Here is a 136,478-nt window from a genome sequence, read left to right on the forward strand (position 1 = left end):
TTCATTTAGCAAGCATATCTCCCCAATGTAAAGGCAGGACAGAAGTAACAATGTCTGTTTTGCTCACTTGTATCCTTAAAGAGACTTCATGTTAGTTCAGCTTAATAACATTATACAATAAGATAAACTCCTTTTCTCCCAAGTTCTCAGTTATCAACGCTTTGAGAGTAATTTCCTTTTCCCAGTTGAAGATTTTGGGTTTTTTGTATTGTGGTAACATATACACAACATAAATTCCCATTTTAATCACTTTCAAGTATACCGTTCAGTGATGTTAATTACATTCAGCTAGCTGAAGGAAACTTTATAAAGCGACTCCGAATAGAAACTCTTCACCCATTAGGGATCAATTTACCATTCCCAAAATCCAATCACCACACTATCTTTTCATAGCAGCTGAACTATTTTACATTCTCACAACCAGTACACAAAGGTTCCTATGTCACTGCATCCTCTCCAACACCAGCTGAAGACATTTTTCCTGCCTTACCCTGTCTGCCCAAGGAGGTCATCTGTGGAGAATAAAGAGAGAAGTTGGAGGAGCAGAAGGTTGAAGAGAGTGGTTAGATAAGCTACAAGTAATGGAATGCCTATGAGTGGCTTAAACAAGAGTTTTTTTTTCCCGTGATAGGAAGCCTTGAGGTAAACGCTTGCATTGGTTCAATGGCTCAATGATATCAGTGCCAAAACTTCTGCAATTCTTTTGGCCGTTCCCAGAAGGTCACAAGATGGCTGGCTGCCTCCATTCTATGCATCATTTTTCTTCAAGGCAAGAGATTGCCCTGAAGTCTTACCCAGATTTCTGCTTACATCTCACTGGCCAGAACTGGGTCATATAGATGTGACAGGCTGGGAAAGTGAGTATTCAGCTTTTCCAGCCTCTTTAAAGGACATGAACTATGGAAAAAACAGTTTGGTGATGGGTGTTGGTAAGAGATTCCCAAGTGCCTATTACAGCAGAGCTTTGAAATGACCATTGAAAATTAAAGCAAGTTGAGCAGAGAAATGCTGTAGGATTGGCAGATGGTCTCAAGGATTCAGTTGCAGCTGGAATCATGAATGGACTAATTTTGCCCTGTGTTGTGGTTATCCCCCCAGTAGTGTTCAGGCACTCAGGTGTAGCGCATTGTATTTTCCAGAGATGGTCACAAGCCCTCTCATCTCATATGTTCTTCCTACAATGTGACGTTGACATCCCTCCCATCAAGAGGCGGAATCTCTGAACCTCTGCTGGAATCATGGCAGACTGACTCTGGTGGAAATGACAGTTTAGGACTTCTAAGGCTAAGTCAGAAAAGGCAATACAGCTTCTGCCTGGTTCTCTTGGAACCCAGCAGCCAAGCTGTGAGGAAGCTCCAACTACCCCATGCAGTGAGACTAAATGTAATAGACTATGTGTGATGCGCCGGCCAAAAGCCCAGGAGATGTCACAGCTAATAACCAGAAAAATCCACCAAACATGTGAATGAAAAAAAAACTCCTGATGATTTCAACCCCAGCCATTGAATTATCACCAGCCTTTGAGTCTTCCCATGAAACTGTCTCCCCTATACTCTTTTTGAATTCCTATGAGTATAATAAAATGATTCTTGTAAACTACTAAGTTTGGGGTGATTTGTTGCAAAGCAATAATAACTGTAATACTAACTGTGAAAATAGGCACAGCCAATAAACTCCTTTCAAAAGGAAACTTTTTATTGCTTACAAAAAGAAAAGACAAGTGTATATATCAAGTTTATAGCTCAATGAGTTTTCACAATCTTAACATACCTGTGTGAGCAGAACCCCATTCATGACACAAACATTGGCAGTCCCTCAGAAGCCCCCCAATGCTACCTCCCAAGTACAATTTGTACCCTGCACAAGTATAATCCTATTTTAATTTTTAACAGTATACATTAGTTTTACTGTGCTTTTCTACCATACACAAATGGAATCAGCATATAGTCGTGTGTCTGGCTTCTTTCACTCAATGTTAAATAGGATTAGTCCACTCAACATTAGATGGGATTAGTCCACATTGTTGCATGTAATTGTAACTTGTACACTGTCATTGCTATACATTTCATTGTGTAAGTATACCACAATTTATCCAGTTTGTGGTTTTAAGTACTTGTGTAGGTACATTTTTCCTTAAACCATTTTGAGTTTGGGTTCCAAAATTTGCAACCAGAAGAGTTCTAATGAATATAAGCCCAAATCTCTAAATACACGTACATACTCTACTGAGCAGCCCTGAGCAACACCTGATGTACTCTCTATTAAGTATTAGAAGAAAATTTAAGTTGCGCACACACTCATTTAACATATAGTTTGAGCACCTAATAGGTCCAGGATGCAATTTTAGGAAAAGGGACTCACAGTCGAAGCAGACAGATAAGATCCCTGTAACATGGAGTGCACATTTTAATGAAAGTCACAGATATAACAAAAATAGACAAAATTAGTAAAGAGTTTGAAAACTACTAGAGATGAAATAAAGAGGATGATGTCATAAAATGACTAGAGGATAAACATTCACTTAGATAGAATATTTCAGACAAGACCTCTTGAGGAGGAGATATTTGAACTGGTTTGTAAGATTAGAAATCATCCATCCTAAGCACCCGGCAGATATGAGATGCAAAGTCCCCTAAATGAGAAAGAACTGGGCATCATATTAAGTGAAAAGAGGCCAGTGAGGCTGAAGTGAGTGGGAGAAAATGAAACGTGGCAGAAGAAATTAGAGAAATAAGAAGGCACCAGAACATGTAGGGTCCTGTAGTGAGGTATTTGGATTTTACCCAAGTGCAACAGGAAACCATTGGGAGGATTTTAAGCAGGAAAAGACCAGGTTATGTTTTTAAAAGTTCACGCTCTCCGGAAATAAACCTTCATGTGTATGCCAATTGATTTTTTTTTTTTTTACAAACATGCTGCTACAGATTGAATCATATCCCCACAAAGTCATGTTCCACTCCTAACTTCCACTCATGTGAATACGAACGCATTTGTAATAGGATCTTTGAAAATACTTAATATAAGGCCACAGGGAATCGGGATAAGCCATGCGATGGTTTGAAACTGTTGTGTACCCCAGAAAAGCCATATTCTTTAATCATGACTCAATATTGTTTATGGTGGGACCTTTTGATTAGGTGGTTTCCATGGAGATGTGACCCATCCAGTTGTGGGTGGGACCTTTTGATTAGGTGGTTTCCATGGAAATGTGTCTCCATCCATTCAAGGTGGGGTCACTTACTGGAGTCCTTTAAGAGGGACCCATTTTGGAAAAAACTTCAGAGCAGACAGAGCAGGCAAAGTCAGCACAAGACCCAGACATTTGGAGATGCAGGACTCAGCAGGACACCATATGCTTCCAATGAGATGCTAAGCAAGCCAGAATGTGGAGAGAGCCAAAGGAAGTCAAGAGATGAAACCCAGTCCTGGAGAAGCCAAGTTCCCACAGGAAACAGAGGCTGAAAGCAATGGAGCCTCGGAAGAAGGGACCAGCAGATGCCAGTCAGGTGCCTTCCCAGCTGACAGAGGTGTCCCAGATGGCATCAGCCTTTCTTGAGTGAAGGCAACCTCTTGTTGGTATCTTAATTTGAACATTTTCATGGCCTTAGAACAGTAAGCTTGCAACTTAATAAATTCCCTTCTTAAAAGCTGTTTCATTTCTGGTATATTGTATTCAGCAGCTTTAGCAAACCAAAACAAGCCTTAATCCATATGACTGAAATCCTTATAAGCAGAGAAAACCTGGATACAGAGTCACCAGGAGACAGATAGGAAGAGAGATGGCCACTTGCCAAAGGCAGAGATGGAATTGTGGATTGCTGGCAAGCCACATCTAGAATGCTACAGACTTCAGACAAAGTCCGGCCCTGCTGACACCTTGATTTTGGATGTCTAGTCTTCAAAATTGTGAGACAATAAATTCCTGTTGTTTAAGCCAGCTAGTCTGTGGTACTGTAATAGTAGACTTGGCAAACCAAGATAGGTGTGGTGCCAAGACAATTAAACAGGAAAATAACAGTTTTTTTCAACAAATGGTGTAGGGATAACTGGATATCCACCTGCAAAAGAATGAAGTGGGACCCCCTACCCCACACCATGTACAAAAATTCACTTAGTACAAGAAAAAATAAATGAGACTTTATCAAAATCAGTAACTTTTGTGCTACAAAGTTGAATTTCTCCCCATTCTCACCATTCCCCGAAAGGGACTTTGCAAATACTTTTCCACTCACTGATCAGATCACTCTGGGATTCATCGGCGCATCACTCTGGACAAACCAACAAAATCTCATGTCCTACCCAAGATTCCCAGTACTTGTGGTGTTTAATCAGGCTATCTACATTTATAAAGGACTCCAGGAAGAGGATTTTGACCCATACTGAATAATGTAGCCAAGTCAAAGCATCCTACTTACAATGGGTCCACACCCACAAAAATGAATTATGTTTAAGAACATGATTTTTCAGTTCCAAACCACCACATGGTCATTTGAATTGTTTCCATTTTTTGGCTATTATGAATAATGCTACTGTGAATATTAAGTTTGTGTGTAGATGGACATTTTCATTTGTCTTGGGTATATACCTAGGAATGGAGTTGCTTGGTTGTAAGGTAATATTTCAGTTTGCTAAAGCTGCCAGAATGCAAAATACCAGAAATGGATTGGCTTTTAAAAAAGGAGTTTATTAGGTTACAAATTTACAGTTCTCAGGCCATTAAAAATGTCCAAATTAGGCATCAGCAAGAGGCTACCTCACTGAAGAAAGACCAATGGCATCTGGGGTTCCTCTGTCACATGGGAAGGCACATGATGACATCTGCTGGTCCTCCCCTGGCTTCTGGTTTCAATGGCTGTCTCCCAAATGTCTCTTGGTATTTCTTTCTCTCTAAGTATCTCCCAGGGACTTTTCTTTCTGAGCTCTCTCTCCTGGTGAGATCTCTTAAAGGACTCCAGTAAAGGATTAAGACCCACCTTGAATTGGGTGGGTCACATCTCCATGGTAACAACTTAATCAAAAGGTACTGCCCACAATAGTTCTACACCCACGGCAATGGATTAGAAGAATATGGCTTATCTGGGGCACATAACAGTTTCAAACCAGCATGGGTAACTCTATGTTTAATTTTTTGAGGAACTGTCAAATTGTGTTCCAGGCCCTATGGTCTTGCTATTTTTCTCCTTCATAACACTTATCACAGTTTTATTGATATATTTATTTGTGTAACATGTTTCCCTTCACTAAGCTGAGTGTCCCAGTGGGAAAAAGAAGCACATATGTTTTGCTTAGTTCTATATCCCTAATGCTTAGCACAATAACCAGCATAGAATAGGTGTTCAATAAAGTTTGAAGGAATGAATCAATGAATGAATAAGTAAATGAATGAATGAAAAAAATGAAAGGCAGGAAAAAAAAAAAAAAAGAAATGAGGTCCTAGGGCAATATATAAGATTCCACAAGGGTTCCATCTTCCTACTTGTTGAAGAGTGTTTTGAAAACAATTGCTTATTTCTTTCTCTACTTTGTACATATGCTATATTATGCAATAAAAAATTTTAAAAAAAAGAAAAAAGAAATGAGGTCCTATACATGCTACAACATAGATGAACCTTAAACACATTGTGCTAAGTTAAAAAAAACAGTCTCAAAAGATCACATATTTTATAATTCCATTAATATGAAATGTCCAAAAAGGTAAATCCATAAAGACAGAAAGTTGGTTAGTGGTTGCCTAAAGTTCGTGGGGAGTGGGGAAAATGGTGGGAGATGGGGACTGACATTAATGAATACTGTTTTGGGGGGAGTGATGAAAATATTCTAAAATTGATTGTGGTTATTGTTGCACAACTCTGTGAATAAAATCATTGAATTGTATACTTTAAAGGGTGATCTGTATAGTATGTGAATTATATCCCAATAAAGCTGTTAAATTTTTTTTTTAATTCACAATGGCTGCTGAGTAGAAAATGGATTATACTGGGACAAAAGGGGAAGCAGGAAAATGTTTAGGGGCCTACAGTAAGAGTCTAGGTGGGATAAATGATGGACTAGAGAGGTGGGAGTTGATACAGAGAAAACTAGGCAAATTATATACTTTGCATATATTTGCATATATTTTATTGCAGTTCACTTCATTATACCACACAGATTTTTTTTTTTTTTAAGAAATTGAAGGTTTATGGCAACCCTTTGCTGAGCAAGTCTATTAGCACCATTTTTCCAACAGCACGTGCTCACCTTGTGTTTCTGTATCACTTTGGTAATTCTCACAATATTTCAAATGCTTTCGATTTTATTATATCTGTTATTGTGATCTGTGATGGATGATCTTTGATGCTATCACATATCCCCTGCCCATGTAAGACAGAGAATTTTTTTTTTATTGACGGAAAGAAAGAAAAAAAAAAGAAATTAACACAACATTTAGAAATCATACCGTTCTACATATGCACTCAGTAATTCTTAACATCATCACATAGATGCATGATCATCGTTTCTTAGTACATTTGCATCGGTTTAGAGGAACTAGCAACACAACAGAAAAAGATATAAAATGTTAATATAGAGAAAAGAAATAAAAGTAGTAATGATAGTAAAAAACAAAACAAAACAAAACCCTATAGCTCAGATGCAGCTTCATTCAGTGTTTTAACATGATTACTTTACAATTAGGTATTATTGTGCTGTCCATTTTTGAGTTTTTGTATCTAGTCCTGTTGCACAATCTGTATCCCTTCCGCTGTATCCCTTCCCATTATCTTACCCTGTTTCTAACTCCTGCTGGACTCTGTTACCAATGACATATTCCAAGTTTATTCTCAAATGTCCGTTCACATCAGTGGGACCATACAGTATTTGTCCTTTAGTTTTTGACTGGACTCACTCAGCATAATATTCTCTAGGTCCATCCATGTTATTACATGCTTCATAAGTTTATCTTGTCTTAAAGCTGCATAATATTCCATCGTATGTATATACCACAGTTTATTTAGCCATTCTTCTATTGATGGACATTTTGGCTGTTTCCATCTCTTTGCAATTGTAAATAACGCTGCTATAAACATTGGTGTGCAAATGTCCGTTTGTGTCTTTGCCCTTAAGTCCTTTGAGTAGATACCTAGCAATGGTATTGCTGGGTCGTATGGCAATTCTATATTCAGCTTTTTGAGGAACCGCCAAACTGCCTTCCACAGTGGTTGCACCCTTTGACATTCCCACCAACAGTGGATAAGTGTGCCTCTTTCTCCGCATCCTCTCCAGCACTTGTCATTTTCTGTTTTGTTGATAATGGCCATTCTGGTGGGTGTGAGATGATATCTCATTGTGGTTTTGATTTGCATTTCTCTAATGGCCAGGGACATTGAGCATCTCTTCATGTGCCTCTTGGCCATCCGTATTTCCTCTTCTGGTAGGTGTCTGTTCAAGTCTTTTTCCCATTTTGTAATTGGGTTGGCTGTCTTTTTGTTGTTGAGTTGAACAATCTCTTTATATATTAAGACAGAGAATTTAATCACTAAGTGTTTTATGTGTTCTGACTACTCCACCGACCAGCTTTTTTCCCATGTTGCTCTCTCTCCTCGGGCCTGTTTAGTCCCTGTGACACAAATATAGTGAAATTAGGCCAATGAATAACCCTATAATGGGCTCTAAGTGTTGAAAGGAGAGTCACACATCTCTCACCTTAAATCAAAAGTTAGAGATTATTTTGACTAGTGCATTTCCTAATATAACTTATGTAGATAGCCTGATTGAACACCACAAGTACTGGGAATCTTGGGTAGGACATGAGATTTTGTTGGTTTGTCCAAAGTGATGCCCCGATGAATCCCAGAGTGATTTGATCAGTGAGTGGAAAAGTATTTGTAAAGTCCCCTTCGGGGAATGGTGAGAACGGGGAGAAATTCAACTTCCCCAAGTTGAATTCCTGATATTCTCACAAGCAGTGTGGACAACAAAAGCTACAGGCTGAGCCCCCAGTCTTGGGGTTTGTTCATATGAAACTTAACCCCACAAAGGATAGGTCAAGTCTACTTAAAATTTAGGCCTAAGAGTCACCCCCAAGAGAGCCTCTTTTGTTGCTCAGATGTGGCCCCTCTCTCCAGCCAACACAACAAGCAAACTCACTGCCCTCCCCCTGTCTACGTGGGACATGACTTCCAGGGGTGTGGACCTTCCTGGCAACGTGGGACAGAAATCCTAGAATGAGCTGAGAAGCATCAAGGGATTGAGAAAACCTTCTCAACTTTTACCTTTGGATGTCATGTCCCATGTAGAAGGGAAAGTAATTATGTTCCTTGCAGAGTTGAGCTTAGAGAGAGAGAGGCTACACCTGAGCAACAAAAGAGGTTTTCTGTAAGTATTTCTTAGGCATAACTATAGGTAGTGTTAGCTTCTCCACTATAGAAATAGGCTTCAAAATCAAAGGCTTGGCCTATTGACTTGGGAGTCCCTAATATTTGAGACAGTATCAGGGGTTTCCCCAGTGGTAAACTTATTAGTTGCACATTTTTTCTCCCATCCCTCAAGAGACTTGGTCAATATTTTTAAATTACCTGCTCGACACACTCTGGGATTTATTCAGGTATAACATTAAGCTATACAGAATTACAAGCCCTCATTCCCATTCTAGGTTCCATATGTTTGGGTTGTTTAAATGATCTATCCAGACAGATTGAGTTAGATTATGTGCTACAGAAAATTTAGGTTTTGGACAACATAAAACTCTTTTCCTTTTGTTTCATAAGGTAAGTGAAGTTCTAAAATACCAATGATGTCATCCTTACCTAAGTATTCTGATTTATGTTAGTCCCGACCTGATTGGCTCTGTTCTTATCTCTAACTGAAGTCTGATCTCTTTTTCAGTTTCTTGAACAGTTGTATGTAGCAGTGCAGACTTTCAAAGTTGAGAACTCCAACTCTCAACTCAGGTAGCAAAAGTTCCAGGTTATATATATATATATAGCATAGCATCTCAAAATCTAGACATAACATTTATAGCTCTGGACTAAACAGAACTGCTATAAGAGATTGCAACCTAGGCACCAATTTCTTATAAATATCTTCTAGAAGAGCCCTAGAAGAGCCCATACAATATTTCTTCTTTTTTTGTGGCTCATTTTGTACCACATAATATCCCCAAGGTTCATTCACCTTATTGCATGCCTCAAGACTTTGTTCCTTTTCTGTGGCCACACAATATTCCATCACATGTATCCACCACAGTTTGCCATTCTACTTCTCAGTCAATGCATCCTTCAGACACTTTTTTTCCATTGGGCATCACATATAATGTCCACAGTCAACAATCCATGTCTCACATCAGCCTCACTTATTGTACAATCATCAACACTCTCAATTTTAGACAAGTTTCATTGCTTCAAAGAGAAAAATAACTGATAACACACCCTTACCAAATAGAAAATCCAAACCTCCCCTTTTTGATTGACTGTGTTTTAAAATTTCAACTTCAGGGCAGGCAATGGGGGCACAGTGGCAGAGTTCTCGCCTGCCATGCCAAAGACCCAGGTTCGATTCCAGGTGCTTGCCCATGTGAAGAAAAAAAAATTCAACTTCTGTGTGAGACCAAAGGAAGAGATGTTTATTTAGTGCAAAATTTATATTTTCTGTAGCATAATATCTAATTTGACCTGTAGGGTCAGTTTCTTTGAACAGCATGATTACATAGAATCTTGAATAGGGGGTGGGATCTTTTTGGTTTGTACAGATTAGTGTGATGCCCCAGAGTAATTTTGGCAGAAAATTTAAAAAGCATTAGTAAAGTCCCTAGAAGGATTGGGAAAAGATGAGGAAGTATTAAACTTCCCCACCTGAGGAATTACTGATATTCCTCCAGCATTGGGACTACCAATTTAATAGGCCAATCACTCAGTCTTGGGGCTTGCCCTTATGAAACTTACTTCTGCAAAGGAGAAGCTAAGCCTACTTGTAATTATGCCTAAGAGTCACCCCTAGAGAATCTGTTTTGTTGCTCAGATGTGGCCTCTCTCTCTTAAGCCAACTTTGCAGGTAAATTCACTGCCCTTTCCCTTATGTGGAACATGACTCCCAAGGGTGTAAATCTCCCTGGCAACGTGGGATATGACTCCTAGGGATGAGCCTGGCCCTGGCATTGTGGGATTGAGAAAGATTTCTTGACCAATAGGGGAAAGAGAAATGAAACAAAGTAAAGTTTCAATGGTGGAGAGAATTCAATCCTGGTAGTAATTCTTGTGTATTATACAGATATCCCTGTTTAGTTTTTAGTGTATTAGAACAGCTAGAAAGAAATACCTGAAACTATAGAACTGTAACCCAGTAGTCTTGATTCTTTCTTTTTTTTCAGTCTTGATTCTTGAAGATGATTTTATAACTACATAGCTTTTATGATGTAACTGTGTTTGTGAAAACCTTGTGAATGACACTCCCTTTATGCAGTGTATGGACAAATGAGTAAGAAAATAAAGACAAAAATAAATAATAGGGGAGGATAAGAGGAATGGGATGTTTTGGGTATTCTTTTTTATCTTTATCCTTTTTCTTTTGGAGTAATGAAAATGTTCAAAAATTAATTGTGGTTATAGGCTGAGCCCCCAGTCTTGGGGTTTGTTCATATGAAACTTAACCCCACAAAGGATACCTCAAGCCTACTTAAAATTAGGCCTAAGAGTCACCCCCAAGAGAGCCTCTTTTGTTGCTCAGATGTGGCCTCTCTCTCCAGCCAACACAACAAGCAAACTCACCACCCTCCCCCTGTCTACGTGAGACATGACTCCCAGGGGTATGGACCTTCCTGGCAACGTGGGACAGAAATCCTAGAATGAGCTGAGACTCAGCATCAAGAGATTGAGAAAGACCCTAGAATGAGCTGAGACTCAGCATCAAGGGATTGAGAAAACCTTCTCTACCAAAAGGGGGATCAGTGAAATGAGACAAAGTGTCAATGGCTGAGAGATTCCAAACAGAGTCAAGAGGTTATCCTGAAGGTTATTCTTACGCATTAAGTATATCACCTTGTTAGTCAAGATGTAATGGAGAGGCTGGAGGGAACTACCTGAAAATGTAGAGCTGTGTTCCAGCAGCCATGTTTCTTGATGATGATTGAATAATGATATAGCTTTCACAATGTGACTGTGTGATTGTGAAAACCTTGTGTCTGATGCTCCTTTTATCTACTTTGTCAACAGATGAGTAGAACATATGGAATAAAAATAAATAATAGGGGAACAAATGCTAAAATAAATTTAGTTTGAAATGCTAGTGATCAGTGAAAGGAGGGATGAGGGGTATGGTATGTATAATTTTTTTTCTGTTTTCATTTTCTTTTTCTGAATACATGCAAATTTTCCAAGAAATGATTATGATGATGAATATGCAACTATGTGGTGATACTGTGAATTGCTGATTATATGTAGAACGGAATGATCAAAATAGGAATGTTTGCATTTGCTTTGTGTTTTTTGGTATTTAAAAAAATGAAATAAAATAAATTTCTTTAAAAAAAGCACACTTTCATGGCCTTGGTATTGTAAATTTATAACTTAATAAATCCCTTTTGTAAAAGTCAAAAAAAAAACTTAATTGTGGTGATGAATGCTCAACTATATGAGATATGTGAACCAGTGATTGTATACTTTGAATGATTACATCGTATGTGAACATATCTCAGTAAATTGCATTAAAAAACTCATTTCATCCTCCTAAAAGGATGATTTATTAGTAGTCATTCCCATTTCATGGAGAAGGAAACTGAGGCATGGGAATTTTAATGAACTTGCCCAAATTCATAGTCAGTGAATAGCAGACTCTCAAAATTGTAAGAAAGTCTATTTCCAGCCTTTAACTAGAGCATTTTTATTATTATTTTAAGGAGGTATATGTGGCCCTTTAAATTCCCCCTCAACATCAGATCCTGATTAGGCTGTTCAAAGAAATCTCTCACCTTTTGCTTCTGGTTTGTCAAGTGATCAGATAGCGCTTCATTTTACTCATTTTACCTCAACATAACAACTCCCATTTCCAAGGCCAAGATCATATGCATATGTACAATGCCACGCCCCCTCCCTCCTTTTCCTACTTATCTTTCCTAAGATCTGACAACATTTCAGTCCCACGAAGTCCTGGGTCAACTCGTGTTCAGTGTTCCTTTTACTTATTGAGCTGTCAAAACATTTCAGATAATTATGGAATTTCTTCAACTCTAATTTTGAGTGCCATTATTTGCCTACTCAAAAAGTTTGGGCTAGAGATCAGTATGTAGCTTGACTATCAGAGTCAACTGTGCATAAAACTATGAAATAGAACAAAGTTTGTCATGGCATGTTCACCATGGCCCCCTTTCCTCCACTCCTGGACTTTCTATCTACCAGGTCCTACTGGTGTGCTCCCAATTTCCTACTTTACTTCCTAGCTCTCTTTTACAGAATGTTCTCTCTTGACTCACTCTAAGGTATTAATGACTACTAAAATTCAATATAATCTCTCTTAGGCTATTTGCCTTTTTAAAAACTTTTTATTTTGAAATAATTTCAAACTTACAGGACAGCTGCAAAGTAATACAAACCCTATACAGAAAACTCCAACATAACCCCTTCCTCCGATACACAGATCCACCAATTTCAACATTTTGTCACCTTTGTTATATCATTCTATCATCTAAATATGCATGTATACATGCATAAATCTATTTTCTGACCACTTGAGAGCATGTTGCATACATCATACTCCTTGAACAATAATACTGCTGTATACATTTACTATAAGCAAGGATTATTCACTTATGTAATCATAGTAAGTGCAGTTATCAAGTTCAAGAAACATTTATATAAAGCTTACATTCAATATTCCATTTTTTTATATCCCAGTAGTTTCGTTTTGAACCTTTTCTCCCTCATTCTTAAATCCTGTGAGGCTCACAACTGGTAGGAATTTAAAATATATTATTAAAAATTTGTTTTGGACAGCTAAGGGTATTACCAAAGAGTGAAAGAGACTGAGGTCACCAAGCAAGGATTTCAGTGCAGATGTCATCTTTACCCAATGATCCTAAAGGAACAAGCGGCAGTTAAAGTTCAAAAAACTTTTTCCACACCTAGTTGTTGCCGTTTACATTCCTCTCTTGAAGCCTACACCTCCATAAGTTTTTTTTTTTTATTCCTAGAGAATATCTAAAAATATATCAATACCGCTCTCTCTGTGTAGCTATCCATAAGTTTTTTAACAGGTATGTGTCTAACGCTTCTGCTTCACACTCAGGACAATCAGAGGCCATGGATACTGACAACTGATTTGTCTCATTTCTTCTAATTCCACGACTGTATCTACTGTCCCATCTTGATTTATGAGCAAAACTAGAAAGCCCACAAAAATAAGTGTTTTCTTCATGAATATTGCCATTTTGGGTGAAGGAAATCAATTCTGTTTATTTCAATCTAAATAAAATGTGAATTTTGTTTTAAAAAAAAAGTTCACTTTGGATGACTTGTGGAGGACGGCAAGGATGGACCAATTAGAAGGCTACTGCAGAAACCCAGGTGAGATGATGGGGGATCTGTGGAGGCATTGAGAAGAGGTCAGATTTTGAATGTATTTTGATGGTAGAATCTACAGGATTTTTCTATGGTATGGATGGATATGGAAATCAAGCATGATGACAAGGCGTGTGCCAGTACTCCGGAGTATAACTATTCTTTGAACTCTTCTGCTTGCTGGAAAGAAATTTATTAGAGCAGAGGGAATCGTCAACAATCCCTGGGGCAATTTTTTAAAAAGAGGGCTGGCACTACAATTACTGCCTGAAATCCTTTTTATATTTAAAGTTTCTCAGCCAGGCATCACAAGTCTGTGGCTGGATCCCCAAAGGCTTGATGTGCATATAAGGACCTAGGTTTTTGAACTGACAAGTGGATAAGGAGGCTTTGCAGCATCGCTTGTGAGCGGCGGGATTATAAACCAGAACCCGCCGCGTCTCTACATATATACGGAAGGCCCACCCTTCCAATAACCGCTTCCACACGCCGCTCCTCACCCCCGCCCCTCAGAACAAAATCCAAAGCTCCTCTTGCTCCCTGGTCAATGGTTGAATGAACACTAACCAGCTCCAATTTTCAATATCCTTCATTTTCAGTCATTTGTCACGAAACTGCTTGCCATCCTAACATTTGCTGGTTAGAACTTCCTAGGTTTCTCCCGGAGTCCGATTATAGTATCTGAAGAGTCTTATTCTGAGGAAATGCTCCTGTACGACACAACTAGCCTCCCGGGCTCAATTTCGCACCGATTTTGTCCTTCAGTATAGACGGCGAGAAAGGCCAATTTATCCCTCTTTGGCCACACCAGCTAAACGCGGACTTTTACGAAGCGGCACCTCCAACTACATCACTACAACCACCAAGAAAAAGTCCTGCGGAAACGCGCCTGCGCCGCCGCACAAGCGGGCAGTGCACCCTCCCAGAGGGGGGAATCGCCGCCTCACGTGACGCACACTGGCCAATGCGAGGCCTCCGCATGGCGTCTCCTAGTTGCTAGGCGACTCCAACTCTGGGCGCGCTTTGTTTGCTACGTTTCCCCAGCGACGTAACCCCGGAGAGCTCTACAGCCCCTGGCCCACGCGCTTGGACTTCCTCAGCGCATGCAAGGGGATTCTTTGCCTGCCACCCTATGGCGGGAGTCTCGGCGGGGGTCCCCATGTCTTTGTGCCTTTCAAGGCTTGAACTCGGGCGTTCTGGTCTCCGCAGTCGGGCGGGCCCTGGCTCCTCGGGGCACACCCGCGCCGCGCTGGCGAGGCCAGGTCCGCTCACGGGCTCCCTGCCTTGGACATCTCTCTAATTCGGGCAGTGATGTGGCTGAGGCAGTGGCGGGCGGGAAGCGCGGGTCTGGTAGTCCCAGGCGTGGCTTCCTGTAGGCTCCATGGCTTTTGTCACGGTTTGGGTGTGTTGCTTTGGCCAGAGAAAGGAAATGGGCAGTAGGGACTCTGTGGTTATATTTCTTGCCTGAATATAGGCTCTTGAATTGCTGGTGGAAGGATAATCGATTTTAATTAAATAATTATAATAAAAGGTAGTCCCAGAAGTGAAAAGACTACCAAACCTTTTTTTAAAAAAAATGTATATTTGACATTTTAGAAAAAGGCCTGTCTTTGGGACGTCTAATAACTGTCAATCTTTCTTGCTGTTCAGTATTTTCAGTCTAGAAGTGGTTGTATTGTGCCTGGGATTTGAATGTAGCTTACTGCTGATTAGAGGATTTGACATTTCATGTATACCTGATAATAACATATTTGGATTGAATTTTACTTACTTCATTCTGATCATCAGTCTGTGAAATAAGTTGGGTAAGTTCACTATGCTTTGTTCTCATGCATACGGAAACATGACCAGAAAATTTGCCAGAGGTAGTGCTTCTCAAATTGAATGTGCATAGCAACCATCTGGGGATCTTGTTTAAAAAAAAAATGTGTCTTCTGATTCATTAGATGGGAGCAGGCCCTGAGAGTTTCGCATAGCTAGCGAGCTCCCACTTGCCACTGCTGCTTTTGGTCTAATAGATATTGGGAATGGCAGTAGCCCTAGGTGACACTAGTAATGCCACAACTGCCTCCCTTCAATATCTGATTTTTTGCACAAACAACAACTTTTAGCATCTGAACTTAACAGTTGCATATAAAGGGAAAAGTCATAGAATGGAAATAAGAATAGCATTTAGTCCACATAGTATTTTTATTCAGGATTCATTTTTATTATTACATCAGTTGATGTTTTAGTTTGCTAAAGCTGTCAGAATGCAATATACCAGAAATTGATTAGTTTTTACAAAGGGGATTTAATAGGTTGCAAATCGACAGTTCTAAAACCATGAAAGTGGCAAATTAAAGCATCAAGGGGGAGATACCTTCTTGGCGGGAAGGCTCCTGGCATCTGGGGTTTCTCTGTCTCAAGAAAAGGTATATCATAACATTTGCTGGTCCTCTTGTGGATTCTGGTTTCAAAATGGCTCTTTCAGCAACTGTGGGTCCTTCTGGCTTTTCCTGGGGCCTTTTCTTTCTCTCATCTCTCTCCAAAAATTGTCTTTGCCTATCATAAAGGACTCCAGCAAGGGGATTAGGACCCACCTTGAATGGGCTGGGTCACATCTCCATGGAAACAACCTAAGCAAAAGTTGCTACTGTAATAGGTCTGCACCCAGGGATGAATTAAAAGAGTATAGACTTTTCTGGGGTGCATAACAGCTTCAAACCAGCACAGCTGGTAATCTGAGAATAGCAATACTTGAAATGTTGTACTTAAAATAATCAGCCTTTTTATTGTTATAAAAGCTTAACTAAATAGAAAAGGTGAAATTCTCCCTGACTTTGAAGACATATTTGTCTCATTCAATTTATAGATCCATAATTGACTCCTGCTGACTTGCCAAGTAGCTCCAATCCTTTGATTCTTGAAAAAGCTTGATCCGATGAGAACATACTTGCAGTTCTGAACAAGAGATTGGTCTGTTAGGACTAGCTAATTTCTGCTCTGTTTATAGGAGAGGAATCTTTAAATGACATAACAATTAGATATCAAGGAACTCAACACAATGTTTATAGAGTTGATGGGGTTTCATATATGTAACAAGTTCATGAAAATAATATCATTATGAAATATTTGAATGTCCCAAGTAGGTTGTGGACTCAGGTATGATTCTGCAGTCTTCTTGTGTGTGGGGTTTGTGCCAGTTTGAATCTGTGGTGGACCCCAGAAAAGCCATGCCCTTTGATCTTCATTCAATATTGCTGGGTGGGAGCATTTTGATTGTTTCCATGAACGTGTGACCCACCCAATTGTGGGTGGTAACTTTTGATTAGAAGATTTCCATGGACGTGGAGTTGCTTACTGGAATCCTTTAAAAAAAGGAAACATTTTTGAGAGAGTCCCTTTTTGGTAGAGCAGACGCCACCAGTTTTGCCATGTGCCCTTCCAGCTGAGAGAGAAGCGTTGAACGTTGTCGTTCTTCTTGAACCAAGGTATCTTTCCCCGAATGCCTTAAATTGGACATTTCTATAGACTTGTTTTAATTGGGACATGTTCTCGGCCTTAGAACTGTAAACTAGCAACTTATTAAATTTCCTTTTAAAAAAGCCATTCCGACTCTGGTATATTGCATTCCGGCAGCTAGCAAACTAGAACAGGGTTCATTGAGCTGCTCGGATCTGTAGATTTTAGTTTTCATTAATTTGGAAATTTTCCAGCTATTGGAAAGATAGGGGCTCTTCTATCCACCCCTATCTTACTTTCAAGGTCTCCAACATATATTAGCTTGCTTGACTGTTCTTTTTTTTTTTTTTAATTATTTTACTCTCATTAATTTTAGAGAGCTTCTATTGCTTTGTCTTTGGGTTCACTAATCGTCTTTTTCTGCAACATTTAATCTATCATTAATCCTATCCAATGTATTTTTCATCTCAGACATTATGGTTCTCATCTCCAGAAGTTCACTTACAGCCTTAAAAAATTTTTTTTATTGTTTAATATATCCTATATACGAAGCAAAAAAAAAAAAAGAAAAACAATAATTTTCAAAACACACTTCCAAATACTCCAGAGTTTGTCACGGCTACCATTCCATTATCTCAGATTTTCCTTCTAGCAGCTCCAAAACACTGGAGGCTGGAAGAAATATTAATATAGTGATTTAGCAGCCATACTCATTTATTAAATACATTTTTCTCTGTTAACTTACAGCCTTTTTTGTATCTTTCATAACTCTTAACTTTTTGAGCATATGGAATACAGTTATAGTAATTATTTTCAAAAAAAATTTTTATTAATTTTTAAATTAAAAAAATATTACAAGAAAGAAGCACAATCATTCCCAACATATGATCACTCCGTTCTACATATAGTAATTGTTTTAATGTCCTTACTGCTAATTCTAACATTGGACTCACTGCAAGATCAGTTTCTATTGATTGATTTGTTTTCTCATTAGGAATCATATTGTCTTGTCTCTTTGCATGCTTGGTTAGAAAGTTTTAACTAAATAGAGAAGGTGAAATTCTTCCTGATGTTGAAGGACTTATTTGTCTCAGACAATTTATAGATCCGTAATTGACTCCTGCTGACTTGCCAAATATATCCAGTCCTTTGATTCTTTAAAAAGCTTGATCAGATGAGAACATACCTGCAATTCTGAATGAGAGATTAGTCTGCGAAAACTTTAAAAAAATATATTTTTATTGAGTTATCCTCACACACATAGTCAATCCAAAGTATACAACCAGTGGATCACAATGTCATCACATAGCTGTGTATTCATCACTATGATCATTTTTAGAACTTTTGCATCACTCCAGAAAAAGAAATAAAAAGAAGAAAAAAACGTATACATCCCATACCCCTTACCCCTCCCTCTCATTGAGCACTAGTATTTCAATCTACCCAATTTTTTTTACCCCTTATGCCCCCCATTATTTATTTATATCCTTATTTTGTTACTGATCTGTCTATACTCTCGATAAAAGGAGCATTAGACACAAGGTTTTCACAATTACATGGTCACATTGTAAAAGTATGTAGTTATACAATCGTCTTCAAGAATCAAGGCTACAGGAATACAGTCCAACAGTTTCAACCACTTCCCTCTAGCCACTCCAATACACCATAAACTAAAAAGGGATGTCTATATAATGTGTAAGAATAAACTCCAGGATAACCTCTCAATTCTTGTTTGTAATCTCTCAGCCTCAGAACTTTATTTTCTCTCATTTCTCTCCTCCTTGTTTTGGTCAAGAAGACTTTCTCAGTCCCATGATGCCAGGTCGTGACTCATCCTGGGAGTCCTGTCCTATGCGGTCGGTGGCGGTCAGATTTACATCCATGGGAGTCATGTCCCACATAGCGGAGAGGATATTGAGTTCACCTGCCGAGTCGGCTTAGAGAGGCCACATCTGAGCAACAGAGAGGTTCTTTGGGGTCGACTCAGAAATAATTATAAGTAGGCTTAGCTTCTCCTTCTTATTGCAGGAATAAGTTTCATAAGGGCAAACTGTAAGATTGAAGGCTCAGCCCATCCAATCGGTTGTCCCTGTGAAGACTTTTTGATTGGCTGCCAGATACTGTGAATTTTACTTTGGTACTGGATATTTTTGCATTCCTATAAACTTTGAGTTTTGTTCTGGGGAGCAGTTTAGCTACTTGGAAACAGTAATCACTTGGAAACAGTGCTTCTTTTGGGGTCTTGCTTTTGTGATTCATTAAGCAGGACCGAGTAGTGCTAACTCTGGAGCTAATTTTTCCCTATTATTGTGGCAAGACTGTCGTGAATAATCTTTACAGTGCCCCATAAATTTTTTTTTCTAGTCTAATTGGCAGGAGCAGACATTATTCCAGTCCTCCGTGATCATCAGGCACTTCTCTTCAATCCTTTGAAATGGTTCTTACCCTGGCCTCGAATAGTTTTCATACACACATGTGCTCAACAGTACTCTGCTAAATACTAGAATGGGAGCCTCTACACATCTCTAGGGTTTCCTCTCTCTGTACAGCTCTCTCCTCTCTGGTACTCTGGTACTCCTCTGGTACTCATATGAGCTTCGACTGCTATGGTTTTCCTGGGCTCTCAGCTCTGTCTTCTCAACCCTGGAGAGCTCGGCTCTCAGTTCCCCTTCCTTGCAGTAAACAGGGACATCCGGAGAGCTCACCTTGTTCATTTTCCTTTTCTCAGGGCTCACTGTCCTTTGTCACCTGGTGACTAGTATCTTGAAAAGTATTGTTTGATATCTTTACTTTCCCATTTTGATTGTTTTGAATGGGAAAGTAAGCCTGGTCCCTGTTACTCTATCTTAACTGGAAGCAAAAGTCTAAATATCACACCCATCTGGAACATTTTTACCACCCCAAAGCACTGAATATTGAAACCCCTTTAGATTAGATTGTATACTATTGAATCCACGGCCAGTTTCTTCCAGGAGAAGATAGCTGTTATCTTGTCTGACTGGCTTAACTAATGCCTGGCACTTAGTTGGCTCTCAGTAGAAGCTGGAGTGGATGAATAAGCTATTTTGAGCAAACAGCTGTTTATCAGCTTATGGTGTTTTCTTCCAACGTTTGTTGATGGGCATTTGCTATTTTCTTTTTGCCTGCCAGCAGCAAATGGAAACCAGTCAAAATGGAAATTTTGGGGGCTGGTTATTCATGATTACGACTATTCACAAAAGTGCACAGAAATTCACCCTTTCAAAAAGCTTATTTATTTTGGGGGTGATAGAGATGTTCTGAAACTGGGTTGTGGTGACAGCTGCACAACTTTATAAATTTATTGAGGATCATTGAATTGTACACTTAAAAATGAGTGTGTTTTATGGTATATAAATCATACATCAATAAAACTTTTTAAAAGCTTATATGAAAGATGAAAAAAAGAAGTTGCCAACCAGTATTGATATGATACATCCATTTTTTTTTCCAAAAGCCTCCTATGTATTAAAATATAACCTTGATGGGGTAGAGGCAGATCATGGTACACTTTCATTCTGTACAATGCACATGCAGTACTTTTTAATTTTTTTTTATTTATTTTTTTGGTGCATGGTCTGGGACTCGAACCCGGGTCTGCCGCGTGAAAGGCGAGCATTCTGCCACTGAACCATCCATGCACCCTCATGCAGTAGTTTTGAAATCAGAAAAAAAAATGTAAAGATTTTTGAAGGAAGATTAAAATGTTAAAATCAAAACAAAAGAGAAAATCAAGTGACTGGCAATACCTGTTGAAAAGAAGTTAAGTCTGACCCATCTATGAAGCAGTGGACAGTATCCTAGATTAGAAACTAGAAAGCCTGGATTCTAGTTCTTATTCTGTCCTTTGAAATCTGAACTAAGACAAATTAGTTAGCTGCTGGCCATAGTCCCCGAAACCAGGTTTAAGTAATGAAATAAATATTTGGGGCCCGGACTTTAAACTTAACGTCAAAAGTGGAACGCCACAACAATCTCTAACTCTGGGCCCTGGAAAGGGAGTTGCTTTGCAATATGTAGTGACACCACTGGCTTGGCACTTCAGTTTCCCACCAATAAGTAATCTACATTATTTATTTTATAGGATAATTGGTAGAAAACATAAAATCAAACATATCCTATTGAATTCAGAAGGAAACTAGGATGTAAAAGCAAATCTTAGAACAAATACTTTATCGTACCATTGCTTTTATTACACTATAGGAAACATAAAATACATGCTTTATTTGTATGGGAGCTCTATCTATACTTCAAGCATTGATTCTTTTTTTGGCTCTTACAAAGGGGATTTATTAGGTTACAAATTTGCATTTCTAAGATCATGAAATTGTCCAAATTAAGGCATCAAGAAGGTGATACCATCTCTAAAGGAAAGGCTGCTGGCCTTGAGGTTCCTCTGTCACATGGGGAGGCACATGGTGATGTCTGCTGGTCCTTTCTCTCCTGGTTCAGGTTTCAGTGGCTGTCTCCAAAAGTATCTGAGTGTCTGTGGGCTTTTACTGTCTTTAAAAATATATACTTTTATTGAGAAATAGCCACACATACACAATTCAACCATATTATACAGTGACTCACAATATCATCACATAGTGTGTATTCTTCACCATGATCATTTTTAGAATATTTGCATCACTCCAGAAAAAGAAATAAAAGAAAAAAAAGCAAACGAAAACTCTTACATCCCATCCCCTTACCCCATCCCTCTCACTGACCACAGTATTTCAGTCTACCCAATTTTTACCCTTTATCTTTACCCCTATTATTTACTTATTTTTTATCCTTACTTATTTTTTTTACTCATCTGTCCATACCCTGGGAAAAGGTGCATCAGACACAAGGTTTTCACAATCACACAGTCACATTGAAAAAGCTGTATCGTTAAACAGTCTTCTACAGGAATCAAGGCTACAGAAACACAGCTCAATAGTTTCAGGTACTTCCCTCCAATCACTCTAATACACTATAAACTAAAAAGGGATTTCTATATAATGCATAAGAATAATCTCCAGGCTAACCCCTTGACTCTGATATCTCTCAGCTACTGTGTAAACTTTGTTTCATTTCTCTCTTCCCCCTTTTGGTTGAGAAGGTGTTCTCAGTCTCATAATGCTGGGACCTGGCTCAGCCCAGAAGTCCTGTCCCACATCACCAGGGAGATTTACACCCCTGGGAGTCTTGTCCCACACAGAGAGTGGGAGGCAGTGAGTTCACCTGCAGAGCTGGCTTTGAGAGAGAGGCCACATCTAGCACAAAAGAGGTTCTCTGCAGGTGATTTAGGCATAATTATCAGTAGGCTTAGCTTTTCCTTTGCAGGAATAAGATTCAAAGGGATGAGCCCCAAGATTAAGGGCTCAGCCTGTTGAATTGGTTGTCCCCACTGCTTGCAAGAATATCAGGAGTTCCCCAGAAGGGAAGTTTAATATTTCCTCCTTTCTCTCCAGTCCCCCAAGGGGACTTCAAGCACGGATTCTTACCTCCAAACATGTGTAATGATGTTCTTCTGGTTTTAATTGCATGGCTTGAGGGACTCAAAGATGGATTTGTCTAAACAGCATTTTCCCATATGTTCCAGATCTTTATGCCACTTTAGAACCCAGTGTTAAGCTACAGCCACTTTATCAATAATTGAGCATTCGGTCTCACTAAGTACTTGAGTCAGATCTATTTATGCAGAGCATACAGTTTATAATTAATAACCAACCCTTGCATGTGTCTAATGTCTTTCTCTCTGAGGACCAGGCTGATGATGTACTTTCATTTCTACATCATCAACGGGAAGAGGAAATGTTAGCTGTTACTGTCCCCACTTTGCAAATGAAGAGGAGCTATTTGGAAGCAGCTGACTTCTTAGGCAGAGGGAAGCCATCCAGAAGAATTGTATAGGAGCCTGAAAAAAAACTCAACATTTTATTTAAGAAAAAATAAAATGGTGAAAAGATTATGTTAAGATAGCCTATTATATAATAAAATTGTTGATGTTTCAGGATGAACAAATCTTTTGCTGGGTGCTTTGGGAGGCGATAGAAACAGTGTCACTGATGATTGAGCGGTGAGCTCTGTCCATTTTCTGAATTCTGTGCATTTTTTTCTTTTTAAGATGGTCAAGCCGGAGTTCTCTGTGCCCTTTCCTGGCTTGACTCTGAAACTGCATAATAATGCTGTTCTTTTAATTTCAAATAAATTCGTACTCTCCCCTCTTTCTCCTGCCACGGGAGGCTCATCTAGCAGCAGGAAGAGCCAGAGAAGGCCAGTTACCTGACAGTGTGGATAAAGTGATCGGATAATCGGATTCCAGCTGTCCACACGACAGACTGGACACACAGAACAGGCAGTGTCGTGTTCAAACAGTACACTTTGTACTCTATTTTCAAAGCTGATGCCACTGTTGGAGGAAATTCCATGAAAGTGTGTAAAGCATTCCCTGAGGCATTTTAGTGTGTGACTTCAAAATAAATAGAAGCGTGGGGATTCTGATAAGTTTTAATGAAAGGATTCTGAATACACACATACATATCTGTATTTTTCTTTAGTCTAGGATAAGAGAAGGGTAAAAATGAACATCACAGGGTGCGTGGAGTGTCACAGAAACCCTCCAGCCAGGGGTGGGGCGTGGAGGGGTGGGGCGTGGAGGGGCGGCATCGTTGCGGAATCATTTCTGAGGCTTCACAAGCACAGACAAATTAAGAGTGTTGCCGCCTTCTGCAGAGCCCTTGCATCTTTCACTAAGTCACGGGGAATCCGCAAAGACAACTGAAATGCACACAATATTTTCTTCACGCACTTTGGCTGTCCCAGTTTTTCAGGCTGAAATAGTAATAATCATTCCAGAGCTGTCACCCGTGATTTCCAGAATATCTCTTTAACCATTCACTTGGTCACCAAACATGTTTTGTTTTGTTTTGCTTTGTTTTACAAGGCACTACCTTTGGAGGCTGGCCAAAAGAATGACGTTTACTAGAACTTAGAATTTTGTAGAACAATATTTTCCAAACATTTTCCTGTCATGGAGCACATAGAAAATTGTATCAATTTTGTATGTCCCACTGAAGTAAAGATTTGGTGAAAAAATTACATTTTCTATATATTGTATAATTACACTTTGAGAGATAAAATCAAAGTATTAGGAAAGCATCATTGAGTTCATATAAAATTTCCAAATAATATTTAACACATTTTAGCTTTTGTCAGTGAATGAAAGTTTTTAATACTAGGTTTTATGCTTGAAAATGCATAAATGTATGCAATAATGATCGGGAATCTTAAAGAGTGATCTCTTTAGGTTCTTGTTAGCCACAAACAATTAGAAACTCAAGTAGGTGATAAAAATTTAAAAAGAAATTTTGACATTCTTTTTAAATTTCAAGAAGTACATCTTATTTTTCTTTTATGAACAAATGTACAGGTGTAATTTCTTGGGATACCATTAATGGATTTTGAATCCAATCAAACTCTTTCATATTAAGCATTTCAAAATAATGACGCATCTCTAGTTTTTTTAAAAAATTTTTATTAGTTATTAATTTAAAAAAATGACAACAAAGCAACACATTTTTAACATATGATCATTCCGTTCTACATATATAATCAGTAATTCACAATATTATCACATAGTTGCATATTCATCATCATGATCATTTCTTAGAACATTTGCATCAATTCAGAAAAAGAAATAAAACACAACAGAAAAAATTTCACATATACCATACCCCCTAGCCCTCCCTTTCTTTTTTTAATTAATTAATTTTTTATTTATGATACATAACCACATACAAACACAAACATTCTTATCATATGATCATTCCGTTCTTGTTATATAATCAATAAGTCACACCATCATCACATAGTTGTATATTTATCATCATGATCATTCCTTAGAACATCTGCATCAATCGCACCTCTAGTTTGAAGATATATTTCTTCTGGGTTGATGTCCGCTTGGTTCGTAGTGGCAATCACTGTTTACCACCTGCTGACCTCTTTTCTGATTGATCCATCAGAAAACATCTGCCATCTCAGATGTTAGATATTTTTAATATCACTCTGCCCATAAGCACTGGTAAAGCACTCACACTGCAGTTAGCTTGGACACTGCTAAAGTGATTCATCAGCCAGAAATGGAAAGTAATATTGGATAGTGGGTGAAGTCAGATTTCGGTTGGCTACTGGGGCTTCTCTGGACAAAACTCCCTACCTAGGCTCTCTATCCTTCCATTCCCGACCAGCTGCACCCTGGGCTCATCCACCTTGGGCCCCTGCAATGCATCTCCTCCAGCAGGACCCTTAGCCCTTGTCTATGATGGGTGGCAGTGTGCTCTGCAGCTTGTCTCTGAGTTGGTCAAGACACAGTGAGAAAGCAAATGCCAGATGTCACTGACTCTAATCCCTAGTTATGGGTACCACAGGGCAGACTGTCGGACTCTGCCCTACTCGGATCATCCTCTGCGGAGCCCTCCCCACCTCTAGGCTGATTGTACCCAGAGATGACTGGCTTAGGTGACCCCCAAGGGCCATGGAATTTTCTTACACCTGACTAAAATTTATTTGTTATTTAAAAACACTTTTTAGAGGAGTTATAGGTTTATAGAAAAATCATGCAGAAAGTACAGTGTTCCCATATATCCCCTTTTTCCTATGATGAACATTTTGCATTTGCATGGTACATTGGTTGTACTTGGTACACCACTACTATTATGATTATATTATTAACTAAAGTCCATAGTATATATTAGGATTCACTCCTTGTGTTGTACAGTGCTATGACATTTTAAAAATTTGTTTATTGTAGTAACGTATATGTAACATAAAATTTACCATTTAAATCCCTTTCAGTAGTATCAATTACATTCGCAGTGTTCTACTACCATAGCCACCATCCTTTACCAAAGCTTTTCCATCACCCCAAACAGAAATCCTGTTCCCATTAAACTATAACTGTCCATTTCCTTCTCCTTCCCGTCCTCACTGCTGGAATCTACTTTCTGTTGCTATGAATTCGTTTATTCTAAGTATTTCATATAGGAGAAACATATAGCCTTGATCCTTTATGTCTGGCTTCCTTCCGTCAACATGATGTCTCCCAGGTTCATCCATGTTGTAGCATGCCTTGGCACTTAGGTTGCTTCCTCCTTTTGGCTACTGTGAACAATGCTGCTATGAGCATTGCTGTACAAATATCTGAGTCCCTGCTTTCACTCTTTGGAAAGATATCGAGAAGTAGAATTGCCAGGTTAACGGTAATTCTATGTTTAACCTTGTGAGGAACAGCCAGACTGTTTTCCACAGAGTTTGTATCATTTTACATTCCCATGAACGATGTAAGAAGGTTCTAATTTCTCAGTATCTTCCTCAACACTTATTATTTTTAATTAAAAAGTCCTAGTGGGTGTGAAGGTCTATTTCCATTTCTTTAATGGCTAATGATCTTGAGCATCTTCTCATATGCTTCTTTGTATGGCAAACTGATTTTTGAATAGCTTCCATCTCAAGAAACCACTTCATTTGCTCAACCATAAGAAGTAATTCCTTATATGTTCAAGTTTTATCACGAAGTGCACAGCAGTTCAGCCACATCTCCGGGTTCCACTTCTAATTCTACTTCTCTTGGTATTTCCACTACCTCTACAGTTTATTTCTCCACTGAAGTCTTTAACCCTTTGAAGTCATCCATGAGGGTTGGAATCAACTTCTTCCAAACTCCTCTTAAGGTTAGTATTTTGACTTCCTCCCATGAATCATGATTTTTTAATGGAAACCAGGATGGTGAATCCTTTCCAGAAGGTTTTCAATGGACCTTGCCCAGATCTATGAGAGGAATCACTCCCTATGACAGCTATAGCCTTATGAAGCCTATTTCTTAAATAATAAGACTCGAAAGTCAAAATGACTCCTTGATCCATGGGCTGTAGAATGGATGTTGTGTTAGCAGCCATGAAAACAACATTAATCTCATTGTACACCTCCATCAGAGCTCTTGGGTGACCAGGTGCATTGTCAATGAATGGTGATATTTTGAAAGGAATCTTCTTTTTAAGGCAGTAGGTCTCAATAGTGGGCTTACAGTATTCAGAAAACCATGTTGTAAACAGATGTGCTGCCTCCAGGCTTTCTTGTTCCATTTATAGAGCATGGACAGAGTAGATATAACATCATTCTTTAGGGCCCTAGGATTTTCTGAATGGTAAATAAGCACTGACTTCATCAGCTTCATTAGCCCCGAGTAAGAGAGTCAGCCTATCCTTTGAAGATTTGAAGCTAGGCATTGACTTCCCTTTAGCTTTGAAAGACCTGGATGGTATGTTCTTCCAATAGAAGGCCATGTCATATACATGGAAAATCTATTATTTAGTGTAGCCACCTTTATCAATTATCTGAGCCAGATCTTCTGGGTAACTGCTGCAGCTTCAATATCAGCACTTTCTGTTTCACCTTGCACTTTTATGTCATGGAAATGGCTTCTTTCCTTAAACCTCATGAACCAACCTCTGCTAGCATCAAACTTTTCTTCTGCAACTTTTCTCACCTCTTTCTTCCTTCACTGAATGGAAGAGAGTTAGGCCTTAGTCTGGATTAGGTTTTGGCTTAAGGGAATGTTGTGTCTGGTTTGATCTTCTATCCAGGCCACTGAAACTTTCTCCATATCAGCAATAAGGCTGTTTTGCTTTCTTATCATTCAGTTCACTGGAGTAGAACTTTTAATTTCCTTCAAGAACTTTTTTTTTTTGCATTCACAACCTGGCTAACTGTTTGGCACAAAAGGCCTAGCTTTAGGCCTATCTCAGCTTTCAACATGTCTTCTTCACTGTTCTAGTTTCCTAGCTGCTGGCATGCAACATACCAGAAATGGAATGGCTTTTAAAAGGGGAGAATTTATTGAGTTGCAAGTTTGTAGTTCTAAGGCCGCGAAAATGTCCTGATTAAAGCAAGTCTATAAAAAATGTCCAAATTAAGGCACCAACAAGTGGTTACCTTCACTCAAGAAGGGCCAATGAACCTCAGGGTTTCTCTCTCAACTGGAAAGGTTCATGGCAAACATGGCAATGTCTGCTAGCTTTCTCTCCAAGCTTCTTGTTTCATGAAGCATCCCCAGGGATGTATTCCTTCTTCATCTCCAAAGGTCTAGGGCAGCGTGGGCTCTCTGCGTCATGGCTCTTTCAGAAAAATGCTTGCTTCTTTTAAAAGACTCACCTGGAATGGGTGGAGTCACATCTCCCTCTATTCAAAAGTTAATACCCACAGCTGGGTGAGTCACAGCTCCATGGAGATAATCTAATCAAGTTTCCAACACATAGTACTGAATAGGTTTTGAAGAAACGGCTGCCTCCATGAGACGGAGCAATATTAAAACATGGCTTTTCTAGGGTACATAATGTTTTCAAACCAGCACACTCAGTAAGCTTAATAATTTCTAACTTTTGATTTAAAGTGAGAGATGCGTGACTCTTCCTTTCCCTTGAATACTTAGAGACCTTATAGGGTTTTAATTGGCCTAATTTCACCATTGTTGTGTCTCAGGGAACAGGGAGGCCTGAGGAGAGGGGGCTGGTTGGTAGAATGGTTAGAATACACAAAACACGTATCAAGATCACCTTGTTATATGGGTGTAGTTCATGACCCCCCGAAACAATTACAAAACCAACGTCAAAGACCATCAGTTGCAGATCGCCATGATAGATATAATAATACTGAAAACATCTGAAATATTGTGAGAATTACCAAAATGCAACACAGAGGCACAAGATGAGCACATGATGTTAGAAAAATGGCACTGATAAATTTGCTCAATGGAGGTGTTTTGGTTCGCTAAAGCTACCAGAATGCAATATACCAGAAATGGGTTGGTGTTTACAATGGGCATTTACCAGCTTGCAATTTACAGTTCTTCGGCAGTGAAAATGTCCAGTTAAGGCATCAAGAGGTTGATTCCTGGACTCTGAAGACATGTCGCTGGTATCTGGGACACCTCTGTCACATGGGAAGGCACTCGGCTGGCATCTGCTCTCCTTCACTCCTAGGTTCCATTGCTTTCAGCTTCTGATTCCAGTGGCTTTCTCTCTAAGCATCTGTGGGTGCTTCTCTTAGCATCTCCGGGGCTTCTATCTCTCTGTGAGCCTTTCTCTCTCTGTGGGTATTTCCCCTTCTAAGCTCTCTCCGGATATTTCTCTCTGACCGTCCAGCTGAGTGTTTCTCTCTAAGCTCTCTGGGTATTTTTCTCTTTTATCCTCATAAAGGACTCTAGCAAAGGACTGAAACTCACTTTGAATGGGCTGGGTCACATCCCTGTAGAAACAACCTAAGCAAAAGGTCCCACTCATAGGTCTGCACTCACAGGGATGGATTAACAGAACATGGCCTTTTCTGGAAAAAATAACAACTTCAAACCAGCACAGCAGGGTTGTCACAAACCTTCAGTTTGTAAAAAACTGCAATATCTTTGACATGCAATGAAGTGAAGCCCAGTAAACCAAGGTATGTCTGTATGCCTTTGAACATGTTGAAGATGTTTCCTTCTAGTCCTGGTTTTCAGGGTGTTTTCATCAAGAAGGGAGCTAGAGTTTGCCAAAGGCCTTTTCAGCATCATTTGAGATGATCATGTGTTTTTTTTCCCCTTCATTCTATGAATGTGGTACATTACATAAATTGATTTTGTCATGCTGCACCGTTCTTGTATTCCTGGGATAAATGCCACTTGACCATGGCATATAATCCATTTAAAGTTAGATTCGGCTTGCTAGTATTTGTTGTGGATTTTGAATATATATATATATATATTTATAAGGAGTACAGGTCGGTAATTTTCTTTTCTTGTAATCTTCATCTGGCTTTGGTATTATGATGATGATGCTAGCCTTGTAGAATGAATGAGGAATGTTCCATCTTCAATTTTTTTGTTAGAGTTTGATCAGGATTGGTATTAATTCTTCTTTGAATGCCTGATAAAATTCACCAGTGAAGCCATCTGGTCCTGGACTTTTCTTTTTGGGGAGGATTTGCATTATGGATTCAATCTCTTTACTTGTTATTTGTTTTTTGAGGTTTGCTATTTCTTCTTGATTTGGTTTAGGTAATTTGTCTGTTTCTAGGAATTTGTCAGTTTCATCTAGGTTATCTAATTTGTTGGTTAACTGTTCATAGCACCCATGCAATCTTTATCTTGTGTCCCACCTGTAACCTAATTGCAACATAACAATGTGCTGTCATTGCTAATTGGGAAACTGTTCAAGTATAGGGAGTAAGATACATGATGATATTATTAGTTACCAACGTATGGTTTGCAATGTTCTTTCACAGTGAATCCCATTTAACCCTCACAGGAACAACCAGTAAGGAGTATGATCCCATTTTACAGGTAAGGAAACTCACAAAAGAGTGAACTGCTTAAGTTGACATGCCAAGTCCATGCTTCCCTGACTGGGGTGCCTCAGTGCTGCTGCACACGCTGCTGGGCCAGCTGAAATGATGCCTGTTAATGGAGTGACTTTTCTTGAAGGCTTTAGGGCAGAACTTAATTGGTAAATAATTTTAAATATTTCATGCTAAAATAAACACGTGCTATGAAATTGAATGGAAACTTTGCACAAAGGTACAAGAGCAAACATAAAACTTTTAAAAAACCTTGTACAAAAAGGGCTATTGTGAGCTCTACCCCCAGATCTGTTATGGGGGATGGGGTGAGTTGTTCTCTCTTTTGTCATGAGTGATTTACAGGATTTATACTTTTTTTGATTCCACATCCCAGGTAGAAAACAGTCAAATTTTTTTTAAACTTTTTTATTAATTAAAAAAAATTAACAAACAAAACATTAAGATACTTATGATATCATTCCATTCTACATATATAATCCGTAATTCTTGCTATCATCACATAGTTGCATATTCATCATTTCTTAGAACATTTGCATCGATTTAGAAAAAGAAATAAAAAGACAACAGAAAAAGAAATAAAATGATAACAGAGAAAAAAAAGATTATACATACCATACCCCTTACCCCTCTCTTTCATTTACCACTAGCATTTCAAACTAAATTTATTTTAACATTTGTTCTCCCTATTATTTATTTTTATTCCATATGTTCTACTCTTCTGTTGATATAGTAGCTAAAAGGAGCATCAGACGCAAGGTTTTCACATTCACAGAGTCTCACTGTGAAAGCTGTATCATTGTTCAATCATCATCAAGAAACATGGCTACTGGTACACAGCTCTACATTTTCAGGCAGTTCCCTCCAGCCTCTCCGCTACATCTTGAACAACAAGGTGATATATACTTAATGCATAAGAATAACCTCCAGGATAACCTCTCAACTCTGTTTGGAATCTCTCAGCCATTGACACTTAGCCTCATTTCACACTTCCCCCTTTTGGTCGAGAAGTTTCTCTCAATCCCTTGATGTTAATTCTCAGCTCATTCTAGGGTTTTTCTCAGTCCCTTGATGCTGAGTCTCAGCTCATTCCAGGATCTCTGTCCCACGTTGCCAGGAAGGTCCACTTGGGAGTCATGTCCCATGCAGAGAGGGGGAGAGTGGTGAGACTACTTGTCATGTTGACTGGAGAGAGAGGCCACATCTGAGCAACAAAAGAGGCTCTCTTGGGGGTGACTCTTAGGCCTAAATTTTAAGTAGACTTGACCTATCCTTTGTAGGGTTAAGTTTCATATGAATAAACCCCAAGACTGGGGACTCAGCCTATAGCTTTGGTTGTCCACACTGCTTGTGAGAATATCAGGAATTCAACTTGGGGAAGTTGAATTTCTCCCCACTCTCACCATTCCCTGAAGGGGGCTTGCAAATACTTTTCCTGTCACTGATCAAATCACTCTGGGATTCATCGGGGCATCACTCTGGACAAATCAACAAAATCTCATGTCCTACCTGAGATTCCAAGTACTTATGACATTCAATCAAACTATCTACATGAGTTATATTAGGAAATGCTCTAGTCAAAATATAAATTTTGTAACAAATAAACATTTTTTGCTTTAGTCTCACACATAAGGTGACATTTTAAAGTATTAATTATCATCTATTTTCAGCACCCTGCAATAATGACATTCCTTTGTTCTTCCTCATGCAAAAACATTTTTAAAATTTGTACATTGTACATTTCACTATTATTATACACTCTAGGCATTCCTAGATTATACCATCTCGATCTTTACCATCTATCTTTCTTTCTGATTTCATTTATGTCCCCAGCCCTCCTCCCTCTATCATTCTCACATGCAGCTTCATTCAGAGTTTTAACATAATTACATTACAGTTAGTTAGTATTGTGCTGTCCATTTCTGAGTTTTTATTTTCAGTCCTGTTGCACAGTCTGTATCCCTTCAGCTCCAACTACCCAATATCTCACCCTATTTCTATCTCCTGATGGTCTCTGTTACCAAGGAAACATTCCAAGTTTATTCACTAATGTCAGTTCATATCAGTGAGACCATACAGTATTTGTCCTTTTGTTTCTGGCTAATCACACTCAGCATAATGTCCTTAAGGTCCATTCATGTTGTTACATATTTCATAACTTTATTCTTTCTTACAGCTGCATAATATTCCATCTTATGTAAATGTCACAGATTGTTTAGTCAACTGTCTGTTGATGGACATTTTGGCTGTTTCCATCTCTTGGTAATTGTTAATAATGCTGCTATAAACATCGGTGTGTAAATGTCCATTTGTGTCCTTGGCCTCGTGTCCTTTGAGTAGAGACAGCATATAGATGGGTCCTGTTTTTTAATCCATTCTGCCAGACTATGTCTTTTGGGTCTGGAACACCTCTGTCAGCTGAGAAGGCACATGGTTGGTATTTGCTGGTCCTTGTCTTCTGGCTTTCAGAAAGCTTCCAACAGTCAAATTTTTAAGAGAGTTACAGAGAAAGTAGTGTCAGCACTTCATATGGAAGCGGTATCTAAGCCGAATATTGGGCATATGGAGATGAGTGGGGAAAAGATTCCAGGCAGAGAGAAAGGCCTGAGCAAAGGACAGGAGGTGGGAAAATGGGGTGTGTAAGGTCAACAATGGCTGGAATGAGTAATAAGAATTCATGTTGAGAAATGAGGCTTTCTAGGCAGATTGGCTTCAGGAAGCTTGATCTAGCAGGAAAGTCTATGATGCTACTAGAAGTGTTAAGACCAATAGAAAGCTAGAGATAGGAAGGTCTGAAGAAGAGTAGCAGCAGAGAGGAACCAAGGGGAGGATGTGAAGGGCTGGGTAGGATGGTTGGGTTCTGGTGTCAACTTGGCCAAGTGATGATACCCAGTTGTCTGGTCAGGTGAGCACTGGCCTGACCATTGCTGCAAGGATATTTTGTAGCTGGTTGATGAATCAGTCAGTTGGTTGCATCTGTGGCTGATTACATCTGCGATCAACTAAGGCATGTCTCCCACAATGAGATAATCCGATCAATGGAAGGCTTTTAAGGCAGAAGAGAGACTCTTTCACTGCTTCTTCCACCAGCGAGCCTCCCCTGTTGTTCATCCAGACCCTTCAACGGAGCCTCCAGCTCCACAGCCTGCCTACAGATTTTGGACTCTTCCATTCCTATGGTTGCATGAGACACTTTTATAAATCTCATATTCACAGATCTCTCCTGTTGTTCTAGAGACCCCTGACTAACACAGCTGGCTTGCAGGAAGCCATCAGGATATGCCAAATGATTGGACAGGGAGCAGTCTCAAAGAGCAGGAAGTGGAAAAATCACTGGCTTACCTGTCAGCCCACCCGAGGTGCTGTTGAGGCATCCAAATGGGGAGGCAGAGAGTGGGTGCCTGGAGCTCATGGCCAGGATTTGGGTTTGTAAGAATGATCTGCCTACAGGTGAAAACTGTCACTTAGATACTGAAAGAGATTGCCATCAGAGAGGTAAAAGGAGAGTCAGAGGAGCACCTGGCCTGAGAGGTGTATGTTTGAAGGAGGGGAGCACTTCGCTGTAGAGAATGTCTTCACATGGAGCCTGTCACAGCATGAAAACTCAGTCAACATTTGGGCAAAGAATGAAAAGAAAACCAGGAGTGAGAAAATGATGCATTCAGGGCCAGCTAGACTCTGGGTAGGGTCTGTTAGAGAATAACCAGAGACTATGCGTGTGTTCCAGAAAATGGCCAGGAGCAACTTTACAGTCTCTTCCAGCACTGTTCGCTCATTGACAGTGGGGAAATTTTGCCCAGTCCTGCAGAATGGAGGCTGGGGGTGACCTGGGGTTAACTGCATGACCTGAGTACAGAGGTCACAATTTAATGAAAACTTGGTCCTTTTCTATCCAATTTAACTTCAGCAGATTAAAAAAAGTCCTACCACCAATGTCTCATGTCATTTCATTACAATTCATTTTTTTCTTTTTCCCTAGTATGTCTTTTTTTTCTCCCTTAAAAATAAAAAGGGCCGCAGATTAGTAGGCTCCCTAGCACTGCAATCTTCCCCACAGCTCACCTCTAAATCCTAGATGACAACAGTTACTTAGAAGAAAACTCTGCTTCCAGAGAAGCCCAAGTAGGGACATCTTAATATGTTGTTAAAAAAAAAAAAAAAAGCATTTCCAATTTCTTTCATTTAAGAGCTGGTCTTTTCCCTGCCAATCATTTGGACTTTAAAAATATTACCCCAAATTGGGAGAAGAGGCTGTCGGAGGCCTGGTTTGGGGGTGCAGGGCCGCCTGGGGCAGGTGTGGGTAGGAGCGACAGGGAGCAGCCCCCACGCCTGGTTCTGTTTGTCTAAGGAGCCAGAGGCTGAAGTCCAGAGAGGGGTGAGGGCAGAGGGCGGCCGTGTTGCTGAGGCCCCTCCCCGGCACCGAGCCGCGGCTCCCCTGCCCTTTGCGCGGGGGTCGGCTGCAGCTACCGCACACTTGCCTGGCGGGCTCCGGGTGCAGGCGCGCGGGCATGCGGGGGCTGCTGGTGGCCGCCTGCGGCCGGGGCCTGTGGCGCGGCGTGGGCGCGCGTGGGCTGCTCCCCGGCCGCCCCGGGCCCGGCGCGCGTCCTGCCACGGGGGTCTGCGAACCGGTAGGCGGCCCTAGTCGCCAGGCCTCCGACATCCCCCGGAACCAGCCCCCCAGCTCCGAGTTCGTGGCCCGGCCGGTGGGTGTCTGCTCCATGATGAGGTTGCCTGTGCGGGTCTCGCCCGAGGGGCTGGACGCCGCCTTCGTCGGGGTGCCCTTGGACATTGGGACCTCCAACCGGCCCGGGGCGAGGTAAGGTCCAAGGGCCAGGCTGGGGGACGCGTGGCCGGAGAGTCGCGGGGTGCAGAAGGTGCACGGACAGGCGCCCCTCCCCACCCAGCGCCCAGGTCAGTTTGCGCCCCTCGTGCCTCACCAAGCCACCCTGCCACCTCGAATCATCGATTGGTGAAGAAGGGGGTTCTGTGACCCCGTTCCCTGCTTCTCATTTGGGTCCTTCTGGGCTGGCGGTGTGGCCACCCCACGCCTTGCACGCTCAGCTAACAGGCGCAGGCGACTCTAAATTGAGAAGGAAAGAAGCCGGCTGCCCCTTCCTAAAACCTCTGGGTTTTAGGAATTTAAGGCAATTTTCCTCAGAGAAAGTCTGCGGAAATACAGTACCTTTTCCTCATTATGTATCATCAGCTTGTTTTGATTCAGCTCAGCAACGTTACCTCTGACTGTGAGATCTGAAGTACAAATGTCGCCATTTATTAAGTGTCTACTTTGTGTAGATTACCTCATTTAATTCTTACAACAGGGTAAAGTAAATATCATTGTTATTATTTTATTTGGGAAGCTGAGGCTCAGCTAGATTAATAGTCTAATGCCATTTAGTAAAGTGGTGGTGGGTGGGCTCCAAAGCCGGTGCCTTTAATTTCTTGGTTTACAGCCCTGGATCTCTGGTTCTCAACACGGGGTGATTTTTGACCCCAAGGGACCATTCCTCAGTGTCTGGAGGTATTTTGGGTCACATCTGGGGGGTGGGGTGCTACTTGCATCTAGTGGGTAGAGGCCAGGGATGCTGCTAAACATTTGTCAATGCACAGGACAGCCCCTGCAACAAAGGCGTATCTGGCCCCAAATGTCCATAGGGCCAGGCGTGGGAAACATCGCCGTGGGGAGTCGTGACCCTTGTGCGGAAAGTTTACCCGACGGTTACTCATCTTCCAGGTTCGGCCCCCGGCGGATCCGGGAAGAATCAGTGATGCTACGGACTGTCAATCCCAGCACCGGGGCCCTCCCCTTCCAGTCCCTCATGGTCGCAGACCTAGGCGACGTCAATGTCAATCTCTACAACCTGCAGGACAGCTGCCGGCTAATTCGAGAGGCCTATCAGAACATTGTAGCAGCTGGCTGTGTTCCCCTGACCTTGGGTAATGACAGTCTGCGAGGGTGAATGTAATTCTATGCCGCCCCCGGCTTTGTTGTCAGGCCCTTGAATTCAGCTTCTTCTCCAGGGCTGTGAGAAGGGAGACATCTGGAAAGAAAAAACTGTAATTCATTTATCTTAATCCTTGGTGAGAGGACATTGAAAAGTCTTGATCAGTCTAACTGACCAGCCCAGATTAGGGTGAGGCAAGTGAGGCATTGGCCTTGGGTGGACAATGTAAGAGGCATCAAGAAACTTGATGACAAAGATGAGTAGAACAGGATAAGTATAACTGAATTTTTTAAAAAAATTTTTTTATTAATTAAAAAAATTAACGCACAAAACATTAAGATATCATTCCATTCTACATATACAATCAGTGATTCTTAATATCATCACATAGTTGCATATTCATCATTTCTAGAACATTTGCATCGATATAGAAAAAAATAAAAAAGACAACAGAAAAGGAAATAAAACGATAACAGAAAAAAAAAAGATTATACATGCCATACCCCTTACCCCTCACTTTCATTTACCACTAGCACTTCAAACTAAATTTATTTTTAACATTTGTTCCCCCTATTATTTATTTATTTATTTTTATTAATTAAAAAAAATAAACACAACATTTAGAAATCATTCCATTCTACATATGCAATCAGTAATTCTTAATATCATCACATAGATGTATGATCATCATTTCTTAGTACATTTGCATCGATTTAGGAAAAGAACTAGCAAAACAACAGAAAAAGATATAGAATGATAATATAGAGAAAAAATAAAAAATAATAATAAAAATAAAAATATATATATATAAAAAAACAAAACAAAAACACAAACAAATAAACAAAAAACTATAGCTCAGATGCAGCTTCATTCAGTGTTTTAACAAAATTACATTACAATTAGGTAGTATTATGCTGTCCATTTTTGAGTTTTTGTATCTAGTCCTGTTGCACAGTCTGTATCCCTTCAGCTCCAATTACCCGTTATCTTACCCTGTTTCTAACTCCTGCTGGACTCTGTTACCAATGACATATTCCAAGTTTATTCTGGAATGTTGGTTCACATCAGTGGGACCATACAGTATTTTTCCTTTAGTTTTTGGCTAGACTCACTCAGCATAATATTCTCTAGGTCCATCCATGTTATTACATGGTTCATAAGTTTATTCTGTCTTAAAGCTGCATAATATTCCATCGTATGTATATACCACAGTTTGTTTAGCCACTCATCTGTTGATGGACATTTTGGCTGTTTCCATCTCTTTGCAATTGTAAATAACGCTGCTATAAACATTGGTGTGCAAATGTCCATTTGTGTCTTTGCCCTTAAGTCCTTTGAGTAGATACCTAGCAATGGTATTGCTGGGTCGTATGGCAATTCTATATTCAGCTTTTTGAGGAACCGCCAAACTGCCTTCCACAGTGGTTGCACCATTTGACATTCCCACCAACAGTGGATAAGTGTGCCTCTTTCTCCGCATCCTCTCCAGCACTTGTCATTTTCTGTTTTGTTGATAATGGCCATTCTGGTGGGTGTGAGATGATATCTCATTGTGGTTTTGATTTGCATTTCTCTAATGGCCAGGGACATTGAGCATCTCTTCATGTGCCTTTTGGCCATTTGTATTTCCTCTTCTGAGAGGTGTCTGTTCAAGTCTTTTTCCCATTTTGTAATTGGGTTGGCTGTCTTTTTATTGTTGAGTTGAACAATCTCTTTATAAATTCTGGATACTAGACCTTTATCTGATATGTCGTTTCCAAATATTGTCTCCCATTGTGTAGGCTGTCTTTCTACTTTCTTGATGAAGGTCTTTGATGCACAAAAGTGTTTAATTTTGAGGAGCTCCTATTTATTTATTTATTTCTTCAGTGCTCTTGCTTTAGGTTTAAGGTCCATAAAACCGTCTCCAGTTGTAAGATTCGTAAGATATCTCCCAACATTTTCCTCTAACTGTTTTATGGTCTTAGACCTAATGTTTAGATCTTTGATCCATTTTGAGTTAACTTTTGTATAGGGTGTGAGATACGGGTCTTCTTTCATTCTTTTGCATATGGATATCCAGTTCTCTAGGCACCATTTATTGAAGAGACTGTTCTGTCCCAGGTGAGTTGGCTTGACTGCCTTATCAAAGATCAAATATCCATAGATGAGAGGGTCTATATCTGAGCACTCTATTCGATTGCATTGGTCGATATATCTATCTTTATGCCAATACCATGCTGTTTTGACCACTGTGGCTTCATAATATGCCTTAAAGTCCGGCAGTGTGAGACCTCTAGCTTGTTTTTTTTTCCTCAAGATACTTTTAGCAATTCCGGGCACCCTGGCTTTCCAGATAAATTTGCTTATTGGTTTTTCTATTTCTGAAAAATAAGTTGTTGGGATTTTGATTGGTATTGCATTGAATCTGTAAATCAATTTAGGTAGTGTCATGGTTAGGGACAGGTGTCAACTTGGCCAAGTTGTGGTACCTGTTCATCTGATTGGGCAAGCGCTGGCCTGTCTGTTGCAATGAGGACATTTCATAGGATTAGGTCATGATCACGTCAGCTACATCCACAGCTGATTCCATTTGTAATCAGCCAAAGGGGAGTGTCTTTTGCAATTAGTGATGCTAAATGCAATCATGGGAAGCCTTTTAAGGAGGACTCAGAGGAGACAGGTTCCATTCCTCCTTTGGCTGGTGAGCTTCTCCTGTGGAGTTCATCCAGGCCATCCATTGGCGTCATAGGCTTTGCAGCCTACCCTGTGGATTTTGGACTCTGCGTTCCTACAGTCACGTGAGACACTTTCATAAATTTTATATTTGCAAGTGTTCCCTGTTCATTCTGTTTCTCTAGAGAACCCTAACTAATACATCATGGTACTAGGAGTGGTTCTTAAGGAACAGAATTTTAAAAATGGGTTTTTATGAATGGTTTTCTACTCTGACTGGACTCAGAGACACTAAGGACTCTGATTCCCGTAATCAGAATGACACTCCCAATCCATGGACTGAGTTGGCAAAGGAGATAGTCAAAATATCATCATTCGATTCTCCTAATGCTTCGCTTGTACGAAGCCAGACTCTGGGGGATAATGTTTTTGACACCTTTACAGAGTTTTGTAGAAATAAGAGTTATAGAGATGTTGGTTGGTTGTTGTTAGATACACTGTCTACATTAAAAGGTGAAAGGGATGGGCTTAAGGCTTCAAAAGAGAAGCTTAAGCGCTGTCTGAAAGATGTAGAGGTTTCTATGAGTATCCTGAAGGAAAATCTTATTTCCTGTAGCTGTAGACTTGAGATCTCTGAAAATCAGACTCAGAATCTTATTGTTAGAGTAGCAACTTTACAACGTAAACTGAAATCTCAGTCTTGCATGGTGTCTGCCGTTAAAGTGAGGGCATTGATTGGAAAGGAGTGGGACCCTGAAAAATGGGATGGTGACATATGGATTGATAATGATGTTGGGGGTGAGGTTGAAACCCTAGACCATGCTGAGCCTTCTTTAGATAACCCTGTAATAGTCTTCCCTGAGGACATAGCCGCCCCACCTCCAGCCTGCCTTGAGGAATTGGCCACCCAACCTCCTCCTGAAGGGATTAGCCCTGGAGTGATTAATCCTGTTTCACCAGATGAAACTGCAAATGAAAGCCCTGAAGCAAATGGCTTGGAAGATATTTCTAATTCTTTTCATGACCCACCCCCACCACCTCTCATTTCTTCTAGACCTATAACTAGACTAAAGTCCCAACAGGCCCCTAAAGGTGAGGTACAAAGTATCACACATGAGGAGGTACGTTATACTCCAAAAGAACTGTGTGAGTTTTCCAATTTATATAGACAGAAATCAGGGGAATATGTGTGGCAATGGATTTTAAGAGTGTGGGATAATGGTGGGAGGAATATAAGGCTGGATCAGGCTGAATTTATTGATATGGGCCCACTAAGCAGAGATTCTGCATTTAATGTTATAGCTAGAGCAGTTAGAAAAGGTGTTAACAGCTTGTTTGGGTGGTTGGTTGAAACATGGATCAAAAGGTGGCCAACATTACCTGAGGTTGAAATGCCAGAACTGCCCTGGTATAATGTAGATGAGGGGATCCAGAGGCTTAGAGAGATTGGAATGTTAGAGTGGATTTATCATGCAAAGCCTGCTCTTACACCCCAGGAATGTCCAGAGGATGCACCTTTTACCAGAACAGTGAGAAATAAGTTTGTGAGACTAGCACCATCATCCCTCAAGAGCTCTGTGGTTGCACTTCTCTGTAGGTCAGATATTACTGTAGGAACTGCTGTCACTGAGCTGGAATCCTTAAACACAATGGGGATGACAGGATCTAGAGTTGGCAGAAGCCAGGTGGCAGCACTTAATCACCAAAGACAGGGTAGACATGGCTATTATAATAGACAACAAACTCAAAGGAGGCATCAAAATTATATGACACGCAGAGATTTGTGGCATTGGCTAGTAAACCATGGGGTGCCTAGAAATACAATAGAAGTGCAGTCTACTAAATTCTTGTTGGAGCTGTATAAACAAAAGAGTTCTAGGTCAAGGGAACAGAAGTCTAACCTGAATTACAAAAACACAGAGTCACGGCCCCTTAATCAATTTCCAGACTTGAAACAGTTTACAGACCCTGAGCCCCTTGAATGAAGGGGAGGCCAGGTCCCTATGGGGGAGAAACCTGTTACACTGCCACAAATTTATACTGTTAACCTTCCTCTAAGTCTTCCCCAAGGAGACTGACGGCCTTTTACCAGGGTAACTGTGCATTGGGGAAAAGGAAATGATCAGATATTTCGGGGATTATTAGACACTGGTTCAGAAGTGACATTAATTCCAGGGGACCCAAAACATCACTCTGGACCACCAGTCAGAGTGGGGGCTTATGGAGGCCAGGTGATCAATGGAGTTTTAGCTCAGGTCCGTCTCACAGTGGGTCCAGTGGGCCCCCGGACCCATCCTGTAGTTATTTCCCCAGTTCCGGAATGTATAATTGGCATAGACATACTGAGCAACTGGCAGAATCCCCACGTTGGTTCTCTAACTCGTGCAGTGAGGGCAATTATGGTGGGAAAGGCCAAGTGGAAGCCACTAGAACTGCCCCTATCAAGCAAAATAGTAAATCAGAAGCAATACCGTATTCCTGGAGGGATTGCAGAGATTACTGCCACTCTTAAGGACTTGAAAGATGCAGGGGTGGTGATTCCCACCACATCCCCGTTCAACTCTCCTATTTGGCCTGTGCAGAAAACAGATGGGTCTTGGAGAATGACAGTGGATTATCGTAAACTCAACCAGGTGGTAACTCCAATTGCAATTGCTGTTCCAGATGTAGTATCATTGCTTGAGCAAATCAATACATCCCCTGGTACCTGGTATGCAGCTATTGATCTGGCAAATGCTTTTTTCTCAATAGCTATTAGTAAGGACCACCAGAAACAGTTTGCTTTCAGCTGGCAAGGTCAGCAATATACTTTCACTGTCCTACCTCAGGGGTATATCAACTCTCCAGCCCTATGTCATAATCTTGTTCGCAGAGACCTTGATCGTTTCTCCCTCCCACAAGACATCACACTGGTCCATTATATTGATAATATCATGTTGATTGGACCTAGTGAGCAAGAAGTAGCAACTACTCTAGACCTACTGGCAAGGCATTTGTGTGTCAGAGGTTGGGAGATAAATTCAACAAAAATACAGGGGCCTTCCACCTCAGTAAAATTTCTAGGTGTCCAGTGGTGTGGGGCATGTCGAGATATCCCTTCTAAGGTGAAGGATAAATTGCTGCATCTGGCCCCTCCCACAACCAAAAAAGAGGCACAATGCCTAGTTGGTCTTTTTGGATTTTGGCGACAACATATCCCTCATTTGGGTGTGCTACTCCGGCCCATTTATTGAGTGACCAGAAAAGCTGCTAATTTTGAGTGGGGACCTGAACAAGAGGAGGCTCTGCGACAGGTCCAGGCTGCTGTGCAAGCTGCTCTGCCACTTGGGCCGTATGATCCAGCAGATCCAATGGTGCTGGAAGTGTCAGTGGCAAATAGAGATGCTGTCTGGAGCCTTTGGCAGGCCCCTATAGGAGAATCACAACACAGACCCTTAGGATTTTGGAGCAAAGCCTTACCATCTGCTGCAGATAACTACTCTCCTTTTGAGAAACAGCTTTTGGCCTGCTACTGGGCCTTAGTAGAGACTGAACGCTTAACCATGGGCCACCAAGTTACCATGAAACCAGAGTTGCCTATCCTGAGTTGGGTGTTGTCTGACCCACCAAGCCATAAAGTTGGGTGTGCACAGCAGCACTCTATTGTAAAATGGAAATGGTATATACGAGATAGAGCCAGAGCAGGTCCTGATGGCACAAGTAAGTTACATGAAGAAGTGGCACAAATGCCCATGGTTTCCACTCCTGCTGCTACATTACCTTCTCTTTCCCAGACCAGAGCTATGGCCTCTTGGGGAGTTCCTTACAGTGAATTGACTGAGGAAGAGAAAACTCGGGCCTGGTTTACAGATGGTTCAGCACGATATGCAGGTACCACCTGAAAGTGGACAGCTGCAGCATTACAACCCCTTTCTGGGGTGTCCTTGAAGGACAGTGGTGAGGGGAAATCCTCCCAGTGGGCAGAACTTCAAGCAGTGCACCTGGTTGTTCATTTTGCATGGAAGGAAAACTGGCCAGAGGTGCGTTTGTATACTGACTCATGGGCTGTTGCTAATGGTTTGGCTGGATGGTCAGGGACTTGGAAAGACCATAATTGGAAAAGTGGTGACAAAGAGGTCTGGGAAGAAGTATGTGGATAGACCTTTCTGAGTGGGCTAAAAACATGAAGATATTTGTGTCCCATGTGAATGCACACCAGAGGGTGACTTCAGCAGAGGATGATTTTAATAATCAAGTGGATAAGATGACCCGTTCTGTGGATACCAGTCAGCCTCTTTCCCCAGCAGCTCCTGTTATTGCCCAATGGGCTCATGAACAAAGTGGTCATGGTGGTAGGGATGGAGGTTATGCATGGGCTCAGCAACATGGACTTCCACTCACCAAGGCTGACCTGGCTACAGCCACTGCTGAGTGCCCAATCTGCCAGCAGCAGAGACCCACACTCAGCCCCCAATATGGCACCATTCCCCGAGGTGACCAGCCAGCTACATGGTGGCAGGTTGATTACATTGGACCACTCCCTTCATGGAAGGGGCAGCGATTTGTTCTAACTGGAATAGACACATACTCTGGATATGGGTTTGCTTTCCCTGCACGCAATGCTTCTGCCAAAACTACCATCCGTGTACTTACAGAATGCCTTATCCATCGTCATGGTATTCCACATAGCATTGCTTCAGATCAAGGAACACACTTCACAGAAAATGAAGTGCGGGAATGGGCACATGCTCATGGAATTCTCTGGTCTTACCATGTTCCCCATCATCCAGAAGCAGCTGGATTGATAGAACGGTGGAATGGCCTTTTGAAAACTCAATTATGGTGCCAACTAGGTGGCAAAAACTTGAAAGGCTGGGGTAATGTTCTCCAGGAAGCTGTGTATGCTCTGAATCAGCGTCTGCTGTATGGTGCTGTTTCTCCCATAGCCAGGATCCATGGGTCCAGGAACCAAGGGGTAGAAATGGGTGTGGTACCACTCACTATTACCCCTAGTGATCCACTAGGAAAATTTTTGCTTCCTGTCCCTGCTACCCTGAGTTCTGCTGATCTACAGGTTTTAGTTCAAAAACGGGGTGTGCTTCCTCCAGGAGAAACAACAGTGATACCACTGAACTGGAAGTTAAGATTGCCACCTGGCCACTTTGGGCTACTTATGCCTCTGGATCAACACACCAAGAAGGGGATTACATTATTGTCTGGGGTAACTGACCCTGACTGTCAGAAGGAAGTAGGACTGCAACTACATAATGGAGGTAAAGAAGAGTTTTCTTGGACTATAGGAGATCCCCTGGGGCGTCTATTAGTACTACCATGCCCTGTGATTAAAATCAATGGAAAACTGCAACAACACAATCCAGCCAGGACTACTAATGGCTCTGAAACTTCAGGAATGAAGGTTTGGGTAACCCCACCAGGCAAAGAACCACGGCCAGCTGAAGTGCTTGCTGAGAGGAAAGGGAACATGGAATGGGTAGTGGAAGAAGGAAGTGATAAATATGAACTTCAACCACGTGATCAGTTACAGAAACGAGGACTGTAATGCTGTTTTGTTCATGTTATACTATTTAAGTTGTAAGATATCAAGTTTAAGAATGAATGTTGCCCAAGGATTTGCACCCTATTCTGGAGAGATTTAATGTGTTTCCAGTTATATGCAGGACAGTTGAGTATAGTCGGGTAAAAGAAAAAATGTGTGCTTATTTGTTTTCATTTGGAAATTAAGTATGGTCTAAGGTGATATATATATATATATATATATATATATATATATATATATATATATAGGTGCCAAGTTGACAAGGGGTGGACTGTCATGGTTAGGGACAGGTGTCAACTTGGCCAAGTTGTGGTACCTGTTCATCTGATTGGGCAAGCGCTGGCCTGTCTGTTGCAATGAGGACATTTCATAGGATTAGGTCATAATCACGTCAGCTACATCCACAGCTGATTCCATTTGTAATCAGCCAAAGGGGAGTGTCTTCTGCAATTAGTGATGCTAAATGCAATCATGGGAAGCCTTTTAAGGAGGACTCAGAGGAGACAGGTCCCATTCCTGCTTTGGCTGGTGAGCCTCTCCTGTGGAGTTCATCCAGGCCATCCATCGGCGTCATCGGCTTCGCAGCCTGCCCTGTGGATTTTGGACTCTGCGTTCCTACGGTCACGTGAGACACTTTCATAAATTTTATATTTGCAAGTGTTCCCTGTTCATTCTGTTTCTCTAGAGAACCCTAACTAATACAGGTAGGATTGACATCTTAACTATATTTAGTCTTCCAATCCATGAACACGGTATGCCCTTCCATCTATTTAGGTCTTCTGTGATTTCTTTTAGCAGTTTTTTGTAGTTTTCTTTGTATAGGTTTTTTGTCTCTTTAGTTAAATTTATTCCTAGGTATTTTATTCTTTTAGTTGCAATTGTAAATGGGATTCGTTTCTTGATTTCCCCCTCCGCTTGTTCATTGCTAGTGTATAGAAATGCTACAGATTTTTGAATGTTGATCTTGTAACCTGCTACTTTGCTGTACTCATTTATTAGCTCTAGTAGTTTTGTTGTGGATTTTTCCGGGTTTTCGACGTATAGTATCATATCGTCTGCAAACAGTGATAGTTTTACTTCTTCCTTTCCAATTTTGATGCCTTGTATTTCTTTTTCTTGTCTAATTGCTCTGGCTAGAATCTCCAACACGATGTTGAATAATAGTGGTGATAATGGACATCCTTGTCTTGTTCCTGATCTTAGGGGGAAGTATAACTGAATTTTGTTTTATTTTTTATTTTTTTGCTTTTGTTTCCAGTTCTAATCTGGCTCGGAATGGCACCGTTGCTGACCTTGTCTTCATTTAAAATTTGTTTTGCTCCTCATGGACTTTTTGCATTGATTTTTAAAAGTGTTACATTAAGAGAGTATTTCTTTTGATTAAGCTTTTTGGCACCCCTTAAATTTTTCACTTGCCTCTTCCCCCTTACCCTGACTCCAGCTCTGATGACTGATATCCAGGCCTGGAGAAGCCTGTCAATGAGACCCAGCTGTGACTTCCCAAGTATTTCAAGGACATTGTTTCTAATGACTTAATTTGAAAGAACTGCAAAGGGGGCATTTTCTTCCTGGTCAGGATCTAGAACAATGTACAGGGCAGCTTTTCCCGTCCTGCCTCACACTGCCCCTCTCTCACTATAGCATTTCTTTCTCCTCTGGTTCACAAATAGGTAAAATGACATAGACTTGTTCTAAATGTCCAATTTTATTTTTGCTAAATGAGAAGGCCCAGCCTGCATAGCAGAGTGGTAAGGAGCATGGCTTCTGGAGTTGCCTGGCATGGCTTGAAATCTCAGCTTCACTTCTCACCTGCCCCGGTTATTGCTGCACTGCTTTATGGTTCCTTTCCTCATCTTTGAAATGGGTATAATAACAATTCTCTCTTATATTGTGTGAAGGACGTATATTCCAAGTGCATAACAAGATCCTAGCATTGTACCTGGCCCACTGGAGGCTTCAATCAATGCTAGCATTTTGTTATTATTATTTCTCAGTAGTAATAATTTTCTAGGTCTTTCCTGTCCAACAGGGTAGCCACTAGCCACATGTGGCTATTAAAATGAAAATTAAGGTTAAATAAAACTTAAAAATTCATTTCCTCAGTTTCCCTAGCCACATTTCAGAGCCACGTGAAGCTGGTTAGTGATCACCATGTTGGCCAGAGCAGATACAGGCCAAGTCCATCATTGCAGAAATTTCTATTGGACAGAGATGTTTGAAGCATTTAATGAATCTAATTTCCTCTTTTAAATGACAGTGAAATCTAAAACAAATCCAGTGGCCATTTACCCATCCCTGAACAAGATCTTATTTCAGCTATGATTATAGTTCTTTAGTCTAGTTGGAAGGGTTGCAGAATTAGCTAAATTTAAGATTCTTCTGTTGTAATACACAGTCCTTGAATCTTACCCACATTTCAGGTGTTTCTTTTTTCTCTACAGGTGGAGATCATACAATCACATACCCCATATTACAAGCGGTGGCAAAAAAGTAAGTCCTAAGTTGGCTTTTCCCAAGCGAGGTTTCAAAATTTAGGAGCTAGGGAATGAGTTGCTTGCCGCTGGGTGGCATCAGGTGATCCCCCCGGCTCAGGTCATCTGGGGTGAGAGGAAATTCCCAACTGAGTTGCTTCTGTGGATCAGAACTGAGAACAAGCTCCAGGTGTCCCTGTCAGTCACCAGCTGGAAGCCCAGACCATTTATTATGAACACTTCTGGTCCCTCTCCTTTGCCCCGGGTCTGCTGTGGTAGGCATGTTCAACATTTCCAACTTGCCTCTGTTTTTGGAAGCTGAGTCCCTACTAAAATACACAACCCCAGTTAGCTTGAGTTTCTGTTTTGCCTCAAGGGCCAAATACAAACATTGAGAAGCACAGTGTAGGAGCTTGCTGAGGAGAGGCCCTGTTTTCTCCTTCCTAGACAGTGAAAAGATTGATTTTCGAGTAAAGGAAGTCCACCCAGGATTGGCTAACTTTGGGTAATGTAGTTTGAGAAAGAACCAGAAGGGCCAAGGGGGTGGCAGCCCCAGTATTGGTGGACGGAAAGGACATATGGGGAGCATTCTGGATGGGGTGCCATTTGGATGACATGGTTATTTGGGGTGGCTGGCAGGGGCTGGCAGAGATTATGGGGAGAGAGCTGTGTTAAAGCTTCTTGGTGCCACAGTTGGAGAAAGAGTGGCCCTGAGCATCCAGTCTTCAGCTGAGCCCAGCATTCATTCTCCTCTCTGCCCATCTCTCCTGTAAGTGTTACCAGGCAAAGGCAGTGGATTCCTTTGCCCGATGATCTCAAATGACTAATTCCTGAAACACCAGGGTTTCAAGGAGAGAAAAGGTTTATTGCTAGGTGCAAAGCAGATTACCTGGCCTATTGGCTCCCAAATCTGTCTCCCCAAACTGCAGTAATTCTGATGATTTTGTTTGTTTGTTTGTTTTTGGCATGGGCAGGCTCTGGGAATCGATCCCAGGTCTTCGGCATGGCAGGCGAGAATTCTGCCACTGAGCCACCATTGTACAGCTCTTGATAGTTTCATAGCATTAAAAGATGGGCAGGTTTTAGGATAATGAGCACAATGGCCCCAGATAATGTAATTAGAGATGATTTAATTATTGAGTAGGTGCAGATTGATTAGTGCTCAGCCACAGAACATATGTAAGAAAATGGTGGCGTTAATATGATTATGGGAATGAGTTTTAGTATTATAATGAGGTACAGTGACTTATAGGTTAAAGTTTAAGCTACCGACGTGTCAGATGGGCCCATTTTGGTTAGATCCACTTTCAGTTACCAGGGTAACTTTGGACTTGGGGTGGATTTGTTCTGGGCTGTTCATTAATAAACTTTAGGGATTGTCTTTAGTAATTCTAAGATTCTAAGGTCAAAAAACTGGATAATGGGTACAAGTGAAGGTTAGTTATACGGTTTTTACAATTACAAGGGTACAAGATAAAGACTGTACAATCATTATCAGAGATCAAGATTTCAGGTATTTCCCTCTGTCTACTCTAACATACCAGAAAGTAAAAAGGAATACCTATATACTAATCCAGTAACCATAATCACCCATTAAATTCTAACTTCTTGGTTACATAAATGAGGCATATTCTGGCTGAAGCATGGTGGGTGGCAGCCACAATGCACATCTATTTTCTGCCCGACTTCTGAGTGTGCTGTTCTCGGAGGTGCTAAGTGATTTGCTCTTGCAGACAGAACCAGGGTCGAGGCAGGTAACAGATGGCAGCTCTCCCCCTGGGTCTGTGAACTACCGAGGGGGTTTGGAGAGGCCTGGCCTGAGCGGCCCTGCTATCCCCAGGCATGGCCCCGTGGGGCTGCTGCACGTGGACGCACACACGGACACGGCCGACAGGGCCCTGGGAGAGAAGCTCTACCACGGGACGCCCTTCCGCCGGTGCGTGGACGAGGCGCTCCTCGACTGTAAGCGGGTGGTGCAGATTGGCATCCGGGGCTCGTCCATGACCTTGGACCCCTACAGATACAACAGGAGCCAGGTGACAGAATGAATACCACCCTCCCTTGTCTCTGCTCCCCAGAGTGCCTTTCTCTCCGCTGTCCACCCAATGGTTTCAAAAGGGGCTTTACCAGTGAAACTCAGAAAATGGCTGAGTTGGCATCAGGAAGGTCATATGGGGTCATGCGCAGCGAGGATGTGAATTTAGGAGGTGGAGGAGGCTCTAACTGCTGGGGTGGTGAGATAGACACAACAAAACTGCCCCTCAGAGGTTGCTGGCTTCTCTTGGAAAAAGAGACGAGGGTGTTGCTGTCTGAACCCAAGGTGAGTTGCCACCTTCTTAGTTCTCATCCTCATAGCCCCTTGGCAAAATGGCTCTTGGGTTAAAATGTACAATAAGACCCTGGGAAATCGGAGCAAACTCCTTTGCTTTTAGAGCATTCAAAGGCCAGGCTTCCAGACCCAGCCATCCAGGAGATGCCAGCATGGGCTGCCCTGAGTTTTCTTGCTTTAGCAAGACTTCTCTCCAATCCTGGCTCTGCAGGTCAGCTTCTTTACCCATCATCATCCTTGCCTTCCTCAGGCTACATCCTCGTCTGTGAAATGGGGACAGGTGTTCTTGCCTCAGAGGGACTGTGGGTCGGATGGGATATGCGTGTAGTTTAGCACAGGGGCTGGCACGTGGGAAATGCTGAGTCACTGCAGAGCCCTTGGCCCCCCGACTGTCTCCTTCCTTCCTCTCAGGGCTTCAGGGTAGTCCTGGCTGAAGACTGCTGGCTGAAGTCGCTGGTTCCACTGATGGCGGAGGTGAGGCAGCAGATGGGAGGTGGCCCTGTTTACATCAGCTTTGATATCGATGCCCTGGATCCAGCCTACGCCCCAGGGACAGGGACACCTGAGATTGCTGGTCTCACCCCGAGTCAGGTAAGGAAGTTCCGCTCATGCAAACTCCTGGGGTTGTGCTGAGGACACTTAACTCACCATTTCCTGGGACTTGTAGTGAGTCTTTCAGACTCAAGATAGAATTTTATAAATGGATCATTGAAATCTCTAATTTTCCCAGATCTGAATGGTTTTGAAGACCCATTTAATGAGTGACTGATTTTGTTCAAGGCCCCTCATTTCATATCGGGGATGTGACTCCTTTATTTGGTCTTCCTCCTGTCCCTCTGTAGTCAGTTCATGGGGACAATATTGTGGTACCCCCTTTGTTTTGGTTTGCTAAAGCTGTGGAATACAACATACCAGAAAAGGAATGGTTACCACAAAGGGGATTTATTAAGTTACAAGTTTACAGTTCTAAGGACATAAAAATGTCCAATCCAAGGCATCCAGCGAAAGATACCTTGACTCTGAAGAAAGGCCGATGTTTGTCACATGGGCAGGCATGTGGCTGGCATCTGCTGGCCCTTATTTCTAGTTCCCTTGCTTCCAGCCTCTGATTCTAGCCTCTGATTCCTCTCTAAACATCTCTGGGTCCTGACTTAGCTGCTTCGGGGAAAACCTCTGGGTTTCATCTCTTAATTTAGCATCTCGTGGAAGGGGACATGGCGATGTCTGCTGGGCTCTGGTTCCCTTCTAGCTTCTGTTGGTAACTCCTGGCATCTCCTGGGGCTTTTGCATTTCCAAACATCTGTGTCTATGTTGGTTCTTTTAAGGACTCCAGTAAACTAATCAAGATCCACCTTGAATGGGCAGTCACATCTGCATGGAAACAACCTAATCAAAAGATCCCACCCTAAAATTTTGAATCAGGATTAAATAATATGGTTGTCGTTCCCCCCCAAGTGAGGATTAAGATTTAAAGAACATGGCTTTTCTGCGATACTAACAGTTTCAAACCAGCACACTCTCTTACAAACACTAAGTTACTTTTTTTTCTATTTTTTTTAACATGGGCAGGCACCGGGAATCGAACCCGGGTCCTTGGGCATGGCAGGCAAGCACTCTTACCTGCTGAGCCACCATGGCCCGCCCACTATTACTTTTATAGGGTTACATTAAAAAGTACACAAGAGATTAACAATTTACCAAGGTAATTCAAGAGTTTTAGAAACACCTAAATAAAATACTGAAATGAAACTCCCATTAAGTCTGCTCCCATAAGGTCCTAGGCAGAATTGGTGTCTAATAATGAATAGAAGGTAAACTACAGGAGGAGAACCTGTTTCATTCACTACTGTATCACTGGAGTCTAGAACAGTGCCTGACATATAATAGGTACTCTAACATATTAAGGAAATGGAGATTGCTTAAAGGTAATCAGTTATCTTATGTCCTGTGAAAAAGGATGTTGGTCTTAACTACCTCTCTCAAAGCCATTCTGTTTCCATCAGAGATTTCTGAACCAGTCCTCCCTGTTTTCTATACCGTGGCTTTTTGCCTACAAGAAGGAAACCCCTTCAGACAGGTATCTCTTCCTCTCCCTCCCCACCCCACCCCCGACTCGTCTGTCCTAAATAGTCTCATCTACCAGCTTATACTTCTCCCATTTTGGTGCCTTTGCATGTCTCTCCCTCCTTCCTGGAATGCCCTTCTACTCAGCTACTTGGCCGATTCCCTAAGCTAAGTGTTTCCACCTCGGGGAAGCCTTCCTACACCTCTCCAGGATGACCTGCACGAGACAGCATGAGACAATTCTGTGCTTGCTGCTCCTAAAGTCCTTAACACTTGACATTCAGACGATTGGTTTGCTCATCTGTCTCTATCATCAAACTATGCACCCCTCCGGGTAGGGACTGTGTGTGGTCATTTGTGTCTCTGCAAGGGCCCAGCCCAGTTTGTGGCAGTCAGTGTTAAGGGATGGGTGTGTGTTGGGAGAAATCCACTGAAGCTAATAGCAAGTGCTTTTCACCATTCATGGCTACCACCACTAATAACTTGGTCTTGGTCTTGGACAGGCTCTGGAGATCATCCGGGGTTGTCAAGGCCTGAACGTCGTGGGCTGTGATCTGGTGGAAGTTTCACCATTGTACGATCCTTCTGGTAAGTGAGGAAACTGTAACCCATAGGTCGCTGCTACTTTAATTATATTAACCTAATTAATACATAGAAATGGATGGATCCCCTTGTACCACTTAAGGAACCTGCTGGGTATGTTTTACGGTGAAGAAAATGAAGAAAATAAACCTATTACGGCATACCTCACATACATGAGCTAATTATCTCTAACAATCCCCCTGGGGAGTAGCTAAGTATTATTAGCTTTCCCACCAGTCAGCAGAAGAAAAATAAACCAGCTTACAATTTAGTGACCGAGTGGCACAGTCCCAGACTCCTTTGATATTTCACTGAAAACTGAATTCTCAAAGCATGAATAATAAAGTGGGGGAGGTTAGCTGGTGTAGGAGAGCTCTTCTTAGCAGACGCCATCCTGGTAATTTCAACTTATAAAAACTTACAGGGTTTGCTTATTTGTCTTACAGTGTAGATAACAAATATACACATCATTATTATTGGCTTTCCTTTGGAAAAAATTATGGTATCAGAGTAAACAAAGAAAAATCTGAATTTTAAAAACCTATTTCCAAATGAGGCTGGATGGAGCCAGAGTCCCGGGGAAAGCACGGTGGGTGTGTAGCTGAGAGAAGAAAGCAAGCCAGAATTCTGGAAAAGGAAGCCACAAAGAAAAGAAAGCTAAAGGAGTCTGGAAAGGCTGATTCAGGAGGTGGTTTTGTAGTTTTCATGGTGGGTTTTCCTTCTCTGCAGGAAACACGGCACTTCTGGGGGCTAACCTACTGTTTGAAATGCTGTGTGTTCTCCCCAAAGTGAGAACCACCTGATCCTCGTGTCTTCAAGATGAAACAACAGACTGTGTCACTGACAAACTCTCATAAAAAAAGAATTTATGAGCAAGCAGTCTGAGTACTAAAAAGTTCAGGTCAATAAACTTTCTGCTGAAAGCGTATTTGGTGCCTGTAAAGTCAGGGCAGCTGGTAGAACTCTAATCCAAACAGCTAACATTTCAAAGGAGCTTGGATTAACTTTAAAAAAGATGAAGTAGTTGGACTGCTTTGATTTTTTTCCTGGATGAAAGATGGTTGGAAGATAAAGGGGAAAGGAATAGAGAATTTAGTTCAGGATTATCTAAAAAAAATGGAGGAGTGAAAGCAGGAAAACATGAAATAATACTGTATAAGCCTTCCATATTTCTATATCTTCCTTTAAAATACAACTCCTTCTATTGAGTGTGGGCTACATATTGGTTTTAGGACATGTCCATACATAAATAAAAAGCTTGAAAGAAAATAACATGCAGACCCTAATAAAGATGCTTCCTCCTCAAAAGCTGTTGGGTATACAAAATGTCTTCTGAGCCAGACACATCAGTTGGCCTCCCAAGCCCTAAATGAAACTTCCTCTGACCCGCTCTTTACAAGGCTCAGTTTTGCATTATCTATTTAACAAGCCAACATATACCCTCTGGGACAGCAATTCCTGAAATCTGCAGTTATGAGGTGCTGACCTTAAGCATGTGTTGAGTTACATGCAAATTCAATTCTGTTGACATCGTGTCCATGATTAAATATCATCTTGCAATGCAAGAGCTACCCATAATCATCGCACATTAAAATAGTTTATTTCTGTTTCCAGTCTGTAAGACTCTTAAAACAAAATAACATCAGCTTCAGTGCCTGTTCACAATACAAAACAAACAAACATAAAAAAGACAAAATTTGCCAAATAAGTTATTTGTTCCTATGAGTATCAAAAGTGCAAAATATTCACCTTCTTTTCAGATCTATCTCCCAAGTATAATCATCCTCCTTGACAAACTGAACAGGTAGATTCAGCAGCTGCCACACTATGTTTTGTTTCAAGGATAATGTCAAGTATTTTGGACTTGAACATTTCATCTGTAAAGATGCTTTGTTTCAGCTCTTAGAGTTTTACTTAAAAAAGTTTACGAGTCTTTGCTTCCAATCCCTATTCCTAAACAAAGCAAATTACTTAAAACTCATTCAGATTCCATTTCTTTTTATGTCAGGAAAACATTTCTGCTGATGGCAGTTGCAAATTGATTTGAATGATAATAAATAAAAGGATACAACTGTAAATAGGCTGGAAATGGTGAAGAAATCAACCTATTTATTTGAAAACTAAAACCAAATCTTCATGGTCAATGAGAGCAGCGAGACCATGTAGCTTAATAGAAGTTGGGACAGTCTTGCTCAATGAAATGTTGCTTACTTGGAGCTGATGACCTCTATGTTAGACAGATTGTGCAACCAACACTTGAGCAATAAAAAAATATTTTTGTAATGGGAATTCATTATGTAAAGACTTGTTTAGGGCTAGTTGCCATTTTCATCCCAATCTGCTAAACATGATGTATAGTCTATATCAATCAAAAAATCCATCTTTAAAAACATTGATGCTGTTTTCAAGATATTATTATTTGAAGACAAGGAAGTCAACTTAAACCAAAATTGGGTCTTGTATGATGATTTTACACATCAGAGAGAAATGGTGGTGTTGGCTGAGCATAAAAATGGCTCATACATTTGAGAAAAGTAAACAAATTTATGGAAATAACTTCAGGAAGAAAGGCCTCAATGGTCAAGGGTAAAGTTCAATTTAAAATAAAAGCTCCTTAGAGTCCAAGAAGACTGAAAAATATCTTCTTTTGGGGGACAAATCTACCAGTCCCTAAACATATCATCTATAAAAGAATTTTTAGACTGAAACATTTTCCAGGAATGTTTTCAATCCTATCACCACTTTCTTTTGCTAGTACAAATGGAAGGTGCAGCTGTCTGAAGGTGTTTATTTTAATAAAAAAAAAAAAAGGGAGTTTTTGGTTTTTAAAAATTAAGGTCAGGAATTCCATTAGTACCAGAAATTCAAAGTAAAACCTACCACTGATTACCACAATTAAAAGAAACAAACACACATACAAACATACCACTGAACCAAAACATTACTTATATAAGCAACCTGGCCAAAAAAGATCCAGAGAATAATTTTGAGGACAGGTGCATCAAGAAGCCAACTGACTCCCTTGACCATTTCTAAGTGGGCCGGCTGACATGAGATGTGGCATTCGGAGTAATCATCCATTTTCAGAGGATCATCTGGAAGAATGAAGCCTGGCAGTGATTTAGTTTTAATAAAGCTAGAGAGTTCATGAAAATCACAGGAATTCTTGGGTTCAAATAATATATTATTAACCATTGTAGCTCGATATTTAAATTATTCCTAGGATGCAAATTGTCTAGTTTAAAGCAATTATGATCAAAGAAATACTAAGCAAATGTCCCATCGTGAATTTCACCCTTCATTTTATAAAATTTGCTCTGCCATTTGACAGACCACTCTTTGAAGTTGTCCAGGATCCCCCTTGATGGTCTTGCCCTAAGGATAAAAGGTAAACCCTCTACCTGGTTGGTAAGAGCCAGCCTGTGTCCATTATACACCGGAGCTCTAGCAAGCTGGGGTGCTGATGATCAGTCTGACCCTGATACTGGTAAAGCAGGTGTAAGTTATGAGTGAAAATAATTAAGATGAGACATCAAAACACAGGCCAGAAGCTGAGAGTAAGCCTTTTGCAAAACAGGAGTTTAGAGCAAGTCTTGGCTCACTCATCACAAAAAAGGACTTGAAGATACAGCACTTTTGGGGTAACAGTGTTCAAAATACAATTGTTGATCAATTTTAAGTTCCTTGACACAAAGATATGTCTGTATTTTACTAAAGAGACACCACTGGAGTGAAGAGGTTCCTGGAGCCTGACTCACTGGCAGGTGGGAATAATCTGGCTTCAGTTTAGCATCTACTGGCTCATAGCAGCTTATCTCTACGATCAGAGAACAAGATTACAAGTTATGGCTCCTAATATCCATATGCTAAAATTGAGAGGCAGAAAGGCATCTGGAAACACACATATAAATGGCTTGAAGTCATTACAGTACTTCTTGCTGTGCAGATCCCTCCCCAGCTGCCAGGGAGGCAGCTGATGGAAGGCTCACAAAGGAATTGCAAAGCTGTATCACTTCAGTCCCTGCTCAGCCCTTCCCTCCCTTTTCTTGAGAAGCAATCCAAACTCACATATAGACCCCCAACTCATCCCTATCCTTTTAGAACCACAGCTGACAAACTGTTGTGGGCCATGCCCCCCAAAATATACTTTCTGCCACTTACTAACCGAAAAACATTAGTTGTAAGAGTGCTTGGAACTAGGGCCTCTTTCAGGATGCAAGGCCTAAAAAGCTGCTGTGGATGTTCCAGTTTTAGAGCATGCACCAGGGCAGACGCACAGCAGGGGCAAGGGTGTGGGGGGGCAGGCGGGGTAAATGACCCACCTGCACAACAGGCTCATGAGGTGGTGGGAGGTGCTATGGCAGAGTTGAGCCCTGTGTTTCTCCAACATAAGAGACAGGACAGGGGCATGTGCTGTGAGCACATGATGGGGACAACACAGGAAGAGGGAATGAGCAGTCTGTTTTAAATAGTGTGGCATTCAAATTAGGGAGAGAAAAAAAACAAAACAAAGAAAAACATTGTGATCTAGGGAATTCACACCTGTGGTGTTTTTCACTCCTAGGTTAGAACAGGACAAAGGAAATATTCTTCTAGCCACTGTTCTAGAAGAGGAATCTAAAATCTATACTCTGTTCATTGTGATAGTTTGAATCCTGAAAATACCTGTTCACAGGGGCATGTTAAAAAGTCTGAAGAGTTCAGCTCTTTCTGAAATCCTTTCAGTCTAGTTCAGGCCATGATGGGATATAAAACCTCTGTAAGGAACCTTCCAACAGGCGCTCCATCCATAAGGACAACTTGCTCAGTTTCCCTTTGATGGGCCTGGATCCCAGGCCACAGGAAGATTTCCCTCGAGATTCACCCAGGTGGAGAGAAGAGTCGAGATCACTGCATGACCCCATGGCTTCCTCCTCTTCAATTGTTTTCTGGGGCTTGAAGAGGCAAAAGTATTTCTTGTGGCCATTCAGAGCCAGTACATAACCAGTGTAGTCACGTTCCATGAAATGCTTGTCATACTGGTTTGGGATCGGGGCTGCATCTTGAGCAAATTCTAGCAGGTATTCTAGCCACTCTTTGTGTTTATCTAGACTCAGGAAGGAGAAGTGTAGGCAGCTGCTCCTGCAGGAAGAACAGAATGAGGATTGAGGGTATTTCCTGACACACTTAATTGTAGGGAACATAAGTACCTGAGTCAGACATCAAATAATAGGATGGAGCCTGGATACAAAAAAAAGGAATTATTTTTGTGGGAGTCAGAGGGCCAGCTGCAGCATTCCACTCATCCATTCCCCTATCCCTTGCTGGGTGTAACTTACATCAGTCTTACTGTCTGGCTTTTGGAAAATTCACAGCTAGAGAACAGCCAACTTTCTGAAAGGGCTCAGGGAGTAAGACTGAGTTCAATCTCTTATGTTCACAACCAACAGAATATGGAGTCAGGGGAAAAAAGGTCCCATCATGATGGCTTAGATTTCTGGGTGGGGAAGCTGACAGCCAATGGCTCACTAGACTGGTACTGTTCCTCACGGTCAAAGAGGAAAGAACACTGTTTTTCTCCAGGCTCCTAGTAAACCAAATGTGCATCCTCTATCCCTCCATTTTTCTGACATCCGCGCACACACACTCACCCAGTGAATGTGTAGACCTCCAAAGCAAACTTCTGTAGCAGGCTGGTCTTGGTGGAATTGGACAGAATGAGGACCACATTCATGTGGCCTGGCCGCAGGCGCACCAAGTTGCTGGTGTAGGTCACATCTGTGAGTTCCGTTACCTCCACAAAGCCTTTTTTGGGCATCTTACTGCGGAGAAATATTGAGCAGTGAAGATGTTATCGGGACAAGGGAATGCCATTACTTTTAAAAGAAACAAATGGAAGCAAATGCTATGTTCTAACCAGACTAGATATGCTATTTCATATTCTTGAGCCTCATATATTGACAGGATGGCCTTGACTTTGTAACCCCTGGCTCACAAAGAGCCTTTCTGATGTTGCTTCTCAGGTGCTCAAGAAGGAGCTTTAGGACAGAAGGAAAAAACTACTCTTATTCAGTCTGCCTTCTTTGTTCTGGGCAGTTACACAATAGACGATAAATATGTCTGGTATCTAAATGCCTACAGAGCCTTAGGAAATACTCACCAGCCAGTGATTTTCTCTATACCTACATCTTATATACAAGGTGAACCAGATTTTACACGTACAATAAACTCCAACACTGCAATTAGATTACATAGTCTGGGGGCCTGGTGCTGAGGGGGAGGTGAGTTTGGTGTTTTGTTAGAGAAACAGCCCCTCTGGTCACACAACCTGCTGTTTTCTTTGCTGAAGCTTGGCTCAGTCTTCCCGGCCTTCTCGTGGGCTTCTTCCTTATTTGGGGGGTTTGACTCTCGTTCATCATTCGAGTCACTAAAGTAGACAAAAGAGGTTTAAGAAAAAAGAAGACAAAGAATCATGGGGTGGAGGTGGGGAAGGCTGGGACTCAATCTTTGGAAGTCATGCTGAGAATCGTGCTTTCATACCTGAAGGCCTGGACGATGACCGTGCCAAAGAGGATGAAGAGGGCAGAGAAGATAAGTGACAGAAGGGGCATCATCTCCCGCCTGGAACGAGTTAAGAGACAGGTCAGTTCTAGAGGGTTACTGTGAGGGTCAATTAGTGATTTTAAGTTACTTCTCTCTGGCTTAAAGAAAACAAAAATCCCAAACCAGAGTCATCATCCCAATACAAATGATATAATTTCATACAGAGTTATTATTGGGGGAGGGAGGGTAATGGAGGGAGAAGTAGGGATTTTCCTCAGTGTTCCAATTCACAGGTTATTCTACAAGTTGGAGCTCTGTAACTCAGTGATAATAGTAAATTCTGCAGAAGGAAATATGAAGATGGATGATAAAGGATTTAAGTTGTTAACATGGAAGAACATTCTAGTGTCAAGAGTAGCCTTAATAACTTAAAAAGGCCATGGAATTATTTCCTCATTGTATTGATTTTTTTCTGGCCAGAATAATTCAGATGTGGCCAGATGTGGGAATAGGGAGAAAAAGACGACGTTCGAAGATTTCTTCTAGGACTGGAGTTCTAAAATCTCAGTCACCCATGAACATCCCTCAAAAGCCTGTGCCAGGTCCCAGTAATCACAATTACGCGTGAATAAGATGTGGCTCTGTCCTCTGGGAACTCGCAGTTTTAGTGGAGTGGGATTGGGACATCCCGTCTGAGGATTTCATCAATTCATTTGTATCACTGCTCTGGACTCTACATGTGCCAAGCCTTGTGCTGGGCACTAGAGGTGCCTGATAAAGAGGACATGTCCAGACTCTGCTGCCTTAAGGGCAACGGTGCTGATCCTTTTCCAACCAGTGGGAAAGGACCAGTTGGCACATATAAAAAAATGAAGTTACTGAAAGGAAGAAAAAAGGGGAAAAGCTGTTGAAAATGTCTAAACATTCCTCCACTGGCCTGTATGACTAAATACATGGAAGTCAAAGAAGGATGGATTATTTTCAAAAGAAAAACTATTATTAGCATTAACCCAGAAAAAGAGAGTCAGCCCAGCTATAACCCTACCAGTTGTTGTGAAACACACTATCCCAGCAGTCGGAGATGTATTCAGAAGCAGAGTAGAGCCACCGAAGGAGAAAAACCTACAGAGGAAGAAGATAATGGTCAGGACTGAACCCCACAGGGCTGACAGTGCTGTTGCTCCCAAAGAAGCCAGATATTCCCTTGGCCCAGCTCAGCTCCTGGAGAGACACAAGCTCCCCCTTCACTCCCAACACAGAGCTGCTGCTGAGCCTCTGCTCTTATCACAACTCCCATCACCACTCTGTAAGTCCGTGAGCCCTGCCTGGCTGCCCATTCTTCTGGGGTCACAGTGCTTACGGGGGCAAGTTCATCGATGAGGTCGGGAAGCACCGCTTCAGAGGACAGAAGAGCTGGATCTTTCCGCAGCTGCTCAAGATAACCTAGTAAGATGAATTTATCGCTCTCACTCCCAGTCCAGGGATCTTCCAGGGTTTTATAAACCACCCTTCCTGCTGTGTTACGCCTTTCTAAGATAGACACCTGAGACAAAAAGAGAGAAAGACCATTTAGAATAAGTCTCAAAAAGATGGTAATTAACCCCACTCCCTGACTCCAAAAGATGGAAAAAAAAATGGGTCTAGTTTAGTCAGCAATAAGGCCAAACACAAATACTGATGAATAAAATATCTTCAAAAGATTTAAATTTTTCTGACAAAAAATATCTTTATGGTGATTTTCCAATGTCTCTGTTAAAAGTTATAGCTTGGGGCCCATTCTGATCAAGATGGTGGAGAGAGACACTTAAAGCCTCCATTTTCCTACAGAACCTTTGAACAACCAGCAAGAACTGGCAGAAACATTCTTCTCAAAGCTCCAGAAAACAATTAAAGGATTGCAGTAACAGAGTGAGTGCATATCAAGAAAAAGGCTACTTAAAAGCAGTAGGATCATCAGTGGCTGAGAGAGTTCATTCAAACAGAGTTGAGAGGCTACTCTGGAGGTCACTCTTATGCATGCTTCCTATCGTAACTTGCCAACCCCCAACCAAAACCATTCTTGCCAATCCTAAATAATACCTAGGGCATTACATAAGATTCTACAAAGTTTCCACGCACGAGGGTAACTCTCCAAAACCTACAACCTCCTGATGGGTCCCTGGACCAGATAAGTCCTGAAATGCAGAGGGCCAACCTTTCCAGAACATCAACAAGTTCCATCCCCCTATCCCATATTTTCATCAGCCTCTTCCAACATGAAAAAAGTTAGTATGGGCATAGTTCACATACCCCTAAAGAGTGGGAGAAAGATCAAAGGTGATGGTGCAGTTATACAGAGAAGCTAGGGTTTAACAAATGAGAATGGTTGCTGAATCATATTGATAATTCTTTTTAGCCTCTAGTACCTTAGAGCAGCTAGAAATAAAAAACTAAAATTGTGGAATTGTTACCCATACAAAACTCTGAAATCAATTCTACAACTAAATGTTGCAATATACTTGGAAATTTATTGCTTTTTTGTATATATGTTATTTAAAGAGGAGTATAACAGAATTAGGATTTAACAAATGAATATGACTGCTGAATCTTTATATTGATATTTCTGTTGGTCTCCACTGTCTTGGAGCAGCTAAAAGAAAAAAGAGAAAAATCATGGAACTGTAACCCATACAAACTTTAAAATCTGTTCCGTAACACTTGTTAAAATAAACTTGGAAGTTTATTGCTTTTTTGTATATATGTTGTGTTTCACAATAAAAAAAAAACATGAAAAAAAAAATCACAGGGGCACAAGATAGAGATTATACAATCTTTATCAGAGATCAGGGCAGCTGGATTATAGTTCAGAGATTTCAGGTATTTCCCTTTGTCTTCTCTATATAATAATTCGGTAATCATAATCATCCCTTAAATCCTAACTTCTTGGTTACACTCTGATTTGGGATGATAGTAAAAATATTTAACAATAAAGCATGGGCCCTTCTCATTTGTACTGGAGCCAGTTGTAAATACCAACATGACCAAAACCCTGAACACCAACTACCTATCAGCCCTGATTATGTTGCAATATTAATGGTTCTAACAAAATTATTGCTTTCATTCTGACCTATTTTAGGATTTACATGGGACTGTAAATAATAAAGTAATAAATTTAAATGATACACACACAAAAGCCGTAGGATCTCGTGTTGCCTAGCTGGCCCCTTCCCCACCCCTCATGGGCTCATGAGCACAGAGCTGGCTGGAGCTCCCAGTGTAGATCCCTGGTCCTGGTTCTGGAGGGAGCAGAATAACCCTCATGTACCTACTGGAGCATGTATGTTTGGCCCAATCTCTTTGGTGGTGGCCTAAGGGACCCACTGTCCTAGAACTTGCCCTGTGTGTAGACGGTGGCTCACGGAGCACCTCTGCAGAATGCTGTGGGAGTGCTGCCTGGAGCCAGGGACATATAGTGCAATGCCCAAGACTGTGAGGAAACTGTTCCCTAGGAAGAGGGGACATTCAGAACCATGTAAATGGGGGCATTCCTAGGGCCTCACGCACATGTCCAAGATAGGACACATGCCCAGAAAGGAGAAAGGCGGCCTCTACCCTCTTGTATGGATAATCCCTGAAGGAGAGCAATTGCACAGGTCAATCTGCAAAGATTGGGAAACATGTTTTCTTTCTCCTCCTCCTCTTTCTCCTACCCCCCTTTATTTGTTAGTTCCTGGCAATCATGGAAAGCTCTGTCATAACACTAGCTGAATACAAGCTTAAGAAACAGATGCCTCAGAGTCTAAATTGCAGCAAGAACACATCATTAAACTATCTAAGTGTCCAAGTTTCAACGAGAGATTAAAAGATATACAAAGAGGGCGGTATGACGGTGGCTCGGTGGCAGAATTCTAGTCTGCCACGTCAGAGACCCAGGTTCGATTCCCAGTGCCTACCCATGAAACAAAAGAAAAAACACAAAGAAACAAGACTTGATGGCCCAGGCAAAAGAGGCGATTAGAGCATTAAAAACTACCAACGAGGAGGCTGAAAGCTGGGACATACCAAACAAAGACTTAAAAAATAAAAACACAATTCTAAATACGCTTCAAGAGTTAAAAGAACACCTGGACAAAGATGAAAGGAAATCAGGAAACTGAAAGACAACAAAAAGAATATCAATATAGAGATGGAAATTATGAAAAGGAACCAAACAGCTGAAGACCACAGTAACAAATGAAAAATTCTCTATATGAGTTCAACAGCAGACTAGAGATGGCAGAGGAAGGAATCAGTGAACCTCAATATAAGACAACTGGAATCATCGAGGCTGAGGAGCAGAAGGAAGGAAGAAGGGAGAAGAGTGACCAGAACCTGGGGAACCTGTGGGACACCTCCAGCATACCAGTATATGCACTGTGGGAGGAGTAATGACTAAAAACTTCCCCAATTTTACAAAAGACATGAATATACATATCCAAGAAGCTCAGTGAACTCCAAACAGGATAAACTCAAACAGACCCACACAGCACCATGTTACAATCAAACTGTTGAATACTAAAGATAAAGAGGGAATTCTAAAGGCTGCAAGAGAGAAGCAACATGCCATATACAATGGAGACTCTCATTGGAAACCAAACACATTTAAAATGCCAAAAGGAAAAACATGCCAACCAAAATTCTATATCCAGGAAAACAGACTTTCAAAAATGAGGGAGAGATTAAGACATTCCCATAAAACAAAAGCTGAGAGAGTTTGTCAACACTAGACTGGCCCTATAAGAGATGTTAAAGAGAGTTTTGCAGGTTGAAAGGAAGGGACAATAGACAACAGATTGAAGCTGCATGAGAACTAAAGATCTCCAGTGAGGGTAAAGGTAGGGGTAAATTTAAATGCCAGTACTATTATGCTTTTAGTTTTTAACTCCACTTTTTACTTCCTACAGGATCTAAAAGGCAAATGCATAAAATGTAGTGATAAGTCAGTGGTTTTAGACTTACAATGTATAAACATGTAATCCGTGACAAGAACTGCATAAAGGAGTGGAGACGGAGGGGTACAGGAATACAGCTTGGGTATACTATTGAAGTTCATACTATTGAAGATAAAGTTAAGCTTTGATTTAGGTTGTTAAGTTTAATCTGCATGGTAACTACAAAGAAAATATTGGAGAATATGCAAGCTCATACAGGTAGAAATTAGAGTACAGGTTGCCAGGGGTGGGGGACAAGGGGAATGGGGAGCTAATGCATAAGGGTATAGGGATTCTTTTTAGGAAGCCAGGGAAGTTTTAGTAATGGAAGGTGAAAAGGGACTGAAGGTGATTAAACTTATTGTATGCTGTGCTCAGGACTGGTTGAGATGGGAAAGCTTATGTTCTATATATGTTCCCACAATTAAAGAAAATGAAAAGAATGAGCAACTGAAGAGACAATGACAATTAAATGCAATATGTGACCTTGGACAGGATCTAATAATAGAGGAGAAACAGCCCAAAAGGACATTATCATGACATATGAAAAAATAGGAATATAGACTGTATCAATGTTAAATTTCCTGAAACTGATAACTGCACTTAAGGTGACTGCATGGGTGAATATCCTCGTTCTGAGGAAATGTACTTGATAGTATTAAGTTTTCAGGAAGAATGAAGTATACAACAGACACTCAAGTCTCCATAAAATTGACTAATAGATAGATAAACTGATGTACTGATTGAGGTATGGGAGCTATCTGAATAGAGTGTGTATTATTTTTATAATTGTTCTATAACTTTGAAAGTATTTCAAAATAAAAAGTTAAAAAAAAAAAAAAGACATGATAATAACTGCAAAAAAAGTTAGACCTTGTTCCCTAACCTCTGACTTATTATAATAAAGGAAACCTTTGTTTTCTGGAGAGATTATCCAGGACTGTCAAAATGAGTAAAAAGAGAAGAACTTCATGTTTCTGTAGGGAGTGACGAAAAAGGTAGAGAAAAGGAGAGAGCTCACAGAGGATGAAGTGAAAGGGGCAAATGTATAGGAGGGGGAAACTTCAAAGCATATATAGTGACCCAAGGAAGAGTTTACAAACTAGGATGCTGCAGGTGTAGACCTGACATAGAGACTGACTGGTGAAAAGGACTGATGCACTTTTATTTTCACCAATGTTTTCCCTCTAGCCCAAAGCTGAAAATCTAGGAAGTGGGATGACTAGGGCGAAAGACTTGTTATAGAACTAGGCCTTTTAGGGATTTATGGGTTTCCTGAAATCTGTACTCAAAACTCCCGAGGAAGGAGGAAATAGAAACAAGTGCCACCTGCTTGTGAAGAGCCTGGCATCAGAGAAAATCTGTGACTCACCGCTGATTTTCCTTGAAACGCTTCACTTTCTGGTAGTAAGGTGTTGGCAAACTCCTGCTGCCGGTTGCTGTAGACATGCACAAATCTCACTGTGTCTTGTGTGTTTGCCAGGGCAAAGGACAGGAAGGCCTCCAAGGGTTTACTCAACTTGGCCACCTCGGCAGTCAGTAAGACCACACAGTACCTGTAAGGTAACAAAGAGAAAAGTTTACAGCCAGTCCCTGAGGCAACGGCTAAAACCTGTAACAGTAAGTTTTTATTCTGGCTAAGAAGAGGAGGCACTTTTTAAAGTGAATACATTTTGTATAATGAAAGCTGTGATTGAAGATTTCCAACTAATGACCTGCTCCTTTTCCAGACTGGTGAAGTTTTTCCCAAACCAACCCACCACATGACATTTATGAATTTCTTTTAATCATTGATCATTTTGATCACTGAATCCTTGAATCAGGAAGGCCTTCCAGAAGTCATCTGTCCTAGTTCTTCTACCACAGGAAGGACAGGTTGAATCTATCTCAGGCCACAGGCCAATGAGCCTCATTCTGAAGGGATTTCTTTGCAGTGGTTCCAGTGGAAAATTCATTCATTCTACCAGATATTTACTGAGCATTTACTATGTGCCAGGCATGAGGGGAAGACACTAAGGTGGCAGCATGAACAAGATGAACAATGTTCTTGTCCACTTGGAGCTTATACTTAATGGGGAAGACATGCACAAATACATCATAACAGGTAGTGACAAGTGCTAGGTTATAAACAAAAAAAACAAAGAAGGGTAAGGGGATAGAGAAAGTAGAGAGAGAAGGGAAGGGTGGGAGTTGTGCTTCATTAGACAGTTTGTTCAGGAACATATCACCTGAGAAGTTATTTGAGCAGGGACCTGAATGAAGTAAGCCCTAAAAGGAAAGGGGGCCAGGGAGACTGACTTGATCCAATGCACATCTTTAGAAATCTTTAGAAAGATTACTGGCTGATGTGTGGAGAGGTGGCTGGAAGGCGTAAGAGTAGATGCAGGGAGATGGGTTAGAAGGCTGCGTGGTGGCTCAATGGGTGATGATGGAGGCCTGTTCTAGGGTGACAACAGTAAAAGAAGTGAGAAGTGCTTATAGTTGAGAAAATTTTTAAAGACTGAGTAAGCAACAATCTCTACAGTCCAGTATTATTCTTCTCTATGTCTAATTAAAGTCTTTCTTAGGCTATAAGGAATCTGAAAAAATCTAGAAGTATGGGGGAAAATTTATTCAAATAAATATTGTAGTTATATTTTCAAATATGATGATTATATTTTCCTTCCATCTCCAGATACCATTTACAGATGAAATAGCTCTACATTTAAAGCCACTGATGAATTAATTTGAGAAAGGTATAACAAATATTTTCCCACCCTATATAAAACTCTTCACATAAGTTGTGGAATAAAGTATGCCTCAGTCTTCCCATTTCACAGTTTGGGGATTCTAATTATTTTAGCATGTTCTCAGTACCCTCCTTCTGTACCATTTCATCATTTTCTTGGCTCATCTCTGGACCCTCTTCAAATCTTTAAAAGCAACAAAGACTCAGCCTGGGTGGAATGTTCCAGTAGGGATATTAACTCTTTTGTACTCCACCTGTCTCTTCCTGACACCTTACCTATTCACCTAGCTAAAGGCCACTCATCCCCCAGGTCTCAGCAGAAGTGTTATATCTCAGGGAGAATTTCTCTCCCCATTACATGAGGCTGGCACACTCAGTTGCCTGGTTCTCAAGCACCCTGGGCCAACACACTCCATCTTAGCTGATACTTGTTCTGACTGTCATGGGGTAGGTGTCTACTTGCCCTGTAGTAAAATGCAACATGGCCCCTCTGTTGCAATGACAGACGGAGACAAAGCTGGAGTCCTTACTTCCTTTGTCGGTGAGAACGTTTCACAGGGCAGAGTTCATGAAACAGCTTCTGGCTGGTGAGCCTGGCTGCCAGGAGATACTTGTTTTGGGAGATGAAGTCATCAACGACTTGCTTCTTCATACCTCGGGCCTAGAGAGACACCGGGAAGCACTTGATTTTTATTCAGTTTTCTCACTGCAAATGGGCTTTACTTACAAGCTTAATAAAAATGTGGCTGACCCTGGCCACAGAGCTGTGGGAGCACACACGTGGTGACCTGTTTCTATATAGGGCTAAAAGGACTATGCCTCTCAGGTCAAAGGAAAAATCAAGTGCTCTTTTACTTGAGAAATTTCTTATATTGTTTCATGGTAATAGGTTAAAAGAAATCAATCATTCTGAATTTTAGGCAAATTTATTTCTATTCAGGATTCATAGCAAACTGAATAATTAAAAATAAACCCCAAAGCAACAATTTTTTTTTATTTTTATAAGCATTTTTTTAATAATTAAAGAAAAAAAGAAATTAACACAACATTTAGAAATCATTCCATTCTACATATGCAATCAGTAATTCTTAAGAAAGCAACAATTTTTTAAGTATAAAATGTAGAATACTAAATTGTATGATGACCATTTTGTTATTACTTTCAGACATTTTAAAGGAATGAAATGATATATATATAGCATGTTCTCTGACCACAATGTTAATAACATAAAAATCAATATGAAATGTAAATAAAATCCCATTAGTTTGGAAATTAAGAAAAGCACTCTGAATAATCCATTTATCTAAGAAGAAAGCATATCAGATATTAGAAAATATTTTGAACTTGAATGATTAATGAAAATACTGTTTATCAAAACCTGGGATGCAACTACATGAAGGAAGTCTAAAATGAGATTATTAGAAAATAAATTAATGAACTAAACATCTGAGTCAAGAAATTAAAAAATAAACAGTAAAAAATATAAAGTAGAAAGAAGGAAAAAAATATAAAGTAGAAAGGAGTGAAACTAATTAAATATACAGTAGAAAAGATTAACAAAGCCCAAACTGATTCTTTGAATAAACTAATAAAATCAACAAATCTGTTAAATTGATCATGAAAACAAAAGAGAAGACATAAATAGCCACGATGAAGAATGAAAAAGGGAGGAAATAGTTAAATATGAAAATTTAGATGAAATTGAAAATTTCTAGAAAAAATAGCAAAATTTAGAAAAAGAAAACTTAATTCTATAATCATTAAAGAGATTGAATCAGTCGTCAAAAATCTTTCCTAAAAACAAAAACTAAAAAACCCAAAACACAAGGCCCAGATGACTTTACAGATGGTTTCTACCAAACTTTCATGGAAGATAATCCACTTATACAAAGATTTCCAGAGATTACAAAAGTAAGAACTTGTCCAATCCATTTTATGATGCCAAAGGCCCACATGGTCATCATGGAAAAGAAAAGCTAAAGGTCAGTCTTACTTCTGAACATAAATGGAAACTCCAAAATCTTAGCAAACTGAATCTAGCAAACTACTGAAAGGATAATGTAAATAATGATCACTTTGGACTTATTTCATGAAGTCAAGTAGGTTTATCATTAGAAGCTAAATTAATATGATTTAGTGCATTATAGAAGTCTATAGATTAAAAAAGAAAATTCATAGGATAATCTCAATGGATGTGAAAAAAGCATTTCATAAAAAACAATATCCATTCAAGGTTAAAACTCTAAGTCGACAAGAAACAGAAGACAACTTTCTTAACCTGACAAAGGGTGTCTATAAAAAGCCTTCTGCAAACATCACACTTCCTGGGGAAATGCTGAAAGCTCTCCACTTTGAGATGAAGACTAAGGATGCATTCCCCTTCCCCACTCCCATCATCATTTCTATTCCACATCACACCTGAGGCCCTTGTCAGCAGCAAGGTAAGAAAAAGATAAAAGAATAAGGGCTGGAAACTATGGTTCTTTTCTTTCTTTGCTTGGTATATATGTTATATTATACAATAAAAAAAGTTTGAAAAAAAGAATAAGGGCTGGGAAAGGAAGCAGCAAAAGTGTCATTAATCTTAGATGATATGATAGTATATTTAGAAAATCTGAAAAGAAAGTTCAGATAAATTGTTTAAATCAATAAGAGAGTTTAGGAGGGTTGCTGAATTCAAAGTCAATATTTAAAAATCAATTATATTAAGAAAAATCAATTATATTACTTAATACCAGCAAACAGAAAATATAATAAAAGATATACCCTTTTAATAGTGTAGAAAATATGCTGCATCTAAGAAATAAGCTGAAAAAACAGATGTGACCTTTACAGAGAAAATTATACAGCCTTACTGAGATACATTACAGGAAATCTAAACAGATATATCATATCAGATGTTCTTAGGTTGGAAGATTCAACTTTGTTAAAATGTCTGTTTTCCCCAAACTGATTTAAAGAATCACTACAAACCCATTAAATCTCAATAGGTTGTTTTGCTAGAACTTGACAATTTAAAATGTGTACAAAAAGTGTAAAATACCAAGAATAGCCAAGGTGCTTTTGAAAGGGAAACTGCCCCCCCCCACCAAAATCCAGAAATCAGTGAGAGGATTTGCTTTACCAGATATCAAGATTATTTTCAGATAATTTAAAATGCCTAAATATAAAAGGTAAAATTATACAGCTTTCAGAAGTTTCTTGAGAAGAATATTTTTATTATCCTGGTATAGGGAAGGATGTTTTAAACAGCAAACAAAAAAGAACCAATCACAGAAAATATTGCCATAAAATGGACTATATTAAAATTAAGAACTTATGTTCATCACAAGATACCAAATACAAGAGTATCTTCAAAGCATGATTGGTCAAATAACCCAAAACTGGAAAAATCCAAATGCCCATCAACAATAGAATGGACAACACACTGTGGAATGCTCATAAAGAAAAGCCCACATAACAACATGGATGAATCTAACAAACACAATGTTACGAGAAGCCAGACACGAGATATATGCTATATAATTCCATTAGTATAAAACACAAAAACAGGCAAAATGAATCTATCTATGGTGTGAGAAAACAGGATAGTGCACACCTTTGGGTAGGAGGGGAAGTGGTTGGGCTATAGGAAGAGGGGGTGCTTCTAGGGTGCTGATATTATTTTTGGAGCCAAGTGATATTAACATGGATGAATTCTTTCGAGATAATTCATTGAGCACTATACTTCTTGTATGTATACTTTTGTACATGTGTATTACACGTCAATCAATAATTTAAAAGGAGGATTAACATAAAAAGAGTGAAAAGACAGGCCAGAGAATGGGTGAAGTTATTTGCCACATACATAAACAATAAAAAACTAGGAATACAGAAAAAACAAGTCTAGAACATATACCTAACTCCTATAAATCAATTTTAAAAAGGCAAACAAATCAATAGAATAAAAAGGAGTAAAAGACTTAATAGACAGGATGTCACAAAAGAGGCACTCCACAAGGCCTATACACATTCTCCTTAAAATTAAAGAAAATGCCAAGCAGACTCATGATGAGATAATATCATATAGTCATTCAACTTAGAAAAATTAAATTGGACTAGTGTCGGTGAGGATGTGGGACTGGTCACACACGACTGGTGGAAATGTAAAATTGTACAACTGCTTTGGAAACACATTTTCGAGTAAAGTTGGAGATTTGCCTACCCCAGGACCCAGTAATTTCATATCTAGATATACCCTAGAACAAATAAAAATAATATTCCGTTAAAAAAATAAAAAGTGGCTAGTTTAACTCGGGGTGGTGATAGCGGTAGTGGTGTGTTACACACACAAATGCTTATTGTCACGACACTATTTATACTTTGGTGTGCATCAGAAGTGCACTCCCCATCCTGTCCCTTGGAATGTTAAAAATATCAAAGGGACAGGAACTCGAGGGTCAAAGTTTAAGAAAATTAATTTTTGCTGCTTCACCAGGGATATTAAGTGAAATTAATATTTTAATTTCAACAAATGTTGTTTCTATTTGTTTTCCTTGCAAGGGTTCAGGAGTGAAGAACAAATGAATAATGGTAGTTTGGTACCCCTGCCTTGATTCATGCTAAGTCACCAGCACATTTACTCACCGTTGCTTTTGGACTATCACTGTAAATGTCAACACAGTGAAAAGATGAAAAATGTCTTAGTTATTATGAAGATCGTTTCGATCTTTGCAGGCCCTCTTTAAGAGCTACTGCTGCCCTAGAGGAACTTGGGCGGGTCCACTAGGAAACTCAGGTATGTTCATGGCCACACTCCCCCTAACGTCTATCATACGTATCTTAGCTCTCCTAGAGGCAAATCGGAATTTATTACCTTCTTCTGAAATGTACTCTTCTAATCCCCACACATTTTTCCCTAATTCCCACAGTCTCAGGTACCCTTCCTCTCTGTTCACATGACACCCTACCCTTCCTCTAAGTGCAGCACCCATCACAGTGGATGGAAATGCCACTAAAGTCTCTCTCCCCGCTTCCACTATAGTTGCTTGAGGGCGAGGACTAGCTCCAAATGTCCCAGCTGACTCTATTTGCTACATAGTCGGCAGGTAGTGAAAACACTTACTGAGTGAATGAAATAAAGGCTTTTATAGAATCTCCTCATTCTAGCCTCCCTGTTCATTTTTGAAAAACAACATTAAAAATGGTAAATAATACATGCTCATTTTAAGGATATTTGAAATATAACACAAAAATTAAATAATATATAAGATAATTACTACTAATGCTCTGATGTATTTATTTCTAGGTTTTTCCTATGTACATGCACGCCCAGACATAGAGGTATGTGCGTTACAAAATGAAGACAGTGTTTGCTTGCTCTTTAATCTTATTTTATGAAAACTACCCCCATCATTAAATATTCTTGAAATAGCCATTTTAAATGGCTGTCAATAATCCCTGTTTGGGATGTATCAATAATTATCCTACTGTTGGATAGTTATAGTTTTTCCCAATTTTTGTGGTTACAGAATAATATTTAACATCTTTGTATGTAAATCTTTGTCTGAGTTCCTAGTTCCTTAGGATAGATTTCTAAAAGATAATCTCACTGCCTTCAGGTTTTTATCAAGAATCATATCCTTAATGAGGCCCTCTTCGGCCATTCAGTCTTAAAACTGTGACTCTTCTCCTCTAATAATCTTCTTTTCTGCTATGTTTTTCTCCTGATCACCTCCTACTAAATAATACACCACAACAGCGAATGCTTTGCAGATTTTTTGGCTTTTGCACTAGAATGCATGGCAGGGAGTTCTGCTGATTTTGTTCACTGTTATATCCCCAGCACCTCGGTGTCTGGCACCTAACAGGTGCTCAGGAGTGCTCTCATGCCAAATGAATCTAGGCAATTGCTACATTATCGTGAAATTGCTTTTCTGAACGCTTACTTCCCCCAGCAAGGCAGAAGAATGCCTGTTTCTCCCCACCCTGGACATTACTGAGTATTTTAATGTTGACAGCTTGATAGATGGAAAAAATGTTAAATTTGCACTTCTTTGATTACCGAGTCAGATTTAATTAAAAAAAATGTGTATTAGTCATTTGAATCTCGCCTCCAAATTTTGTTCCTATTCTTTGTCTGCTCTTTTTCAGGAAGTTTTAAAAAAAAATATTTGTAATTGAGGTCAAATTCATATACCATAGAAGAAAGTAAGCATTTTAAAGCGTATTAATTCAGTGGCATTTAATACATTTACAATGTTGTAAAACCACCACCTCTCCCTAGGTCTAAAACATCTTCATAACCCAAAAGGAAGCCCCCTGCCTGCTTAATGGGAAGTTTTTGTGTTGATCTTCTTGATCTAAGTAGCTCTTTGGAAATTAAAGATATCAATCTTTTTTATATTTGTTGTAAATATTTTACCTGTTTTTTTACCTTTAAATTTTTAAACAGGTAAATTAAAATGTAAAACTTATAATCAGATTTTTAAGATTTTCCAGTAAGACTTTTCCCAATGCTTTTAGCACTTCCCTACATTAAGATAAGATAAATATTCACTGGATGTTCTCTGATCTAGTTTATGGCTTCTGTTTATTCCTTTTTATTTTCGCTTTACTTTTAAATCCTTCATTCATTTTTGTAGATTATTTTGGAATAAGAATGTTGATTTTTCAACAAGAACACTTAAGAGATATAAGATTTTTTTTTAAGTAAAACAGTAGCACGTTAGGTAACACAACAAGCTCATTTTTAAGTTTTGTGCATATAAAGGTAGAAATTAGAAACCAATTTCTCTCTCTTCTCACCTGGTTTGTTCGATTTTGCTGTTCATGTACGTGGAGGTTCGAGATACAACATGAAAGGCAGTCACCAGGACTTTACCTACCTGGATAACGGCAGCAGGCTTGTTGATGTGTTCTTTGAAGATGAGGATGGTGGGGGCATAGGCGTTGATGTTGTACCGCCTTGTCATCTCTTCCACCCCTCTCAAACTGGAATATACATATCCAAAGGACAAGTAATCTTTATATGCAAAAGCCATCAGCTGTGAGGACATAACAGAAAGGAAGAAAATTAAATTGATAGCACAGCATCTAAATTACAAAGTAAGTATGATTTTTTCATATCAGTGGGTAGAGATGAGTGCTACTAGCCTGTGCTGGTTTGAAACTGTTAGGTATCCCAGAAAAGCCATGTTCTTTTCATTCTAATCCAATCTTGTGGGACCTCTTGATCAAACTGTTTCTATGGAAATAGGACTCAATCAATTGAGGGTGGGACCTTTTGAATAGAACATTTCCATGGAGATGTGGCCCCACCCATTCAAGGTGGGTCTTAATTAGTGTATTGGGGTCCTTAAAAGAGCTCACTGAGAGAGAAAGAACTCAGCGAGCCCATACAGAGAGCAGATGCCTAGACACAGATGTTTAGAGATGCTTGGCGAGCTGAAAGAAAGCCACTGGAATCAGAAGCAGAAAGCAATGCAACTTGGGAGCAAAGGACGAGGAGATGCCAGCCACATGCCTTCCCAAGTCACAGAGAAACCCTGGACATGACTGGCCTTTCTAGAGTGAAGGTATCCTCTTGTTGGTGTCTTAATTTGGACATTTTCACAGCTTTAGAATTATAAATTTGTAATCTAGTAAATCCCCTTTGTAAAAGCCAATCCGTCTCTGGTATGTTGTATTCCAGCAGTTTTAAAACCGAAATATAGCCCCCCTATATCTTCTAAACCCTTATACACTCCTAGGAATCCTGTAGTATTTGGTCACCCATGCACGAAAATTACACTAAAGGTAAACACGACTAATTCTTCTTTTTATGGATAAAGCAAAATAATTGTCTTACTGAGAACAGAAGTGAGTGGGAGCATGGAATGTCTGTACCCCAAGCAGGTAAGGTGGCCACGAGCATCCTATTAGTGAAGCAAGAACACTTTACTCTCCCACCTCATGTCATGGCACTAACAAGAGGTATGCTGGAAGTGTGGGACAGGGCATCAGCCAAGAGGGGAGGTTTTAGAGTCAGACAGGCTTCAATAGGAATCATTCCTTCCCCACAATGCAGCAAAACCTTGAGTAAGACATACAACCATCCTAAGTCTCAGCATCCTGGTCTACAGAATAGGGATGATAACTGTATCATTGGGTTCTTCTGGGGATTAAATGCTATTTTGTGCATATAAAGTCCTAGCACAGTGACTACCACCCGTAGGAGCTCAAGGTGGGGTAGTTCAGGTAAACTTCTGGTCTTCAACTATTTCCCAAGCGGTAAACAATTAGTTACAAACAGGACAAGTCTACGAATTTCAACAAAGAGATTACTCTTTCCACCAAAAAAAAAAAAAGAAACCATTGCGCATTGCCCAACTATATAAATTACCTTGAAGAGCAGGGGCACAGCTGGCATTTGGTCAAACAGGAGGACGTGAGGTTTATTCTCTTGCTGCCAGCCAGAGAGGAATCTGACATAATTCTTATTCGTAACCTTCAATTGAAAACAAGACGTTAGTTTTGATATTCAATTCTTAACTATGTTATAATCTAATCTGGAGATTATTAAACAAAAACAACTACGTGTAAGTGATTATTCTGTAAAAAATTTTAAAAATGCATATAACTAATATCCTTTAAAGCTATTTAAAGACTAGAGACATGGATTTCAAATTTTCATTTGTTCCAAATCTTACATACTGAAATTATAATCCTTACTGGCCATAATACAAAAAAAAGAACTTTCAAAGTTTGTTCTTGCTACATTACTTCATCTTTTTTTTTTTTTTGTATAGGTAGGCACCGGGAATTGAACCCAGGTCTCCAGCATGGCAGGCAAGAAGTCTGCCTGCTGAGCCACCATGGCCCGCCCACTTCTTCATCTTTTGACCTGCAGAAGAGAGTACAACACTTCCCCTTTTAAGATGGCTTGAATAAAAATATCTAACATTATATCACTTCATTTATTGCCATCTGAATCGCTACTTTGTGTTTCCCTGTTATGCCCTAAAATAATCCTGCTGAGAGAACAAATTAAAAACACAAATCAATTAAATTTCTATCTAGAAATTTTTATAGTAGTTCACCTTCCACACTGCACCCTGAGTGATCTATATAAAACCTAAATCTGGTCCTTTCACTCCTCGGCTTAATCCCTCCAATGGCTCCTCATCAAGGAACATCAAGGCCTCTGAAGTCCTCATCTTGAGATTTAACCCCTCTATTTACATCCTCTCCTGCTCGTTGATGACTATTTCATGTCTCCAGACCCGTCTTCCTGGAACTCATTCCTTATTTCTCTTTCCTCACCTAGCAAACTTCAGCTCAGGGGTCATTTCTGCCAGGATGCCTTTCCCAGTTCTCTAGGTCAGACTCTCAACCTATTGGATGGATATAATCACTCACTAGACAGGGGCTCTTTGAAAAGTGTCCTTTAACACTTATCACAGTGCCTGGCACAGGACAGATATTTTATAAATATTCAAGGGCCTATCAGGACAATCTATAATTATTTTAGGAACCTATAATGTTCACTGATAATTTTCTCTCAAGCTAACTCTAATAGATATTTCTTCTGTGGATAATGATACTGGCAGAACAGACAACGAATAATATATGTAGAAATAGGGTGGAAATTTCTGTATTCTCTCTCCCTGGTATTGTTAAAAGAAGGAATTATTTAGAGCAAAATAGGCACCCTTTCCCAGTTCCTTTGATCCATAATCTAAGATACTGAAAATAAAATTAGATGCTTCTTTAACCCAACCTTTTATTTATAAAATTTAGTCAGATTGTTGTGTCAGTATAAGTTTTTAATATCCAAAAATAACATTTGATTTCATGGAATCTGATTTTTTCTATAGATGTGATTATGAAATATGTAACCAAATGTAGTTTAATTTGAGTATATAAGAAAAATACCTTCACACGAACAAATTCACAAACTGGAAAGAAATCCTTTGTCCTGCCATGTAATCTGATTTTTTTTGTTTAGAAAATAGTCACTGTAATTTTAGGCTCAGATTCCTCCAATAGGGTAAAGTCTGCAAAAGTAGTTATTAACAGGAATGAATTCTCTCAGTCTCTGTACTTAAGTTTTTCAAGTTTCAGCCTCTTACAGCTTCACTGAAATGATTTACTTTGAGTAATTAATTAATGTGTATTGTGCTCTCCTCAAAATGAAACTTTGGTTGTGATGATCACAGAGAAAGTTCAGGACGATTAGCAGTCCCAGGTACCTCGTAAACTACTTCTCAGCTATAGGTACGATAGGTACTTACTTTTTCTACCACGTTCCCTGGAAGGAGACTTTCTACAAATTGTCGTAGATTCTCACGGACAACAGCATTATGGAAGAAGGAGACTTTTCCATTTATAATTCCAAGGATAGAGGGTGTGCTGTGCGCCCCCAGATGATGGGCCAGGCGCCTCTCGTACCCGGCATGCACCACACCAATTCCTACACCTGAAAAGTAGGGAGGACTGTCAGGAAGCCTTTTTGTGCCCCCTGTCAGTTGGACGAATGCCTGGTAAGTCATTTTTCAGAGTGAAACTGAAAACCACCTAGTAGGAGAAGATATCTTTCCTAATAAACTCTCTAGTCTTTCACTGCTGGAATTCTAAGTTGTTTCAGGTTTTCTGAGAGCAATCTGGCAATATTTAAGAAGAGCTACAGATCTTTATGTCTTTTAGCCTGTTACTTCCGACTTTGGGAGCAGATCATAGGAAAATACTCTAAAATAAAACAGCACAATCTATATACAGTTTTGCTATTCATAAAGGAAAAAAAAAACCTGTAAATAAACCAAAGGTCTAAAAACAGAGCAGTAGTTGGATTTATTGCCTGGACAGAAGAAAGTCAGTCTCCTCAAACTTCTGAGCATGTCTCCCCTTTATTTAAATCACTTTATAGAGATATTAAAAAATACCGATAAGCAAAAAGAGAAATTAAGTTAAAATTACTCAAAAACCAGATTCCCAAATAGCCACTGTTAATCTATTTATACCTTTCCCTATAAAAATACATGTTTATAGTAAATAAAATGGGATCATCTGGTACTTTTTTTTTTAAAGCTTTTTTCACTTAACACTTGAGTAACTTTTCTTGTTCTTTCCTTCAAATATACTTGGAGGGTTAGTCATTTTGCTAAACACTTGAAATACATTAAATATCCATAGCTGATAAATATACCTCTTCTCATCAATGCCTGATAGACTGCTCAGACTTAACATTTCCTTCCAGTTAACTAGGCCACAAATCTTTTTTTTAAAATTTCAATTAATAAAACCGATCAACATACAATATGAACATTCTTTTTTTCATCACATAGCTGTATATTCTTCATCATGATCGTTTCTTAGAACATTTGTATCAATTCAGAAAAAGAAATGAAAAGAAAACAAAAAAAATTCATACATACCATACCCCTTACCCCTCTCTTTCATTGATCACTAGCATTTCAATCTACTAAATTTATTTTGACATTTGTTACCCCTATTATTTATTTTTAATCCATATGTTTTACTCATCTGTCCATAAGGTAGATAAAAGGAGAATCAGGCACAAGGTTTTCACAATCACACAGTCACATTGCGAAAGCTATATCATAATATAATCATCTTCAAGAAACATGGCTACTGGAACACAGCTCTACATTTTCAGGTACTTCCCTCCAGCCTCTCCATTACACCTTAACTAAAAATTGATACCTGTATAATGTGTAAGAATAACCTCCAGGATAACCTCTCAACTCTGTTTGGAATCTCTCAGCCATTAACACTTTATTTTGCCTCATTTCTCTCTTCCCCCTTTCGGTTTAGAAGGTTTTCTCAGTCCCTTGGTGCTGAGTCCCAGCTCATTCTCGGATTTCTGTTCCACATTATGAGGAAGGTCCACACCCCTGGGAGTCATGTCTCAGGTAGAGAGGGGGAGGGCAGTGAGTTTACTTGTCATGTTGGCTGAGAGAGAGAGGCCACATCTGAGCAACAAAAGAGGTTCTCTTGGGGGTGACGCTTAGGCCTAATTTTAAGTAGGCTTAGTCTATCCTTTGCGGGGTTAAGTTTCATAGGAACAAACCCCAAGATTGGGGGCTCAGCCTAGGTCACAAATCTTAAGATTCATCTCTGACTTCTCTTATCTTTCACACCCCATATCTAATCTGTTAGCAAGTCCGATTTGGTTTCATCTTCAAAATACATCCAGAATTCAACTTGGTCAACATGTTCACTGGACTCCCAAGTCATCACCATCTTTGTTGTCTGAGTTGCTGGCACTAGCCTCCTAGATGGTCTCCCCATGTCTCCTTGTCCCCTACTGTATTCTCAACACAGTGGCCAGACTGTTCTTTCTAAAACAAAAAAGGAAATCATGTTGTGAAAACCTTGTGGCTAATGATTCCTTTATCCAGGGTATGGACAGATGAGTAAAAAAATAATGGGGGTGGGGGTGGGGAAAAGTGTTAAAAAAAATGCGGTAGGTTGTAAACTAGTGATTGGGGTGATGGTGGTTAGGGGGTATGGATGTATGGTTTTTTTTAATTTGTATTTCTTTTTCTGGAGTGACGCAAATGTTCCAAAAATGATCATGGTGATGAATACACTACTATGTGATGATTTTGTAAGTCACTGATTTTATGCTTTAGATGGACTGTATCTGTGTGAAGTTATCTCAATAAAAATTTAAAAAAAAAGTGAAATCATGTCACTTCTCTGCCTAAACCTGTTTTACCTGGAATAAAATCCAAGAGCCTCACAAAGGTCGACAAGAACCTTTGTGATATGGTCCCCGGTATCCCTCTCCCTCCTTTCTCCCTACGACTCACACTCACTTTGCTACTGTCCCCAGCCTCCCTGCTTATCCTCAAACATACTGATCCGCTCCTGCCTCAGGGCCTTGGCACAGGCTGTTCCTTCTGCCTGGAGTGTGTGCCCTGAGGTCTGTGTCACTGACTCCTTCACCTCCTTCAAGTCCTTCTCAGTGAGGCTTATCTTTGTACCCTCCACACTCAGAGGTCTCTCAACCTGCTCACTTCTTTTTCAATAGTGCACATCTCTTATACCATACCATACACTTTACCTATTCTATTAATTCTGTATTATTTGTCTTCCCTGGCTAGAAGGCAAGAAGCTTTGTTCAGTTCACAGATGTACCCAAGCACCTACAACAGAGCTTGGCATGTGGCAGAAATTCACTGAAACGGCCTTTAATCTATCTAACCACTTTTTACACTGTTGCGTATTGAAATTGGTTTGGCCTTCACTATTATAAGGAATGACCTGATAGACACCCTTGTCCAGCATTGATTACAATCTTTGTGCACTTTTATGACTATTTCTTAATAAATCCCTAAAAAGGAATTGCTGAGGTAACAGCAGGGATCACAAACTTAAAACTTTTAAATTGCTGAGCAGGTTAAACAAACCTATCTGCAGGCCACTTGACAGTGACCTTGGAGTGTCTCAAGGACAGGAAAGGAAGAACCTCAAAGACTGCTTAGTTCACTCTCATTTTACAGGTAAAGAAAGAGATGCAGAGAGGTTATCTGACTTGCCTCAGGTTGCAGAGCTAATAAAATTGCAGAGTAAGAATCCAAACTGGATGCCCAAGAGCCAAGACTAGTCCCTATTCTATCATGCCGTGGGCATTAAAAATAATGATGGAACAATATCAATAAGTGGAAGTGCATGCAAAAACTATGTGAGGCATTACTCTGGACAAACCTACAAAATCTCATGCCCTACTCAAGGTTCCATGTACTTATGGTGTTCAATTAAACTGTCCACATAAGTTATATTAGGAAATGCACTAGTCAAAATATAAATTTTGTACCAAATAAACATTTTTTGCTTTAGTCTTACACATAAGTTAAAGTTTTAAAATATGAATTACCATGTATTTTCAACACCCTGCAGTAGTGACATTCCTTTGTTCTTCCTCATGCAAAAACATTTTTCAATTTGTACATTTAGTCACTATCACATACTCTAGGCATTCCTAGATCATACCATCTCAGTCTTTATTGTCTATCTTCCCTTCTGATTTCAGTTGTACCCCCAGCCCTCCTCCCTCTATCATTCTCACATTCAGCTTCATTCAGTGTACTAACATTATTGTATTACACTTAGGTAGTATTATGCTATCCATTTCTGAATTTCTACAATCAGTCCTGTTGCACACTCTGTATCCCTTCAGCTCCAATTACCCGATATCAACCCTATTTCTATCTCCTGATGGTCTCTGTTCTTAACTGAAATTTCCAAGTTTATTCACTAATGTCAGTTCATATCAGTGAGACCATACAGGATTTCTGTATGATTTGTTTCTGGCTAATCTCACTCAGCATAACGTCCTCAAGGTCCTTCCATGTTGTTACATACTTCATAACTTCATTCTGTCTTACAGCTGCCCCTTGGGGGAATGGCGAGAAAGGGGGAAAACTCAACTTCCCCATATGGAGAATTCCTGTTATTCTCACAAGTGGGGAAAACCAAAGCAGTAGGCCGAGCCCTCGATCTTGGGGTTTGTTTATATGAAACTTATCCCTGCAAAGGATAGGCTAAGCCTACTTAAATTTAGGCCTAACAGTCACCCACAAGAGAACCTCTTTTGTTGCTCAGATGTGGCCTCTCTCTCTCAGCCAACATGACAAGCAAACGCACTACCCTCCCCCTCTCTACCTGGGACATGACTCCCAGGAGTGTGAACCTTCCTGGTAACATGGGACAGAAATCCTAGAAAGAGCTGGGACTCAATACCAAGGGACTGAGAAAACCTTCTAGACTGAAAGGGGGAAGAGAGAAACGAGACAAAATAAAGTGTCAATGGCTGAAAGATTCCAAACTGAGTTGAGAGGTTATCCTGGAGGTTATTCTTACACATTATACAGATATCAATTTTTAGTTAAGGTATAATGGAGAGGCTGGAGGGAAGTACCTGAAAATGTAGAGCTGTGTTCCAGTAGCCATGTTTCTTGAAGATGATTGTATAATGATATAGCTTTCACAATGTGACTGTGTGATTGTGAAAACCTTGTGCCTGATTCTCCTTTTATCTACCTTATGGACAGATGAGTAAAACATATGGATTAAAAATAAATAAATAATAGCAATTTTTTTCTTTTTATTTCTTTTTCTGGATTGATGCAAATATTTTAAGAAGTGATGGTGGTGATGAATATACAACTATATGATGATATTGTGAGTTAGTGATTATATACCAAGAATGGAATGATCACATGGTAAGAATAATCATGTTTATATGTTGTTATGTTTTAAAAAATTTTTTAAAAATTATATGAGCTGAAGACTAAGAATACAGTAGGTGCACACATTGTGAGGTCTGGTCTCATCTAAAGATGAAAGAGATCATCTAGGGAGGTCAACTGGCCACACAGCAAAGGCCCAAGGATGGAATTAGTATTTCTTGAGCCCTTTCTCTGTGTTGAGTTTTATGTACATTTTCACTTCTCACTCTCACCCCTGCCCTGAGTGGTGGGTACTGTCATCTTCATATATGAGGAAATGGATGATTGGAGAGGTTGAGGAAAATTTAACCTGGTGCCACATGTTTAATGTGCAGTAGAACCAAGATCTGAATCCAGGCCCATGTGACTCCAAAGTCTGGGCTCCTTACTGCATCCAGTGACCTTCAGCTTTGGGTTGTGAACATGGAAAGGATCAATTTCTTAGAGACTGACTCGTCCTAAATAACTGCTTCAAGGACTGCTCCATTTGGATATCAATTTACTATGTGACTCTGGGGAATAGGCCTTCTACCTGACTGTGAGATTTGTGGGGACCTGAATTAATCTGAGAGGTGGCTGGTGGACCTGGAATCGGGGCTTGTGAGGTGGATGGTCTCAGGAGAACAAAGGAGTGCTCACCTCCTCACCCTCTTTGGGCTGCCTTCTCAGGGAAGCGTCTCTGTCTGCTCTATTTAAACCTGCCACTTTTTATCCTGGTCCTCTCATGACCCATTTCTGCTTTATCATTAGTTATCACCATCCGACCGACTTATATTTTATTTATTTGTTGGTTAGTCTCCTGTCTTTAGAATGAAGCTCCATGAGGGCAGGAATTTGGGACTTTTGTTTATTGCTATATCCTGAATATATAGAAGAGTTCCTAGCACTTGGTAGGTGTGCTGTTTTGAAGCCATTATGTACCCCCCAGAAAAGCCATGCCCTTAAATTCTCATTTAATATTGCTGGTGTGATATTTTTAATTGTTTCCATGGATATGTGTCTCCACCCATTCAAGGTGGGGTTGCTTACTGGAGCCCTTTAAGAGGGATTTTTCCATTTTGGAAAAAGCTCTAGAGCCACCAGAATCAACAGAGCCACCAGAGCCACCAGAACAGACAGAGCGCCAGGAAAGCCACTGAAGAACCCTGGAGAGAGAGCTTGCAGGTGTCACCATGTGTCTTTCCAACTGAGAGAGAAATCCCAAACATTATCAGCCTTTTTGAACCAAGGTACTTTCCCCAGATGCCTTAATTTGGACATTTTTATAGCCTTGCCTTAATTTGGACATTTTCACGGCCTTAGAACTGTAAATTTGCTACTTAATAAATTCCCTTTTTAAAAAGCTGCTCCATTTCTGCTATATTGCATTCCGACAGCTTGCAAAGTGGAACAGTAAGGATTCACACTTTCTTTTTTAACAAATAAAGTATTTGAAGTCAGAATACAGATTCAAATTCAGATTCAGCATAAGCCTGGCTAGACGGAAGACAGACATGCCCAGAATCCAAGTGAAATTTAGTAGCAAACTTAAAAAAAGAAAGGTTTTTTTTTTTCAGAAACATTATTTGATTTTTACAGGGACTGCTGTTTCTTGCTAATTTGTATATTTGGGGGAATTAAAAATACTATGATTTTCTCTTCTTTCTGAGGTTTTAAGAGTATCTTCTTTCTGTTCAATTATAAATATCTGTGTTGTACCTATTTTGAGGTGCCAAATTATATTTGCTGTCATAGGCATTGTAAAGACATACATCTTTTAGGAAAATTCTTTCTCTTTTTCTCTCTGTAGTGTGCACAAACTCATTTTTTCTCTCAACCTTTAAATGTGCCTTAAGAAATGGCACAGAGTTAACTAGAAGAACATGCTACCATGAAATCTGGCTAAAAACAAACTTGTAAATAAAACTACAAAGATGCAAAATGAAATGAAACAAAACAAAATTAAGATCAGAGAGCTAAAACAGAAAAAAAAAAGTTTTTACCAACATCTAGGCAGACTCTTCCAAAAGAGGAGCAAATTGTTCCCTTCTTAGTACTTCCTTGAAAGAGAAGAATTACCATTTTAACCAAGAGTCACAGTGAGTCATCACTGTGCATAATCATCCAAATGGGGTTCCCCTAAACTGGATATGTGACTTCAAGATGCTCTTTAACTGTCAGAGGTAATTCTGAGCAATATAACCCATGTTTCTGACCCACTGTCTTTATCTTTGACACAGTAGTAATGATAGCTGATCTTCCCAGCAAACACTGAGTGTTATGTGATGATTGGTGTCACTTATTTCAATTTCCTGGGCCCAGGGACCAATGGTGAAGAGAATGGATTCTGGATTTGGACTCCTGGGTCCATATATGCAACCCTGCTGCTTACGAGCTTAGTTCTTTAACCTTCCTGTGCCTTGGTTTCTGCCGTGTAAAATAGGGAAAACGGTGGTCTTTCCCTTATTGGATTGTTTGCAGGGGGGAGGTCAAGATCATCCAAACAAAGAATTTAGCACTATGCATGCCAAATGAAACGCTCAATAAAAATTATTAATTATTATATGCACTTCAGCGTCTAATACAGTACTTGGCACATAGAAGTTGATCAAGAAAAAAACTTTTAAATGAGAATACAGAACAAATTCCTTGTCAACCTCTACTTACTTTCTTAGTACTATATTATTCTGCACTTGCAAATGTGTGGTTGTTAATTTTCTGCGCAAATATATTTTCTCTTCGAGTAACTGTTAAGCTCATCAAGGTCAGGGACTGTGCTGACATATTTCTGGGTACTCCTCTATGGCATGGGCATCTGTCTATAAATCAGATGATTTTGCGTGTTGGTTATTATAACCAGAGTATGCATGACTGTGGAGTCCTCCTAAATAGTTGCAACATCCCTCCTCAGGTAGAATGCTCTATTTGGTTCATGTACTATACAATTCAGGTATTTTATGTTATTTGGTGATCATGTCTAAGCTTCCCAAGATCACTCAGCTAATCTTCAAGAATGTCTACTTTTTCTGACAGCTCATAATGGGAACGTTTTCTATATTGTCTTCAGGGGTGCTGCTGCCTCAACGAGTCAGGGCACAGCCACGGATACTCTCCCTGATCTCTAGCTTGATGTCACCGAGCTGTAAGCAAGTAGAATTCAGTTCTCAGGAATTCAACCAATCCGAATGTTCCAAAGAAGAAACAGCCTACAAACTTAATTAATCTAATAAATTTAGTCGAAACTTATCTTCCAGGGGTGAAGGTGTGACTAGCCTAAAATATTCAATTAATATGAGTTCTATGGATCTAATCTTCAAGATTGTCTACTTGTTCTTGCCATTTTGACTCCTAATTTTCTACCATTTTATAGCATAGCAACTCAAAAGAGTGGCATGGTCTTCAAACATCAAAGACTGAAGAGCACTGAAAGGCAGTACAGCAGTGAGATTCAATGCATGGGCTGCAGAGCCAGACGGTCTGGCTGTACATCCCGGCTCTGTCGAACAGCAACTGGATGACCTTGGTCAAGGGACAAGGTTGAGTTAAGTATCTTATTTATAAAAGAGGGATGACAATAATAATGATCTCACAGGGCTACTGTTTAATGCAGTAATACCTATAATAGTGCTTGGAATATGGTAAACTCTCAATAAATACAAGCTATTATTATTATGTCTGTATCATGATTTTTGCCTCATCACTCAGTAGTATCCAAATTTTAGCTGTTATTGCAAACCATTTCTCCCCAAATTCAACTCTTCCCTACTGTATTTCCTGACTACCCAGTAGCTCAAGTCAGAATGCAGAGTCAACCTTGACCCCTTCTCCCTCCTTTCTCACCTTAAAATAGTGTGCTGGTTTGAATCTATTATGTACCCCAGAAAAGCCATGTTTTAATCCTGATCCAATCTTGTGGGAGCAGCCTTTTCTTTGAATCCCTATTCAGCACTATTGGTTGGAATCACTGATTAGATTATCTATACAGTGATGTGGCGTGCCCAATTGTGGGTGTGACCTCTGATTAGAGGGAGATGGGACCCCACCCATTTCAGCTGAGTCTTGATTAATTTACTGGAATCTTTTAAGAGAGGAAACATTTTGGAGAGTCAGAAAGGACAGAGTCTGGAGATACAAGGGAACCTCGAGAAATGACAGAAGCCTCAGAGCTGACAGAAACTTCACAGCAGCGCTCACACAGATGCCACATGTAGAGAACAGATAGGGATGTTTGGAGTTGCTCGGAGCCCAGCAGATGTTACCATGAGATGTTAAACAAGCCAGAACCTGGAGAGAGCTAAGGGAAGCCAAGAATGAAAGCCAGCCCTGGAGAAGTAAAGTGAGGAACCTCCACAGGAATAGCAACAGAGCCCAGAGCAATGGACCAGTGTAACTTCCCAGCTGACAGAGGTGTTTGCAGATGCATTGGTCTTCCTTGAATTCAGGTATCTTTCCCTGCAGGCCTTAGTTTGGACATTTCCACAGGCTTAGAACTGTACACTTGTAACTTATTAAATTTCCCTTTTTAAAATCTGTTCAGATCTGGTACATCACATTCCAGAAGCTTGCAATCTAACACAAATGGTCTCCAGGACCCAGTCCCTCTAGGCCACCATAATCCTACCCCTGAATGTTCTATCCCTGCCCACATCTCTCTAGTCACTGCCCTAGCTCAGGCCAGTGGTTGTCCTCTAGCTAGGGCTGGTACCCTCCCTGCCTCTATCTTCAACCACTTTAACACATCCTTTCCACTGCTTTAACCTTCTGAGGTGTAAATTTGCTTAGCTCACTCCTCCACGTAAAAACTTTTCGTGACTGTATTACACATGATAAAATAAAGTCCAGTTCCCTGGAGCTGGGAGTTGAAGGCTCCCAGCAGGCCCTTCCTGTTCCTTCTCTCCTGCCCACAGCCACACCAGTTGCACAGAGCTGCTGGCTGTTCTGAGGACACTCCATTCTTTCTTTTTCTGCATACACTGCTTCCCTCTGCCTGTAATGCAACACCTCCATTTTTCTTTCCAACCAATTTCTAATCACCTTTCAAAGCTCAGCTCAAAAAAATGAAAATAAAAAAATAGTGAGGTGAAGAAAATAGACTAATGCATTTAAGAAAGATTTTCAAAAGGGGTTCATAAAATAGACATTTTTAAAAAATGGACTTCTACAAACCAGAAAACCCAGTTAAGCAGAAATTATCTAAGGTCCATTTATTAAGTGCCTAGTGTGTATTAGGCACTTGATATAGATTTTTCACAGTTAATCCTTATAATGATCCTGTTCCTTTGGCATTATCATCCCCATTTTAAAGATGAAGAAACTTGGGTTAAGTAATTTGTCCAAGCACACAAAGGCAGTATTGATGGTTGAGATTTGAACACTGGTCTGACCTCAAAGCTTGAGGTCATGACTAGTTCACTATGCTCACTACAATGTTTATGCTTGCCTTGCATGCTTTAAATGCAATTTTAGCCTTGACATGACTTTAGTGTAAATGTATTGCCATCCTAAACCAAGCAATTGTTTAATGTTTATATGCTGCTGTTGGGCCTTAATTTCAGCTCCTAAAGAGGTTCAGCAATTTTCAATATACCACCTAGCATGGCATAAAATGCAATTAGAAACTTAACAGGGCTTTGAGACAAAGAAGCTGTTCAACCCACTGGCTTCTAACTGATCTCAACTTCTCATTCATTCATTTATGCACCAACAGCAAGCATCTACTGACTGCCTACAGAGCACGAGGCACTCTATTTAGTTTATTTACTCATCTTTCTCCAAAAGTGTCTTTCTTCAATCTCGAGAAAGCACTTTGGCAAACTTGAGTGCCTCAACACTTCTGGATAACAGGTGAAGTTTTCTGATTTAGAATAAATGGTGTTCAGCAATATGCTCTCAACAGGAAACCCAAGACCTCAGCCCCTATGGCTAAGTTTGTACCTTTTTAGTTCTCAAAAATAGGTCTGCTAATGCCTATAAAACATACCTACACAACTTTGGGGATATCCTCTGTGCTGGTTTGAAACTGTTATGTACCCCAGAGAACCCATGTTCTTGTGGGGCAGACCTATTACAGGATGGGACCTCTTGATTAGATTATTTCCATGGAGGCATGACCCCTGTCCATTCAACGTGGGTCTTAATTAGTTTAGTCCAGTCCTTAAAAGAGCTCACGGAGAAAGAAGAGCTCAGAGCTGACACAGAAGAGTAGATGATAGACACAGACATATGAAGATGCCTGGAGAGCTAATACACATAGCAGACACAGATATTAAGTGATGCAGAAGGAAAGTCCTCCATCAGAAACCAGAAAAACCCATAGGAGCTGAGAGAGACATTTTGAAACCAACCCAGGAGGGCCAGCAGACATTGCTGTGTGCCTTCCCATGTGACAAAGGAACGTGTATATTGCCCTCCTCTGAGAAAATATACCTTTTCCTCTGAGAAAAGGTATTTTTTTGATGATACCTTAATTTGGACATTTGTCACGGCCTTAGAATTGTAACTTGTAACTTAACAAATCCCCTTCATAAAAGTCAATCCATTTCTGGTATATGGCATTCTAGCAGCTTTAGCAAACAGAAATAACCCCGCCAGGAACATTAAAATTTTTCTGGGACTATATGGCAAATGTGGAAGAAGGAAAGGCTCATCTGTGACTGAAAGTGGTATCTCATGGCCATTACAGAATGAAATTACAAATAGCATCAGAATTATCTGCCAACCACACTGACATCAAAATTGATGTCTCAGGAATGCTTTGTTCAACCAATAATTTTTGATCTTCTACATTTTAGGCCCCCACCTAGATAGTAGGAGGCTATAAGAATAAAACTTTAAGTTAGAAAAGCAAAATGAAAGTGGCTTATACATCTCCTCTCTGTAAATGCTTCCCTGGAAAAAATCAATCACCATGAATTTGGGAGGATAAATAACATTAACTATTCCCCAGTCTCCCACAGAATTTAAGAGATATAAACACCACCTGCTCCTAAATAAACCTCTATCAATGAATAAAATTATCTTACCCAATCCTTCAAGTTCTTGGACTACTTCTTTCCAAACAGGCTCTATATGAATACAGCTAAAGCACCAATCGGAGGTGACCTTAATGAGGTAGGGTTTCTTGAAGCTATCTGGAACCACTTCGTTCACATAATGTGAAAAATGCAATAAATACTTTTCATCAATTGAGTCCCGTCGCTCAGAATTAAAAGGGAAATGAAAAAAAGATTCATCAAAATAAAAATTTTCATGGAAATGGCGAAAGCGATATTCTCGCTGCTGGTGCTGCTTCTGGTAGCCCTGGTTCTCTCCCGCGTCTCCAAAGTGGTCATAATTTGACCTCTTTTCTTCATTGGAAAGAATCTATAAAGAAAGAAAAAATCAGTAAGAAATTATGGAAAAAAAGAAAAAGGCTTACCCACAGAAATTTTCTGTAGACAATTTAGAAGATGTAGGGAGAAAATACATGTAAAGATTGTGACATGATATTCTGAACATATTCATTCAACATACCAAGAAATTCTTCTCTCAATAGAAACTTCAGCATTAATGATATTGAGCTATGACTTGAAAATCATCAGCGTAACAAATACAACTTAACATAACATTGATTCCCAAGGTTTAATTACAAGAAAATCAGCTTAGTCATCAGATGAGTTAGAATAACTGAAACCAAGAAATGAAAAGTTGTGAACACTAAGAACCTACAGAATTGAGTTCAGCGTCTTGTATGATAGCTGACTTTTTTAAAATTTAATTTTTATTGCGAAAAATAACATATATACAAAAAAAATCAAACCCCATAATCTCAAAGCACACCACAACGATTGGCTGTAGAACAGGTATCAGATTCCACAATTTTAGGTTTTTCCTTCTACCTTCTCCAAGACATTGGAGACTAAAAGAATTACCAATATAATGATTCAGCAATCATACTCATTTGTTAAATCCTATCTTCTTTGTTATAACTCCACCTTCTCCTTTGATCTTTCTCCCAATCTTTAGGGGATTTGGGCTATGCCCATTCTAACTTTTTCATGTTGGAAAGGGCTGTCAATAATATGGGATAAGGGGGTGGAACTAGTTGATGTCTGGAGAGACTGACCCCTCTCGGTTTCAGGACTTATCTGGCCTAGGAACCTATCTGGAAGTTGTAGGTTTCTGGAAAGTAATCATAGTGCATGGAACTTTTGTAGAATCTCAGATAAAGCCCTAGGTGTTCTTTAGGGTTGGCAAGAATGGTTCTGGTAGGGGGTTGGCAAACCATGACATTAGCAATGTCTAGCTGAAGCTTGCATAAGAGTAGTCTCTCAACTCTATTTGAACTCTCTCAGCCATTAATACTCTATCTGTTACAATTCTTTTCCCCATTTTGGTCAGGAAGGCATTGAGTTGACTTTTTTTTTAATTTAAAAATAACTCTGAAGTCTAAAACTGGAGAATGTGTTTTATGATGAGGTATCATCCCATGAGCTAAGCACATTACCCTGAACAGACTCAGGAAGCCATGGGCTTATCTCCTCTGTATATTCCAGACCAACCTACTTAAATGACATGTTGGAAAACTGTTGAAACCTTGTGTTTTAATGTATTTGTAACCGTGTGTTATTTTAACAAATATAAGAGAACTGGCCTGTGATTCTTTAGTATGAGTTTCTAGAAAAGCAATAGAGACATATATTCAGGGTAATTCTACAATTCCAATTAAAATTAATAGGTTTTTATTTTCAAGAGATAAAATGTTTGGGTGCTTGTTTTGTCAAACTGGATGTGTTTTGTCAAACTGGATGTATCGCTTCTACCATAATCTAGGAACTAGAACAAAAGTATGTGGAAAATGCCCCTGTTGAGAAGACTTTACAAAGTGATCACATAAGGCATATTTTATAAGAGCTAATAGATGCATCACAGAATTTGGCACAATACCTCATAAGCCTTGCTAATTTGAATGAACTTGTCTTCTGCTCCAGGATCTTTATTTTTGTCAGGATGCCTGAAACACAAATGGGCAAGCAGTGAGAATGGATTTAATTTTTACACATGGTCAATTAACTTGTACACACAGTTCACTACATTAGAGGCAAATGGAAGGTCATTTTGTTAGGACAGTTTCTTAAAATAAATGGCAGAAGCCATATCAGTTGCTTCACATGACTATAATAAATGAAACTGTGCAATAGGCAATTTCTACCCAAATCATTCCATCTGGGTACATGTTCAAAGCACCCGTGAATACTGTGGTTTTTCACTAAAGAAGGTGGGATATGTGCATGTCTTTATACTGATTTGAACACTGCTGATGCTAGCTCAAAGCTAAAGCAACTTATCTAAGAAATAGTTTTTAGAATGCACTGTGAATTTGTTTAGTAACAACAGTATTCCAAATAGTACCTTGCTGTTGCCTTTTAAGTGGGAACATTTTAGTTTTCAATATTATTACCCTGGTTATCCCAGGGTATGGCTATGATTCCATTTTCCCTACAAAAGGATAATGATATCCAGGTCACATTCTCAAAATAAATGGTATAGTTTATTGCAAAGTTATTTCAATTATTAGACAGAACTAAATCTTCAATATTTGCTATTAAACACAGCCAGCAATTAATTGTATCTATCAAGCTGTAATATATTATTATGTTATTTGTAAAATATCACTACGTTATACCATTTCAGCTTTTGGGATTTTAAAGTACTGGGAAATAGTGGCTGGGTTTTACTTCCTTGGAGCCCTCTAAGATCTAATCAGTGTTTTACCAGCGGATTTTTCAATGTTCACTTTTAAGACACCCTGTATCAGGGAGCATGTTCTTTGTGTAATCTTCTGCTAACTTCTGGAAAATCTCCTCTAAACAAAGATTTTGGAAACAGAAGTAATCCACAGGGAAGCAAATTACTATTAAAAAAGCACTAAGTAGGGCAGGCTACAGTGGTTCAGTGGCAGAGTTCTCAACTGCCTAGCCGGAGACCTGGGTTCGATTCCCAGTGCTTGCCCATGTTAAAACAAACAAACAAACAAACAAAAAAACCACTAAGTACATTGGAATAAAACAAATCTACACCCTGACTAACTTAATCTAGCAGGAATATGTTTGAATAAATTATGCCACACATTCTAATTTCTCTAAATATTAAAGAAATTTCAAAATGCTGACTGTTGAATTTAAACATCATTTCTCCTTTAACTCTAATATTTGTTATGACTCTTAATGGGGGGGATATCAGCTAGGTATAATGAAAATAGTATGACATAAGGAAACAAGATGGTGGTCAAAACATGTTTCTGGATGACCAAAAAAAAAAAAAAAGTGTTTTCAATATTCAAACTTGGGCTAAAGGTTGAGAAGACAAAAATTATGCAATCATAAAACAGATGACTTAACATGTAGAACTCTGTAGGGGAAGTACACTGGGAAGAGGCTCTTAGGGAGATGGAACCAAAGAGGGAATCTTGAGGGCTGTTTGAAACCACAAGTCCTGAAACAGAGGAAGCCAAGGCTCAAGAACAGGGAGGAACCATAAGACAATTTTGGCTTCTAAAGGAATATTTTCCTAATTGCAGGAAGACACAAAGTTGAAACATTTAGAAGATGACAGATTCAGCCCTAGGAAAGTACTGACCAATGCTATTTTCAGTGCATGTAAAATCATTTCTTGAACCAAAGTGCCTATCCTATAAATTTCAAAGTGAAGAAAATACCGTACTTGGTATTGACTATTTAATTATCTCTAATGGAATAAAGAGATACGCCTTATGCCTAGAGGTATTTTGTAGATGGGATCAGCATCAACAATCTGTTGCCCTTAAATAAAGGAGATTACTCTCAATAATGTGGATTGGCCTAATCCAATCGGAAGTCCTAATGGGGAGAAATGAATACCAGAGATTAGGAGTTCTGCCTTAGTCAACATCGCTCTCACCCGAATTTCCAGCCTCTGGCCTGCTCTGTGAATTTGGACTTGCCTGCCCCCATAACCATGGGAGCCAATTTCTTATAATAAATCCACATATACAGGCTGTTGGTTCTGTTTCTCTGAAGAATCCTGACTGATAAGATTGTCATAGCCAAAACAACACAAAAATAGCACCGTGGAAGTACAAGGTAAAGTAAAAATGCAGACAGTCACTAAATGACCTCTATGTATTTCTATGATGGTGAATTACTCCTAGAGAGAATCTAATTAAGGAAGAGAAGCATATGACTCATTTAATTAATGAAATAACACTCTTTTCAGCTCTGGAAGACAGAAAAGTCAAAGCTGTACATTTTAATAGATCCTGCATACTCAAGCTATCATTTCTGCTTTTCTTAAAATGTTGCCAAAGGCTGTACCCTGTCCAAAAGAATACTGCTACCTTACAATTAACTGCAGATTTATATAAATTTGCTTTAAACATAGAGTGGCAAAAATGATGTAGAAAGCAACTTCGGAATTAACAACCCTGAACCTCAATTTTCTCATCTAAAACAGGAATAATATCCTCCTTACAGTGTAATTACAAGGCGTAAATTAGGTAAAAAGCGTAGAACCTGAAGCCTAGCATACAGCAGGTGCTCAGTGTTGGTTCTATCATTCTTTTATGGTTGTTTCATCCAGTCTGTGTCCTTCCCCAGCTCTTCCTCTTGCTCTGCTTCTCCAGCTATAGAATTCAACGCTTCTGTTTCTTTGGCATGGCCAAAACATCAGTGGAAGCTACCAAATACATTTGGCTGAAATAAATTTTTCCTGCTAATTTACAAACATGTGTATATTCTCCTGCATATACTCTATCTACAGGTAAAGTTATAATTTTTTTCCCTTAAGGTCATTTTTTAAAGTAACAACTCAGTTACTGAATACTCTTTTCCAACTAAGGGTGAAAATCAAGCTCTTGCTCTAGAAATAATTTTAAAAGCTTAAGAAGTTAATAATTTAGAGAACAAGATTGGAAGGTGTTTCATTAAGCAATTATACGATACTCATAAAAAATTACATCATGAATAACATATGTTGGGATGGGTAGCTTACCCACTGTTTATAGTGTTTTTTAAAATTAAAACTCCCATTCTACTTTAACATTAGATATGCTAAGGCAACATCTTAGATATTCTAAGGCAATTCTCCAAGTCCAAGAATTCCTAAGAGGGGGTTTCATAAATCACATAGGTTTAATGGTATCACTCAAAATTACATAATAATATAAACGTTAGTTCTTCCACATAAAATATTTTAGACACACACACATATATATATATTGAACACAGAGACTGAGACAAATAAAAGCTACTCATAATTTAGGTTTCATTCCCCTCCTAAAACTCTTTAGCTTATATTAAACTGCTATTTCTTTGTTTCACCTACCATTCCCGGGCGAGCTTCTTATAAGCCTTTTTAATATCTGCCTGATTGGCTGTTCGGCTGACCCCTAGGACTTTGTATGGGTCAAAATCCAACGCAGACAGAATTTGCAGGATCAGAACCAGAACTATCAAGAACTGCCAGGAAATGCTCAACTTTTTCACTTCCATTTCTCTTCCTTTCCAGAGCTGAAATGATTGAAGAGGCAGTAAGTTTCAGTGGCAGAAACCTGGATAGTCTTGCTCTTTAGGTAAAGGCTTAAGATATAGGGATGGAAAAAACAAAACAAACACAAGATATTTTGCTGGAAAAGTGTCAAGCTGTTTGATCATATCTTTTAAATCAACAATCTTGCCATGAATTTTGAATATCACAAAATAAGAACTACCACAGATGAAAAAGATGACTATTAAGAATAGCACATCTCCAGAATCCTCAGCTTAGAAAAGTTTTAGAAATGACTAAAAATGAATGAGATGAAGAAATAATAAGTGGATGTTGGAAAACATAATAGGAAAATAAGGCGACTACGTTTCAAATACACTAGTGAACTTATTCTGACAATAACAGCTTAAACTTATTTTCAGATTAGTCACTGAGCACATGCTACAGAAACTTCTGAAGTCATAAGATTTGCCACTTGCTAAACTACAAAAATGAGATAGTTGTGGCCTTCCTGGGCATTGAAGAAAGTACAAATATTAAAGCGAAAAACTTAAAAAAAAAAAACCCTTACAGTAAGACTTAGTATGCCCCAAGTCCATTTTTTCTCACCACATGCACTCAAACAGGAAAACCAGAGAAACTGCTCTCTAATTTAATAATCAACAATATGGTTACTATAAATCGAGATCTCAAATGAGAAATAAAAAGTGATGAGGAAAAAATGTGGTTTTTTTCACATACAGTGGGATTAACTGCAAAGACTATAAAGCAGAAGTGGTCTTAATGTATATTATGTTCCATCGCTGGTATATGCAGTGATTGAATTCATTACAGGTTTTGGAAATAAACGTGGCAGGTTAATCAATAAGGTACTGCTGGTATTGCCCGGGCCTTTACATTCGAGGATTGTGAGCTCTGTGATTTTTCAAAGGCCGTATCTATCCTGAATTCTTTAATAAATTAAGGTTTTAAGGTTCAAGTCTCTAACGAGACAACCCACTTAAGAGGGACAAAGCTGTCTTATGGGGGATTTTGACAAGTAGAAGTCTAATGCTGCCTGGGAGTCATCACAAAACCGACAAATCTGAAGATCCAAGTTTAGGACTGCATGAGAGAACAGCAGCCAAAAGACTAACCAGTTTCTTCCTTGTTTAAAGCAACCTATTTTGTCCTATAGTGCTCTGGAGCCTTCAGCACGCTAAAAACGGAAGGTGATTGTGGCTACTGGGCTTTGGAATCAGACTAGGGTTGGAATCCATCCTTCACCACGTCCTGACCTTGCGCAACTTAATTATAAGCTTCAGTGTCCTCATTCATAAAATGGGAATAAATAGCACTACCTCGAAGGATGGTCATGGGGATTAAACGTACGTAAAGGATTTACTGAGGTCAAACAATAAAAAAGAAAAAAGACAGTTATTATCACCACAGACAGTACAATCACTTCATCAGTCCCCTCTTCAATTAGAGGGCCCAAGAGGCAGGGGGTTGTGAAGTTCTGCTTGTGATCTCGCAGGAAACAACCTGCCCAACAGGTAGACTGCCCGCCCTCGGGGAGCACCCCCGATACCAAGCAGCAGCTCCCAGAAACACGCTCCGTGCCCCTCCTCGAACTCCCGCCGGAGGTCGCAACCCTCCGGGAGACCGCCCCCTCCCCCGCCGCCCCCCGAGAGCGCCTGGGCGGGCCAGTAACTCCGGGTTCCGCCCCAGGCCCAGACAGGACCAGGAACGAGAAAGAACTGACAGCTGATCCCTGAGCTTGCCGGCCCCGCCGCTCCGTGGCTCCGCGCGTCACGCAGGGAGGTAGTTACCGGGAAAGGGAACGGGCCTAACCGGTTGTAGCGTCCGCCCTCTTGTAAGTCCGGGTTGGGAGACTTGAGTCCACACCAGCGTTTGCTCAGGCCCGGGGAGGGGAAACTGGAGGGGACGAGCCGAAGGAGAGCCACGTGACCTTTAAAGGCCCAGCGCACAGAAGGCGCAGACAAGAAGACCGACGGCTTCTCGTCTACGAATCTGTTTTGACCCTGGTCACTCGCCGTTCGCGCGTGGACATGGTGCGGTTGCCATAGGGACGACGCGCGCGCTTCGGCAGGAGCCAAAAGCGATGGTCGTGACCAAAGAGGCCAAAACGTGCCTCCTAGCGAGGCGAAGTCGCGATGCATGATGGGACGACAGAAAGACCTCCCGATCCAGGGAGGGGTTTCTACTTTCACTAGGAGGTGTCTCTCTTCTAGCAACAGTTGCTAGGGTGGGGAAGCAATCGCTGGTCCCTGCTCTCTTTAACCCTATTCATAGAATCCTATAGCGTCAGACTTGGAAGGAACCTTGGGGATCCTTTCTAGTCCACCTCTCCTTTGTATTGCTGGGAAACTTGAGGTCCAGGGAACAAGGAACAGGCCAAAGGTCACACAGCAATTCAGTAGAGAGCATAGGTTTAGACTCCAGGACTCCTAATCCCATTGACCATAAAACGAGCTCCACCCTAACATGTGTCAGGCCCTGGGCTAAGCACGGGAAGGGGAGGGGCTCAGGTGAATGAGGCAAATTTCTGAGTCAATAAGATGGGTTCCTTGGGGATCTAAAAGATTTCATATCCCCCTGCACTGTTTTTATTTTTTCCCTCCTTATCCACTATTTAAAATATCATATCTTTTATTTATACTCTTTATGATCTATCCCCTCTTCCCCTACTGCAATGGAAGCCTCTAAGGGCAAGGTTTTTTGTCTGTTTTGTTCACTTCTGTATTCTCCGTGACAGCACAGATCTTGGCACATACAGGCCTTGAACAAATATGAGTTGAATAAATGAGTGAGTGGGTCTGGCTGAGGTTTTGCTTAAGGAGATTACATTCTAAAATGGGCTCTTGGTTAAGAGGGTTGGAGTTCAGTTTGGGTTTGATTCCTGCTTGCCTCTGTCACTTACTACCCTCGTGACCTTGAACCTCACTTCCCAGGGGCCACATCAGTCAAATGGGGGAAAAGACAACTTCTCTGGCAGGATTGTGGTGCGGAATCAGTGATGTCTATGTAAGGAGCACTCGGCTAGCATAGTCGGTGGAACATAGCAAATGCTCAGTAGAATAGGAGTAGTTATTTTTGAAACGTGCAAATGAACCATTCAAACTATGGGAGTTCAAAGGACTAGACTTATGCCAGCTTTTCTTTTTGGAAGGTATTAGGGTGGGAGGGAGGGAAGAGGGGAATGGAAGACGGTGTGGAGGAGGCTCTGTTGAATGAAAACACAGTAAATACGAGTCGGAGCAGCGAGATCTGGGCACGGGGGTGGGGGCGGAGGGACTTATGGCTTTAGTGGATGCAGGGGAGGGGGGTCTAGAAGGGAGCCATACACTGGAGGGTCTCTTACAAGCACTGCGAGTGTCTAAAAGTGGGGTCGTTGTGAATCCAGGCGAGAGCCCAGCGGCGGACCAGGAATGAGCACCACGATCGCGAAGCGGTCCCCGCACGCGGGGGGCGGAGGGTGCCGCGAGGCGGGGCGGGGCGGGGGCGGGGCCCGGGGGCAGGGTCTGGGGTCCCGGGGGTGGGGTGGGCAGAAGGCCTAAGTAGGGGGGCGGATCCTGGGGGCGGGGCGCGGCGACCGAGGCCCGGAAGCGGCGGTGGCGGCGGCGGCGCCGGGACCCGGCCGTCTGCCCGCCATGGACGAGGCGGATCGGCAGCTCCTGCGGCGGAGCCGGCGGCGGCTAGTCTGCGAGCTGCAGGTGGCCGAGCTCTGGGACGCGCTGCTGGCCCGCGGGCTCTTCACGCCCGACATGATCGAGGACATGCAGGTGCCCCCCGCCTCTCGGGCTGCCCGCAGACTTCCCGGTCCCGGGAGGGGACAGCGAGGCCGCGCGGAGCGGGCTGCCCAAGCCGCGACGGGATCTCCTGGCCGAGCTGGGCAGAGGACACACCCTCCCGCCTTCCTCTCTCCTTCCGTGCTATCCAGTACCCACCCTTCTCGGGGGACCATTGTGTGGGAACCCCACTTTCCCTTACTGGCTTTGAGTCCCCTGAATCTCCCAGGGGAACCAAACAGCCTCAGACACCTCTTTGGGTGTTTTGCGAAAGCCCCTGCACGCCCCACCCCCTTACGCTGTTTAGCTGCTGCAGCACTTGCGTTTCTTGCGAGGAAGGGGGCGGGTGTGTTTTGTTTTTTCTTCTCTAAGCCTGGAGGTTCAGGGCACCACTTGGGCCTCAGACTCCCCGGCAGCGGGTCCTTGGGCAGGGTGTTGACCTCTTTGAGCCTCAGTTGGGGAGGCTGTGAAGCGGGGACGTCAGTAGTGGTGTCCTGAGGGCTCAAGGAGATAACGGGGATACAATTTTCTCTAGGAGCGATTTCATATCTGTGCTCTCCCTTGGCCGTCCCCATAGGCCTGTGGGGTAAGGAGGGCGCAGAGATATTTCCCAGCCTGAGCCGCAGAGGGAGGGAGTGGCTTGCTGGAGGCGCCTGCCTCTCCCCTCCCAGCCACCTGATTCGGTGCCCCGTGGGTCGCTTTGCAGTTTCTGAATTATCCAGGAGCTTGGCTTGACCCAATGAAGACTTTAGTAGAAGATAGTCAAGTATCATATGGGTAATTACCAATTAATAATAATAATAGCAAAAGCAGTTTTATGACCACCTGCTGTGTGGCCTGCACCGAGGAGTGAAAATGGTTAGAGGACCTGGTCCTTGCCTTCTGGCATGTTCACAGAGGTGCCCAGCGAGGCCCTTTGGGTGGGCACTGTTCAGGGCAGCTCTGTCCCACCCCTGAACTCCAGCTGAGTGGGGCCCTACTAGAATGCTGATGTGGTGTTACCAAGTCTTTCTCCTTTATGAAGAGAAGCCGGAAATCTTGATTTAAATGCCAAGAAATTGTTTGGCAACAAATTCAGAATTTTTTTTGTCATTTCACCACCCCTGACCTGGCTGATAAACACACAGGCTCCGGAGCCAGATGGATCTGGGACCTCAACCTGGCTTTGCTGCCTAATATTAGCAAGTTGCCAAACCTTTCTGTGACACGGTTTCCTTCATCTCTAAAGTACGGATAATAGTCATTTAACCCATTAAGGTTGTTGAGGGACCAGTAGATGTTGAGGGAAATCTTGCAGAGAAGTAGTTTTCTAAGTGAGAACTATCTCCCTGGTGATATTGTAGGTCTGTGCTGTTCCATGTAGAAGCCGTCATCCTCGTGTGGCTATTTAAACATATAATTTGATGTAATTCAAATAAAATAAAGTTCAGTTCCTCAGTCGTGGTACCCTAGAGCTCAGCAGCCACATGACTGGCTGGCTCGTGGCTACTGCATCAGACAGCTCAGATAGAGAACACTTCCGTCATCGTGGAAGGTTCTCTCGGACAGGGCTGCGATAGGTTATTTGAGGGCAAGTTGCTGTTTTCTTCCTCTGGATCCCGAAGAACTTAGTCAGTAATAGGTTTCAAATGACAGGCAGCAGGTAACCAGCATCTTTCTCCTCTTCCCATGTTGTTCCCCAACTCAACAGCCAGCCTGACCACCCCAATACCTGTCAACCTATCTTAACCATTCCTCCTTCCTCACGAAGGCCTAACCCATGCCCAGTCCTATGAGTTTCCCTGCTTGTTTCACTGATCTGTCCTCTCACCTTTCTCCCTTCCAGTGACAGCAGCTTTGCCACCTCCTGTCTGGGCTGTGGCTCATTCCCTTCCATTGTCTACTTTGCCCTGGGATGATTTTTCTTCTTAAAACTCTTCAATGTCTCCTTGCAGCTCTCAGGAGGAATTCTTGGCATGATTACGCAAAAGCCTTGTTCTCCATCCCTGCCACCTTCCCTCCTTAGATTTCTCTGAATTTACTGTCCATTTTCAAATGGTGCCAGGGACCTCAGCTAAGACATCCCCTCTTGGAGGTGCTCCTGACCCCACCAAGGCTGAGTTGAGTACCTCTGTACCTTTCAAGCTTCATGTGCTTTCCCTCCTGGCACTTCTCTCATGGCCATGTAATTGTTGATTTGTCTCTTTGAGGGTCAAGACTAGGCATTGCTGTATTTTCAGCATTTTGCAGAGTGCTGGACACAAAGTAGCTGCCTCTAAAATACTGGTCAAATGAGTAGAGGAAGGCTGGCCAGTGGCACAGACACAGTGCGCTACCAGCCCACATTTTGGTTGTGCGCCTGACTGTTGAGTGGGGGAACCAGGAGAGTGTCTGGGTAATCAGTGTGTGTCTTTCTTTCCAAACAGCGGGCAGGCTCTGGGTCTCGGCGGGATCAGGCCAGGCAGCTGGTCATCGATCTGGAGACTCGAGGGAGTCAGGCCCTTCCTTTGTTCATCTCCTGCCTGGAGGATACAGGCCAGGACGCGCTGGCTTCCCTTCTGAGCACAAATAGGCAAGCAGAGCGGCAGTGTCCACAGGCTGTCAGACCCCTGCACCTCGTGCCTGTGGTACTGGGACCAGTGGGCCTCAAACCAGAGGAGCCAAGAGCCGTGGGATGGGATCCATCAAAGCCGACTGCGGGAAACCTCACCCCAGTGGTGCTGGGACCTGAGGAGCTGTCACCAGCCAAGCTCAGACCAGAGGTCCTTAGACCAGAGGTGCCCAGGCCGTCGGACGCTGGCTTCGGAGAATTTGGTGATGCCAGTGAGTATTGGGACAGTGAATGGGTGTGGTGAGCTGTCATTGGCGAGTGACCATTGCTACGGCTAGGTGGGCTGAGATTCCGAAGTTAATTTTGATGTTATCTTTCTGAGTACTCACAGAGAATGGGTGGAATATTCTAGTCAATCTTTGGGAGGTTAATTTTGGCAGCCCTTCCCCTGAGATGAATATGCGGATGCTTTGGTTGTCCTGGGTTTTGATCAGGATTTCTAAAACAGGTTAGTTGTTTCGGATTTTCCTTTGGGTCTGGGCTGGCAGGAGGGAGCTCCCTTTCTTTCCCCTGGCACCAGCTGTACGTGCTGTTACCTCCATCCCTTACATCAACCCTGCAAGGCAGGCACCATTAGACCCATTTTTGTGGATGCGGAAACAAAGGCAGAGGGAGAGTCAACAGTTTGACTAAGTTGAAAAGGCTGGTAAGTGGCAGAGCTGGGATGCGACCCTGGTCCGGGGGACACTAGAGCCCGTTCTTTTCTCTGTCTTCCATGCCGACTCTCTGCCTGGTCGTCTCAGCTGCTCATGGGGAAATCGATAAATGGATAAATGAATACATGTGAAATTGGGGCTCTAATTATTTGGCTTACAGGGACTGTTGAGATGAAATGAGAACCTCTAACTGAAAATGCTTTGCATATCCATGAGAGCCCCTCAGTGTGCCAAAGCACCTTCGTTACGTGGGCTGATGTTTACAAGGACAGTCAGGGACACACTTGGAGGTAGCTCAAAGGAGGTAAAAAATGGTGGGAAAGAGCTCATTGGCTAGTCCCCCAGGGTCTGCTTCACCAACAGACGTGGAAGCTGAAGTTTAGAACAGGAGACTAGCAAGTCTGAGGTTCTTGGTGCTTATTTTTCCTTTTGAGATTTTAGAGACGTTTTCTATGAATACACAACATATATGTGTGTGTGTTTAAGAAAAAGAACTATTCGATATGCACAGTTTTGCCACTTCTTTCATTTTAAAAAAAATTGTCGATGTATACATCCAGCAGAATGCATGAAACCTCAAGAGTACAGCTGGGTGATTTTTACATATGTGTACACACAAATATCCAACACCCAGATCATCAAGATAGAGAATGTTCTGGCATGCTAGAAGACTCTTGTGCCCCTTCCCTGTCTAGTCCCACTCCTCCTTCTCCCTAAGGTAATCACTACTCTGACCTCTGTTGCTGTAGATCCCTGCTTGTCCTTGAACTTCAATGTAAATGAAATCCTACAGCATCTACTCTTTAAGCATGGCCTCTTTCACCCATTGTTACATCTGTGAGATTCATTTGTAAGGTTGGGCTTATCGGTAGTCCATTCTTTTACATTGCTGGATAGTATTCCCTATTTAGAATAATGCACGGCTTAACAGTTCTGTTGATGGACATTTGGGCTGTTTTGAGGTGGGGCTTCCTTCTCATGGCAGCACATAGAGATCTAGCGCTTCCTATTTCATGGTTCCCCCATGGGCCATTGCACGGTGTGGATGTGGATAGTGGAAATACTGAGGGTTAATGTTTATGAATGCTTATCATTTACCAGCCATTGTTCAAAGTGCTTGCATGAATGGTCTAATTTATTTTTCCCAATTCCCTGGTGAGGTAGGTGCTGCAGTTTCCCCCATTTTACTGTTGAGCAAAGGGACTCACAGATGACAAAACACAGAAGGGTGTGCCCCAAATGATACACTAATGAGAAGTGGAAGCAGGGTAAGAGTCCAGGTGTTCCCCTCCACCTGCTCTGCTGTGGTGCCCAGGGGTGCCTTGCACTGTATTTTGTTATCCTTTTAATGGATCTTTTGTCATTTCTGCAGTCGCCTTGCTTGAGCATTGCTGTCTGGCTGGGGGATATGTTTCTAGAAATGGAATTGCTGGGTCAAAGGGTACACATTCCTTCTGCTAGGTACTGCCAACTCATACTTCAAAACTGTGCTGTTTTATAATCTCACCCACCAAGAGTGAAAGTGTCCATTTTCCCACACTTGTCAACAATGAGTATTCTAAGTTTCTCACCTTTTCCTACATGATGGGGGAAAAAAAGTATCTGTTTCCATGCTGAATAACTTATTTTGGATAGTCCATTAAAGCAGAGAAACAAACTTGATGAGGATGTGAAGTTGCATTTGTTAATGGGATAAGGAAAAAATAAGGCTGCCTTAGAGTTGCTCACGTGCTTTGCTCTCCTACTGTGAAAGGAGGCAGGCCGACATACAAAGTCCAGAGCTTGTTATCTCTGCCCCTGGGAAGAGTCATTTAGGGCAAGGAGTATGGAATGAGTTTGCTGTTCTTTTCTAAGGTGTTTTATTTCCTGTTTGATGTGCACATTTATTCCCTGTAGGCATTTATATACGAAGGGTAAATAATTGGTGTTTTGGTTTGCTGAAGCTTCCAGAATGCAATATACCAGAAATGCATTGGCTTTTTATAAAGGAGATTTATTAAGTTGCAAGTTATAATTCTAAGGCCGTGAAAATGTCCAAATTAAGGCACCAACAAGAGGATACCCTCTCTGTCAGCTGGGAAGGCATGTGCGGACCTCTGCTGGTCCTTTGCTCCTGAGTTCCGTTGCTCTTTGTTTCTGATTCCAGTGGCCCTCCAAGCATCTGGAGGCCTCACTTGGTTCTCTGGGGGCAAACTCTGGATTTCATCTCTTCGCTTTCCTTGCTTTCTCTGCTCTCTGTGTCAGTTCTTCAAGCATCTCTGAATTCTATGTCTAAGCTTTCTCCAAAATGCTTCCCTGTATGGGCTCTTTTAAGGACTCCAGTAAACTAATTAAGACCCTCCTTCAATGGGCCGGGTCATGCCTCCATGTAAATAATCTAATCAAAAGCCCACACCTCCACGGAAACAAACTTATCAAGAGGCCCCACTCTGCAACAGTTCTGCCCCCACAAGATTGGATTAAGATGAAAAGAACATGGCTTTCACAGTTTCAAAGCAGCACAATAGGCAATGATAAGAGCATCTTAACTGGGTGTGTACCACTTTACAGTATACACGATGTTTTCTCATCCCACCCTGCCTGGTGGGAGGTGGGGCGAGCCTTCTGTTATGCCCCATTTACAGGTAAGGAAGCAGGGACCTGAGAGCCACAGGGTCACAAAGCAGGTTCAAGGGCAGGGCTGGGACTTGGGCCTAGGTGCTCGGACTTTAGAGACTGACTGCGCATCTAGCTGTGATGCTGGGTGACACCCTTTTAGGCCATTGGGCCTTGGGCTTTTGACTGCTGCATAGAAATGTTTCCTGAGAGTTCTGTCATCCTATAAGTTAGGAAAAACTGGATTGAGCACGATTAAGACCACTGTCAGGATTTCTCTAAGCCTTTAATAAGCCAATTTGGAAAGGGTGGTCATCTAGATCAGTGGTTCTCAACTAGGGGCAGTTTTGTCCCCCAGGAGGTATTTGGCAATGTCTAGAGACATTTTTGGTTGTCATGACTGGGGGTAAATGGGCAGAGCTGGCATCTCCTGGGTAGAGGCTGGGGAAGCCAATAAACATCCTGTAATGCACAGGTTGACCCCACAACGAAAGAAGTATCCCACTCAAAATGCCAGTAGTGCCAAGGTTGAGAAACCCTGCCCTGGAGATGAATTTCAGTGAATAAAAATAATGGCTAAGCTACCTTTTTGTGAGTGCACATTCCAGGCACTGTTTTAGGTGCCTCCCACATTCATTAATTCATTGAGACCTCACCACCACCCAGTGAGGTGATATCCTTGGGGAGAACAGAGGCTTAGAGGCTCTGAGCAACTTGCCCCGTGGCATGCAGCTGGGATTTGAACCTAGGTACTCTGGCTCCACAGTCTTGCCTCCTAAAACACTAAAGCTCATATTCTTTTTTCTTTTCCCCATACATATGCCACTTATTCATTTTTTTCACTCAACAAATATTTACTGAGTACCTGCTGGGCTCTAGGCATCGTCCTGGGTTTGGGATGCAGCATTGAACAGAGGTGTTCTGTCCTTACCTTCCTGCGTGGAGGAGTAAATGTTACACCCGTGCCTGCACAGCTAGGTCTAAAGAATGTCATTAGTGCTATGACGGTAGTGCTTAGGGGGCACGCGACACGGGGCACCCACCAGAGAGGATGGTTTTGTCTTTAGATTTTCTCCAAAATGGAATTAACTTTCTCAGTTTCAGAAAGGATGCCTGTGTGAAACCACTTGTCCCAGCCAGGACCTCTGAGCACCGGGCTCCCCACAAGAAGAGGGCTGGCGGAGCTGTTGGTGGTTCTCCCTGCCCATGCCTTACCCAGATTGGAACTTTCTAGAAAGTAGAATTTGGCTTTCCCATTCCATTTGGCTTCTGGAGCTCCTCACTGTGGGGCTAGTAGCTGTGCTCGGATCTCATGACTATTCAGGTTACTTGGCTACACTTCCTTCTCAGTGATTTCTGAATTGCCCGGGGGCTAGGGAGAGGCTGGTCCTAGAGCATCTACCTTCCTTCCCTTGGTCAGCAAAGAGGGTTTTCTTTCCCCCTCTTCTTTGTGCTGGAGACCTGAGCATATGCCCAGCCACTTTCAGACTGTAAGACTGTTCCTTTTGCACAAACACTTTCCTGTACATATTTGTTATCCCCCTGGGGGCAGTCATTTTGGTAGAAACTGCTGTCGTGCATGAGATACTCGGATGTGCCATCCTACGGGTGGTTTCCAGCATGTCGTGCCCTCTTTCCTTGCCCTTGTCTCTGCTGTGCCCTCTGCCTGGAGCACCCTCCCTGCCTCTTTCTGTGAACCACCCTCCTGCTCCTTACCCTTCAAGACTCAGGTGCAGTGTCACCAATGGCTCTCGCTCTCGGTCGGTCCCCTGCCACCCTGGCCTCTCTTTGGGCCTCATTGCTGTGCTTGGCACCGCTTGACACCTTTTTGTTGATTTGCCCCTCCATGTCCCCAAGCAGCCGTGGACCCCCTGAGAGCAGCCATTTTGCTTTGTGACTCTTGCGTGCTGACTTGGGGAATGAATGAATTCCTCTGCAGTGGTTAATGGTTATAATTTTGGGGTGCGGTGGAGTATTGGAAATCAGTATAAGTTCTCAGAATTAAGTCTGTGGACTAATAGGAGCCTTCAGACGAGGTAAAGCTTTTCTAATTTTTAAAAAAGGATGGTGCCTGCTTTTCTGGTGTGGCTTTAAACTGGTGAGATAATAGTTCACAGCGGGCAGTCCAGGCCCACCCTCAGCAATGGAGGGCGCCACCATTGGGACATGAGTTCAGGCTCCAAGGCAACTTAGAGTTAGTGACCAGGCCCTCTTTGTTTAAAAAAGAAAAAAAAAATGTCTCACGACCTCACGGGGCCGGTGGCCAGTTGAGTTTTTGCCAGCTGAAATGAAAACACGTGACGTTGAAGGAAAAACAACTATTTTTACTCATTATTTCATTCTGCAAATATTTCAGAGGACCTTCTGTGTGCCAGTCCCAGGGGTTCCACAAACAGCTCTCCTGGAACTTACCCTTTCTGTTCTAGAATTTCATGTACTATAAATGGAATCTCACTCTATTTACTCTTCTGTATCTGGCTCTTTCATACTCGCTGTCGCATGTATCAGTTGTTTATTCATTTTAGGCAATGTATGTTTTCTGTTGTATGATAGTGTTGCAGTTTGTTTACCCATGAACTTGATGATCATTTGTTTCCAGTTTTGGACATCATAGATAAGACTTCAGTGAGCATTCTTGGCCATGTCTTTTTGTGTCCATATGCACTCGTTTCTCTTGGGAGTGGAGTTGCTAGTAGAGGATATGTATGTGTTTAACTTTATTAGAAATTTCTGAACAGTTCTCATGGGTGGCTGTGCCTCTTGACTCTTCCATGGCAGTGCCTGAATGTTCTGAGCTCCTGCTCATCTCCATTTTTGTGGGGACTTTCCTCACAGAGGCCCCCTCTCCCCGGCTCAACCCTGGCATTCATGCTCTCCTTTTTCCCTTTCTCCAGGTGCTCAGGAGAAGTTGAGGGGCAAGACAAATTTGGTGAGTCTTCATGTGACTCCAGGCCAGCTGCACTGGCTTTGGGTCCCTGTGCTGTCCCCTTCCCCGGTATCTAGTCTCCCAGCCCAGCTGTAAAGACAGGGCCTAGTCCAGCCTACTCTGGCTTCCTGACCTGGGGCACTGCACTTGGCTAGAGCCGACTGTCCAGCCTTGCTCTTTCCTTGGCCAGAATGGGCATCAGAATTGGCCGGGTCACTCTTCCTTTGTTCATAAATATTGGTCGGTGGTTCCTATTTTCCAGCCCTGGGCTCTGGGCTGGGATGCCTGGGGAACAGGCCGTATGGGCTTCAAGCCTTGTGGAGCTGTCAGCCTGGCAGGGGGAGAGAGAAACAAATGAACAGTGCTAAGTACTGTTAACAGAAAATGCAGGCAGCCATGTGAGAAAATTCCAAGGGGAGTTCGATTGGGCCTACTCTCTAGGCTGGGTCTGGGCACGCTTCTGTTGACAGAGCTGATCTCATGATCCTCAGGGGTCCCCCTGAGGTCCTTTTTGGGGTGAATATTTATGGATATTGGATTTCTGAGCTAGCAGCTCCCATCCCTAAATAATGAGACAGGAGCCAGATGTCTCTCCAAAGTGTAGCGATTTGCACGTCCCACTGACCGTGTTGACACTCATCTGTTTTGCTGTTTACACCTGCAACTTTAAGTGTAGACCCAGTGGGAGGGCAGACCCCACTTGTGTCCCTGCTTCTCCAGACTATTCACCATGTGGGTAAAGCAGGTGGTCGCCTTCTTTCCCGAGGCATGTCGCGCCATCCCCAGCTTATGTTGGTCCCTGTGCTCGGGCAGGCCTACGAGCTGCACGCGGACCCTTGCGGCCACTGCCTCATTATCAACAACGTGAACTTCTGCGGCGAGTCGGGGCTCGGTCCCCGCGCCGGCTCCAACATCGACTGCGAGAAGTTGCAGCGCCGCCTCCGCTTGCTGCGTTTTGCGGTGGAGGTGAGGGTCGACCTGACCGCGAAGGTACGTCCCTGGCCATGGAGAGAGAACAGGGCCCTGGGGGCGGGGTGAGGAGTGAGGACAGCGTCCTGCGAAGGACCCCAAGGGCAAGCTGAATCCTGAAGCTGAACCCATCCGTCTGCAGATGGCCAGGGGTTTTACCAGTCCAAGTTTCAGACTCAGGCAGACCTGGGTCTGAGGACTGGCACACACAGCTTCTTGCTGTGTGACCTCCCAGTGCCTCAGTTTCCTCATCTAGGAAGCATCTAGGGCTGTTGTGAGCATTAAGTGGACAGTGCCCAGAGGCAGAGCTTGCTGACCCTACTGTATGACAGCTGTTATTTGCAGCAGGCATTCCTGGGGAGCAGGGAGCAGGGCCCTCTTTCTGCCCAGAAGTCTCAGGGCCTGATCCATCAGCTCTTCTGGCTCGACTGCAACCTTCTCTTGTAGAAAATGTTCCTGGCCTTGGTGGAGCTGGCGCGGCGGGACCACGGCTCCCTGGACTGCTGTGTGGTGGTCATCCTCTCCCACGGCTGTCAGGTAGGAGGCTGCCCCCCTGCTTGGCCTCAGTTTCCCAGGCAGGCTCAGGGTCCGCGAGCCTTGAGGCTGTGTGGGAGCCCCATCCCCTCTGAAACAGCCTCGGGGCTTGTCGGGGAAGAGCTGCCGGGCCCTGCCCACCCCCTGCTTTGTTTGTTCAGGAGCCATCTGGTCCCCCGAGGAGTTGGGTGCTCCTTCCTGGGTGGGGTGGTGTTCCCGGGAGAAGCCATCTGGGAGGGGGAGGGGGCAGCAGACAGCTCTCCTGAAGCTCTACCCCCGGATTTTGTTCGGAGCCAGGAAGCAACACTGAGTTCTCAGCTCCTGCCCTCGGCCTGGCTAGTCCTTGCTCCGGTCCCTTTGCTGCTGGGTTGGGGTGGGGACACTGGGGCGCTGCGGCCAATTCCTCCCCCTTCCTGGGTCTTACTTTCCAGGCCTTTCAAGCTGAGGGATCGGACAGCTCAGCAGTTACAATAGTCTGCCTAGTGCTTTCAAAACTGGCAAATTTCACACCAAAATCAGAATTTCTGGATTCTCTTGAAAAACCCCAAAGGCCTGGCCTCACTAGGCCAGCATCCTCACAGAACGGAACTCTGGACTGCCACTGGTCCGTGGCCGCCCCTTTGGGCCTCTCTCTGCCAGTGTGGCCTCTGGGCCTCAGCGTGGCAGCCATCCCCTGGGAGCGTGTGGGAAAGGCAGAACCTCTGGCCCCACCCTGGACCTCTTCCTTCAGATCCTGCACTTTAACAGGCGCCTCGGGGATTCACGTGCCTGTCCAAGTCTGAAAGAACTATCTTAGAGCTGTGGTTCTCAAAAGATTAGCAGCTTCAGAGGCACCTGGGGAGCTTGGTAAAGCACAGATTGCGGGTCATTGCTACCAGGTGCTGATCCAGGAGGGCTGAGGTGGGGCCCAGAATGTGCCTTTCATAGAAGCTCTCAGGTGCTGCTGCTGCTGCCGGTCCAGGGACCCCACTTTGAGAACCATCATTTGAGGGAGCTGGCTGGCATTCCCCAGTTAGGTTATCTGTCCCCTGTAGCACATGCGTTTGAGACCCCTCAAGAGATGCTGACCAGGGCCCTTCCAGAACCAACCTGCTGTAAGTCGGACTTGTGTCCCCAGCTGGGACCTTCTGAATCCTTGGCCCCCTCAGAGGTCCAGTAAGGCCCAGCTTCTTGGTTTTGTAATAGAGATTCCTGCTCTTCTAGGCCAGCCACCTCCAGTTCCCAGGGGCTGTCTATGGCACAGACGGGTGTCCTCTGTCCGTCGAGAGAATTGTGAATATCTTCAATGGGTCCGGTTGCCCCAGTTTGGGCGGGAAGCCCAAGCTCTTTTTCATCCAGGCCTGTGGTGGAGGTAAGCAGCTCTCTAGGCTCCTTGGAGGCAAATCTGGTAGGGAAGGAGCTGGCTTCCTTCTCCTCCAGCCCCCCACGATGTCCACGGGGCCTCTTCAGGCACAGGGGCCCTAAATACCACTGTCTGTTTGCCTGCACCTTGGTCTGGCTGGAGCAGGCCTCACCCTGGCTGCTCTGTAGAGGCTGGTGGTCTCCCATGCATGGGGCAGTAGCAGCAAGGGCTCATGGCACTTTGGTACATTCAGCCTTAGAAGGTTGGCAAAAACAAACAAAGCAGAGGTGAGACAGAAAAAGTCTTCTTATTTTCCTTATCATCCCATTGCCCTGACCCTATCATCTCCACTGCCCTGGAGAAAAAGAGACCATCGCTGAGCTGCAAAGAGAAGCTGAAGAATTTAACTATGGACGTTTGGATTCCCCAGGGCCCAGGTCCTGGTGATTTGAAGAATTAAGGATTATTTGGATTGTTTGCAGTTTTGCCATATGCTCTGACTTTAAACATATCACATACTTTGTGTTACCTAATTTTATTATTTAAAAAAAGGGGGGGTGGAGAGTTTCCTAGATTGTGGGACATGATGGCAGAAGTAGATAACAGAATTCTGTCCCAGGGAGTTTTCCTTGCCCTGGGCTCTCCAGGGGCTGGGGTGTCCGAAAGGTATATGGGGGCAGTGTTTCTTGCCCTTTGGCCTGATCTGTCAGAGCAGTGGGCAGTGTTATGACCCACAGCTACCCAGCTTGACCAAGAGGGGGGCCGTCCACACGCATTGACTTCTTTCCTGCAGAAGGTCTAAACCCTCTCCACCTCTCCCCAACTATCTGGCACATGTGGCATATTTTCTCTGTGTATGTTCAGTTGTCCCAATCGATTCCATCTTGGTGGAGACTATTTGGGCTGCCTGGGAGAACAGGCTCCTGTCACGTGATTCATCCAGCAAGTGTTTATTGAGCACTTGCGGTATACACCAGGCTGTGTGCCTGGTCCTAAGGATACAGTGGTGAACAGACTGCTCCCTAGAGTGTATAGTTTGGCCGGAACTGTATTATATCACTCTCATGACCTGTGCACCTGACTTAGCCATGAGATTGAGACCACTGGATCAGCCAGGTACTCAGCGCACAACCTCAGGCCAGCCACTTAGTCTCTAGAAGTCTCGGTAAATGGGGGGCAGTGAGAGAACCCACCTCATAGTGTTGCTGTGACTGATATCTAATGCACGAATTAGTGCATGTTTAGCACTTTCCACGTTTCCACATTCATCTTAATAACTGAAAACCTAGTCTTTCTCCTCCCCCACCCCAACCTGCCTGGGGCAAAGACTGTTGGCTGTGGGACATGCAGTGTAGCCCCTGGCACTGTGGAGAAATGCTCTTTCCTAGGGAAAATTTGGGTCTTTGTAAATGGGAAAGTTCCTAGGGCCACATCTCATGACTGGGACAAGACACATGGAAAAGAGCCTGGGAAGACTCTATGCTTTTTGCTTTGGGCTGTCCTCTAAACTCATTGTTAGGATGGCTAAGCTCTGAAGAAGAGCACTTGTACAAGCCAGTCAGCAAAAACTGGGAGTGGTGTTTTCTTCCTTCCTCCCTTCCTCTCTTTCTTCCTTCTCTCCCCACCTCCTTCTCCTTCCTTTCTTTTTAATTAATTAATTATTTTTTCTTAGCGCCTGGCATTCAAGAATCTCCCTGTGATAACACTAGCAGGATACAAGCTTAAGTAACAGATACCTCAATGTCTAAATTCTAGTGATAACACATCATTAAAATATCAAAATGTCCAGTTGCAACAAAAGATTACAAAACATACAAAGAAACATGTAACAATGGCTCGTTTAAAAGAGCAGGATAAGGCATTAGAAATCATTAATGAGGAAGACCAGACCTTGGACATATCAGACAGACTTTTAAAAAATGGTCCTAAATATGCTTAAAGAGCTAAAGGAAAATGTGGAAAAAGAACTAAAGAAAATTAGGAACACAAAAGATGTACACAAAGAGAATAGCAAATAGAGAAAGAAATTATGAAAAGGAACCAAACAGAACTGAAGACCACAGAAATAAGCCCTTTGGACTCCTTACCACGGCCTACAGGACCCTTGGTGGTCTGGACCCTGCTGCTTCACTTTCCTAGCCAGCGTGCTGTGCTCCACCCCAACCCTGCACATGTCCCCCAGTACGTCATAGGCTCTTGCCAAGGGTGACATTTCCTCATGGTGTTTAGCTACCTTGTCCCCTGGCTAATTATCAATTCTCCATCCTTCTGGTTACAACTAATTGTCACCTCCTCCAGGAAGCCTTTCCTAAATGCGAGGCTGGGGTTTACTGGCTCTTGCTCTCTTGCAGCCTCTGCTTTCCCCCTCCCATAGCACTTTCTCCATGTACTGGGATGGCCCATCACACAGTCAGCTCTCTGAGCTGGGGCTAGGGTCGTCTGCCCCCCACCCGGGTCCTCAGCATGGGCCTGGTGTGACGCTCTCACAGTATGTTGGCATGGTATGTGGATTCCATTAATTTGAGTTTGAAATATAACTATATAAAACTATTTATGAGAAAAATTTGAGATAATGTCGACTCCCCTGGTTAAAAAAAAAAAAAGCTCATTGGGAATAGCAAGCTTTCAAAGCTGGAATGCAAGTGATTAAGATGCCACCTTTGGAGTCGGACAGACGGAAGCATTTCCCTGCTTTGCCCCTAGCTTGGTGCCTTGTGTTTCACACCATTCCCACATGGTGGCACCACTGCAGCCGGAGCACAGGCACACAGAAATGTGCTCGTTCTCTGACCATGTCCAGTGGCACGTCCTCTCCTTTACAGGCATCAGAGCAGCTGCCCTGGGTTTTGTTGACTCTTTTTTTTTTTTTTTTTTTTTAATACATGGGCAGGCACTGGGAAACGAACCCGGGTCCTCTGGCATGGCAGGCAAGTGTTCTTGCCTGCTGAGCCACCATGGCCCGCCCTGTTTTGTTGACTCTTGTGTTGCTATTCTAAAATTCAGTGCTGCTATCATTTAAAACAATTAAAAAGAACCTCCAACATGTCATCCACCCCTTCATTAAGAGGTAGAGTGAGCACTAGGGATAATAAACTTGCCTCGGGGTCTGTACCTTGGTGTAGAAATGCTAGCGTGAGTCCATGCAGTGGCCAAAGCTGAGTGGCCACCATGATTAGGCCGAGCTGTTAATTTGGGGGCACCCCTCTTCAAAAAACCAGAGATCACGCTGAGAAGGCAGAATGCCCTCAGTGGCTGCAGTGGTGGGTTTGATGCACTGGGGGAACGTATCTTCCTCCTGCTTGATATTTATTCTTATGGGAAAATTAGCCTTGCCTTAAGAGAACATCGAATTGATGAGGCTCTTTAAGAATGAAACTGTAGCCTAAGCCCCCACGTTGTATTTGTAGACTGAGGACCAGGACTATGAATGAGGACACAGCTAGTGTCCATGCGTCTCGGTTCCCTGAGGCTGCCATAGCCAATTACCACGAAGTGGATGACTTGAAACAACAGAAATTTATTGCCTCATTTTTTGGAGTCTGGATTTCTGAAGTCAAGGTGTTGGCAGAGCCTTGCTCCCTCAGAAACCCAGAGAGTAGGATCCTTCCTTGTCTCTTTTAACTTCTGGGGTTTGCCAGCAAAATCCTTGTCATTCCTTGGTTTGTAGCTACATCACTCCTTCCTCCCCCACCATCTTCACGTGGCCTTCTCTCATGTCCATCTGTCCCTTCTCAGTCATACTGGATTAGGGGCCCACCTTACTGCAATATGACCTCATTTTAACTAATTCTACTTGCAGTGACTCTGTTTCCAAATAAAGTCACAATCTAAGGCACTGGGAGTTAAGAATTTGGGTGGGGGCGCCACAATCCAACCCATAAGTTCCTGTCTGATTCACACTTTCTGTTTTTCCCATAGACTCCTCTCTGATCCCACCGCCCCTTCTGCTTTTTTCACAGGTATCTCGGTGCTCTCCAGTATCCTTAGGCCACCCTCGTGGCAAACCCCTTTAGGTGCCCCTCCCCCTGCTGCTCCAGGCAGACCCTGCATGATCCTGCCCTCACATCTTAGGTTTCCCTTTCCTGTTCTACTTCAAGTCATTCCCAGACACTTAGGGCAGATTCCCGAATTTCTACCAAGAAAACACAAAAGTGGTTAACAGATCGCTCTAGGGCAGTAAACCTTCCGCGGATCCAAGAGGAGCCCAATTGCAGGTTAGGGCTTCTGCAGGAGGTAGCAGAAAAATACAGGGCGGAATCCCAGTCCCCTGCACATTAGCTGTGAGAAGGCAAACTACCAACAGTTTCTGAGCTTCCCATGTGTGAGAGGTCAACAGATGTTGGCTAGTTACTGTTATGGTAACTCTGTGCCCTTGCACGTGGGCCTGAGTGTCCCGGGGTGAACTGTGACCTCCCTCTGTCCTGCTGTTTCCTGCTTAGATCCAGCCACGCACACCTGCCCTCCTGCTGTCCGGGCCTCTTTCCAAAGTGACCACAGGTACCCCGCAGTGGGCTCTCGCATGGAGGGACAGTCACCCTGGCAGAGCTTCCTGCAGTGTCACCAGCCTGATGGCCGTGTGGCTGTGCTGTGCACCCCAAGTACTGCCCTGACCTCTCTGTTTTCTAGGCTTGCCTCTGCTTTAGGTGGTTTGGATTTTTTAAACTGAGCAATAAAAAAATACAACTTAGAAAAAATACCCAGAATCCTGCAAGCCTAACAGAGTCTATCTCATTTTTGCTCTTACCCAGGCCATGGACACAGTCTCCTTTTCTCATCTAACATGACTCCTTTAGCACTTTCCCATATTTCTGCAGTCTTCGCAGTCATTAGTTCAGGTGGCTTTATAATGTTCCATCTTAGTGATATGCAATTACTTAGGAAGCTATTTTTCTCATGCTGGCCACTTAGCAATTTCACTTTGGGGCTGTGTCTTTATACATAGAGCTTTTGGTTTCAGTTGACTTGTTCCTTTAGGATGCATTTCCAGGAGTGGAATTATTGGGGCAGAAGGCACAAAACCACTCAAAGAATGCTCTTCCTTGTGACTTTGTGTCAGCATTCAGCAGGCTCCTGAGGCCTTCCTTGAAACAGCCTAAGAAATACAAATACTATATATTAATGTGAGGAAAGAAGAAAATAAAGTTGCTTGGTATCCAGCAATGCATCCTGTGAGGTCTTACGCTCCTGGGGAGGTGGCCGGCCAATAGGCTTTCATGGTCCCAGCAACCGAGGCAGAAGGTCATAAGTTCCAGAGTACCCATGAGGCAGAAGTCAGGTGTGGCAGGAGAAATAGCCTTTCCTGGTACCACGATCTAAAAGACATTTCTCCCCTCAGTTGTCAGAAAGGAAATTCTGTGTGATGTGGTGGACAGAGTCCTCGACTATATTCCCACACACACAAAACCAGAGAGAGAGAGGAGTTGTGGTTGTAGATGGCTGTTTATTTATGCATGTCCTGGTATACATGGAGGGTATACATCTTCTCAGCTTGGGTTTTTAGCTCCTGAGACAGAAGGACCATCGTCTTATTGTGTCTTCCCTCCGTGCCTCTGTTGGTGTGTGTGTGTGTGTGTCCAGCATTTGGGTCATAAGCCATGTTGTGGAGCAGGCGCTGTGTAACCTGTGGCCTCTGTTGGTGTGTGTGTGTGTCCAGCATTTGGGTCACGGTGCTGTGCTTGGGGAACAGAGCACACTTCGTTGAACAATGTGAACAACACGTTGTTGTTAACCAGGTCAAAATAAATAAGAAAAACACGGGAAGGAGATGCATCACTTTCTTAGCCATGGTTGTCTGGTGGCAGTGTGAAGGTGGCCGGGCTTTGTTTTGGATCATTATGTTGAGATTTAATGTGTGGTGGAGAAGAGGCTGTCAATGTGGATTAAAAAAGCAACCCAACAACAAAATGAACATGTAGATATTATGAGTAAACTCTTAAGACCAAAAGTAGTTTGTGCTTATTAAAAAACAAACAAAATAATCAAAGACTTCAGAGGTATATAAAGGTGAAAAATATAAGTTCTCTATCCACCTCTACCCCCAATCCTGTACCTCAGAAGTAGCCACTGTTAGCAGTCTTTTTCCATCCCTGCCTGCCTGCCTGCCATGCTCCCTCCCTCCCTCCCTTCCTTTCTTCCATTGTCCATCCATCCCTATCCATCATCTAGATAGCTAGCTGTCTATCTACCTACCTACTTATCTATTCTATCTGTCTCTCTGTCTAGCAATCACTTTATCATCTCTCAATCATTTATCAATCTAAAAGTATAGGTTCAATAGGGTGTTCTAGTTTGCTAGCTGCCAGAATGCAACACAGCAGAGACGGATTGGCTTTTAATAAAAGGGGATTTATTTCATTAGTTCTTCAGAGAAAAGCAGCTAACTTTCATCTGAGGTTCTTTTTTATATGGGAAGGCTCAGGGTGATCTCTGCTGGCCTTCTCTCCAGGCCTCTGGGTTCCAGCAACTTTCCCCAGGGTGTTTTCTTTCTGCATCTCCAAAGGCCTGGGCTGAGCTGCGAGTGCTGAGATGAGGTATGCTGAGCTGCTTTGGCTGTGCTACATTGAACTCTCTCATTTAAGCACCAGCCAATTAAATCAAACATCATTCACTGCAGCAGGCACGCCTCCTAGCTGACCACAGATGTAATGAGCAACAGATGAGGTTCACGTATCATTGGCTCATGTCCAAAGCAACATAACCAGGCACCTTCACCTGGCCAAGTTGACAACTGACTCTAACGAGGTTCATAGGTCATACTTTATATACTGTTCTGTAATTGCTTTCAAAGCCATTTTAACATTTTCTACATTCTCCTTTTTTCTTCCCCTAATTCTATTTGATGAACATGTAATACTTTCATCACAGAAAAAGGTAAAGCTTCTGTTTCTGTTTCCTGCTTGTGTTTGCCCAACACTGAAACTCTGGTTCCAGGAGAAATCAGGCTGCCTCGGGCTGGGGCCAGGCTGGCTGGTGCCGAGACGTGAGGGGAGAAACTCAGGTGTGTGTGCTGCAGTGACAAGCTGCTGTTTGTTTCTGCTTCCTGCAGAGCAGAAGGACCATGGGTTTGAAGTGGTCTCCACTTCCCCCAAAGACAGGGCTTCCAGCAGCTACCCCGAGCCTGATGCTGGCCCGTTCCAGGAAGGCCAGGGGAGCTTTGACCAGCCAGACGCCGTGTCCAGTTTGCCCACACCCAGTGACATCTTGGTGTCCTACTCCACCTTCCCAGGTGAGTACCTGGGGAGAGCCTGGTTCTGCCTCTTGTTGCCATGTGACCTGAGATCCCTCTCCTAACCCCAGCCCAGGACGAGGTGAGTGAAGGGTGTGAAATTTGAGGAGGTGCTTGCTCTTGGGCTCACATGCCCATCTGGCTTCACCCATGTCCTGCCTCAACCTCTCAGCTTAAGAAATGGGATCGTAAGAATACCTCTGGGGCTGCCATGGGGATTAGACAAGGGATGGGCCCATCACTGAGCCCGGCGCCTGGCACCTGGTCAGCGCCACAGAAGTTAGTTTCCTTCCTTCCATCCCTTGGATGAGACACTCGACTTCCTTGGGGCTTGGTTGCCTTGTTGGAAAATGGGACCCATAACCAGAGTGACCGGGTAGCTGCGGGAATGAGATCAGAGACGTGGGCTGCTACTGCTAGCTGTGTTATGGTGCCAACACCCCAGACCTCTGGCAGTGGAGGGGGGCCCTGGCCCACCAAAGCTCTGCCTTTTTCCTTCCGAAGGTTTTGTCTCCTGGAGGGATACCCAGCGCGGCTCCTGGTACATCGAGACCCTGGACAGCGTCTTGGAACAGTGGGCTGGCTCCGAAGACCTGCAGACCCTCCTGCTCAGGGTGAGCCCTGCCTTCCTGCAGGAGAGGGGATGCTTGGGGTGGGGAGGGGGGCTGGTGGGGGAGGGCAGGACCTGCCGAGGATGAGCAGGGGCTGGCCCTCTGGGAAAGTGCTGAGGCCAAACCAAAGGCAGAAGACTTTAGGCTAAAACCTCTTGTCTCCTGCTGAGCCCTGACTTGCTGGAGAGTCAGTGGTTTTTCTTGATGCGGGCTGTAACTGCAAAAGACTGCCATCCCCTGCTTCTCCTCTGGGGTTCCCAGGCTGAACCTTCCCGCTCCCCCTGATGGAGCTAAGCCTCTGTGCAGGACTCAGTGGCTAGAGCACGGCTCCCGAGAAGACAGGTCGTGGGGCCTGTCCCTGCCCACTGTGTCCCACTGCATCGTTTCCTTCTACCCTTGGCCGCAAGAATCATGAGTCCCTCTTTAGTAGATCCCCCCTTGGGAGGCCCCTGCGGGACCCCTTGGGAAGGTGGGTTGATGGGGCTCAGCCCCGCTGTGGCTCCACTCAAAGCAGTTGCTTCCACCGGGGGTCCTGGAGCAGCTTCACTGCCTTTGGGAAGTGGCACTGGGGCCCTTCCTGCGCTGGCTGTCTGGTTATTTTGTGCCATGGGAAGGGGCCACAGGGGCTGGGGCCACTCCTTTCCTTAGGGCGGGGCTGGGGCTGCGCTTTGTTGAGCAGGGGAGGGAAGGAAAGCAAGTGCAGGGTGGAGAGGGTGCCCTGTGCCATGGCCCTGGGCCAGGGGACCTCAGAGACGGGCTGGGGCCCTGCGGCGCGGGGGAGGGGACAGTTGGGGCTGCACAGGGCAGTCAGCTCCTGGTCCTGAGATCTTGTCTTCAGACAAGCCTTTCCGTCCAGTTCGAACTTTGTAAATTTTTGAATTTTAAGTTTTTTGAACTTTTGGTTTAGTCAATTCTTCTGTAAAACTTTCCCCCAATAGAGGAGATCGCAGGCATAGTTGTTTTTAAGATGCTCATTTAGTGGCCATCCTTCTAGCCCCTCTATTGAATTTCTGCTTCGATAAAGAGAACCCCCAGGCCTTTCTCTGCTTGTGTTTCCACAGGTTGCTAATGCTGTCTCAGAAAAAGGGATTTACAAACAAATTCCTGGCTGTTTTAATTTCCTCCGGAAAAAATTTTTCTTCAAGGCTTCGTGAGGCTGCGGCCCCTTGCCGTGCCCCACCTTCCACCCAAACCTTCCTGCTCCTGGCCTGGACTTCCCTGCAGCCACGGCTGTCATGCACTGAAGGATTTTGTGGCCGTGGAGGGGTGCACGTCCGTGGCGGATCGGTTCTTGGCCAGCTCCAAGCTGTAGACAGTTGATGGGCAGTGAGGGAGGGGTGGGAGGATGCCATGGCCACCATGTGGCTGCTTCTGGGGCTGGCCCCTGTGGCCTGCGACCCCATTTTCTCTAGCCTCAAACGCCACTGGCACGGGGGGCCGGATGGTTCTCTGTTATGGGGGCTGCCCCGTGTCTTGTAGGGTGTTGAGCAGCCTCCCTGGCCTCTACCCACTAAATGCCAGTAGCAGCCACCCAGTTGCAACAAACAAAAAGGTCTCCAGACATTGCCACATGTCCCCGGGTGGGGAGTGGGGAGAGCGCAAAATTGCTCCTGCTTGAGAACCACTAATCTGTAGGAATTTTTGGCTGCAAACCAGCCCGCATCTCTCTGAGAGCGGCAAGCTTGGCACTGTTACAGTCTGTGCAGCTGGAATCTGAATTCTAAATGAAGTTTAAAAATTGTTCATTATTTTCCCTGTAATGCAATATTCTTAAAAACCAAATCTTAGGCGAATATGGACTCTCTTTTGCCGAGGCATCCCCCCATCCCTACCCAATTTTTGTTCAGACTCTTTGCTCTTCCTCATAAAGGAGACTTTTGCCTTTAAGAGTTTCCCATCCCTTATGTCATTTCATTCTCGCACGAGCCCAGGAGGGTGGCTGGGGTGGGAACCTGTGTCCAGGGAGGTTAGGTCCCTTGGCGAGGGGTCATAGTTAACCGATGGAGAGACCTGGTCGGAGTCCGAGTGCTTGGGCCCCAGCCTGTGCCTCCCGGTGCCTGCCTTCCACTGAACGGGCCGCCGTGCTGTGCTGTGCAGCAGTGAAATGCTGGGCTTCCCCAGGACAGGGCCCATCCTCACGGCCATTTAAGCCATCCTCACCCTGCCTCCCTTTTGCCTTTAGGGCCCCTGGACATTGGGATGGTTTGCTAATAAGACTCACAATGATGACTCATGGAATTGTCACTTTATTTTACTTTTTCCTTCTGCCACCTTTCAAGTCTGGAACAGTTCCGGCAACTTCTTTTGGTTAGTTATTTGCAATCACCTGAAGGACACAGGCAAGGAAATAAGCAGGTGAACCTAACAGGGCAGAGCTGTTCCTGGCAGTTTCCTGTCTTCTCTGGCATGGCCCACGCCGAAGCAGCCCCTGTTTGGCGAGCTCTAATGAACAAGATGCTATCACAGCTCTCCACTGACCTGCTGGATCTTCTGTAAAGCAGGAATCATAGCCTGGAGTGCTGTTTGGGTTTCAGGGGGTCTGTGAACCTCTACATGTTATGTGCAGAATGTATGAATGGGCATGTTCCTAGACTTCCCTCATTTCTCAGAGGGGTTGGGGCCTTGGAAAAGTGACCACCCACGGCTGTCTGGGAGGTCCTGTTATGTGCTAGGGGTGGGGGTGGGGCTGCAACCTTTTTTCCAGGGCTGTTTAGCAGTGTCCACACTTTTAATATGCTAATCCCGTGACCCAGTGATGCTGCTTTAGGATTCTCTTTAGCACAAATACTCAGACCAATGTGCAGGAATATCTGTGTAAGGCTGTTCATTGCAGCAATGTAAAAGTGAAAAATAGAAAACAGATTAGAGCTTCATTCATCACATTCAGCACTATGGAATACTATGTAGCCACTCAAGAGGCTGGCATGGGTGTATGTACTGACATGCAAAAGGTGTCAGAGTTTTAAGCGACAAATTATGTTGCAGGACAGTATGAAGAGTAAAATCTTATTTTTGTCAGCTGACACTGTGTATGTGTACACACACACACACACACACACACACATATGCACATAAATAAAATCCAAAAGACCACACATGAAGCTTTTAATTAAGATTCCCTTTGGGGAGTGGAATTGGAGGTGTAGACTAAGGGAGGACTTCTTACCTGATATACTCCTATATTCTTTTAATATTTTTATGAGAGTATGTATTACTCTGTAGAAAAATAAAGCCAATAAATGCTGAAGATTTGCTTACTGCTGTCATTCAGTAAGTGTTTGTTGAAAGAATGAAGGCCCCTGGTCCCTGGTCTCCTCCTGCCACTTCCCTGCTTGTGCTTCTCGCCAGCAGCTTCCTGACCTTGGCTGGTCACCTGTCTGGGCTGGGTGGGGCAGGAGCTCCCATGCATCCCTAGGGCTGCAGCTGTGTCTGACTTCACTGTGGCCTCTGGGCCGGGACCACTGTAAGGCCCTTCTTAGCCCCTCTGCAGCTGCCAGGGAGTGGGGGCCACCAGAGGACAGCTGGGGGCTTGCTCTCCCACTCCTGGAAGCTGTTCCTGGGCATCTGCTCCCGCCCTGGCTGAATGTGGGGCCTCTGCCCAGCTGCCCCGCAAGTCTTGCCTTCCCCACTGATCCCCATTGCTTTTAGCTCTGGCCTGCTTGTGTCTGTGACTGGGAACAGCTGATGCCAGGGTCAAGGAGCTGGGACAGCTGTCCCTGAGCTCTGCTCTGGGCCCCTAAGCTGTTGGCAGGACCAGCTGCATGGTGACCCGCCCAGCAGCTGAGGCTAGAAAAGGAGCCCAGGATTTGTCTGGGAAAAGTTCCCTAACTCCATCCAGTAGGTCCTAGGCTAGGCTCCTTTGAAATGCCGCTGGCACCTCAAATCTGGACTTGGACTTATCTTTGCTAACATAGAATCAGCTTTTCCCCTAGTTTGCCAAAGAAATGCAAATGGACAGCTACTCTTCCCATTCTTACATTTTTACCCCCCCCGACTAGTTTTTCTTGATTCGCTGGTGCCTCTGACCATTTGTTTGCAAAGAAATGCCAGCAGCAGACAAATGAACAAGGAGCCGGCGAGTATTAATGGCAGAGCTTGGAAGCAGCCCACCTGCTTATTTTGACAGTGTACTTTTGGTCCTGTGACCACATGCTCATGGCTGTGGTTTCCTATTTGATTTTATAATGGAGTGTCAGTTTAATTCAATTTAGCAGCTCTCTGCAAATTGAACTTAAAATAAAATAATGAAATCAGATGCCAACTTTCCCTTCCTTTGGGGTTCTGCCACAGACACAACTCCTGCTTGCTCTGCCTCCTAAGAACATTGAGCAGCTCTGGTCTTGTTCAAGTCCCATTGTACAGAAGTGTAAACCAAGGCAGTGGCAATGCTAGAAGGAGGTGGTTTAAAAAGCACCCCCAGTTGGCAGAGTGTCCTGCTCTTCCCCCCCACTACCCATCACCTGACAGCAAAGTCTTGCCCCCTCCCCCAGGTACCTGTTTCTCGTGACAACTCTTCCCACAGTGTTTGCCTCCACCTACTGCTCTTTGTATCCATGACACTCCAATACTGGTGTCAAGTTATTTTTTTTTAAATAAACAATTTTTATGGCTACTATTATAAACCAATATATGTTCATTGTTTAGGAAAAAAAAAGAAATTGAGCTGGTATGGAAACTCAGGAGGGACTAGTTTTGAGGTCACAGGAGACTGCTCCCTGGGGACATGCTCAGAATAGCAGAGGGGCCAACCCAGCCCGGTTTGCCTGGTACTGTCCTTGTACTAGAACGGGAAGTCCCACATTCCCGGAAACCTCTCAGTCCCGGGCAAACTTGACAGTTGATCACTGTACAGGACAGCTGCGTGCACCCTTCAGGCAGGCTCCTTTCCAATAATTAAGGCTGTGGGGGATCTAGAACTATCAAGCTTTAGTCTTTGCAGGTAAATACGTGTGCCAGTTTGAAATGCTGTGTGTACCCTAGAAAAGCCATGTTTAATTCTAATCCCATTTTGTAAAGGCAGCCGTTTCTTCTAATCCCTATTCAGTATTGTATGTTTGAAACTGTAATCAGATCATCTCCCTGGAGATGTGATTTAATCAAGAGTGGTTGTTAAACTGGATTAGATGGAGATGTGTCTCCACCCATTTGGGTGGGTCTTGATTAGTTTACTGAAATCCTACAAAAGAGGAAACATTTTGGAGAATGCAAGAGATTCTGAGAGAGCAGAACGACATAGCCACGAGAAGCAGAGAGTCCATGAGCCAGCAACCTTTGGAGATGAAGAAGGAAAATGCCTCCTGGGGAGCTTCATGAAACAGGAAGCCAGGAGAGAAAGTAGCAGACAATGCCACGTTCACTACCTGCCTTTCCAGATGAGAGAAACCCTGACCGTGTTCGCCATGTGCCCTTCTACTTGAGAGAGAAACCCTGAAGTTCATTGGCCTTCTTGAACCAAGGAATCTTTCCCTGGATGCCTTTGATCGGACATTTCTATAGACTTGTTGTAATTGTGATATTTTCAAGGCCTTATAACTAAACTAGCAACTTATTAAATTCTCCTTTTTAAAAGCCATTCCGTTTCTGGTATATTGCACTCCGGCAGCTAGTAAACTAGAATGACATGGAAGGATGGTATCTGAGCCTGTACACAGATAAGCAAAAATAAAATGCCCCACGGATCCTAAGAAACCGGGTCTTCACGCCTCGAGTAGAATCCTCTGCTTTCAATCCCTTTGGTCAAGACCAACCTCTGTGTTCCTTTTCACTCGACTTAACGCACACAGAGATTTGGGGGGCCGAGGGGGGCCCTGCAGGAGTTGGTCAGGTTCAGCAGCCCCCTCACGGGGGCCCCTGCCTAGCTCCCAGGAAGTGGGACGGGCCGCTCAGACCCCCGGGGGCCACTGCCCTCGGGTCCGGCCAGCAGGGCTGGGCCCCCAGAGCTCGGGGCGTGCCGGGTTCTTACCGAGTTGATCCAGTCGATGTAGTTGGAGACCCGTGTGAAGACGGACGGCTTGTGGTAGTAGTTGCAGCCCAGGGAGGACCCGAAGCTCACCACGCCGTGCACTTCCCACTGGCCGTTGGCCGCCTGGCAGTTCAGGGGCCCGCCGGAGTCCCCCTGAGGAAGGCCAGAGGCCTGTCAGGAAGGGGCTTGGGCGGGGGGAGGATGGGAGGGGAGGGGGCTGCGCGCTAGAGCCCATGTTTTCAATGCATTTGACCGGTTCCACGAAGGGACAGCATGACCCCCAGGCCCCAGGTCAAGGTGGTGTCATGACACCGACAGGAGCTAACATTTATCGAGGTGCCCAGAACTGAGCTAAGCACTTTATAGGCCTTAGCTCATTTAATCCTCACAAAGCCCTAGGAGGTGACTGTTGTTAGTATCCCCACTTACCTAAGGAGGGAAAGCCGAAGCCCTCGGAGGTCAAGGGACCCCCTGAGGGTGTACAGGTGGGCGGTGAAGGAGCTGAGACCTAATCCCATGGTGAAGAGGCTCTTATCACCTCCCAGTGGTTCCTCCCCGGGGCTAAGAGGGCACAGCGTGAGCCGAAGGGCGTGTGGAAGCCCCCACTGTGGGTGATGGGGCTCCCTCCTCCCCGCCCCTTAGCTGCAAAGTCTCCCAGACAGCAATTCCATCTGGCTAAGACACTTCTGTGGCAGTGGCTTGAGGGGGACCCATTGGGCCAGAAATAGGATTAATTTTACAGATAAACTAGAAATCATCTCAGTAAGCCCTGGCCCAGGGAATATGCACCCTAGGCTCTCTTTCTAATACAGAGGAAAGAATAAAGGGGATGGCAGGTTGATTCTTGAAGAGGATTGTATAACTATACAGCTTTTGCAGTGCAACTGTTGATTAGGGCACAAGGGTGCTTCAGTGGTAGAATGCTCGCCTTCCATGCCTGAGACCTGGGCTCCATTCACAGACCATGCACCCCTCACCCCCCCCCAAATATATATATATATGTGACTGTTGATTGTGAAAACGCTGTGGCTGACATTCCTTTTATCTAGAGCATGGACAGATGAGTAAAAGAAATAAGGACAAAAATAAATAAATAATGGAGGGCAGATAAGGGGTAAAAACACTGGGTAGATGGCAGTACTAGTGGTCAGTGAGAGAGAGGGATAAGGACTATGGCATGTATGTTTTTTTCTTCTTTCTTCTTCTTTCTCTTTCCGGAGGGATGCACATGTTCTAAAAATGATCATGGTAACGAACACACAACTATGTGATGACATTGTGAGCCACTGATTGTACATTTTGGATGGACCATATGTGTGTGACAATTTCTCAATGAAAATCCTTTTTTTCAAAAAGAGGGTTGGCAGGAAAGAGAGAACGCAAGGCAACCCAAGAAAGGATGCTCCAAAGAGTCTCAGCACGTCTTCTCTGGAGAGCACCAGAGCGAAGGCCTGTTTCTCCAGTGTCCGCAGCAGTTCCCACAGGCTTCTCCCGGGGGGCGGGAGGACGGACGCCGTGACCCGGACAGCCGCCCCGACCCCAGCACCTCTCCCTGCGGAGGAGAGGCCCCAGGCCTCCCGCACTCACGTTGCAGCTGGAGATCACGCCATCGCCACCAGCGCAGACCATGTTGGTCTTCACGGTGCTGCCCCACCAGCTGGGGCTGGAGCACGTGGCGTAGTCCACGACGGGCAGGAGGGCCTGCTGCAGGATGTCAGGGAGGGCCCCGTTGGCTGCAGGAGAGCAGAGAAGGTGTTACAGGGACAAAGGGTCTCCTGAGAAAAAAAGGAGGGAGTGGACACCTGAGGAACTTTCTGCCTAGCCCTGCTCTTTCTGGACCCTCTTCCATCTCTCCATCCCCAGAAATAGATTCTGCCCCGGGGCTCTCCGCCTCAACACACAGAGTGGTCAAACTTGTATCTTGATAAGCACGCAATGCCTCTCTCATCATTTCTGCCGAGTTTTCACGTGTCCTTGCTCTTGCAGGTAAGCCAATCGAGAAGGTGATATTAATTTATTTCGGTGTATGCATGTTGCTGTATCTTGCAACAAATATGCCACTTATAGTTTATGTCATGAAAAAAATGAAACTCCCTAGGATCTGTCAACTCTGGTGATTTTGCAAGGGAAAGGCAAGTCCTCTGTTCCTTCTTGGTGTCCTGGGTCATTGGATTTCTGACCAGCGGGGTTCATGTCAAAGGACACTTCCACCCAGCCAGGAGAAGGGTGAGACCAGGTGGCACATGGGACAGATAAGTTGAGGTGAGGACTGGAAGGTCTGAGGAGGGTTTGGGACCTCTGTGGAGGTCATGGGCTGGATGTTGTTCTGGCCTCTGGTCTTGGCTGGGACACAAGGACTCCTTCTCCCAGTGTCACCTGATGCCACGTAATCTCTCTAACCCTCATTCCATCATAGCAAAAGAGATGACAGTCAGCACACAGCCCTGACAATGTGCCAGACACCAGTCTGGGTGTTTCCATGACCATCTCCTCTGCTCCTCCCTAATCCCCTATGATGCAGCTGCTGTTATGGCCCCCATTTACTGACGAGGAAACCGTGGCACAGAGAGGCTGAGCAAAGAGCCCAAGGTCCCACAGCTACTAGGGCAGAGCTGGAATTTGAACCCGGGAAGTCTCACCTCTTATCCAGTCTATTCTACATCCTGCCCCTCCAAAGCAGCTGCCATTACTTCCATACACGTGGGGACTATGAGTGGGGAGAGGGCCTCTGGCCAGGCAGTGGGGACATTGCCTCCCCTCCCACCCAAGCCTTGGGGTGCCCAGTTCCCACTTACTCTGCAGCCGCCCCCAGCCAGTGACGTAGCAGGGGTAGTTGTTGGGGAGGATGCTGCCAGCAGGTGGGAGGCAGCCCAGCTGGATCTTGTCTGTCAGGGAGACGGGGCTGGCCAGCTTGAGCAGGGCAATGTCATTCCTGGGTCGGGAAAGAGGCGGAGCAGAAAGAGAGGGTTGGCTTTTCCTGTCCCCGTTTTATTTCTGCACCGCTGAACCCCTTCTATAGTGGAGCCTGATTGTGAGTCTTCTTTCTGTCGTGGCAAACAGGGATGGGGAAGGCACTGTGGTTAAAACCACAAGATTGCATGTGATCCCTGGGAGAGCTTGGAGCCCTTTGTTGCCCTGAGCCCTTTTAGGGGAACATTTACAGCAGGGATGGCAGGTAGGTTTTGTCTCGCAGTGTCCTGTCCGCAGTGGATTAGTCAGGGCTGTTTGACAAGGATTTCGAGGCTCTGTCCAGGTTCAGCAAGAATCCACGATTGCTTGATGATGTCTGTCCTGGCCATGTACTTCGGTTTGGAAAAACGGTAGAAGGTGCTCACATCAAAAGGTCTTTTTGCCTTCAGTCATTCTTCTCTCCCTTTCTCCTTGCACTTTGCCGCCAGATTCATCCCTTTGTCTTGCACTGTTGCTCAGAAAATCACAATTCAGGGATCGTGGCAGATTGTATTTTCCAAGGTGGTACAACAAGCTCTTCCGTCCAGTGTGCGCTTCTTACATGGTTGGCACTCTGCCAGGGCCCTTTCCTGGGAATCTGGGAGGCCTCTGATGAAGGCGGAGGTGATGCCACGTGACTTTCGAGACTGGCTCCGAAACGGAGACAGCTTATGCCTCTTCTTCCCGGGACTCTTGCTCTGGGAGCCCAGCCTTCGTGTGTGAAGATGCCGGCCCCATGGGAAAACTCCATGGGGCTTGTCTGGAAATAGTCCCAGCGGACAGACAGCCTTGACCCCCTGATATGTGAGTGTGGAAGATGATGGCATCTGAAGGCAAGGTCATGACAGCACCCCCCACTCCCCACCCCCCGCAGTGAGGACCACCCAGCTGAGCCCACTCAGAACCCTGAGAGATAATGACAAATGATTTTTGTGCTTTAAGCCGTTGCACTTTGGGGTGACTTGTTACGGGGCCATCGACAACTAGAACAGAGACTCCTGTTGACAGGACGGGGTTACAGGCCTCCGGGTCCCACATTCCCATTTCCAAGGCGCCACCCCTGCCTCTCGCCCCTGACTTCTCCACTCACATCCTCCGCCGCAGCCGGGCGGCTCTGGTCCCTGCCCCAGCCTGCCTCTGCCCATTCCGCATCGGGATCCCTGCCCTGGAAGTTCTCCCGGCTGGAAAAGCCCCTTCTCTAGAGCTGTGGGCCCACCCACATCCCCCCTCCCTCAGGACCTTCCTCCACACTGCCTGTGACTGTTTTACAGCTTCCCAGCGCCTGATCGTGTGTCTCGTCTAGTCCAGAGGCCCCGGGAAAGCAGGCGCCGCGCAGGACTCGTGCGCCGCTCGGCCTTCTGTGTGGGCCGCTGTCGGCGCTGGACAGCAGGCCCCGAGGCTTGTTTGCCGACTGAATGCAAGAACGCCACGTGTTCCGGCCACATGGCGTCCTCCTCTCTCCATCGGGCTGTGACGATGCGTCTGCTGGCAGATTTGGCAGCGTGAGCTCCTGGGCGGCCATTCAAGAGTGGCATATGCACAGCTGAGTCATGCAAATCCCAAGTGCTTCTTTCTAAAGGCCCTTCTGGAACCGCAGACCAGCTCTTGTGGATTGGAGATGAGAGGATGAGGGGCGGCTCTGGGTACTGGGGAGGGGAGGGGAAGCAGGGAAAGGGAAGGTGGCTTTCTATCTGCAGTGGAGAGATGACAATGACAAAATGACAGCTATGATAATGTACGGTGAAGGCCTGCTGTGACCAGGCTCTCTGCTGCCTCCATCATTCTCCATTTAATGCTACTTTTTCACTCTAGAACCTTGGACAAGCTCCTTAACTTCTCTAAGTCATGGTTTCCTTACCTGTAAAATGAGGATAACAGTGCCTCCAGCCTAAGGCTGTCATGAGGAGTAAATAAAACACGGGAAACACTTGGCACAGTGCCTGACACAAGGAAAGCAGAAAGCGTTGGTGTGATTATGAAAGCGAAGTCCTGTGGTTGACAGAAAACCTACTGGGAAGGCGTCCGGATGGCAGAGTTTCTAGAAGTCTGGAGATCCCCAACATTCCAGGCTGTCCTGGGCACAGATGCCATCAGTCACTGGAGTGCCTATTGCTTGTGGGATGAGAAAGGGGAGGTCCCTGAGCTCCGGCAGCTGCTTAAGTGTAGGGGTCCATCTAAACTCCACAGGAGTGACGGCCTCGCGTGGCTTGTTCGCTGCTGTTTCCCCACTGCCTAGAACAGAGCCTGGCACATAGTAGGTGCTCAGCAAATATTTGTTGAATGAAGGTGTGAAAGAATCTGTGGCTCTATAATGTTGTATTGTTTAATGCCACCTGAATCTCAGGGTTAGTGATCATGAAAGAGTCCAAAGCTTCAGCAAACTGTCCCGACCCCATGTGCCCACACCCAGGGGCAGAGGCCGAATTGCTCTTGCAATTCTGCCTAGACGGGGAGACAGATATGAGAGTTTTTACTTCTAGTGCCCGTGTCACATGCCGTGAGCAGGCCTGTACCGTGGGAGTGGGCCCCAGCAGGAGCGAGCGGCTCTTCTGCCAGAATTCCGGGGTGCAGAGGACCCTCCCCTCTCACTTCCTCCCCGCTCCTGCCCCTACAGGGAGACTAGAGCACGCTAGGACCACTCCCTCATTTGTTCAGATATGTATTCTAGCACTTACACCTCTTTATTGCACTGACGATAATGAGGATGATATGATGATAACTCACACATACAGACATGTGGCTCCTATTACGTGCCTGGCCCTTTTAAAGAAATATTATCATTATCAAATTTTTTGTTATCTCATTTAATCCTCACCACAGTCCTAGAAGTAGGCCATGTTATTATTCTCATTTTACAGAAGAGGAAACTGAAGCACAGAGAAGTCAAGTAACTTGCACAAGGTCACACAGCCATTATTCAGATCTAGGCAATCAGGCTCCAGAGACTGCACTCCTGGCCACGACCCCACGGTGACCTGTGCCTCTGTGGGTCCAGTGCCCAGTGTCCAGTCCGACCCCCACCCCAGGCATCCGTGGGCTGGGCTCCACCTTGGAGGGGTCCAAGTTCTCTTTCTCCTTCTCCCCTCCCCAGGGAAGGAGCAGAAGAGGTAGTGGAGTGGAGCTCGCTGCCTTCTAGAGCCCCCCCGTACCCCTACCCAGCCCACCCCTAAGCACACCCGGCGCTCGGCAGAAGGTACCCTTTGGAGAGCTGGCTGGAGTTCCAGTCCTTGTGTACCACGAGCTTGGAGACCGCGACGGCCAGCGAGCCGGGCTCTTGCGTGGAGAGGCTGTGTCGGCCCAGCACCACGCGGTACGTCCTGGAGGAGCTGGGAGGAAGCAGCCCCGAGGGGAGAGGGTCAGCTTCCGGCTGGCCTTTCCCCACTCTGAGCCCCCACAGGCAGGGACACCCCAATGCATCATCTCCAGACGCTTTAGTGGCCTCCTTTGGATAACTCTGGGGTGTGCCCAGGGAGGCAATGCTGTGGCAGCCACTAGTTGGGGCATGGGATATTGTTCCCCCATGGGTAATCAGTTAAAATATTAGATAAACTGCATAACCTAATAACTATAGCTATACAATAATTATAACTAGAATATAGTAGCAATAAACTATATTAGAATGTACAAACTATAATAATATAAACTCCATCTTATTATGGGAGAATGAGATGTTCACAGAGAAAATAGCAATCATTTGCCTCAAGGAATCCCAGCTAATTTTTCGGTTTAATATCCCTTCCCTCATTTTCAGCAGGGAAACAGATGCCCTGGAGGAATGACTAGGCCAGAGTCCCAAGGCTGGTGAGAATACAGAACTAGAAGCCAGGATTCTTTGCCTCCCAGGTCTCCATTATTTTTCCCACCACCTCACGAATATTATAAATTAGAGGGGGAGAAGGGGCCACCCCCAATGATGAGAGAGTAACCCCAACCCAACCAAACCTCCGAGAACTCCAGCCAATGCGGTATAAGCAGAGGTCATATAGGGAGGGAAGAGGACAAGTGAACAATGTTCTAGAGCTTTTTCTTTCCCTGGTGGCCTGTAGAATGGTGACAGTTAACTACTATTGAGTGCTTATTAAGTGCTAGAGCCTTTACATGCATCATCACGTTTAATTCACACTAAATTCTGTGACCCCCCCCCCCCCCCTTTCTTATGGGTGATGCTATCGAGGCTTGCAAAGTTGCTCAGGGGAATCTGATTTAAGATCCAGAGGCCACATTTAGTACCCCCAAAAGGGCAGGACACTCAATCCATGTCATATTGACCAACGACTAGATATAGACGGATTGAAGCTTGTTTCTCAGCTGGGCGAGTGGTTATTTGCAAGGCTCCTTTAGATAGAGCAGTTCAGGCCATTTGGGTTCCAATTCTCGGAGGTGAGCCACGGCTGGCGGGGTGAGCAGGCAGCATTACTGGGGTATGGCGGTTACCTGATGCAGTGGGCTGCAGTCAGGACCCAGTTTTGGGCCACCAGGGACCCTCCGCAGGTGTGGCGCCACTGGCCACTAGAGCTGTACTGCAGGGAGACCTGGGGAGAAGCAGAGAGCTGTGGTGGCTGAGAGAGCCAGGCCTCTGCCTCGCTCTTCAGCATCCCTGAGAGCAGGGCTAAGCTAGGGTAAGGTGAGTGAGGTAGTCGCCTCGGGTGCAAAATTTAAGGTAATCAAAATAAATAGCATTTTAATGCAATATTAAAAAAAATAAAAATTCACATAAAAATGTATGATGAGCAAAATGTCAAAATTTTGTATAAAAACAATGGAAAAATAACTGAACATATTTCTGCAGTTTGATTTGCTGGGTTTTTCCCTGTCTTGGAAGCTATCTCCTTAGGCCTTGGCCTTCAAATTTGAGACGTCTAAAACCAGTGTCTTGATTTCCCCCCACCCCCAACCTGCTCTTTCTCCATCTTTCCCCATTTTACCCCATTTCCCTACTTCACCACTTTACCAGCTGCTTAGGTCAAAAACCTTGGAGTCCGACCTGCCTTCCCTTTTCAGAGCTCTCATCCGGCTCCATCAGCAAATCCCATTAGCTCCACCTTCAGGCCATGCAGAGAGTCCTTTCCCTTCTTACTTCCTTGATGCCTAGTCCCGACCAGCTTCGCCTCTCACCTGGATTATTACTTTAGCTTCCTATCTGTTCTTCCCACTCTGTATTAGCATTTGCTAATGCTCCCAGAACAAAATAAACAAAAGGAATTTAGTAAGTTACATGTTTACAGTTCTGAAGCCATAAATATGTCCTAACTAAGGCATCCAGAGAAAGATACAAGGGAAGGCACGAGGCTGGCGCCTGCTGGTCCTTGTTTCAGTTTGGTTTCTTCCAGCTTCTGACACCAGGGGTGTCCTCTCTAAGCGTCTGTGAGCCTTCATTTAGTTGCTCCGGGACACAACTCTGGGTTTCAGCTCTTAGCATCTGCTGGGGTTCGAGATTTCTTTTCTTCAGGTTCTGGCTATTTCTGTGTCTTTGCTTAGCACCCAAACTATTTCTGCCTCGATCTCCAAATGTCTACACTGGCTTTGCTCTGAGTTCTCGCCAAATGTTCTCTCTTTTAAAGGACTCCAGAAAACTAATCAAGCCCCACCTTGAATGGTGGAGCCACATTTCATCTAATCAAAAGCCCACACTCACAGTCAGGCATGTCCCATCTCTGTGGGGATAATCTAATCATAAGTTTTGGCCCTACAGTCAGGATGAAAACATGGCTTTTCTGGGGTACATAATACTTTCAAACCAGCACACACTCCCACCCTCGCCCTGACCCACATTCTCTCAACACAGCGGCCGAAATGGTCCTTTTTCTCTTCTCTGCTTAGACTCTGCAGCGGTTCCCCATCTCTCACGGTGTAACACCCACTATTTGTCTGATGGTCTGACCTCATCAGCTTTCACTCCCCTTTGCTCTAGCCTCATTGGCCTCCATGCAATTCTGCGACCGCATGAAGCTTACTTCTGCCTCAGGGCCTTTGCACATGCTGTTCCTCCTGCCTGGAATCATCTTCTCTCAGGTATTAGCATAGCTCACTCCTTCACTTCCTACAGGTCTCTGCGTAAGGTTACCTTCTCCAGGAAGCCTTCTCTGACCAGACTATCTAAATAAGAGTGTGCACACATGCAGGCACACCCCTACACACATGTGCATGCACACGCACACACGTGCACACACACAGACATGCACATCTCTTGCATTAACCTTGTCTGGTACTGTGGTGCTCTTCATTGCCGTATCTATCACCAACTGAAGTGTTATGGGAATGTAGCCATTCAATTGTTTATTGTCTTACTCCCTCACTTTAATATAAATTCTACAAATTATTATTATTTTTTTATAAGATGAGAATGCATTAGTGTACCGTATCCCTCATAGCGCTTCAAGATTTTTGTTTTTAAATACAAAAGTTGTTTCTGTTTAGATTTGATAGTTTCATAGATGTGGGATGGAATTTTCAGGTACTGTCTCAGTCCCTAATGAAGCTGTCACAAGCCCTTCCCCTTCCTTTTTTCTCTTCCCGCCGGGGCAAAGCAGAGAGGAGCAGCTGCCAGCACCTACCCATGGGGGCTGATTAGCTCTTTGTCGCAGCTGCCTGCTTTCCCCAAACGTCCTCTCTGATTGGCCACTTGGCATTTCCTTGTTTGCTTAACATTAATGGGGTCTTACATGAACTGGCTTTTTAAAAAATGATTAAAATTAGACAAAATGAGAAAGAGATGATTCCTCAAAATTCTAAAAATAGCCTGAAACCATCCCTCAGATGGGAGGTTTTCTCGATTTGCAGGCAGCAAAGTGTGGCCGAAAGAGTCAAACCACACTTGGATGCCCACTTTCCCTCTGGCTGACCGGGTGACTTTGGGCAATTATGTAACTTTTCTAAGTCCTGGTTACCTCATCTGTAAAATGGGGATAAAAATACCTACTGTGCAGAGCTCTCTGGAGGCTTAAAAAGCACAATAGTTAACACTTTAAATGTCAACACTTACCATCTGCCAGGCACCGTTCTGAGCTTGGGATGTGAATTAGTTCATTTCATGATCATAGCAATCATAGCAAAATGAGGTGGGCAATCTTATTCCCATTTTACAGATGAGAAAACAGAGGCTGCTGATCTGCACCTGTACAATGGAGTCCAGGCCACAGGACTGTTAGATATTTTTAATATTATTCATGACAAAGGGAACTTGAATTGCTGCAGCTCTAGTAAGTGGTTGAGTTGGCCCCAGAATCTGAGTACGTAAACTTTATCACAGCCTATTTTAGTTATAAAGCACCTAGCACTTCATTTTTGAGGGTGTGGTGGATTGGTTTAGGTGTGTTGACCTAGGGTCACAATCTTCGGAAGGATGCAGTCTAGAATAGCCCCCTCAGGGAGTTTGGGGCTAGTTATATTGGAGCGTGAGGCTAATCCTGTCTTTGCTCAAAATTTTGGTATTTTGCTCATCATGGATTCATTTTTGCATTGTTTGCTTTTTTAAAAAATGGCACACTAAAAAATTGTGCATTTTAGTTACTGAGTTCTGTGGTCCCCCTTTAAATTTTGCACCCAAGGTGAGTGCCTCACTTGCTGTACCTTAGTCCCAGCCCTGTTAGACCTACCCACCCACCCCAATAAAAAATCCTCCCCAGAGAAACAGAAGTAGGAAGTGTTGAGACTCCTCTAATTGGTTCCCAAAGCAAGGGCACGTTTGTATAAGTTCTATCAATTGATCCAGAGGATGAGAAATATTTTTGTAGGCAGTATTGATTGGTTCTCAGCACAAGGATGTCCTCTGCTATGGAGGAGGGGGGTATATATCCCCTCTTCCAACTTCCCAGAGGAAAAAAATATCAGGGAGAAAAGCAAAAGAACTAGCAAAATACCCAAAGTCAGACATATAAATAGTGAAATATCAGTTGCCATGCTGTGATCGGAGCTCTCTTAATTGTGGGGCCAGATTAGCAGGTGCTCCCCATTAACTCCTGTGAAACATTCTGACTGCTTCCCGAGACGTCCCAAGCACTCACAGTTAGTGGGTGCTAGGTGCTCCCACAACTTTGTTGTAAACTCACCCTGATTCCCTTGCTTTTTGTTTTTTTTACCCCCAAACTTGTTTATGCCATTTGTGCATGTGTTGTAATTACATTATTTGATTAAACATGTAGCCAATGAATATGGAGTTCAAAAAGAGTCGTGAAGTCGTGACTTATAAGGAAACTAAGTTAAATGCTTGGAAGAGACTGGATATGAGTCCCTTTATAAATGAGATTTAAAAAATTGCTATTGAATTAGGCATCTGCAAAACAACTGAAAGATTGGAAGAAAAAGTCATAAAATCTGGTGGAGCTTCGTGAGTGTATCGAAGTACTGCTCAACTTCAAAGATTGGTAAATGAATGTATATTTATGTGTTCTTAATTAAAATAAATGTTTAAAGTTTATATGTATGATTTGAAAGAATTTTTTTCTAACCAATTTTTCAATTGCTCATTCTCAATCATGTCAGATAAGAGAGAGTTTCTCCTATTTATTTCGTCAGTGTAAACCTCACACATTTCCTTGAGAGTCCTACCACTAACAGATCCTAGGAATTTGTGCCTCTCCTCCACCCAGCATTTCAGTCTTGTTCTCACTATGATTATCTCAAGGTAAGCAGACATTTATTTTCATCGGTAACACTGACTTACTTGTAGATAAGGATTAATTTGCATAAACAGCACAGACTGGTTCCTCAAAGCAAAGAACAATTACATAGGTGATGAGGAAAAGTTCATAGGCTAGCAGGACATTTGCAAGTAAACATCTGATTGGTTAATAGAGTAAAATATATGTATGAGTCTGGGTAGATGGGTGGTGGGGTGAGGTAGCTCGAGCTGGAGAAGTGAGGTTGGGCAGCTGGAGCAGGCACCTCTCCTTGAAATGTATTTTATTGGCAGAGTTTCCCATCCTGCCCTCTGAGTTCCCACAAATCCTCATCTCTTGGCCCTCCAACCAATCCTCAACCGTTGGTTGGAGGGCCAAGGGGTGGGGTGGTACGAGGTGGGGGAGGGCAGGGAGGGAAGAAGCGGAGGGTGGTTGACTCACCTGCCAGGGCCAGCTGTTAGGTCTCACATCTTGACCTCCAACCACCCTGGACAGCTTGGGCAGGTAAGTGGGGAGCCCACAGCTGAGAGCTGTAAAAGAGAAAAAGCCATGAGTCCAGGGAGCAGTGACCCAAACAATGCAACCTACATTTGCTGCATCCCCAACCACAGATAGAAAAATCCTTGTTCTGGAAGGATCCCAAGGGTCATAGAGTACTGTCCTGGGGTGGGGGTGGGTGTCCCACCCCACCCCACCAGGGGACCGAGAAAGCAGCGCCTCTGGGGCCAGGGCTTACCTCCAGCCACCAGTGCGGACAGCAGTAGGGCCCTGATCATGGTGTGTCCGTGGAGTCCTGGAAATGTGACTCTTTGCTAAGTCCCTGGTTTTATGCACAGGCTTATCGGCCAGAGATACACGAGAAACGTGCAAGGTGGAGATTTTCTCAAAGTGCAATGGAAAAAAAGGGTTTGCGTCCAAATGTTGCTTTTTCCATTTTCTCCCATCCATCACCCTGGAAATATTTTGCAAAAAGATGCCAAAAGTGGATTTTGAAATATGGGTTTTATCTGCTTTCAAATATTAGCTTGTTTGGGGAGGAAGAAAAATATTGTTTGTAGGTCCTTGGAGTTGTGTTTTCAAAGAAAATATTAAATCGGTGTACTGAACAAGCAGAGTTCTAGGCCAGTCTTCACTGGGACTGATTTTGTACACCAGGGGACACTGGCAATGTCTGGAGATGTTTTGGGTTGTCTTGGTGAGGGGGTGAAGTACCACTGGCATCTAATGGGTGGAGGCCAGAGATACTGCTAAACATCCTACAGTGCACAGGACAGCCCCACCACAAAGGCTTATCTGGCCCCAAATATCAACAGTAAGATGGTTAAGAAACTCTGTTCCAAAAATTTATATTTTGACTAGTGCATTTCCTAATATAACTTATGTAGACAGCGTAATTGAATACCATAAGTACATGGAACCTTGAGTAGGACATGAGATTTTGTTGGTTTGTCCAGAGTGATGCCCCGATAAATCCCAGAGTGATTTGAACAGTGAATAAAAAAGTATTTGCAAAGTCCCCTTGGGGGAATGGTGAGAATGGGGGAAAATTCAACTTCCCCAAGTTGAATTCTTGATATTCTCACAAGCAATGTGGACATTAAAATTAGGCCTAAGAGTTTAGAACCTCTTTTGTTGCTCAGATGTGGCCTCTCTCTCCAGCCAACACAACAAGCAAACTCACCACTCTCCCCCTCTCTGCATGAGACATGACTCCCTGGGGTGTGGACCTTCCTGGCATCGTGGGACAGAAATCCCAGAATGAGCTGAGACTCAGTATCAAGGGATTGAGAAAAACCCTAGAATGAGCTAAGACTCAGCATCAAGGGATTGAGAAAACCTTCTCGACCAAAAGGGGAAAGAGGGAAATGAGACAAAGTGTCAATGGCTGAG

The 136,478-nt window shown here is 43.0% G+C and overlaps 4 protein-coding genes and 1 long non-coding RNA gene across 6 annotated transcripts; 3 read left to right on the plus strand and 2 right to left on the minus strand.

The window, feature by feature from the left end:
- Nucleotides 1-14,488: 14,488 nt before the first annotated feature.
- Nucleotides 14,489-22,876, plus strand: LOC143664472 (uncharacterized). Its single transcript, XR_013166436.1, has 3 exons — nt 14,489-14,785; nt 15,174-15,328; nt 22,725-22,876. It is a non-coding gene; the product is annotated as an uncharacterized LOC143664472 (long non-coding RNA).
- An 11,976-nt stretch (nt 22,877-34,852) lies between these two features.
- On the plus strand, nt 34,853-54,763 carry AGMAT (agmatinase (putative)). The gene is made up of 7 exons (XM_077151199.1): nt 34,853-35,160; nt 36,079-36,281; nt 46,922-46,970; nt 48,792-48,987; nt 49,692-49,871; nt 51,848-51,932; nt 52,656-54,763. The coding sequence occupies exons 1-7, from the start codon at nt 34,853-34,855 to the stop codon at nt 52,727-52,729; spliced, it is 1,095 nt and encodes a 364-aa protein (XP_077007314.1). The 3' UTR covers nt 52,730-54,763.
- DNAJC16 (DnaJ heat shock protein family (Hsp40) member C16) lies at nt 53,505-95,960 on the minus strand. 2 transcript variants are annotated; one of them, XR_013171252.1, is made up of 16 exons: nt 95,632-95,960; nt 93,659-93,843; nt 90,245-90,311; nt 88,342-88,681; nt 76,379-76,563; nt 74,488-74,592; nt 72,992-73,150; nt 66,656-66,786; nt 64,770-64,953; nt 59,809-59,991; nt 59,494-59,570; nt 58,446-58,526; nt 58,234-58,332; nt 57,557-57,727; nt 56,592-57,047; nt 53,505-55,743 (listed from the first exon to the last, which is right to left on the minus strand). XR_013171252.1 is itself a non-coding variant. In XM_077151197.1 (15 exons), the coding sequence occupies exons 2-15, from the start codon at nt 93,823-93,825 to the stop codon at nt 56,648-56,650; spliced, it is 2,349 nt and encodes a 782-aa protein (XP_077007312.1). In that variant the 5' UTR covers nt 93,826-93,843; nt 95,632-95,959; the 3' UTR covers nt 53,505-56,647. The 2 variants fall into 2 exon arrangements, 1 of the variants encoding a protein (XP_077007312.1); XM_077151197.1 differs by having other exon boundaries at nt 53,505-57,047; nt 95,632-95,959.
- A 1,470-nt stretch (nt 95,961-97,430) lies between these two features.
- On the plus strand, nt 97,431-122,631 carry CASP9 (caspase 9). The gene is made up of 9 exons (XM_077151198.1): nt 97,431-97,605; nt 100,017-100,413; nt 106,347-106,381; nt 107,192-107,368; nt 107,795-107,884; nt 109,085-109,232; nt 116,269-116,448; nt 116,953-117,062; nt 118,121-122,631. The coding sequence occupies exons 1-9, from the start codon at nt 97,474-97,476 to the stop codon at nt 118,211-118,213; spliced, it is 1,362 nt and encodes a 453-aa protein (XP_077007313.1). The 5' UTR covers nt 97,431-97,473; the 3' UTR covers nt 118,214-122,631.
- Nucleotides 119,290-135,454, minus strand: LOC143674879 (chymotrypsin-like elastase family member 2A). Its single transcript, XM_077151200.1, has 8 exons — nt 135,325-135,454; nt 135,030-135,118; nt 130,405-130,502; nt 129,168-129,296; nt 125,817-125,953; nt 124,609-124,754; nt 123,022-123,174; nt 119,290-119,385 (listed from the first exon to the last, which is right to left on the minus strand). Exons 1-8 carry the CDS (start codon nt 135,362-135,364, stop codon nt 119,368-119,370), a joined length of 810 nt encoding a protein of 269 aa, XP_077007315.1. The 5' UTR covers nt 135,365-135,454; the 3' UTR covers nt 119,290-119,367.
- Nucleotides 135,455-136,478: the final 1,024 nt, after the last annotated feature.

The sequence above is a fragment of the Tamandua tetradactyla genome, chromosome 2 (assembly GCF_023851605.1).
Source record: "Tamandua tetradactyla isolate mTamTet1 chromosome 2, mTamTet1.pri, whole genome shotgun sequence".
In the NCBI taxonomy this organism is placed as follows: Eukaryota; Metazoa; Chordata; class Mammalia; order Pilosa; family Myrmecophagidae; genus Tamandua; species Tamandua tetradactyla.

Excerpts from the sequence above, each read along its gene's own strand:
- AGMAT (XM_077151199.1), top strand. The coding sequence starts at position 34,853 with ATGCGGGGGCTGCTGGTGGCCGCCTGCGGCCGGGGCCTGTGGCGCGGC. Across the intron at positions 49,872-51,847 it reads CTGGTCTCACCCCGAGTCAG|GCTCTGGAGATCATCCGGGG; the intron begins GTAAGGAAGTTC and ends GGTCTTGGACAG. Across the intron at positions 51,933-52,655 it reads ACCATTGTACGATCCTTCTG|GAAACACGGCACTTCTGGGG; the intron begins GTAAGTGAGGAA and ends CCTTCTCTGCAG.
- CASP9 (XM_077151198.1), top strand. The coding sequence starts at position 97,474 with ATGGACGAGGCGGATCGGCAGCTCCTGCGGCGGAGCCGGCGGCGGCTA. Across the intron at positions 107,369-107,794 it reads GGGTCGACCTGACCGCGAAG|AAAATGTTCCTGGCCTTGGT; the intron begins GTACGTCCCTGG and ends CTTCTCTTGTAG. Across the intron at positions 117,063-118,120 it reads TGCAGACCCTCCTGCTCAGG|GTTGCTAATGCTGTCTCAGA; the intron begins GTGAGCCCTGCC and ends GTGTTTCCACAG.
- LOC143674879 (XM_077151200.1), bottom strand. The coding sequence starts at position 135,364 with ATGATCAGGGCCCTACTGCTGTCCGCACTGGTGGCTGGAG. Across the intron at positions 135,119-135,324 it reads GTCCGCACTGGTGGCTGGAG|CTCTCAGCTGTGGGCTCCCC; the intron begins GTAAGCCCTGGC and ends TCTCTTTTACAG. Across the intron at positions 125,954-129,167 it reads TCCAGCCAGCTCTCCAAAGG|GAATGACATTGCCCTGCTCA; the intron begins GTACCTTCTGCC and ends TTCCCGACCCAG.
- DNAJC16 (XM_077151197.1), bottom strand. The coding sequence starts at position 93,825 with ATGGAAGTGAAAAAGTTGAGCATTTCCTGGCAGTTCTTGATAGTTCTG. Across the intron at positions 64,954-66,655 it reads CGTTCTCACCGACAAAGGAA|GTACTGTGTGGTCTTACTGA; the intron begins GTAAGGACTCCA and ends GTTACCTTACAG. Across the intron at positions 59,571-59,808 it reads TCATCGATGAACTTGCCCCC|GTTTTTCTCCTTCGGTGGCT; the intron begins GTAAGCACTGTG and ends CTTCCTCTGTAG.